The 107,252-nt window shown below is 46.9% G+C and overlaps 1 protein-coding gene across 1 annotated transcript; it reads right to left on the reverse strand.

Moving 5' to 3' along the window:
- Positions 1–20,197: 20,197 nt before the first annotated feature.
- Positions 20,198–94,064, reverse strand: LOC126547188 (luciferin 4-monooxygenase-like). The gene is made up of 11 exons (XM_050195079.3): positions 93,891–94,064; positions 91,918–92,094; positions 89,539–89,746; positions 63,936–64,042; positions 61,756–61,970; positions 45,654–45,825; positions 44,637–44,808; positions 40,535–40,635; positions 37,237–37,381; positions 29,616–29,879; positions 20,198–20,341 (listed from the first exon to the last, which is right to left on the reverse strand). Exons 2-11 carry the CDS (start codon positions 92,083–92,085, stop codon positions 20,217–20,219), a joined length of 1,677 nt encoding a protein of 558 aa, XP_050051036.2. The 5' UTR covers positions 92,086–92,094; positions 93,891–94,064; the 3' UTR covers positions 20,198–20,216.
- Between the last annotated feature and the right edge of the window lie 13,188 nt (positions 94,065–107,252).

A 107,252-nucleotide genomic window follows, 5' to 3' on the forward strand; every position in this document is an offset into this window, starting at 1 on the left:
AGCTCCTTAAATATAATAAAGAAAAGGTCCCAGCAGGAGGCGCTTAAGTAGCTTTCGGGCGTAAAGACATCATCATCATCATCATCATGATCATCATCATAAGCTTATTTTATGTTCACTGCAGGACGAAGGCCTCTCCCTGCGATCTCCAATAACCCCTGTCCTGCGCCAACCGATTTCAACTAGAGCCCGCGAATTCCCTAATTTCATCGCACCACCTAGTCTGCTGCCGTCTTCGACTGCGCTTCCCTTCTCTTGGCACCCATTCTGTAACCCTAATCGTCCACCGGTTATCTAAGCTGCGCATTACATGACCTGCCCAGCTCCATATTTTTTTCTCTTAATATCGATTAGTATATCGGCTATACCCGTTTGCTCTTTGATCCAAACCGCTCCCTTTCTGTCTCTTAACGTTATGTCCAGCATTCTTCGTTCCATCGCTCTTTGCACGGTCCTTAACTTGTTCTCAAGCTTCTTTGTCAACCTGCAAGTTTCTGCCCCATACAACAAATATCTCTTAAATCAACCATTCTTTCTTTTGAGTAGTGCATTATAATTTGATAAACGGAAATATTGTTTAGTATATATTTCTTATCGGTCTCTCAAAAACCAATTGCGTTGCTATAGTTGCTATACAGAGTGTTTCACTTAACTTGAGCCAAATAATGAAAGCATACTGATGTTACGTGTGGGACAACCAAGGTAATGAGGTAATGTTGTTTGCCGTCGCTTGGAGATACTCAGATTATTTTTTTGCATTCCGCTTAATTAGATAATGACTCTCAATTAATTAATCATATTCTCAAATAATATAGTTAGATGTAAATTGTCATTGAGAAAACTGAAGTAGAATGAGAACGTAGAGAAGGATACGGGTCCCCTACTTGGGGTCACTGAAGCAAGGACCTGTGCAGAAACCCTGGACGCGAGCTTTCTGCTCAGCGATTACGTCACTTTAATTGAAAGCCTGAAAGAGAAATTTACTAGCGAAGCTAGTAGAGAAAACCAAATTCAAATTATCACCTTGTCCACAGCCTGTTGGCCACGACAAAAGACCATGAAGCTTTTTGGCGCCTCACAAAGGCAAGTACGCGAAGCACTTAAGCTTAGGACAGAACGTGGAGACATCCTCTAAACGAGGAAGTCAAGTCTTCCGCGAAAAAATTTTATGAAGACGACTCAGTCTCGTATTGCCTTCTTGGCAAGAAAAACATACTCCACGGCTGTCAAAAGCGGCTCCTTTTGCTCAATCTGGAAGAGCTGCATTGCTAACAGAAACGAGCTTGTGGTTTAAATTGCGGCTTTTCTAAATTTGCAAGTCTGTGGCGTGCGCATTGTACTTTAGCCGCAGGACGCTCACAGTGTCTGCGTGTACATGGAACATCAGAATTTCAAGCTTATGCTCTACGCTTCTGGCTTAAAAGAAATCCAAGAAGAACTATTGGCAACCACAGCATGTGATCTCAACAACGAGGATTGCATACTCGACAAATGTGAAATCTGTCCGGGCACGGGCCTTGCTGAAGACCGGCTACGTAATTCTTCGACTCTTCACGCGTAGCAACTAAAGTTCTGACAGTGTATATGTGGGGGACGATGCCGACTCCGAAACAGTGCTTTTACCACAAGAAGAGTTTTCTCACAAGTTCGTGGAGATGCGGAGAGAACTATGAGGCCCACCACTACGTAAATCAACAGGCACGGTACATGCGCGACCTGAAAGCGGTGCTGTTCAGAGAAGAGGCAATGATATTAATGGACTTCGCAGAAAATTACACCTTTATCGTGCAGAATGCTCCTCAGTCAAACCACTGGCCCAATACACAGGCTTCAATCCATCCATTTGTCATTAATTTTCGTCCCGAAGGAACACATTGGAACGACTTGGCCATGAAATCATTTGCCGTAATCTCTGATTGTCTGGAAAACGACTCTCTTGCTGTGGCTACATTACAAAATGAGCTTTTGAAGATCCTGGAAAGAGACCTCTCAGGAATCAGAACGATTCATTATTTTTCTGATGGCGCTTCTGCGCAATAGAAGAACAAAAAGAACTTTATGAATCGTTGTCATCATGAAATGGGTTACGAAATGAGTACCACTTGGAATTTCTTCGCGATTTCAGATGAGAAGAGTGTTTGTGATGGCGTCGGCGGCATGGTCAAACGTTCAGCCGCGAAAGCCAGCCTCCAAAGGGCCTATAGCGATTAGATAATGACACCGAAAGACCTGTTTTCGTGGGCAGAACAAAACATCGAAGGCATCACGATGCTGTGGGCGCCGAACATCACTGTTGAAAAAAGGACTCAACTTTCAAGCAGGTCCAGCGCAGCATGCACTATTAAGAGAACGAGAAAACTCCACCATTTCGAACCGAGCTCAACATATGCATTATCCTTGCAGGACTGACTTCCCATACTTAGCGAAGCATGAGTGGAAACTGTGCAAATAAATAAGCCCCTGCGCGCGAACTTGCTCCAGAAACTCTTGTTTGTGTTTTGAGATTGCTTGGACAGACGTGTGGTAGGAATGTAAGGGAAAATAGGGTTCGTGGCAAATGAAGCGAACCCTGATAGCTTTTGCCTGACCTGTCGGATTCTCACATGCACTGCAAATTTCGAAAGAAAGACAAGACAGACAATATTTACGTGCCGTAGGGCTCGCCAACACAGTCGAACCCTCACAGGCCGTGGGGATTCGCGTCACAGCCGAACGGTGCGCGAGCCAGCTGCCTGGAGCCCGATAGCAATCGTGCCGTGCGGCGAAGTGGCGATGCAGAAATGCGCCAACCGTGGCGCAGGTGCCTACTGCAAAAATTCGTATCTCGCTTAACACAAAACTCAAAATGAGCTAACGATGGAAATGGAATGCCAATAAACAGGCCTATCTTCTGCACTTAAATTCCTGTTTTTACTGGTAGCACCTCAGTGTGCGAATTGCGACTGAACGTGGACCAAGATCGCAATTTCGGCATGTTTGTCATCGTTTTACAGAAGATGCGTGCAGTGTATTGAACCCCAAATATTTTTAATGTAGATTACTAGAGGCCGGATTACGAAAGTAGTAGCACTTGTAATTTCTTCGCGACTTCACATGGGAAGAGTACGTGCGATGGCGTCGTCGGCACGGTCAAACATTTTGCTGCGAAAGCAAATATCCAGTGTACTACAGTGCAGTGAAATAATCGTAGCGACAAAAATCGCAGTAGTCTTTCCAGCCCAAAATAATTCTATGTTGGCAGGTTTTCTTGCCAAATTTAAGAACGCATAACAAACATTTTCCACCGAAAATTGTCAATAAACACTACTGAATAATGAATACGTGTCATTATACTCCCTAAGGGCGAGATTTTGTTGCGCTCCGCAGAAAAATATGTTTTATATTAATTTTCTTGTAGCAGTGTATTTAACGCATCTATACAAACTTTGAAAGCGCATCACGCGACGAGAATTTTTTTCTCCAGAAATATTTTGGGGGACAGGCTCTGCGCAATGCAATAAATAGGGACAATTTTTTTAAGAGAAGTCCGAGATGGCCGCCAAGACGCGTGGTACACTTGACATGGAATGACCCAATTGCTATAATTATGCAACAATTGCAACAAAAATAAACTAAATACTGAAAACGCCTGCCTTTGTCACAGTCGGCAATGTTTCGTGGTACACCCAAAGAGTTTCTGCCCTCTTATACCCATGCCCAATTGCTCGAGCGCTGCGGTCACCACCGGATCTGGAAATCCAGAGATGCGACAAAGGCGAATATTTCAAAATTACGCTTTGGGATTTTACGTGCCGAAGCTGTGGGCACAGTGGTTTTTAGGAGGGAAAGCATAGTGCAGGGCTCCGGATCTGCCGTAAGTAGTTCTTTAACGTGCAGCTGCTTCTAAGCACAGGTCTTGCTTTTTTTTTTTTTTTTTTGCATTCCGTCGACATCAGAATGCATCCGTCACGGCGGAGAATCAAATCCGTGACATCTGGTGCTTAGCAGCAGGGCAGCACTACAGCCGCTTAGCCACGACGGCGGGTAATTCACGAATTGCAAAAAACCTACTCGTCTCCAAGTCAGACGCACAGCACATTTCCAACAAGGTTGTTTTCCCGAGACGCGAAGTATTTAATTTTTTTTTTTTACGCCTATTGCTGCTTCGAAGAGCACGCGCCGCAAACCTTTGCAGAAAGAGGTATCGCATAAGTCAGTGTCGACGTTGCTCATATTCTAACAACGTTTACTGGAAACGAATCAGAGCACCCTCCCCGATGAGGCAATGTATATATGGTGTTATACCGTTGGAGGCGACGAGAGATTGTGTCTCGAGGGCCAAACGAACGTGATTGGTAACGCTAACGAAATATAAAGTCTGGGGGTCATATATTGTGCCCAAAACAACCATCTGAGTATGAGGCCCGCCGTAGTGGAAAACTCCGGAGTAATTTTGGCCACTGGTTCTTTAACGTGCCCCTAACCCATGCACGCATTATCGTTTTTGCACTTCGCCTCCATGGGAATGCGGCCGCCGTGGCCGGGACCGAACCCGCGACTTCGAGCTCAGCAGCGCAACACCCTGTAGCCACTGAGATACCGCGGTGAGCCATGTTACTCTCCGCTGACGTTACACGACATCTTAGGTCCTATGCTTTGCCCTTCAAAACAGCGACGAGCCTTGGATTCACTATTCACGTATCTTTCAGTAATTGAACTTTTCGGACAGCTTTAGCCAAAGTTTGCATCGTGATATAGACTTCCAAAGAGACCTTTCTTGGCGTCGCCATAACGCGCTCTGGGCTGTTATGAACACGCGTGAGTTTCTCTCCGAAACACTGCAGGAGCAACACTGCAACAGTGCAGAGCGGAAGTGCTCCCCACTCAATTCTCTCCCCCCCCCCCCCACCGTGCCCCTCACCTTTTGATGAAAAGGCCTATAGAAAGGCAATAATCTTTAGCCGTTGTCTCACCTGTGAATACAATTATCTCGTTTATTCGCGCATTTTTTTTATTTTATTCTCCCCCGGAATCTTTTAAATCCCTTCCCCCTCCCTGTGCAGAGCAGCATGTCAACCGCCGCATGCACGCCGGCAAAAATCTCTGCCTCCCAAAGAAGGCCTTCTCTTTCGTCAATCCATCTACGCTGGAGCATGGGGGAGATTCCCGGCTGCGGCGGCCCGCATTCAGATGCTGACGGCATGAAACGATCGCGCACTGAGCTTTAATTGGCCGCACGTTGAAGCAATTCACGCGGTGAAAATTAATCTCGACTTCCACTATTTAAGGACTCCCTCATAGCTCCTGCGTCGCTTTCGGAGATTAAACCGCAGGAATTAATATCACTCATCACCGAGAGATTCATGTCGAACGTTTAAGCACGCGATTGGATGAAGAAGGCGAAGCAGGCGGGGGCGCTGCCTTCTCGCCTTGTCCTTCGTCCGTTCGCCCTGCTAAATGCTCATCACGACAGTCGTCACACTAAGATCGCAACAACCATCACAATAAAACCTATTCTGATTCTGACCATGATCTAGAACCAAGTAGAGCATGAACAAGCCATAATCGACCTGCGTATACTCACTATAGAACGAGCGGGACGTATTGTACCGCTGTTCTCTACCAGTCCGTGTCCCTAATGAACTCTTATCAGTATCTCATATTCTTAGAAACAGAAAACAAGACGTAACTTTTACTTTAATAAGCGACTAGATTATTCTAATACAAATTGCGTCTTGTTTTTTTTTTATATAAACAAAATTATTTATCTGCAAGTTGTATTTTTTCATCGTCCTTAAGTGTAAAAGCTTGTTTGAAATCACCGCATTAATGGATGATCTAAAGTTAAAGAAGAGCCTGCCAATAATTTTGAGTCCTTCCGTGGGGGCAAATAGCAGCGACATTCAGTTACAACAAAACCATTCTGCAGTTGCACGTCTTCATTTCTTCGCCTTACTTCGCCCAAGAGAACACGACGTCACAGTGCGTACCCCATATTAACCGTTATTTGTGCTTAGTTTGAAGTGAACAGTGAGCGTTGGAAAACATTGCGCGGGCCGCTGTTGCGGCGCTCGTTTCGCGTTCCATTATCACCGCTTTGATTTTCGTGCTTCTCGCAGTTGCTGCTGGTAAAGCGCTTTTTTTTTCACCGTCTTGTTACTATATTCTGGTTGTTCGGGCCTTTTCAAAGAGCATGCACGAAGTGGAAGCAACGGCAAAGAAGAGTAGGCAGGTCAGTCTCGTTCAGTGCAAAAGAAAGAAGAATCTGTGTCCTCATCAAAGTTGGCTTTCATTAAAATAATACATTAGGAAGTAGTCCCACATCTTTGGTCCGTAAGGCTGAAAAAAAAAAATGAAAAAAAGATAATAAAATTACCCGTCACGGAGGTGTTGAGCACACATTCAATAGTTTTCTTCCCGGTGGCAGCGGCTTCATTCCTGCAGGGGCGGATCAAAACCAAAAGCGTTCGCATGCTTAAATTTATGCGCACTATAAAAAAACCATCACATTGTGAAAAACTATTCCGTAGCTCTTCAACTCCTATATGCCCATCATATAGTTCACACTGCGGAGCATAGCGGCGTATAAGAAATTCATCAACTGTTATAAAGAAAACTTGTCTTCTCCGCTGCCTAAAGGAAACACAATTCGACGACGTCCTTGCTGCGCATTCAATATTCAAGCAGCGGCGCTCGTGTTGCGTGTCAAGTGGGATTACGTGAATGTGAATCATTCGCGAGTTCTTACACTCACGTGTGATTGCACGTTATACGCGCTCACGGATTCTTGACCTGGCGCTCGTGTTTTTGCGCACTTCTGGAGCGTTAGCATGGGCTTCTTTTTATACTGGTTAGCTGTTGTCGTCGCTGCTTTGCACTCTACCCTCAGATCCCGTGCCTTCGTCTTCGAGGTGAGCTTTCTCTCTCTCTCTCTCTCTCTCTCTCACCTGGCACATCGCACTCTAGTCCAGCCGCCGCTTCGCATCGAGCGCGCCAGAGACAAGCGCTTTCTGTCGTTCGCATTTGGAGAGCGGAAGCTGGACGATATCACCGACCGACACGAAGATGGCGCTGAGTCTCCGTCGCTTCGTTCAAATTGTGCCGCTCCATTTTCTTCACTTTTTCGCCTTAACTGGGCGGATTTAAGTAGGCGCATTCTTTGTGGCTGATAAAAGTGCTCTTTGAGAAAATACTAGCCGGAAGTAAGCATCATATTTTGGAACGCCGATGAAACGAAAAAGATAAAAAGTAGCTGCATAACATTTTTAAAAAAATTATTATGCTGGGGTTTTACGAACCAAAACCCGCGATCCGGAGCCGAATTCGCAAATCTTTTCGTTCGTGAGTGCTCTTTTCCATTGGTTGGCCACCTTGGCTGATCATATCTGCAGCATCGGGGTCTGCTGGCATTTGCTCTTACGAACAATTCTAGCTTAGGAGGTTTTTGTGAATGTGGACTTCGATTATGAGGCACGCCGTAATATCATTCGGATCAATTTTGAGCATCCGGGATTCTTTAAGGCCCACCCATTGCACGGTAGACGAGCGTTTTAAGCGCTCCGCCTGCATTGGAATGCACCCGCTGTGGCTGGGATCGAACCAACGACCTCGTATTAAGCAGCGCAACGCCATAGCCACTCAGCTACCGCCGTGGGTTAGCTGCATAACTGTCATTTCCAAGTGGTCTGAGACCAATCAAATGGCGTATAATAAAAACTAGGGGTGTCCGTATATTTGAAATATTGAATGTGAATCGGATAGTCTTTGTTACTTGAGTCGTGCTCCAAAATTCCATATTCCGTCTAAATTGAAAATTCGATTTAGACGCAGTGATACCATTCATTTCGGCGAATTTCAGCACGTTACACCCCCTTAAAACGATGCGCGGTGCTGCGGTACTTTACACCTAGCTCGTTCAACTAACACAACATTCAACGAAGCGTTGGTTCGGGCTAGCCTGGTAATTAACGTCCTAGATTTATTCAAAGTGTCTGGGCGTTAAACTTTCGTTTGAACTTGGCGCTCGCGCCTCTCGTTTTGCATGTTTCCTTGTCATCCTAAAGTTCTACGCTACAAATCTCAGATCTCTGCTCCCTCGTTTAATTACGAACATTTTCACCGTGAACCAAAAGATAACTGAAAGCAGTTGTTTCTCACTTTTAAGCTTCTGATTTAACCGCGGACGTTTCGTTTTGAACGGAACTTCGCAAGTGTCAAGTAATCAGGGAGCCTGCATGAAAGTCTTGTTTTAGAGTGGTGACAGCCTATGCAAGGGTATTTACCGCAGCCAGCTAATTGGGGGGTGGGGCGGATGAAATTTTCTAATCATTTATACGATGTGTGCCACAAATTTGCGAAAGGCCGCAGCCAGACAGACCACGTTGTTAGCTACCATTGGTGACGTGAAAGTAATCAATTTTGTTTCGATAAACTTTAGCTTCAGCCGCCAAAGACATATAGCGTATGTGAACGCAGTACACAACACATTTACCCTAGAGTTGAACAGGCTGGTAGGCACAGTGTTTATTAACGCACACTTTGAAAAAAAAAAACACTTTATATTACATGCAAGTGGGAGGGCAATGACTGTGCTTAATGCACTTCACAGTGTTGATGTAGGATAATAGTACTAAGAGCACGCCACCATGCACGCTCTATACCTTTTTGCTTTATATGTCCCGCGAGAACTGAAAATAAATAAATTTCATGAAAGAAAAATGAAACGGCAACACGCATATTCAAGATGTATGCATATTTCTTGCGTGCATTGCTATAAATTTAATTTAAAGAAATTTAATAAATCGCGCGCCAACATGGGTACCTGTCAGAGCGCAACAAAAAAAGAAAAGAAAGGAAAGGCTAGAATACGGTGCGACTTCTAGCTACTAGACTGGAAGCCAACATGGTTGCTCGCCAATTTTGGTGGCGAACAGAGGTCAAAATTTTGGTGTTGTCATCACCCTATAACTGCGCTTGCATGTAGGCTAAAATAATGTGAATGTGCTTTTTTAAAAAGATATTATTATCATTAAACCGACGAACTCCACACGACCTTTATATTTTACTTTGTTTACAAATGCGAAAGTTATTAGGTATTCGACTCTATATTCGAAGGCTGTTTCTATCCAATATATTATTCGATTCTATTCGCAAATTTTCTCATTCGAACACTTCTGCTTAAACTTGGCTTTGGGAATTCGTCCGTGCTCAAAAGCTTGGCTGTAATTTTGAGATGACGCTACTAAACGTTAGATGATAGCAAATCGTTCTACAGTCGTTTATTCGCTTCCCACGGTGCGAAAGACCTGCTGTACTCCTGCTGGCTTTTGGTGTGCAAAACAAGAAAAAGAAAAGATTCGACAGAACCCACCTCACGAAGAATATGTCGACGTTAATGTGATTAGCATCGAACGAAGCGACACACCGCGTTACCACCGCCGACACGCGTCGTGTACGGGGCTTGTATAATGCAGCCAGACAAAGTCTTCTCCTTCCTCTTCGAACTCCCGCTGATGCTTGTGGCAATAGCCAGTTTGGCAAGTGTACATTTAGTACACAGCTGAGCGGAATCTAGTAGATTACTTTTGGCGCACAGCAGATGAATGTGATGTGAATCGCACTAGTGGTGGCAGTCATTTTCCTCTTTGAGCTCCCACTGCTGCTTGCAGATACAAGAAGCAGTAGACCAAGTTGGCGTGAAAGACGTTCATTAAAGAGGAGGCATAACCAATGTTGCATATCCAGTGAACCGGGTTGGTCGGACAGTTCGTTTCGTACCCGGTTTCCTCGAAACAGCAGTACGGTGCTTTACTCATTAGACCATGGACTACCCAGTAGCCGAAGTTTGCACGAAAATGGTTAGGCGCGGGCAAACGGACTGACAAACTGACATACCGCAAACTGGGTATTAAAAGGCGCCTAGTGTGGACGCCATACTCTGCGTTCTCGTGAGCTGCGTCTATCGATATAGTAAGTATAACTTTAGCATTACATTTTTGTATTCATAAAGTGTATATAAAGTGTAAGTAATGTATGTATGTATGTATGTATGTATGTATGTATGTATGTATGTATGTATGTATGTATGTATGTATGTATGTATGTATGTATGTATGTGCGTGCGTGCGTGCGTGCGTGCGTGTGTGTGTGTGTGTGTGTGTGTGTGTGTGTGTGTGTGTGTGTGTGTGTGTGTGTGTGTGTGTGTGTGTGTGTGTGTGTGTGTTGTTTGCATCATTATACAAAATTAAATTCAGTTGTAAGTAGCATACTAGTTCTGTTCCTTCATATCTGCATCATTCCAGCACAGTTAACTTCAGCATTTAATATGTCCCTGCGTAAATCTGAGCTCCTGAAAGTTGTAAATGCAGTAACATTATCGACATGTTTAAGGACAATAACTTCTGTCCCCTGCATGGTCGAAACAACGGCTCCAGTGACATTTCTTGTTCATCTACTATTAACAACTACATCTTCATGTGGTTTTTTTCTCTTGCTTCATTATAATGGAGTCGCTTATTAAGACCTCTCAAGAATGCCCCCCAGAGCGCCGTCCAGAGTAAATTGCTGCCCTGCGGGCCACTAGGTTCGGGAACCCATCTATCAAACATGCTGCTTGTATACGGACATCACGCCGGCATGAAGGTGCATCTTGATGTTTGCTGGGCTCCGTCTCTCCACCATAGCCTTCAGAGCACATGCAGCATACCAGCCGGTGAAACAGGCTGTCGATGCTGTCTTGAGCAGCATGCTTACTTTATCGTATGGCTGCAGGAGTCCCTTGAAGATGGCGTGCACGAACACATCCTCACTGTTGTTTTCCACCATCTTCAGGAAATGTTTTGCGTGATGAAAGGCAAACATGTCTAAAATGCACACTGCACACTGAATCACCGTCACATGCGAGATTACTGTAGTTTTTCACGTAAAGAACAAGGACAGTACCAACGAACTGCAACAACGCTTCCTAACCATTCCTTCTCAAGGCGTCAGATATGCCATGCAGCCAGAAATTACACCTTCTGATGGCGCCTGTTTGATATCCCTCGATAAATTACTTGAGGCAACAGGTCTCTGGATAGCATTGTGGAAGTCGAAAGCATGGCTTCCTTCTTGTCGACTAAAGCAACAAAGCTCAACTTTTTTGGTGCCTTTAGCATGTATTGTTCACTGACTTGCAGGATAAAGCTTGGTGCTAGTATTGTGCAGGTTAATCACGATCTCATCAGGAATCTCAAACTCAGTTCTTTTTCCAGAAAATCTTTGGCAGCTTCAAATTCTTTTGGAGCTTTCTGGCGGTCTTCGTACACTTGCGCTTAAGAACCCGTTTCTGCGTAGAAACTATCCTGCCCTAGATTTGCCTAGCACAAATATCCCACCCAACTCAGGGAGGAGTGTTGCCTCGAGGCTGTAACTATGCTTAGCGCTGCGGCGATGAAACCACCCCAGTCGACAATGCCGCCAGTTTCGCTGAGTTCGAGTATGCTTGCCCGGACATCACCATCCAAATCCCCAAGAGCTGGCTTGGCACCTCGGTTTCTCTCTAGGTAACGAACGGACTCCTAGGAAAGGTTAAGGACATGCAGGCCTGCAGATATGCAGTTTTTTAAGCTATTGGCAATGTTTACAGAGGGGCATTCTGTTTCTACCAAAATAATTCGCGTTCATCAGAAACGTTCACACGCTTCACAACCTTCCACTCTTGCAGAAGAAATCTCCGTCGTACGTTGAGTATGGCCCTCGCTTACGCTTATACGCGTCGGCGGCTTCTACGCGGTCAATTACGCACTCATTTGCGCCAGAAAAGCAACGTCTGTCAGCCTTGCACTGTTCAGGGTCGGGTGGTCCCAATGCGTGCACGGACAAACTTTCTTCTCCTCATAGCCGTTGCTTTAAAGTAGTATGGACATCTCGGACACTCGCTGGCACACGCACTAAAGAAAGTGTCCGCTGGACGACTCGGAGACGCTCAGAAACGGTGCACGGCCCTGACTTGGTGAAGTGTCGAGCCATATAGCGAAGGAACAACTTAGAGCCATTCCAACAGCGACGCATTTTCTTTGGCCTAAATGTCTCCCAGGCATGGTCCACGCCCCATGGTTTCTACTAATGGCTCTAGTCTGTAGAACGAATTGGAGAAGGGGATTAGGCTTCCAGGTATGCACTGCGTTCAGGGACCACGCCGATGGGCAAATGGACAAACGTTGGCGCTCACATGTCTAAAATTTCCCTTGCCGCCACTATGTCAGAGAGTACACTGACTAAGAAGCGCTTGCTTGGAGCCTCGTACTTCATTCCCACAAAATGTGCAGTGCCTCCCGACTGCCGCTCGACTAAGCACGCGAAGCGCGGCACAGTCACATCCTATATTATCGGACAGCTTTCTCGGGTCCCACTTCAATCACCTCAGCTGTGCGTGCGTGCGTGCGTGCGTGCGTGTGTGCGTGTGTGCGTGTGTGTGTGTGTGTGTGCGTGTGTGCGTGTGTGTGTGTGTGTGTGTGTGTGTGTGTGTGTGTGTGTGTGTGTGTGTGTGTGTGTGTGTGTGTGTGTGTGTGTGTGTGTGTGTGTGTGTGTGTGTGTGTGTGTGTGTGTGTGTGTGTGTGTGTGTGTGTGTGTGTGTGTGTGTGTGTGTGTGTGTGTGTGTGTGTGTGTGTGTGCGTGTGTGTGTGTGTGTGTGTGTGAGAGAGAGAGAGAGAGAGCGCTAAAGATCGCGCCTGTTCGCCCGACTGCGTAAATAGCGTCTCGATACGTGCGTGTCGGACATTCTCATTTTGATAACACTCATATGTGTCGCACTATACAATACTAAAAAAATTTTTAAATCATGCGCACTTTCACTAAACGGCACACTACCAGAAGTTATTGAGTGACCTCTGCTGCAGGAATTATGTCGTAACCTTAACAAATTACTGCACACATTTACTATAAGTTACAATAAGTAAAGGTGACGACGTTGCCTTTATTTTATAAGTGCAAAAAAAGTCGGAAATGTGCACCTTAAATAACGACTGCGATTTTAAGAGTGCGTACTTACGGTCCTCACTTTACCCAGGACCCGATGTCCGAAGCAGACGAATGCACCTACACAAATAGGTTACAAAATCACAATCTTATTACCAGTCCGCACTCAGCTAGAAACATTCACGCATTTAAAACCGTCTCACAATTTTATCAATCTCACCATTTATTTGTACAGTTGAAAGACCGATGTGAAACGTAGTTGTGTCGCTAAGTCACAGAGTGCTCTCCACGGGTGAAATACACGGTTGACATGTCAAACACATTATGCAAATCTCTGCAGAGATCTGTGGTAACATATGAATGGTGACACCCACATGTATGCTAAGCTAAACAAATCAGAGACGTCGGAACCGAGAGGCAAGACAGCAGTTGCTCTTCTTGAACGACAGGAGACGTCTGGCTAGCAAATGACATTGTAAAAGTCGCTCCGGAACGACCATTATTACGTTTTCAATATCAGCTCTATGCTAGCCGAAAGAAGTGCAGTAATACCAGAGTAATGCAAAGAGCTGTGCTGGTGGCCTACGCTCGTTGATGCCATAATGGCGGATGTCCCCTCAGCACATCAGCGGCTGGGGCTTCAAGGTCTGTGGCGACACCGCGTTCTGTGCGAATGGGAGGTTCAGACAGCAAAACCTCCTGGGAGAGCCTCAATAAAAGAGGCTATTTTATTCGCCAGGTGAACCTTCAGGCTTCTCCTAATAAGGCACCATGCGTACGAGTAATTGGAAACTTGCTTTTCAAAAACGGGCAGGACATTTTATGTCTACACTTGGAAAAGCAATGACTGCCCCGCTAAACTGCCACTCGAGTGCTCGCGTAAAGATACTACGTACGTCTTCGGCGACAGCTGTCGAACGCACTATTAGGGAAGTGCTAGACGAGCACGAGAAAGAAATGGTACACGAGAGCAACGAGAGGCGACGAGGAACTTATCGAGGATGTATTAAAAGCTGCTGACGGTTTCATGCTGTTGTGATACTTGTGATATTTTGTGATGCCAACAATAGAAACAGCCCTATTGAGTAAATGTGTTTGATGTTCTATCCCTTGAAATATAGATTGACAGCAGTGGCGTAGCCAGAAATTTCATTAGGGGCGCGCTCACGCTGCAGCTCGGCCTCCTCCTCATGAAATTTGTCAAGGTATCAAATACATGAATAATAACTGTATTGCCATTGCCAAAGATGCTGCAAACGAATTCTTAAACGCTACGCACTGTCAAGACCAGTAAAATATGTATTTTTTTTCGGACAAGAATATACTCGTATATCCAGAAATTGTGCCCGAAATAACTGATATCAATGCTTCCATGTTTCTTATCTATTTAACAAGTAAAGAAAATATCACACGAAGGTTTGAACTACATCTGTTCGAAATGAGCAAAGCAGTCCATGCCGCTGATATGAAAAATGTGAAGGCCATTAAATTAACAAGTTGATGACAAATGTTTTAATGAATCTTTCTCAGTGAAGAACCTTGTTGACATTTTTGTACATATGCAACCGTCAGGGAAAAACCTCAATGACGCTGCCCCTTGTTTCAATGTATTGCTCAGGAGCAGCTGCCACCGGTCTTGTATCGTTAGCAATTTTCACCGAAATTAGAGCCGCAACAGAGATCACATATAAAAAGCAGTTCTGCAAAACATACGAGGGCGAATCAAATGAAAGTGAGCCAATGCGAATATATGACAAACGGGGTACTTTATTTTAAAGTTGTCTTCATGAGCATTTAGACATCCGCCCCACTGACTAAAGAGTAGCGTGATTCCCGTATCATAAAGCTCCTTGGGTTGCCGCTTCAAGAGGTCTGTAACTGACTCTTTCACGTCATCGTCCGACACGAATCTGGTTCCCTTTAGCTGTTTGTTCAATTGCCCAAAAATGAGGAAGTCACTAGGCGACAGGTCTGGGCTGCATGACGGATGTTGCAGCGTTTCCCACTTGAACTTTGTCAGTTTTGTATTAAGCACATCAGCGACGTGGGTACGGGCATTGTCGTGGAGCAAGATGACCCTATTCGTCAATTTTCCACGTCGTTTTTTCTTGATTCGGCGATTGATAGTCTCTCCAGGTTTAGCAAATTCGATCAGTAATGGCCCCTGACAATCGAAAAAAATGTCCACAACACCTTTTCGGTGGAAATGACGGCCTTTGCTTTCTTTGGGGGTGGTGAATTCGAATGTTTCCACTGTAAGCCTTGCCGTCGTGTTTCAGGCTCTTAGTAGTGGCCCCATGATTTGTCTCCAGTCACAATTACAGACAAGAAGTCGTCGCCCTCATTGTGATACCGGATCAGATAAGTCAAGGCAGCGCCGAACCTCTCCGTCTTCTGGCGGTGCTTCAAAATCTTGAGCATCCATTGCCAACATAAGAGCCGACAACCGAGATATATAGGAATTATCGTGTTAACCGAACCGTGACTGATGTTCCCAAGCTCCGCCAGTTCACCGATACTTATGCCCCGTTCTTGTCTAATCAGCTCATCAACCTTCGCAGTTGTGTTGGGGGTGATTTGCACGGTGGCTTGGGCCCGGTCTTGGATCGTCTTTGCAACTTTCACGTCCTTCTTTGAACAGTTTGCTCCAACGATTCACAGTGGTCAATAAAATGCAACGTTCAACGTACACGGCAGCCATACGGCGATTAATTTCTTTTTGGGAAACACCTTCAGCTGTCAGAAATGCGTTCAACTTTTGGAGCGGGCATTATGTCACGCAACCATGTTCGACCCACTGTATGAGAGCATTAAAGAACATTTATCCTCACACCTGCGTCTAACTTTTGTAAATTAGAGATGCCTGTGTGCTACGCGCATGCCTCGCAAATAATGAAAACCATTATTGCACGGGGTTGGTTAGCTCACTTTCATTTCACTCCTCCTCGTGCATTAGAAATGCGAAGATACAATGGAATATACAAATGCGAAGATACAGCTTGATAAAGGGCAAAAGAGTGTCAGTGGAAACAAAGTTCACTGCACGTATACACAAAACGTCGCAACAAATTATTTAAATATACGCATAAGTCTCCAATAAATTTATTTATCTAAGAAAAAGTCACTGTATATAATGCGTCAAACATGGCAAATAAACATGTTGCGCAATCACAGATTCACAGATCACAGAATCCTCAGGCCCGCCCCCCTCCCTACACTCTCCCTGACGTATCGCACGCGACGGAAGGCGGTGCGCTTCCTCCCCACTTTTCTCCCTTGCATACACAAGACTGAGCTACCATCGTCGGCTCACCTATGCCACTCCCCCCTTACGCTTTCACTCGCACATACAGCATGCAGCGTGCAGTGACGATGTTATCGCCCTTCGACTTTACACGGAACACAAGGGCGACAGCGACGGCAATGACAGGAATGCGCCTGGAGTGTCCATATAATTGCTATCGCAATAATATAATAAGAGTATCCGGCAACTGAAGCGCCCCGTGGCCCATTACTTTCCGCAACAGAAGAAGTAACAAAATCGAACTTTGAACATGCGACAATTCGCTGCACTGAATCAATGTATTTTTTTTTTTTTTTTTTTGTCGGGCGGGGGCACCGAAACGAAAAAAAAATAGCGCAAAGGAAAGCATGTTGGCCACAATCGAAAGCCTCCTTTGGGCACCTATAATGTGGCTACCGAAGGAATATTGAAGAAAACGTGACACGCTTGGTCCATAGAGAAGCATACGCATACTGCTCGGTATCCTATACCGCCGAGACAAGACTTTCTGGAGAGGTTGCGCTGAAGCGAACGCGTTGCAATCCGTCGAGTCCCTACAGAGATGCCGGCCAGCTACCATTGCTTCTTTTTCTCGTCTGCTAGCCGGAAAGCGTCCAAAACTATGCCAGGCGAAAATCCAGTCGGCCAGAGAAAAATGAACGCGCACCCAAGTGCGCCGCACGGTGGTCGGGGCAGCACGAGAAAAACGCATGCGCTCTGGCGCAGCTCCCATCTCGACGACCAACTCTGGGCGACCCAGCAGGCCTACGAAGCGGCGAAGAGGCAAGACCTCGACGTCCCATCCTGGGAGGCCTAGGCCCAGCCGACTGAACTGCTGGTGCTCATTAAAGTTCACTCTCTCTCTCTCTGGCTGGGTCTGTAGCCTGCGGGAAGCGAGAACAAGAAAATTGAAGAGGCTCAATGTGTTCTCGCAAATAAAAGTCAAAGTAGAAAAATAAATAAGAACGCAGTTACCTTTGTTGGCTTTAGTGTCTTGGCATGAATGCTTTGGTCCAGGTAAAAAAACATGTTTATATTGTTTTCTGTGACATGACAGCACAAATAAACCACCAGAACGCTTTGTCTCATCGGACCTCGCTGCGTGCTTTGTCAACTTGTCTGATAGAGGGTTGATTTGGCTTGTCTCGTTGTACGGTCCGATGTACGACTTTAGAGACGTCGTCTTCATCATCATCATCATCATTTATTTACCCTTAAGGGCCCCTGATGCGGCATTACATAAGGGGGGGGGGGGGGTAACAAATGGTAACCAATGGTCACAAAGATAAAAAAAAAACATTAATACAGATTGCAAGAACTGCTAAATACAGTAAACACATGAAAATGAAAAAGCCGATAAAAGGGCTTACTACTGGGGCTGCGGACAAAACTGGTGTCCAAACTGGTAGTGTAATAATAAAGTTTAAATTCTACAGAATTTGTTTCACTGACGATAGCGTAAGGAAGTACATTCCAATCCGATATGGCAGTCGGCAGAAATGATTTATTGAAAAAGTTAGTTGAACCATGAATGCGTTGAACACTGTAACAATTAAACAGACGTCGTGATGATCTCATGGGCGGCAGAATTAGGCTCTCACGTCGGAGCTCTTGGTGCTAAGAAAGTGCACAAGAGGCCGACAACCGCAGCAGATACCAGACCCGGTAGTAAAGGTGGGAGGCATCATGATTCCGCAGGTTACGACACTCCGGATCCTCGGACTCCTGATTCAAAAGGACGGGGCCTGGGGAGCAGAGTTGGAAAAAATTCAGAGAACAGTGCAACAAATAGCCCACCTTATCAAAATAGTGATGAGCAAAAGTCACGGACTCAAGGAAGAAGACCGCACGAGAATGATACGAGCGCTACTCACGAGCATCGTCACCTACGGGACCCCATACTTTGACAGGAAGAACAGCCAACGAGACAAAGTAAACGCCCACATCAGGAAATCCTACAATATTGCCTTGGGCCTGTCCCCCTCCACGTCCACAGCGAAACTACTCAAAATGGGAGTCCACAGCACGTGGGAAGAGCTCATGGAAACGTAAATGAGGAAAATGATAATACAGCTTATGAAAAAGGCAGAGACTTGCTATGTTACGACGGGATGCCAGGGGGATTAGACCAATCGAAGCTTTGATGTTAGTACCGCTCAACCGAGAATCATATTTGAATGTTATGAAACGACCAGCTCGATTTTGTATAGCCTCTAACGCCTGGATTAGGTACTCTTGATAGGGGTTCCAGATAGGGGATGCGTATTCAAGTTTGGTACGGATGAAAGTTTCGTATGCGATTAGTCTAACCGTGGGCGAAGCAAACCTGAGTGATCGTCTAATTAAACTTAGTGATTTGGAAACGCTTGCAGAGAGCGACGTGATGTGCTTTGACCAGCTTAGAGTTATTTCTATGCCTAGATACCCATAAAATTCCACTTGTGATAGCGCGGTAGTGTTTAGCATGTATGAGAAGTGTACGTTAGATCTTTTACGAGACACGTGCATAAACTTACATTTTGATACATTTAACTGCATGAGCCAGGTCGAACACCAATTTTGGATTAAGGTTAAATCATCCTACAGCAATGACTGATCGTTAATAGCAGAGATACGTCGGTAGAGAACGCAATCATCCGCAAACAGACGAATGGGTGGGGAAATTTTAGCAGGAAGGTCATTGATAAAGATTAGGAACAGAAGCGGGCCAAGAACAGAGCCCTGAGGGACTCCGGAGTCAATGCAATGCACCTTTGGCGTCAAATGTTTATAACAACATTAAACCCACAAAGTTCCGCAATTGAAAATAAAGCACGACTTTGGAAATGTCACTGTACCTTTCGCATAAAAATTTTGTGAGAACTTTATACCCAGAAAGTTTCGGAATTGAAATCTATGCGCGCCATAGATTCCGCGGCCTCCGCGAGATGCCGCGACGAGCCCGCTCGCCATTAAAACGCCCTTGAAACTTTGTGCTCGGATGAGGCTCCTTGCGTCATGTGACTTCCGGTGCATTTGCGTAGCCGCGAAATCCGGCACGAGTTCGCAGTGTTATCCCCGAAATGTATTTTCGAGCATAAAAAAGGCATTCTAAACAAAATCCGGAATGATTTCCGGCGCCAGGGGTTGTTTTGGTCGGCGGTGCATGACAGCACGAAAAAAATTTCTAGGGGGGGGGGGGGGGGGGAAGTGCTTATGGGGCCGCCCCTGATTGACAGGTTCTTTGCGTGTTGTTGTTACCGCGGATGGCGTTGGCTGCCTCGTAGATAGTGCACAAAGGACGTATGCATTGGAATAAGACTCCTTTAGATATGGCATTGCAGAGTTATCTCGTAGGCTTTTCGTTGTGTCTGTTTTGCTCATAAACTCTCATGCTTTAACTTGCGGCTTTCATAAGCTCGGCATATATGCTCCAGATAACGCGCACCAACTGGCCCACCGAGCTGAATTACTCAACTATCCCGAATCTGCCAAAAGTTCGCGAATTGTCAACAGTCAAAGCATTTCAGTTCTTTTATCCTGAGGACGAGTTCACAAAGCTTTTCATTCGTAAGTGTTCTTTGCCATTGCCTGATCATCGCCTTCGCAATGTCCCGTATTACATTACATATTACAATTCTAGCGTAAAAGCTTTTTGTGAAGGCGGTCCTATTGGAAAATCCTATATACCTCGTGCCATTATCCTGTTTGTTCCGAGACCTGGTCATTAAAAAGATAAAGGCCTGCATTCACAAAAAAGCTCTTACGCTATATTTGTTCGTAAGAGGAAATTGTGAATTCGATCGCCATTCTCCTAAGGAACAATTTGTTTATTTCTATGTACGTCCAAATATGTTGCAAGAGTAATCACTCTTCTTTCATTTACAATGGCAGTCATGTTTTATTCATACTATAGTTGTCAGCCAAGATGAAACAAAAGTGCATTTGACGAAAACAACTATTTCAACAATGGAAGGAGCAGCCAAGACAAGATGTCAATTCTTTATTTGATGTGTGCTTATGACATGGATTGCATGTATTGATCTCTAAGCTGCCGGCGGAGATATTTTCCAGATTCCGACTTCGGTAATTCTTCCATAAATTGTACGCCGCCGTGGAGATGCTTGTGTGACGCAGAAGTTTCTGGGGAAATAGAGACACAAACGGATGCATAGCGAGTATTAATTATTATGTTTATCATACCTATTTGAAATGTCATTTAGGCCCGTAGTTAGGGCCGGTAGCAGTCGAACAACGTGCGCAAACTCCGTAATTGTTACATCTACAACATCATCCACCTCACCAAACTTTATTACAACTGGGCGGTGAAGCCTTGCAAAAATTTCGCAATATAACTTAATGACTCCGATAACTCTTATTGTGATAGGACTCAGCCAATGTTTATTGGCGTTGATGAAGCCTTGCGAATGTGACAAAACTGACAGAGAGCTTTTCTATATCCAGTACTTGACATAACACTATCATCATTTTCACCGTAATTATCCTTAGCTGTTGGAACTGCTAATTACCCGAATTCCGTCCCGCTTCGACCGGGACGGAAGCGCGCTCCTCTTCGGGCGTGTGATCACATCAAAATTGTGACTGCATCGGGGCAACGCATCCCCGAAGTTCCCAAGATCAGGGTCCTGGGCCTGCTGCTCAACAAGAGCGGCCGCAACGACGAGACCATCAACAAGCTTACCACCAAGGCAATGGTCGCCATCCGGCTCATACATCGAGTCTCTACACGACGGGCGGGCATGCGTGAAGACAGTCTCGTGCGCCTTGTCCAGTCGTTCGTGATCAGTCACATCGCCTACGTTGCGCCCTACCTTAACTGGCACGTCACTGACAGGACCAAGATCAACACGCTGATCAGACGGGCCTACAAGACAGCGCTGGGTTTAATGGAGACCACGAGTACGGCTCGGCTCTTGCAGCTCGGCGTCCATAACACCCTAGAAGAAATAGCCGAGGCGCAGCTCACCGCGCAATTCGAGCGCCTCTCTACCACCAAGACGGGCCGCAGTATACTGACGTCCCTGGGTTACAACCCCCAAGCTCCCAGCCGGCAACCGTGCGAGATCACAGATGAGGCGCGGGCCCACATTTACGTGGACCCCATCCCGAAGAACATGCACCCAGAATACAACCAAGAACGGCGGCAGGCGCGGGCCAAGGCCCTCACCGAGCAACACGCCCAAGACCCGCACGCCCGGTACGTGGACGCCGCGGAATACAAGCGGGAAGGCTTCGCGGCAGTGGTCGTTGCGGCGGCTACCGGCACCAAGACAACGGCAGCGAGCGTGCGGTGCACGAACGCCACAAACGCCGAGGAGGTTGCCATCGCTCTGGCGATCACCGAGGCCGAGTGTCGCACCGTGCTCAGCGACTCGAGGAATGCCGTGCGCAACTTTGCCAAGGGGCGAATATGCGCGCCGGCGGCCGCCATTATCGGCAAGCTCCAACTTCAAGACCGCGGCAGCACCGTCCGTATCAAGTGGTTCCCGGCGCACGCCGGCGAGTGTGCATCCTCACCGAACCACAACGAGACGGCCCATTCGGCGGCGCGAGCGCTTACCTTCCGCGCCCCCGAGAGTGACCGTTCCGTGTGGTGGTTCGAAACCAAGGACAGATTGACTAGTTATGCTGAAGTAACCAAGTGTTACCGCTTAGCTCGACGGACAATGCCGCCTCCCCACCCGGCACTCAGTCGGGAGGAGGGCGTAATCCTAAGACAAATACAGACCGCGTCACTCCTCGCCCCCGCAATGCTGCACGTGCTTCACCCAGAGCTCTATCCGAGTGGGCTGTGCGGTGTTTGTGCAGCGGGTCCGGCGGACCAATGGCACATCATGTGGGACTGTGCCAGGTTCCCGACGGCAGCTACCTCCAGGACTTACCCGCCAGAACTTCAAAGTGCACTGCAGTCAGCAGAAAAGGACTCACAACTATGGGCCGTCCAGCAGGCCCGGGGTGCGCTCGAAAAGCACAAACCTCGTGACCCACTACAAACGGGCCCAACTGGGCTAGTGCAGAGTAGGGTATAACCCCGGGTCGACGCTTGGCCAGCGTCACGACTCGTTAAATCGTCGTTTGCCGGCACTTTATTAAAGTTATTCCTGTCCTGTCCTACCCGAATTAAGAGGCACTGGTTGTAAAGAAGGTTCTTTTTTCTCACCGTTTTTCAGCATGTATAATTCCGTATACAGTGAAAATTTCACCCGGGACTACTATAACCCTGATCGTTGACGAGACCACAAACTCAAATTGCTTTGAAGGTATTTTTAAATCTGAAGAAACGCTCATTATATCGAAATATATTTTCATACCTAGACGAGATTACGAAGCTGACTGGATCTTTTTAAGTATAGCATACCTCACAAAAGTATGTGCATGATTACCTAAAGAAATTAAAGGGTTCACAGCGTCAATCACTATCTGAAGGTGATCGCTGCCAATGGCGGGATCAACCACAGCGCAAGAAGGCATGGAAATACCGGAGCTAGCAAATGTTACTATTAAGACACTGCGCGACTGAAAACAACGACAACAACAACAACAACAACAAAGAAACAACTTTAGAACTTAAGCAAAAAAAATTTATTGGAAACAGACCAGTCCCACAAACGTCTCTCATATGAATCAGCGTGGAAGCCCCGCGACACATAGTGAGAATTGGTCCCCCGCAAGTAATATGTTCTTATTTTAGTAAGCAAAGTTCGCTAAAATCACGACAACAAGCATCTATACTCCAGTTGAAATGTAAGTGTTAAATGAAAAAGTGGTGCGTAGCCGGCAACTGTGATTTCGAATATACTGATATATCATATTGAGAAGACATAAACTGATGAACTTGCCATAGCTGAAAAACTACTCGCATGAAACTGGGCCTTACCACAATGTTTTTTTCTAAATACTAAACCTGCATCTCCAAGAAAAAAACATCGCAAGTTCTTTAAATGACAGCCCTTATCAGCTAACATTTAGGTTGCGTGAAAATAGCCGGATATAAAATAAATCTGTAGCCTGAGAAAGTATTGAGCGACAATGCCACTGTAGTATTATTTGGTACCCTATGTTGACTACGAACAGCAGAAACTGCTTGGTCCAGAACAATCTTTCAAAAAAGTAATTCCTGATAAGGGACTTCCCATTGTTGTTGCAGAGTTATGAAGGCCACTAGGTTATTCGCAATTAGGAGACATGCTGTGCTAATGAGTCCTAAGGTTCATGTCCAAATCCGGCTTGTGTATGGGGAATTTGAATCGAGGGCGGGAGGGTGGTTTCGGTATCGCTGCGAGCGGACGCGCTGTGTATGGGCTCCTCCTTCGAAGTCCACAGCGACCGGTCATTTCGACTTGAGCCTCTCAACATCGCCACCATCGTATCCGGGAAGGTGAGCCGCCCATATTGAGCCCACCTGGGTGTCACTATCCCGCCCGGGTCGGATTTTTCGGCCTTTTCTCCGTCTCCCTGGTGCACGCCGAGGCTACGCCTGTCTTAGGCCTAGCGTCCGTGACCCCCACAGCCCACCCAGCCATGGAATACCAAGTAAACGGCACTGATATCGACCCCGCCGAAGCCCTAAACGGGGAATGGGAGACTGTCCTGCGTCTCCGCAAACAGTACCGCCCGGCGACTGCCACTCACTCTCCCCAAACGGAACCCAAGGGCGACGACGGCCGTTCAACCGCCGAGATATCCCGAGCTGCGGCGCCGCCAGCTGCGCAGCGCCCGCTCCGTACGCGACACGCGCCTCTCCCGCAACTCCCGCGAGGAGACTTCAAGATCGTAGTCCGACCACGCGGCGGTTTGGACGTAACCAAGGAGACCCCTCGAACGCTCTTCGCAGCAATCTGTGATGCGACGAAAATCCACCTGCAGGAAGCGCTCGCTCAGGACCAGGTGCGGCTGCATCCAACAAACAATACCTTGACGATCAGCAATCCAGAGGAGGCTCAAGCTCGAGCTTATGCCCAAATAACGTCAATCCGCATCGGCACGAACGCAACTGATGTCACCGCATACCTCGCTCCGCCCGATGATGCCGTGAGGGGCGTCATTCACATGGCCCACAGTGGTGAGTCGCACGGTGAAATCCTGAAAGGACTTGTTCCCTTCAATCCTCAACTACCAATTATTGACGCTCGGCCCTTCGGGAAAAAGCGATCCATTATTATCACTTTCGCCACCGGCCCCCTGCCAAAGGCTGTCCGCTTTTGGGCGGGTATTCACACTTGCTTTCCTCATCGACCAAAAATGGAGGCTTGCTACAACTGCCGCCGTATCGGACACCGCCAGGATGTCTGTCCCGTCCCAACTAGCGGATGTTGCCACAATTGCGGTGACAAGCACACGCCAACGGAACCACCAACCTGTACACCCAAGTGCATTGTCTGTGGGGACGAGCATCATACTGAGAATATTCAATGTAAGTACCGGTACCCACGCCCGGCACCACGCACCCAGCCAACCACCGGACGCCAGTCAAGCACCCGGGAGCAGAAGCCAGCCCAGCGAAAGTCATCGCGCTCCATTTCACGCGCTCCATTTCACGTGACCGTAGCCACAAGCCCCAGCAGGACCTCACCTGGGCCGACCGTGCAAGAAAATCGCCGCGTGCCCCCGCCCGGAAAACTCCGGACCACAATGAAGGGGAGCTCCGGGCCCTGCGGGAGGAGGTAAGACGCCTCACAGTCCTCACTCAGAGCTCTCTTCCCTCTCCTACTCTTTCTCACTCCCCCCCAATTTCACCTCCTACTCTATCACAAACCAACACCGCTCCCTCTCAATCACCCCCCTAAAAAAAACAACGTATCACTCCCCCACCCCTCACCTCCGAGCCGATCGATGTCGACTCCAAATTGAAAGACTTCTCCGACCAATCTGACAAAAAACTCAAAGAGATTGAGGTTCGCCTCGAAAGCAAATTCAATGCTCTCATCCCTGACCTCACTACGAAAGTGGAGACGCACTTGGAACGCTGCATGGAATCTATACTTCAGAAAATGGTCAACCTCCTCGAAGCACGCCTCACGCAGCTCCCCCCGCTCTCTACCCCCCTTCTCCCCACAGCACAACTAACTGCCATGGAACCCCACATCCCAATAGACGCGAGACTAACCCCTCTTATCCATCCCTCTACGCTCCAATATGGCGGGACGGGGCAAGAATAACTCTCTTCACATCAAAACCTGGAACTGCCGCGGATTCCGGGGCAAGCGTGCTCTCCTGCAGCTTCTACTTCCTACACTTTCCCCAACACCCCAAGTCCTTCTTCTCCAAGATACCGCCAATCAGGCCACACTCCCCAGTTACAACTCCACACACTCTGACACCACAAACAGACCCAGGGCATCCACACTTGTGCACCGCACTTTAACACACAAGACACATTACATCACATCAGAGACGCCCTGCGTGATCACCGAAATTATCCATCATACATATACACTCCCATCCATCTTTATTGCCAATATCTACCACCCCCCATCCCAACCGATGGCCTCGTTGGACTCCCTCCTCCGAGAGTTGTACCGCCTAGCAGGGAAACACCCCGTACTAATCGGTGGGGATTTCAACAGCCAGCACACTGACTGGGGATATAAAACAACCACACACAGAGGTCGCAGGCTCTGGCTGCTCATGCAGAACCTCCAACTTTCCGTCCACAACAACTTTCAGATGCCTACGCGAATCGGCAACAGTGTCAGCATGGACACTAGTCCGGATCTGGTGATCAGCCGCTCCCTCCGTGATGTGACCTGGACGAGAACACAACACACACTGGGCAGTGATCATTACATGATACAAGTCACTGTCCCATTCAAACCACCCCGCCACGCCTACATGACACACAAACTCATTAACTGGGACGCTCTCCGCACCGCGCGGACTGCCCTCCCTGACAACCCCATCACCGACATCACCGACTGGGTAGACTCTCTTCAGACTGGCATCCAACAGCATACGCAGCTGATTGAAACCACCACAGACACCCCGACACTAGACACCCGACTCGCCCACCTCTGGGAGGCCTACTACAGCCTCCTAGAAAGGTGGAAACGGGGTAAACATAACAGAACACTAAAGAAACGCTTAGCCGCTTTACAATCCCAAATTCAACTACATTCGGAGGAGCTCTGCCGCTCAAATTGGGGGCAAGTATGCGACGGCATCGCCGGCAAACTGACAACCAAAAGGGCGTGGCACCTCCTCCGACACCTCATCGATCCATCGAAAACAAAAAAACACCACCCAGCACCACGTCACCCGGCTCATACACACACACATGGACAACCCCGATGCTCTCTTGAGTACACTCCGCGACACATACACTTCACCTGGCATATTATCTCCTCTCCCCTCATACACAGGACAGCCGAACCCCGAACTCGACACCGACGTAACAGAGGCGGAGGTCAGAGCAGCCCTCATGACTCTCCACACCAATTCCGCGCCCGGCCCCGACCAGGTCACCAACACAACGCTTCGTAATCTGGACAATCAATCGATTACTCGCATCACGGAGTACTTCAACCAGTGCTGGAAAGAGGGCACCCTCCCCCAGTCCTGGCGACACGCAAAGGTAATCTTCATTCCGAAGCCCAACAAACCACTTACACTCCAAAACCTTCGCCCAATCTCGCTAACCTCGTGTCTCGGAAAGCTTTTCGAGCATGTCGTATCAGCGAGGCTCGTGCAGCACATGACAGACCATGACAGACCATAACTTATACCCTCACAGCATGGTGGGATTCCGCCCCCATTTGTCCATACAAGACGCCATGTTGCAAATCACCCATGACATCTTCGATCCGCTCATTCCAAGCCACACCAAGGCAGTCCTGGCTTTGGATTTATCCAAAGCCTTTGATCGCGTCGAACATCACGCGATCATGACTGCAATCTCCCCACTGAATGTGGGCGCACGTACGTACACCTACATTCAGGCATTCCTCACAGCACGCACAGCCGAGCTTCACTTCGGCCCGCTCACCTACCCCACATACTCACTAAAAAGCGTAGGCACCCCGCAAGGCTCCGTCCTTTCACCTTTCTTATTTAATATCACACTCATCCCCCTAGCACGACAATTGGCAACCATTCCTCATTTGAAACATACTCTCTACGCAGACGACATTACATTATGGACTACCCATGGCAGTGATGGTGCCATACAGGACACCATCCAAGCAGCCACCAATCTGACCCAAAACTATGCAGTTAGAGTAGGACTTTCTTGTTCCCCAGAGAAGTCCGAGCTGCTGTGCATTCGTCCCAAGAACCGCAACTTGCCCTGCTCCCCCATCGTCATCGAGCTGGACGGTAGACCGATACCAGAGGTCGAAACCCTTAGGATACTTGGTATGCATATCCAGAGTGATGGGAAGCACACAACTACACTCCGGAGACTCAGGCAGGTAGTAGGGGCGATCTCGCGCCTTATCCGCTGGGTCTCGGGCCACCACAGAGGCATGAGGGAGCGTGATCTATGTCGACTTGTTCACGCCTTTGTACTCAGCCACGTACTCTACTCCACCCCGTATCTCAAGCTCTCTCGCCGTGAAACTGACGCCATGGACGCTCTTATTCGCCGGGCATACAAAGTCGCCCTCCACCTTCCCATAAATACACCTACTGACCGACTCTTACAATTAGGCCTCCACAACACAATCGGGGAACTTGTAGACGCGCACCGCCAAGCACAATACCTTCGTCTCACACAAACCAACACTGGCCGGTACATACTGCACTCCCTTGGAATCCGGATACCAGCCAACGATCCGACATTACGCCCCATATCAAAACCCTTACACCGCGAACTGCTCATTAAGCCACTCCCCCGTAACATGCACCCCGACCACCACGATAAGCGCCGCAGAGCTCGAGCTACAGCGCTGCACCGTTACTACGGCTCGGAACCGGACGCCGTATGGGTAGACGCAGCCTGCAAGGGTGATGAAGCGGTCGCTGTCGTGGTGGATCACACTCTCTCTCCGATTGGAACGCACACACTCCCCCCAGACACCTCTCCCGAAGCTGCAGAGGAAGCCGCCATTGCCCTAGCTATCATCAACACAGAAGCACGGTATGTTTTATCAGACTCCAAAACTGCAATCCTAAATTTCGCACGAGGCCGAGTCCACGTCCCTGCTTTTTGCATACTGGACTCGCCCGTTGCACCCCCGCCCCGTCATGTGGAGCTGATTTGGGTGCCCGCGCACTGCGGGAATCCTGGAAACGAGGCCGCCAACCTCTTAGCCCGAGGTTCTTTAAACCGGGCTCTTGCGGCCTCCGATCCGGGATTCACGAAGGAGCGCGCGCACACTTTCAACGAGCTGACGGATGCCTCCAAGGCGGCGCGTCAGCTGTATCCCGCACCGCACAAATCCCTTAGCAATCGACAAGCAACCCTTTGGCGCCAATTACAAACTCACACTCTCCCATCTCCTCTGACTCTTTCTCACTATCACCCACTTTTCCTCACATCAGCCTGTAATCTCTGTCCCGAACCTCGCGCTTCTGCTCTCCACCTCCTTTCTCATTGCCCGGCGGATCCTCCCCCGCGGGGCCTCGAGCACCTGAAGACCTGGGAGGACTGGGAGACCCTGCTGCGCTCTGGAGACCCGGTCGTGCAGACCATGGCTACTGATCGGGCTGCCAGCGTTATGGAGCGAAGCAACATAAACGCTTGAGTGCAGTGGGGTCGTGCGGGGGCCCGGGAGCCTGCGTGCTCCAAACTCCTCAGTCTTACAATAAAGTTTTTATGGTGATGATGAATCGAAGCGGCAATCACAACCAAGCCCGTGAAAAGTAAAAGGTCGCACTAAATCCACATCAATCAAAGGCGACTGTTCTTTTTTTTTATGCATTCAGATATCGCATCGTCTTCGTCTTCATTCTCCTTCCATCGGTTATTCAAACCTTGCGCGTACCCCTATCATTAGAAGTAGCATACACGACGTGGTATTGTATAATTGTGCCTGTACTCTATTCACCGGGTGGCCATTGACGATGCCAACTCGTTGGAAGCCAAGCATGTGCCCTCTGTGAGCCTAACAAATCCACCTCCCAGCAACCTCCGCCTTTGTCTAGCCAAACCAGAATGCCACTATACCATCCACATCCGGGAACGGCGACACCAACGCCACCGACTGCTACCCTGGTTTCCCTGCTCGACTTTGCTTCTGACAAAGTCCACAGGCACGCGCAGACATCATCGTTATATCCTTGATGCTCTTCCTGAACGTGCGCGCAGTAGGTGGATAAGAATGACGAAAAAGAAAAAAAAAAAAGAAAGAAACGCTAAGCTCTTCGTTGACTGCTCAGTTGTAACGCAACGTGGGTATTAAAACTAGTTGCGGCGCCACGATGACGCTCGTTGTGTGAGCTCTGCGTATGGGACACGTACCGGCGACCATTTCGCTGAGTTGAGTCGCCACCTCGTGCGCGGGCATGGCGCGCGCCTCGTCGGTGAGCACGACGAAAGCCCTGGGCGCCTCGCCCATCTGTCGGTGCGGCACGCCCACCACGGCCGCCTGGCGCACAAAAGGATGGCGCATGAGCAGGTCCTCGAGCTCTGCCGGCGCCACCTGCTGGTCCATGCACTTGATCAGGTCCTTGATGCGGTCCACGATGTACAGCTGCCCCAGCGCGTCGTAGTGGCCCACGTCGCCTGCGTGCGTAGCACCATGGCGTGCGCATGTACTCGCGGCAAACGCGCTGCTGATGCGTCGTGGAAAGACGAAAGCAACTCGCAGCTCTTTGACGACGGGCATAACGCTGACCTATATCGCAACAAGCCACGCAGGTAACCGATTAGAGAGCTTCTGGTCAGGGCTTCGCTTAACCAAGTTTTGTCCGGAGTGTCCGCCGCCGCTGTTAAAGCGACAGACAAAAGAAATGTTCCAGTTCCAGCGGAATCTAGGGCCCTCTTTAGGTGCCTTTTCCGTCGTTTCTGGTTACGCGAGTACAATATCTTCAGTATCTCAACGCACGCCTCTAGAGTGAGTATCATTAATCAGACGTTGTTTTTCCTGTTTTAGGTGGTCTATGGCACCACACAATTTCCCAATTCGCTTAATTATGTCCAACTACGCGTAAAGCAAATATCTTTCAGACATAGCCTCGTCGCAGTACTGAGTGGTCCATGGCTCGACTTCATAAATGCACGCAGTACTATGTGTGCTACTTATATCGACGTATACTCCAGAGTTCCTTTCGTGTGTTCTACGTACATTACAGTGTAGATATTTCTAGCTATTTCTCATTCCCGTCTCTCACAGGTATTATTATACGTTTTACATACAAATCCTCGTATACGCTTAATATGAATGTAACATTTATGTAGCGCTCTACGGCCGTCCAAGAAAATGCAACAAAACCGTGAAATTGTGGCATCTGCCGACTTCAGTTCAACGTCCAGAATGGAATAGACATTTACAGCAATTCACAATACATTGAAGAGAAAATCGCGAAATCTTCTAATCAAATGAAATGTGCAAGAAGGTTACTAAGGACTTTTATAAACACACTCTACATTTGTTTAGGAACTATTGTGTATTATCTGTTCATATATCTTCTAACCAATGGTGTAAACTTCCTGAAACGTGCATACTGATTGGTAGATTGGCCAATGCATCGTGCTTGAACAAAAAATGCGCCGATACACAGCCTCTATTGGTAGGTGTAACAGGTTAGTTCCCTCCCTTTGGCGGTGAATATCGCAGTCAGTTTTTTTTTTCGTGGTGCCACTATTGTTGCACTGTTGATGCCCGCAAGACTCGTGTAAACGCAAATACCAAGTTCCACGCCTGATACGCTCGGAGAAGAAGAAGAAGCTTGGTTCGACACAGTCGCACTGCTGTCTCGCTTCCTAGTGTTTTTGTATTTTTTCGACGTTTCGTCAAATAGAATTGTCGAAGACGTCGGACGACTCGCCAAGATACCTTCCCCACCGGAGGCTGGGGGGGCCTTCGCCTCCCGTCGCTTCGACAGGAGCCTGCAGAAGAGCCCGATCTGGTAGCGGCGAGAGCTCCGTCATGACTACGCCTGACCTGACACCGGGTCAGAGGCCACCGACTGACCCTGAGAGCAACCGCGGAGACGGAGAGTCACAGAGAGCCAGACGAATCCAAATGGAGCTCAAAGAGTGAAACTGATTTCCCAAGCCTGAAGCTTTCTCCAGGAATCCAGGACACAGTGGTGCCATCGCGCAGCGGACCGGCTAAAGCAGTCAAATCAATGAACAGAGGCCCCGTAGACGAGCAGACTGCTGAACAACCGGAACAGCGAAGTTATGTGTCTGCACTGCAGCGACCCCAATCGCGTTGCGATGAAAAAACGCCACAGGAGGACTGTCAGCAGGTGCTACGTGCTCTCTTCAAGGCCTTGCGATCACACATAGAGACGATGCCGGCGAGCTCGATGAAGGACATGCTCGAAATAGTCCTGGCTCTCGAGTCAGTGATTCTAAGCTCTGCCTCTTCTTAAAGCACCTAGCAAAATGGATGCGGTCAGGACACAATGTTCACCATCTCGCCCAAAGGTGCCACTTATTATGCAATGGAACTGTGCGGGTCTTGCGTGCCATTTACCTGAACTGTCGCTTTTCTTACGCAACATGCCTGTGCCAATATTGACCCTGTCCGAGGCTGGTCTTCCAAGTTCCAGATCAATTGCTGGTTATGTCGCACATGGAAACCAAAGTATTCCGACATTTCCGAACGGAAGCGCCATGCTATACGTGAGACGTGAAATACCACATTACGTTCTACCAGTTCAAGACCTTTGCAGCAGTGCTTTGGAAGTCAGTGCTGTACAAGTGCGGCTAGGAAACCGAAGCCTCAGCGTGGCCTCTGTATATGTGAGCTCTCATTTGAAGGTCTCGATGGGAGAAATTATAAGAGACCTCTGAAGCCGCTGCCCAGCTCCGAGGTTTATATGTGGGGACTTTAACGCGCACCATACCCTCTGGGGCGACAAGGCGATTGATGCACGTGGGAAACAAATTGTTAGTGCTTTAGCCACCGAGGGACTCTGTGTGGCAAATGACAAACAGCCAACGTTTTTTCGACCACCGGCCTCTTACAGTGTTATTGACTTGACATTACACTCAGCGGACATCCTTGCATTGTCAACTACGAGTAAAGATAGAATGGGCAGTGACCATTTTCCTCTCTTTATTAACATTGCTGGATATCGAACCAACGGCCGAAGATCCTGTCCTGTGCCGCATTGGGATACGTACAGGGACGGCCTAAGCGAATAATCTGGAGACCTGTTCGCGGACATGCTACGAAGCAAGAAATTAGCTACCGCTGAGCTGAAGCTACCCGACCACTTCCCCGCTCCGGATCTAAAGCTAAAGAATCTATGCGTTGCCCGTAGAAGAGCGGAACGGAGGCGGATGAGGACAAAGGGCGACCCACCAATGAAGATTATATATAACAGGATTGACGCAGTGATTCCACGTTATACAAGGAAACTAAGAAGAGATCAATGGGCATCATTTTGTGCAAGCCTATCGGTCTTCACGCCAGTTCCAAGGATATGGTGGGTCGTTAATAACCTTGCTGACAACTTTCGACCAAACAAGCCATTTGAAGCCCTAGCATTGAAGTTAGGCAAGACACTCGCTTGTCTTGCGAATGCCTTTGCTGAAATATACTCTTCCGGCAGGTCAGCCGGCACAACCAACCCGCCTCCGCCGCTATCGTCGTCTCTAATGGATGCTCCTTTCACACTCAGAGAGCTGGAACTAGCTATGAGCAGCCTCCGACGTCGCTGTGCGGTGGGACCTGACCTTATCAGTAATCACATGCTGACTAACCTACCGGTTGAGAGACGGCGTGATTTGCTGCCATTCTTTAACCAAGTCTGGGCCAGTGGGGCTATCCCACATTTATGGAAGGTAGCATGGGTGGTACCGGTTCTGAAGCCTGGAAAGAATCCTGCAGCTCTGGACTCATACAGACCGGTATCACTGACCTCGTGTGCAGCGAAGCTAATGGAGAAGATGGCGTGCACAAGACTCACTTGGTATGTCGAGCAGGGTCGAAAACTACCATCGTGCATGACTGGCTTTCGGCAGCGTCTAAGCGATCAACACAATGTGCTGGACCTGCTAAGCCATATAGAACATTACAGTGCGGATGGCCTGTCGACACTTGCTGTTTTCATGGAAGTTTCCAAGGCTTACGACTACGTGTCTCAAAGAGCCATCATCATCCAGTTACAAGTTATAGGCGTCACGCGTCATCTCTTGCACTTCATACATACGTTCCTCAATAATCGTCGCATCATAGTTCGTCTTGGCGACACTTTGAGCGATGAAATACGTATATTTCGCGGCGTGCCACAGGGGAGTGTTTTATCTCCCTTATTATTTAACATTGCCATGACTAGCCTCCCAAGAGTACTAAACCATCGAACACCAGTGAAGATATCTATATATGCCGATGATATCTGCATATGGGTCTCCAACTACCAGAATTGTCGCCTCGCACGAACAGCCCAGGGAGCAGTAAATGCCATTCAGGGCCACTTGGAAGCGATTGGATTATCACTATCAGCAGAGAGATCATCATCCGTACTATTTCCTGGAGTGAAAAGAAAATCTACACGCTTGACGCTGAATTTGGACGGATACCAGATTCGACAAGTCAACAACGTCCGATTTCTTGGCGTTACCTTAGACCACAGGCTACTCTGGCGCCGCGGTGTTGATCACGTTGTGGCGTCGTCGTCACCCAGTGTTACGACTTTGCACCGCTGCCACCACTGTTACGACTTTGAGGTGGTCCCGTAGCGCTCGTCACCCGTTTTGTGACAGAGCGTTGGTAGCGAAGACTCCGAGTCAGGCGTCGGTGAGAATAACGAAAGGGGCTTTATACATTATATACAGGTCATTATACAGGACAAGATCGGATCGGCACGGGGGCCGAGAGCTCACAGCAAACGCGACTGTTCCCGCACGGCGACGTCCGGCGAGACTGCAACGCGTAACACATTTCACTCCACTCGAGAGCGGCACTCAGCTCCCGGTGGGTCGGTCGATCCGGTTTTCCAGGCGGCGGCGTCGGGGCTTATAATGCCCCGAGAAACCATTGTCACTCAAACGGCCCAATACAAAGCCAGCACTCGACGGTCGTCCGAGAGGTCCAACCAGCGACCGCGCTGGCCACCCGGTTAAAGTTACCGCGCGCGGTAACCTCCAGGCAAAAGGAAATACGGCGCCGGGCTGTCTGGCACTTTGTTGCACGTTTGGACATGTCGCTCGCCGATGCTTCTCCTCAGGACGCCGCTGCTTGACGGATCAGCATCTTGACTTGTCCAGGGAGAATTAGGGCGCTGTGCCTTTCGGCGCAGCCCCGGGTTTGTCCAAAGGGCGTTCGCAGGATAAATTCTGCATCTTGTAGATTCGGAATACGGGCTGGTGGTAATGGCACAACACCAGGCTACATGTGCTCAAGCGAGTCGCTGGCATACGCTGGGGCAACCACCCGACGTCGATGCTACGGCTACATACAGCGTTGGTTACCAGTCGGATCCTGTATCAGCTACCTCTGATGTCACCCTCAGATAGCCAATACGAGCGCTTAGAAGCCATCCGCAGAAAAAGTATTCGACTTTGCCTTGGAGTCCCTCAGCCAGCGTCAAACAAGAAAGTACTCTGCGAAGCTGAGTAACGCCCTCTGCGACTTCAGGCTTCCCAGGCTCTCATGATCCAGCTACTACGATTGAATGAGTGTACGCCCGGCAAAGCCCTGTTACGACGTATAGGTAACAGGCCGCGCTCACACTTTTATGCAGCACTGAACACGCTTCGCGTTTTAGAATCGCGCTGCTCGAGACAGCAGGAAAGGATAGAACCACCCGGGACATTCGAGGACATCACATGCAACTTAAGTGTACCACGATTGCAGTCAAAGAGCTGCATTCCATCTGCAGAAGCCAAGTCATTAGTACTGAAACATTTGAACACGGCTTACCCGAATCACCTACAAGTATACACAGATGGCTCTGTCAAAGCAGACGAAGACCGCTGCGCAGCTGCATTCTACATTCCCTCTCTAAGATATACGTGGTTTGGCTCGTCGACAGTTGTGCCTCGTCGACAGTTGTGGAAGTAGTAGCAATAGCTTCTGCTCTGCGCAAACTAAAGACTTTGCCTCCGCAGAAAGTGGTGGTCCTTATGGACTCAAAGGCCGCGTTGCAACTATACCGTGGTCTGCCATCCCTCAAGTTCCCACCCAAATCACTAGCCATCGCGAAAACACTCAGCAACAAAGACTTCACAGTAATGTTTCAGTGGATTCCCTCCCACATTGGTATTTCTGGCCACGAAAAAGCTGATGCGCTTGCATACGCAGCGCTCTATGATCCTCCCAAAGTCAAGGCTCCAAAGAGTAATCATGTGCAAAAATCTGACATTCGAAATCACTTTGGGTCCCTTTGGGTTCCACCTGATATGCCCTGCGTAATCAAGAGGTTGCACCGAGAGGAAGCCTCACTTCTATATCCAATAAGGACAGGATCTGCTAATACACCGGCCTGGTTATTTAAGACGGGACGAATCGATTCTCCGAATTGTACGGCATCCAACGAGACAGGAGAAATTGAGCACTTTTTGTAGTCCTTCCAGAAATTCCAAGATGAAAGGGACGCTCTTTTGAAGAATCTGCAAAAAAAAAAAAAAGGACCTTCCGCATGCGTGCCTGCAACACCTTATATTTCCCTAGGGATCAGCTATAGCACGCAAAGAAACTTCACGTCTCCTTATCGAATTCTTAAGAGAGACTGGTCAGTGGTGACTGGTGAAACCCTTCAGCGGTATTGTAAGGGACGCTCGGGCGGAGCAATTGCCAGCCTTGATCGCCAGTTTAAACCCGCCTGTTGCTACAATTCACCACCACCACCACCACCTGATACGCCCCTGCGTATGGCTATATATATATACTGTTCGTTTATTACTCATTGAAATACTTGAACAAAAATACCGAAAGAAAATAATCAAAGAATGAAAACTGCTTGAATTAACTTGCGAGCAATAATGCGTGCTGAACTGCCTCAGCTTTCTGCAGTTCGCGGTACTTTCTGTTCCGCAGCGTTGTGCGCTTAAGATGCCTGATAAGTTGCTGCATTTGATGGAAGTTTCTTACAACACTTTTTGCGGGGAAATCGATGAACTTAATAAGTGTTAATATTTACGAACCGCCCGTGTTTTCTATCGTTTGTTTTAATGATGAATGTAATACCAGAAAAAAAAAAACTCACGTTTCATTCTATGCGCACATACATGCGACGAACTACTTTGACATCTGTTCTACCGAAACGCTGTGAGACGGAGATCTCCACAATTTTGAAGCGATAGCAATAAGGGCCCCGTTGCGCAGTCAGCATAGCGTCGGCGGCGTTGAGCGTGAGTTGACCGTGAGCGAAACGTGTCTACCAACCAGAGAGCGGCGCGCGCCGCGAGCTTTCTACCAATCCTAGCGCGGCGCGCCGACCATGCGGGGGAGGGGGGGGGGAGGGGGGGAAAGAACCACGAAGCTTGCCTTCCTGCCTAGCGTTCGCCGCAAGCGCTTCTCGGAATAGATTACGTTGCATAAGCTGCAGTTGCCGGAAAGCGTGATAAGCAGTCGGGGACCCTTTCTTGCTATCGCGTTCTACTCTTAAAGGCGAAGCTTAAGCGTCACAAAAGCTTCTTTTTTTTCGTGTTGTCGAACGAGTTCTATCCGCGCGCACAGTTTTCAAGGCCGTTCGCACGTTCACTACGTCTCACCACCGGTGAAAGAGCAACATTAGCCGGCGGGAATGCGACTGTTGGCCACAACAACCGACGTGGAGGCTTGCATATACATGTTAACAATGCTGAATACCTTTTTACTTTGTAGCATCTTCTTTGAAAGTTATCATCCCTACTTTATTCACTTTAGGAGGATATACTTTTGGCAGCCTCAAGACGGTACCCCCCGACGGTAACTTCAGGCGATGTACAGTACGTCAAGGAGGAAATGACATAAGCCCACCCGTGTGATACCAGCCGTCCGCGTCGATAGCGTGCTCGGTGGCCTCCGGTTTGTTCAGGTATCCCAGCATCATTTGGGGCCCGCGAACCAAGATCTCGCCGTCTCTATCAGCAGCCAGCGGCTTTCCGGTATCGAGGTCTAAAACCTGCAGAATGCGCGATTGCATTCACACTTGCATGTAGTAGGACGACGGCTGTGTGATGCTCAGTATAGAGAGGACAAAGACAAACTGAGTAATTGTGAGGCAATACCATAGCGTAGGCCTCGGAGCTGCGTCCTATACAGAAAGTTTCAACACCTTTTAATGAATACAAGGTCATTTATTCTCGTTCTCTGCAGATGAATATGTCATCTGCAGAGAATGTCAAATTCAAATCAAATGAAAATGTCAAATATTAGGCCATATTTGCCGGTATTGTTTAGAAGCTGTCTCTTCATGCCCTATCTAAGCGCACCCTTCAGTTGCAAAAGACCCTTACTTTAATGTCATCCTTTGTGCATCACCGCGACGATTGTCTAGATATCGCACGCCGGTCGCTGCCACGAGTATTAATCGGGCACTCAACGCCAGCCAATTAGGAAACTCTCTTACGTAACAGTTTTGTGAGTACCGAGACTGGGGTCGAATTCACAAAGCTTTCGTTCGTAAGCGCTCTTCGCCATTGGCCGGCAGCCTGCACTAATAATGTGTCCAGCATGAGAATTGGCTGGAATTTGCTCTTATGAACAATTCGTAACCTAAGAGCTTTTTGTGAATACGGGTCCTGGTTGGTCGCCCCAACAAAGCGAAAACACAAGCTGTATCGCTCGAAAACTGAACGATGCACAAAAGAAGGATAAATATATAGAATATGCACATACAACGCACACGTTGGAATATATGCAAAGCGAAGCTTAAGTAAAGCGGTTCATTAAATTCTTTGCAGCTAACGGCGATGCGTACAATTTGATGATGACAGAAAAGTGCCCCACGTATCAAGCAACATTTAGGGATTCTGTACCGCGTGTGTGACAGTGAGACATATCCGTTCTGGAGGAGGAGTGGCCAAGAACAGACACACCCCCAGTGGCACACACCTAATGGGTAAATCAACGAAAGTGAAGTAAATCAAAGAATTCGCGAAATATAATGAACAATTCTACTGACATATCGGTGGGCTTTAGATATATATGTAAGCCGACATTATCCATTCATGTTTTATGCAGGAATTGTGCCTATAGTGGGACATGCTCATTCTGGAGGGTCGGCGAAGAACCCATGGAGCGGCACGTACTGAGTGGATAAATAAAAGAAACTTAGGTAAATCAAGGAATCCGCCCATTAAATATAATTCGCCATTTAATTAACAGATCCGTGTGCTATAGTGGTGCCTGTGAGCCAACATTATATGTTCAGGTTTTATGTAGGAAATCATGTTTTTTGTTATGCATAACACAGCTGGACATACGTGGTCAGCATACAACGTTCATATGAGCCACTTGGTGGGTGCCTTCAAACAGCGTTTGTCCACAAAAGTATTCGGCAAAGTAGCAGCCACGGTCAGGAAAGTCTGGCAGGGTTCGCAAAAGAGTGATTCGCTTTAAAAGAACGAAAGTGCATCGTCTGCCTTCTTGCGATTGTTCTATTGCGCGTTCCGACGCGAGTCGTCAAAATAGAGCGGCTCATTCTTAGTATTTGATATATTACAGGTATAGTAAAATTGAGAACTAAATAAACTTAATAACCCATGTGACCGGTCGACATAATTCCTTATTTAAATGTTGTGTGGAACTCATGCTTATAGCGCTAACAAGCGTAGTACAGAAAGGGAAAATGTAGAGTGAGTTAAGTGTTGAGTATGGTGTAAGTTTCTGTGTTTGCATTCCCTTCTGACTTCTTAACTGTGCTTTATGATGCACCGACACGCCCAGACAGCTTCCGTATTGCAGCCAAGCTGTCCATGGCCATGATCCGGAAAAAAATGTGTCCGAGATGTTGACAAAAACAAATCATGTGGACCGATCCTGGTGCTCAATGGCACATACCTCTGTGGGCTCGGGGACCTGTAACGCGCCCTTGAATACTCATAAATCATTCGAGCGATTCCCTAATGAGCATTACTGTTGAGCTATATTTTGTTGCGTCAGTGGCGTTGCGTTAGCCAGTGTTCACTGCACTATGTAAACCAGGGCCCACATTCACAAAGCTTCCCTTACGCAAGTGCCGTCGGTCGTATATGACATTCCGGCAGCGTCCGTCTATCACGAGAGCGTTATCATGAGTGGTGGGAGCCCGATGGCCAACCAATGAGAAAATGGTCCTACGCGAGATAACTTTTGCGAATACGGGACTTGGTTCGCTCGTAAGATACAGTGCTCACTGCTTACGACGATGATGACAAAGAAGAAGGATGCACAACGATGAAGGCAAGTTCAACGTTCTCGTGGTTATTAACAAAGTCCAAACAGGTCATTCAGAAGTGTCGTCAGCCTTCCAGAGCATGGCTAAAGTCACGATCGAATCCAATTGAAACTTCAGAAAAACGTGCAACGAAGAGGCTTGTGTGTGGGCTTCTCCTGCGTGAGCAGCACAGGTGCCAAGAAAGGTCTTTAAATGATTTAAAATCAGCGATAAGCCCTCATCGAGCCTTTACGTCTCCGTTGCCCTCTCCCACTGAGCAGAGTAGCAGGCTAGAGTCGGCTAGCTCAGGTCCACCTCTCTGTCTTCCATCAAATAAATTCTCTGCCTCTTTACGACGATGTTCAACACCTCTGCGATTGAAGCTATCCATTAATTTTATTTAGTTGTAACTGTAGTAACCTTGGCATCACTGCACTGATAAACATGCACACCAACGCTTACCGGTATGATGCGCTAACAACGGCATTATAACGTCACTGCAAGCAAACAACTGAACCAGGTGATCTATTATTACACTCGTTAAGCATTCGCCAAACATTCAGCTCTTGCTTTTTCTTATTTATCTTGCAGCTGACAATATCTGAAGAAAGAAAACGCCGTCCGCTATTTATTGTCTCAAGGAAGCAAATAAAACATGCATGGCCACAAATTTCTACACCGGAAGGTTGTGTGACAATGATAACGTGCGCGCCGATAAAAATCCGTATCATTAATAACATGACTGTATCGTAAGTGTGATGTACGTTAAATAGACCTACAACTGGTTAGACAATTACGTACGTTTCTGTGCTCGTAACAACTCAATGGACAGATTAGGTTATTTTATTCCTTGAGGTGACTTACTTAATATCATGACTACAATGAATGTATCTAATACTCGCTTTTTTTTCAACGCACCTTTACTTCGGTCAGTGGCATTGGATATCCAACAGTCTCCGACGAGATATGGTGCAAAGGCGTTATGCTGACCATGCCGCTCATCTCTGTCATTCCGTACACTGCGCGACCAAGAACAACAAAACAGGGCTCACGTTCATTCCAGGACGTGCAAACAGCGTAAATACGTCACGAAGTAGACATGCACATGGCGTCGAGGAGAGTATTTCGCTTTCCATACTGGGCGTTACGGTTTTTGAGCGCCGCTGAGACTTGTGGCATAAACGTGTACTGGAGGTTTTGGAAGTTGCCCTGTACCTATACTTACAAGGAACCACTATTTCAGCTGTCAACCATACTTCCGCGTGTGCAGCGGCATTTTCCACGCTTATTGAGGGCGATATGCATTTAAACATCTCTGTTAACTACCAGATTTAGAGGGTCTGTTTCCTTTCCTAACTACTGACTACCCCCCCCCTGTGTACTGGTTGTTAAGTGGTATCGGTTTTAAGCGTTTTCCAAGTGCCCCCCCCCCGATGGGCTGATAATCTTCTGGGAGCTTTCTTGCCTGCCTGTGGAAGTAGCCACACCACCTCTTAATAAGAAGGAGCTTTTGCCACTGTTTGGGCGGATTTTCCTAACTGACAGTGGTCTAGCAATGTCGTTAATGACTGTGTTGAGCAGGGTTCGGGAAATATGCTAACGCGTAGCATGAGCAGCCTGCGAAGTTCCAGCACTTTAAAGGAAACCTTTTTCTTTCTCTCTCTCGTCTCCTCTATCTCTGTCAGATTCTTTATTTCAGATCAGGAGTGGGCGCTACAATTCTAACAAATCATAAATTAGACAAGTGAATTCCCCTTTCTCATACGCTGGCTGTTGTGATTACAGAAATTACATTGAAAGGCTGACGCCCTCTACACAAAATTATGTACTGCATTCATTATGAACAAAAGCCAACTCGCCAAACTTGCCGTACTACTGCACAAAGCAACATCAGCCGAACTTCTTAACTTGTTTATGATATTGAAAGCAATAATCGGACCTATATTACCAGCACGGTTTACAGCTATACGTTTTATAAAGGCTAATATTGTCGTTCCAATGCATGCGAGTCGGTCAGTAGCTCTTAGCATCAATAAGTATCCCGCCGTTATTTGCTTAAAATTAGTTGTAATTAACACACTCAACACCGTTGTGCGTCGTTTCCTTTGTTTCAGTCCTCCATGGCCTTTCAAAGACACACTTGCACAAGGACGCACACAATTTCATATATTAACATTAAAGCCTACACGGGCTAATTCTTCTTTTTTTTTCTTTTTTTCTTTTTTTTTTTTTTTTTGCTGGAGAGATGAGCACGTTCACAGGTACATTCGCGAACAAGCAAACAAAGAGGGCGTCGCATTATTGCATTTCACGAGCCGAGCATTGCATGCGGTGCGTATGCTGCGACGCGCCCGATTCAACGTACCTGCAATAACTAGAGGAGAGGAGAGGAGAATAAAGAACGAGAAGACCTGCGCCAGCGAAAGGCGTTGAAGACTTCAACGCAAGACATCTCGCCGACGCAGTTTTTCCTTTACTTGGCTCTCATCCTCTCTCTCGTCTTCCATCTCCTTGGTCATAGCAAATGTAGTCGCGCAGGCCCAGGTGCAGACCCAAGTGCTGTATCGTGACATTACATGTTCGATTCACCAGAATTACCTAGATAACTCTTTAACTAACATCCTAGCATGGTGCCAGGAATGAGGTATGGTTCTAAATAAAGACAAAACGAACTTCCGTCGCGTATCACGCAAAAAAGTTTGTTTCGATCACGGGTGTCACCTTGGACAATCACCCTTACATGAAGTATCCAGTTGTAGGCCCAAACAATGAAACGTTCCTTTCCTTCGACCGTTTCCTAACCTTACGTGAGGCCTCCTTACAGCGAAGGATCGATGAGGAAGCAAGCGTACTGTTAAAGCTCCCTTCGCCCGTCCTCAGGTAAGGAACGGTTGCCGAATGCCTGGTTTCGAGAGGATCTCTTAAAAGATTTACGCGAACACCACTATTCAGTAGAAATATGTTGTGTCGTCGCATAATGTTTAAGTTGAAGTGCTATTATAGAGACGCGTGCATGCTTTCTTCTAGTTTTATTTACTAAACGTAAAAAAGTACAACAGTATAGCGCAAAACTTGATGGCTCCAGTAACGCTGCCACGCCGGCGTCATGCAACGCATAGCAACGCCTAGGAACGCCGCTCATGCCGAAGTGCGGCTGATACGAACATGCCCTGCAAGACGCACCGTGCTTGCGCTTCTCCACAGGCCGGTGACAGCGCGCATGCGCAAACAAACGTTACGTAGCTAAGCAGTGAGGTGAAGCGCTCGTTCAGGGCCAGGAGCGGCGTAAGGACGCATTAAGGTAGCTTCGGACCTACTTTACGCTGAGGAAGCACCAAGGAAGCCTTCACTGAGGGCCCCTCAGTAAGGAAGCTTTCAGAGTGGCATAAGGTGGCCTCACCGGAATGAAGGCTTCCGTACTGAGGTAAGGAAGATTTCATTGTTTGGGCCCTTAGATACCTAGGTGTAACAATAACTAACAATCTCTCCTGGAATTCACATGTTGAAAATATCTGCTCATCCGTCATTCGCAAACTATGTCTTTTACGGAATAATCTTTCGAAAGCCACCGCTCAGGTTAAACTACTGGCTTATAATTCATTAATCAGGCCTAAGCTCGAGTGTGCATGCGTAGTGTGGGATCCATATACTATAACCAATATTAAAAAACTTGAACAAATTCGAAGTAAAGCCGTAAGGTTTATTTATTCAAAATTCTCACCGTTAGATTCACCGTCTGAGCTAGTGATAAATAACAGTATCCAACTCCTTGAAACAAGAAAAAATATGCGTCGAGAATATCTTTAAAAAATTGGCGCTTGATCCTGCACCCTATGTATCGTTTCTAACCACACGCCGCACGCGTCACTATCAACCCGGTTCACTAACCCCTTACTTTGCTCGCACTGACACATTCAAATTTTCCTTTTTTCCCGCGTAGTTCACGCAAAGCGCGTGATGGTTGGCCAGTAACTCAAACGCATGCTATCTTTCTTTTTACCCCCATTCGTGCTCATTCAGCCTTTGAAACAAACCCCTCCAGGGGCGATTTTCTTGATGTTCAATGCCGTAACGCACCCCTGAGTGCCATGTATAAACGGTAAAAAAAAAAAGACATTGAATGTACAAAGGTGACGTAAAGCCCCCTTGAGATCGCAGTGCAAGATTAATGTCGTAGCAAAGGCAAACAAAGAAACGGCTCTGTGCTTCTCCAGTAAGGCTATGGCACAATAAAATTAAATTATGGGGTTCTACGTGCCAAAACCACTTTCTGATTATGAGGCACGCCGTAGTGGAGGACTCCGGAAATTTCGACCACCTGGTGTTCTTTAACGTGCACCTAAATCTAAGTACACGGGTGTTTTCGCATTTAGCCCCCATCGAAATGCGACCGCCGTGGCCGGGATTCGATCCCGCGACCTTGTGCTCAGCAGCCTAACACCATAGCCACTGAGCAACGTGCTGCCAATCACGCCTGTGCCGCCAATCACGCGTGGTCTCTTGTACCGGGAGGCGAAGTAGGCATAACGAAACGGCTGCAACGGTGGCTTTGCTGCGAATGAGGACAACTGCGCCCTCATTTCCAAGTCTCACGTCAGCAGCTGCCACTTTGCGTTGACGGCTTTTATTCTGCTCACTTGATAAATGTGTGCGGGATGGGCTCTTAGGGCGGCTCACGTAAGGACCAGCCCCGTCAGGCTGGGTGAATCCGCCTGCACATGGTAAGCTGACTCCGCATGGTCCTTGGCAAGCTGCAACTGAGTGCAGCTTGCCATCGGTTGTGAACTGTTCGACTGCGTTGCACTGACTGACCCGCCACGACAAGAGCTGTAGTAAAAAACGCAGGAAACCAGTCACCTTTTGTCACGGTTGCGCACGTGGGTGTGCGACGGCTGTGTGCGCACAACGAAAACTAACCAACGTGGAACAATCATTACGGTGGCAGCCGCTCGGTGCAAGCTACGTGGGAAATGTGCCTGTGATGGTAAGCAAACGCCAGTTTTTCACTCAACGACCGCACCGTGGAAGAGAGTCTCGAGGTTGAATATGTGAAGCAGGTCCTGGACGACAACATCCGGCGTAACGCTCCCGCCGATGCCGAGGGTACGCACGCTCGACACGTTGGTGCGCTTCACAAGTGGCGACTGGGTCACGATTACGGCGAACGTCGGCAGCAGCGGAAGGAACGTAGCCTGCGAACGCACCGAGTTTAGACAGCGGCTTTAGTGTTTGGCTTTTGTTCAGTCTGCATAGAAATAAACGACACTTTCTGCCCCCTCCCCTTAACTTTACTTCTTCTGGTTCACGAAGCTACAGCGAATAAACTTAAGGCTGTACGCTAATGTTACGAATAAAACCTGCGCATATTTACGGGAGAAACACTAGCATGTGGCAACAAGAGCATCTTTTTAACACACACATGACATATGGCTAGCTTTCCTTAAATATACTGGTGCTGAATTGTCAAAGTTTTTCATAAGTTCGTTTTTCTTTTCTTTCGCCTTTGGCTGGTCGTTTTCGCTAATAATATGTACAGCGTAAGAATTAGCTGCAATTTTCTTTCATGAACAAATCTAGTGAAAGTACTTTTTGTGATACGGGCCCTTAGCTGTACAAATAAACTCCGCAAGTGGCATTGCTAATCTCTAAAATGTGGTTTTCTCCATTTTATGCAGCAGAGACGAAGACGAGTGGTTGCATGGTCATCGGCACAAGCTGTAATGTTTACCGTGTACGCGTCGACTGGCTCCGTAATCCCAAAACTGCTCTTAGCTGAGAGCGTTTCCTTATTGGCTGGCCTTCAGCAACCGCCACATAAAATAGTGATTTCTGTGATAGCAAGGTGATAATTTCAGAGATGGCCAATCGCTAGCGCCACTTACATCGGATAAATTTTGCGAATACGGGACCAATTGACTGGGAGTGAACATAGTTGCAATATTTTTACCGCTGTTCACAATACGCAAGCCGGAGAGCCTCGGATTGTTCGAGAGCGCCGAGAAAACCAGAGAGTCACACTGGATCACGCATCACTCACCTGGTACCTTTGGACGGAGGCGAGAAGCAACTCGACGCGGAATCCCGGAAGAAGCACCACAGTAGCACCCTCTGCCAGCGCTATCAGCGTGAAAAACACGCCCGAGAGGTGCGTGCAAGGCATCCACTGAGCGAGCACGTCCGTGTAATGCAGGATCTGCTCGCCGTCGGCCCTGTGCCACCAGAAGCAGCGCCAGCGTTTGCCTTCTGTCCCGCGTCCCCAATCATCGACCGCAACAAGGATAAGTGCTGGGAGAGTTGGTGTACTTGATGTACTGAGGCAAAAACCGGCAATAAAAGAAGCATACGCAAGACACAAGGAATACACAGGAGGAATGCTCGACATCACAACCGAACGTTATTGAAATTACAACACCCGCAAGGTCTCATCTAGCGCGTGCGCCACCACGAGGCAATGCTACAACCATCACGTGCTACATCATTCACCGCACATGCGTATACCGCACTCACGGTTCATGATCGGACTTGTACATGTTACAGAAAGTAACCGATTACAATTAATTCATTCAAAAATGTAAGGCATTACAGCGACCAATTACTGCCCCCACGAAAGTAATTGAGGAATTATTAAGGGTACTCGATTGCTTATACGTTACTTTTCTCGCGGTTTTGTTAACATTGTACAAGTACAGTAAATAGAACGAGCTAGCACGGCTCTTACAACGTGTCCTCTGCAACGCTTCACACGTTGTTCATCTTCACTATAGCAATTACTATTAAAAAGAATTTAGGTCACCATCCCTCCTTTTCTTGTGAACACATGAGCAGCGATAGTAAAACCTCGCTAGATATGCGCGCTGTAGTGAAGGGCGCTGTTGTGAACACCTTGGTGACTCGATGCAACGACGCTCGCGTTCAGATCCTCTATAAAGCGCAGCGCTTCATTTTTTGCTAGTGCTCGGAAAAGGCGCTCCCGGTGCAGAGCCAACGAAAAGCTGAAAAAATTGTCCCTAGCTGATTTAATGGCTTCAACATCCAAAGGGGGCATCAATGCCGCGCCATGGCAACGCCGGTTCAATAGGTCGGTCAACATCTGGTCGAGCGTTAACACGAGGAAACAAATATACTGAACGTCCGCGTTGGCCCTTCGGAACGTGCACATTTGCAAGGTTGCTGCGTGGCACGACCGCGGGCGTTCTACAGCATTTCCTGTCAAATCAAAGGAAGGAAGGAAAAAGTAGAGAAGGAAAGGCAGGGAGGTTAACCAGTTTAGCGTAACCGGCTTGCTACCCTACACATGGGAGAGGGATGGGGGCGATGAAAGATGGGGAAGGGGAGAGAGAGAGAGAGCACATAGCACAGCACACAAACATCGTCCGGTAGAGTCTATCAATCTGGCATTGTACGTGATAACACTGTCAGAGCCGCTTGTCCAATCCCGTCTCTTTCAAAAACTGAAGTAGTCCCTTCGTCGCCTTCACCTGCGATGTCTTCTGTCGGCGGCATGTGAAAATCGTGTCGAGGGACAATGGTCTAGTGTCAAGGTGCGCGAGAACGGATGCCAGGGACTGTCGCTGAACATTATATTCAGGACAGTCGCACAGAATGTGTTGCAGCGTCTCCTCGCAAAGACAGGCATTGCAGAGAGCGTTGTCGGCCATTCCAATGCGGAATGAGTAAGATTTCGTGAAAGCCACCCCTAACCATAAGCGATAAAGCAGAGTCGCCTCGCTTCGGCGGAGTCCAGTTGGCATATAGAGATGCATCAAAGAGGGCAGGTGGTATTGACGGTTGCTCTGGTTGGTCTGGCTGTTTGGTGTGCACCATGAAGAGAGCGTCATCTCCTGTGCAAGCACTCGAAGTCTGCTAGCTGCGTCGGATCGTGAAAGCGGTATGGCCTCTTCTTGTGCGTCTTTAAGAGCTGCCCGAGCGGCATTATCGGCGTCTTCGTTTCCAGTGACGCCGCAGTGACTTGGCAGCCACTGAAACGTCACGTGGTGTCCTTTCTCCTGTGATGTATGGAGTAGGCATCTAATATCGAATACGAGCTGTTCGAATGGCCCGCGACGCAGAGCTGATAGTACAGATTGTAGGGCGGCCTTTGAGTCGCTGAAGATGGACCATTGTCGAGGTGGCTCCCGACTGACGAAACGGAGTGCAGCGCGAAGAGCAGCTAGTTCAGCAGATGTCGATGTTGTCGGGTGGTCAGTCCTAAAGCTGATGGTAATAGCTTTTGCTGGGACAACCACAGCACCGGACGAACACTGGATGTTTGTGGAACCATCAGTATAAATGTGTTCACTGTCCGCGTACCTCTCGTGCAGAAGAAGCAGAGACAGTTGTTTGAGGACAGGCGACGACAGTTCAGACTTTTTTCCGATTCCTGGTACACTGAGATGTACTGTGGGGCTGATAAGACACCAAGGGGGTATCGATGGTTTAGATGCAGCGGTGAAGCCCGAGGGAAGTTTGTCGTTGTACTTGTTGATAGTTTTAGAGAATGATGATTGGTGCCTGTCTGAAGGTAGTGCTGCAAGGTGGTGATAGGGGGCACGTGCAAAATGTCTGATGTGCGTTCTCAGGGCTTCCACCGTAATGTGAGTTCGCATTGGATGGTCCCGAGCAATCGCAAGAGTCGCCTCTGTTGACGTACATCTGGGCAAACCAAGGCAGACTCTGAGTGCTTGAGCTTGTACTGCCTGCAGAACACGAATATTTGTCTTGCAGGTGTTGTTCAGTACAGGTAGACTGTATCTTAAAAAACCGAGAAAGAGAGCTCTGTAGAGTTTAAGCATTGCGTCTACTGACATCCCCCACGTCTTCCCTGTCAAGTATTTGAACAACTGGGAAGTAGCTGTCAGGCGACGTTTCATGTAGGCCACGTGTGGGCTCCAACAGAGGTCTCGGTCAATAATGACGCCAAGGAATCTGTGGTTTCGGACATAGGAAATGGTCCGCCCATTGATTGAGATGACATAAGGCGTCATCGGTTTCCGAGTAAATGCGACTAGTGCGCATTTTTCAGGTGAAATGCTGAGACCCTGTTTACACAAGTAGTTCGCTGTCAAAGTGGCCGCTCTTTGAAGTCGCGCACGTATCTGAGGACGTGTGACTGCCGAAGTCCAGACACAGATGTCGTCAGCGTATGTTGAAATCTTGATGGTAGTTGGCAAGCATTCAGCAAGTCCAACAAGAGCGAGGTTGAATAGCGTCGGGCTGAGAGCACCGCCTTGAGGAACGCCCCTGCTGGTATAGCGTCGCGTAGTTGGGCCATCGTCAGTTAACACATAGAATGATCTTGCAGACAGGTAACTTGCAATCCACAAAAAGACTCGACCACCTAGCCAGGCCAACCGTCGCAAGAGCGTCGAGAATGGCCTCATGTAATACGTTATCGTATGCCCCTTTCACATCTAAGAATAAAGCTGCAGATAAACGCTTACGGGACCTTTCGTGCTGGACATATGAAACAAGATCAACTACACTGTCGATGGAAGAGCGGTCACGTCGGAAACCAGCCATGGAAAGCGGATAAATCTTGTAAAATTCAAGGTACCATTCCAGGCGGCCAAGGATCATCCGTTCCATTATCTTTCCTACACAGCTGGCCAGTGCTATTGGGCGGTAAGAGGTGAGTTCTAATGGGGATTTGCCCTGCTTTAAGAATGGCACCAGGCGGCTTACTTTCCATTCGTCAGGAACATTTCCCTCCTGCCATGAGGAGCTTGTCTCGTCAATAAAGTAATTAGTTACGTCTAATTGGTTACTGGGTAAACAATACCGGGCGTCGCCGGGTATAAAAAAAGGTATTCGATCAATTATTAAAGCTACCAAATAATTTAAGTAATTACCAGTAATTTTACATGTAATTCGTTGCGTGCAAGTCTGCTCTAGATACGCACACTCCTTTTCAGTTAAGGCGAGCGACGGTACACCGATGCACATGTATGTGGTACAGTGCTCGGCGATTGAAAGCGATACTCGGAGTGCGGGGCAGCCGGCGCTTCTTGCGCCTCCGCTGAGCGAACCAAGCTGACTTATTGTGGTATACGATGAAAGTGAGAGAGCCTCTGTAATGCATTCTGATTGCATTTGGTCGTCTATCGATCACCCAGCGCTCTCCGGGGGCCGGACAGGCGCCGGCCGCCATCCGGATCGCGTTTCAATCGCTCAGCACAGCCTACATCCGCCCTCGGCGTACTGAAGCCGCTTCTACCTTTGACGAACACTTTTCGGCCTATATATGACCGTCAAAGGCAAATAACGCCGTAAAGCGGTGAACTCACTTGATTGCTTCCTAGAGGACGGCGGTGTACACGACATTATTGCACATGCCGCGCTGCCGCGTGATGCAGACTGTTGTGCATTAGATAAAAAGTCACCGTGACACTGCGCCCAGCACTTGGTGACGGCATGCGACTCGTCTAGGCTCACAGAGCTGCTGTTGCCTTTTGCCTCCTCTTAGTCCTTGTGGCCTGCCCAGGTGACGTATTCTTAGACGATCGTTTTGGGCGATGCTATACACCCCTTTCGCATGACGCAGTACACGGCGCGTTGTATGATTCTAACGGTTTGGTCAACGAGCCAATCAGCGTCCTCCGAAAGCGATATCTCCGAAAGTGACCATTCGAGAATATGCCTCGAGTTCTCACTTCATGTATAAGTTGCTGCTAAGTTAGACTTTGTAAAGAACTATTTCTACATTACGCACAATATCTACTTCCGATCCCCTTATTTACCCTCTTTTTGCACCAGCCTTAGAGACCATTGCCGCGCCAAGCCAGCCTCTTTGACCATTTCAAGGCGAGGCCTGCTGCCGGTTTGGCGGTAGGAACCTTGTGAATACGCCAGGAGATCCCTCTTTTGCATAAAATATTCATTCATTTCTTTGCGTCTTCAATATTCACTGATTTGAAAAATGTCATTGGCACATTTCTTCTTTTTTTATCGCCTTTCGTACGACAAGCAATATGTGACAAATTATAGATATTTGAACAGCTCGTTTATGGTATTATTGTCCGGTCTTGCGTCCGTGATGGGCCACATAAATATGCTACTACATATGTAGTCGCCAAATTATGAACACGTGGTTATTTGTGTCATATTATTCTCCATATTGGTTTTGAATTGCAGGTTGTTCATTTTGCAGTGCGCTTGTCTTACCCTCTATCAATGCTCCTTTCCCACTCTCTTATCACCCTTTATTTTCTTCCTAACCTTCCTCGTCTTCATTACACGTTCATGTATTTACCTATAAGCTGTTTTCAGGTTCTTACTGCTGTAGGGGTCCCAGGACAACATCATACTCGCCGGTTTAGTCTTTTTGGATGAAATTTTTGGTTTAGTCTTCGCATTTCACCCACGTGAAATGCGAAGGTTGTGGGTTCGGTTCCCACGTGTGGCAAGTTGTTTTTTCATCCACTTTAATTTACATTAATTTATCGTTTCTTTATTTCATTTATTAGGCACAAGTAATTTCCCCTATGTTGTCCTTGGAGTCAGTGTTTGTTGGCTTCTTATGATATGACTATATATATATATATATATATATATATATGCTTTAATTCCTACGTTTCGGCCGGGGCCCGGCCTTCGTGAGCGAATACATGAAACGGTAAAGTGTTCTTAAATACGTATATAGAACAGCTAGGGCCCCCCATATAAGCTCTTATCCTCTGTCAAGATACATTGTTGCAGTAAGAAGCTTGCACTCGTGATGAATCAATAGTACATGTCAAAGGCGAAAAAAAAAAAGATGCGCAACGGGATCTTTGTAACACTTTGGTAGAGCAACACTATATTATCACGTAGTAGTGACAGTGGCAGTAGTGACGTAGTAGTGACAGTGACAGTAATACAGCGGTAAAACTGCGAATGACGAAACTAAATCTTTATTGGGCGAACTTGTGCCCACAGAAAAGGCTAGACTTAAAACACAGCGATAGCGGCGTACATAGTCGGCGATCGTCGAAATATGATCAGCGGGTTAAGCGCATCGGCGTTTATACATCAGTCATCGAAGGTTCCAGAGTACTCACTGCCCGCGTGTCTTCCCGAAAGTTCTACACGGTTCGTGTCGGACATGCACTCAGATTACACAAGCTTCGGTGACAACAGTAACCATCGATAACATTCGAGAAACTTAAGATACATGTGGGCGCATCCCGCGCTGAGAGATACCATTAAAAAAATTATGGGGTTTTACGTGCCAAAACCACTTTCTGATTATGAGGCACGCCGTAGTGGAGGACTCCGGAAATTTTGACCACCTGGGGTTCTTTAACGTGCACCTAAATCTAAGCACACGGGTGTTTTCGCATTTCGCCCCCATGGAAATGCGGCCGCCGTGGCCGGGATTCGATCCCGCGACCTTGTGCTCAGCAGCCCAACACCATAGCCACTGAGCAACCACGGCGGGTGAGCGATACCATTTGTTAGACTGCGAGAAGCGGTCACCCAATAAAGATAAACAAGTACACGTGTCAATATACAGCAAGAACAAGGTTTACCAAAAAAAAAAAAAAAATATGAGACGTCGTTAAATATAGAACAAATGTACGACGAGTGGTTGTAACAGGTTCGTAGAGCAACACTATATACAACAAAAACATGGTTTACAGAAAAGTTTACACGTGGTTAGAAAAAGAGAGAGAGAGAAACAACCATGACAGGTAAGACAGATTTTTGCTGCATGCATGTAGTTCGAATCCGCAACGCCTTTTCTCTCTCTCTCTTTATATATATATACACACGCCTCGGATCGCTTTGCCGCTGGTATACCCTGTCGGCACTGACGCCACGCTAACAGTGGAAGTTGCACTTTTGTAAACAAGTACATAGTTTCCCCTTTGACTTCTGCAACACGTGCAACACGTTCCTTTTTCGTATGCTTTACCACAAAGCTTGACGCGGAGAGCTCCTGCCAAGGGGAGCGGAGCGAGACGGCGCGCAGCGCGAGTGGGAGGGGGCCTTAGAACGCGCACCTATAAAGCGAGACGTAAGAAGGAAGAAGAAGCATGTGCTTGCTGCGGTAAAGCTATGGAAACGATGGAGCATGTTTTATTAGAATGTGAAGACGTCTGCCCAGCGGTCGATTTAGGCACCGTTGGCCTCCTTGAAGCCCTTGGGTTCAGCGGGAGCAGTGGAAAAGTAAACATGTCCGCAATAGAGATTAGTAAGAGGCGATTGGAGGACTGGGGGAAGAAAAGTAGGGAAACGACAAAAAACGGGCACGTACAAAAGCAAAGTTGGCAATAGGGGATCAGGAAATTTGGTTGTGGGAGTTCGTAGTGCTTTTTTTTTCTTTTTTTTTACCTAGGTAGTACATTAGGCAGTATAATAACAAGAGCATGGTGGCGCAACCCACCGCCCCGTTCCAAAGGGGACACTCATAACATCCATCCATCCATTCATCCATCCATCCATCCATCCATCCATCCATCCATCCATCCAGGGGGGTTAGGTAGATGCCACTGTAGCGGCCGCAGACCACGAAACAATGGTGCGTTCTTTTACTTAATATGTTAATGGCAGGTTGACTTATTGTAAAATATTCATCGGAGGTTATACAGAAGTTCATGTGCATAACTGGGTGGAGCATACTCAGAGCGGGCCCAGGTAGCACGTACTGTAAAGATCGCGTCCCTTGCGGATCACCCGATTGCAATTGCAATAAAAAAAAAGGCTGCAAAAAGCGTCAGTGAAAGTGAACTTTGTCGTCGACAGATCTAGTTTTCAATCGCACATTGTGAACCATTACATTCAAGTGTTGCCAATATATTCTGAAGCATCTCACTGAAGTGAAACAAAAAAGTCGCTCAAATTCTCGCTATAACTGTGAAGTGGATTTTAAGAACGTAGGTGTTTTGAAACGCTCTAATATGAACTAAAGTGAAGTAAATGATTTACTTAGACGTTTCTCGTCAGTTTATAATGTGCGGGCAGCTGATGGAAAGCAGTGTATTTACCGGCAGGGTGTAGAGGGCGTTAGCTTTACTATATATACATTACTGTATTTACTATAGGGTGGGCGAATATTCGAAGCTAGGAATACGAATAGTTGGTGTGTAATATTTTATTCATATCAAAAAATCAACTATTCCGTATTCTCCAATATCAAGACTAACCAAGTATTTCGCAACAACCGACTGTTAAAATCGGGTTACAGTTCTTCAGCTGCTGAACAAAGTATCACAAAATATAATTATTAGAAGTGAAACAACGACAAAGTTTTTGAAGCAATGCAGAAAGAAAACCGGTAACGCAAAGCTTTGCTTTCGGTTTTGCGGTGGAAGGGTGGCGCTCGTTAACACCCCTTGAGTTAGGTCTTGCACACATGCATAAATACCCAAGAATGTACGGGCGTGGGAAACTGCCGCCGCCGTAGCAGAATTTGTAGTACAACGCTCGCGTAATGCGGAGGTTTGCGAGTCCGGCTTTCACCGTCATCCCCAAGTTGTTTTTTCCTCCATTTCCCTTTACCTTCTCATTTTTACACCTCCACTTAAAAACTACAAATAATTTCCCCTATGCCTTCTTTTGCGTTTCTGCATTATATGTGGTGGTATTATATGGTTCTGATTAACAAATGTGTGCGAGCGTTATTACAAAAACGGTGCCCTTACATAACCGCGCCCCCGTATTCCCCGTCTTTTCGCCCAGTACATGGCAACCGGCTATTTTTGCTTCTGGCCTGCCCCTTAGTCCTCGCCGTGGTTGCTCAGTGGCTATGGTGTTGGGCTGCTCAGCACGAGGTCGCGGGATCGAATCCCGGCCTCGACGGCCGCATTTCGATGGGGCCAAAATGCGAAAACTCCCGTGTACCTAGATTAAGGTGCACGTAGAAGAACCCCAGGTGGTCGAAATTTCCGGAGCCCTCCACTACGGGGTTCCTCATAATCAGAAAGTGGCTTTGGCACGTAAAACCTCATAATTTAATTTTTGCCCCTTAGTCTTTCTTGCAGTCTAGTCATGTAGCAGTTTTGTCCTTCATGTTACAACCAGTGATGTTTTCCTTGTAACAGACCCTTAATTGTGTCTAGGGAACACAAATAACTCATAGCCCTTTGTTTTCCTTTTCCATAAGTTCTGGTATATTTCAACAAATATTTAATTACCGTTTTTGGAATGTTGGTCAAACAGCAGCCTGCCATTCTTGGAAAGCTTGTTTCCCACCAGGCTCTAAGGGTGTAAAGAGGCTATTAGTGCAGTTTTTTTCGTGGCAGTTGTAGTGACCTTGTCTTTAAATTGATCCTAATCGTCCGTGATAGTTGACTGTGAAGTCCGTGAAGTGTGTTCCTAATTATACCGAAATAATAGTCTTGCTATGAATATGTGCGTCTGCGTTTGACTTACCATATTCCATTTGATATTCGATACTTACTATTCGTGTTTGATTCGTATTCTAAAAAGTCGATATTCGATTGCCTAGCTATAATATTTACATAACAGATTATGACAGTTTACAATTTTCATTACCTTCAGATTAGAAGGTTACAAATAGAGCATGATTCAAAAGAACATAAGCAACATAGTTTACCAAGCATGCAAATGCACTTAGTCTACATATTATCCCTACATTTTTTGAGCTACTCGACGTTCGTGGTAGCAGAACCAGATTTTGCGGAACGCGCTTGGCCGAATGCATGTTGTTGACACGGTGATGACAATTACCCGAGCTTCATACATGTCAAATACCACATTTTCGCTATTGATTACTTGAAAGCCGACGTAAAGTACTGATTGGTCAGAAAGCCGTAAGAAACGGAAGCGATTTGTTCAGTCGCGGGTGAACAAGCTCAGCCTTTCGGATATTTACGGCTTTTTTGTTCAGTTGATACGCCTTATTCACCTGCTGTGTTCCAAATCTGAACACAATGTGTATTTCATTTGGTGTTCCTCAGGCACGTACCAAGGAGGGGGGGGGGGCTGAAATTAAGCGGCATATTTCCCCCCCCCCCTCGCCTTGTTGAGTAATTAAGCGATCTGCTAAGGTAAAGAGCCAAGGCAAGAGCCAAACATGAAGGAAAAACGAAAATTAACAAATTTAACCGTTGTTTGTGAAAATATTTATGGATCAACATCTTTTTATTATAAGAAGGAAGTAGAGAAAACGCCGCCAGAAGGGGAGAATAATTCCGTGTGTTTTGAAAGACGCTTCTACAGTTATTTATCAGTCTACGTCAGGCGGCTCGCCTGACGTTGCCACTTCTCTGCTGTGCTAATGTGGGTGTTTTTTCTAACCTTTTTAGGTGGTTTAGGCGTCTTTATGGCGAATGGTGGGCATTATTCACATTTCTGCTAGTAAAGGTACCTCCTCCCCCCTCATCTGCATAGAAAAGCGGGCAATACGTACTTGAGAAATCGTGCCTGACGTGGGCGCCATTCTGCGGGAAAACTTGGCATCAAGTGTTGTTCTGTTGGATTTGTCAGTGTACAGCCGACAGTGCCCGCTTTCACAAGTGTGTGTTTGTGGAGGGGGTGGGGAGGGGCATCCCGCCAACCACACACACACACGCACCAGTAGATACGCCTATGACAAGCATGGTGTCCCGCACTCACAGGCAAATATAAACACGTATCACTCGATGACCACAAGCACTCGCTGTCACAACGTTGGCGTGATGAAAAGCGCTGGCAGCGAGAAGCCAACGCTTCGTGCTGCCTCTAGTTTCACCGCGACAACGCCTCTCACGGCCAAATAAGTGAAAGCAGTCTTGAAAGTTCTGGGAACCTCAATTGCACTATTGAGGTTCCTAGTATGACAGACTAAGTAACCCGAATCGATGCCTAAGTAAAGTCTTGGTAGACAACTGCACATGTGTAGAGGTGGGGAAGTTTACCAGCTAGAACCGAGTGAACCTCGTGTGCTATATACATGCCGGTGATGAGTGCCCCGAAGAACCAATGTGGCCGAGAGTCCGTGTGCAGCTGTTGGAGAGGTCAGACCCCCTTCAAGCGGCTTTCTGTAGACTCGAGTGGCCTTGGGAGGAACTCCGGGCGCCGTATTCCCGGCTTTCAGCGGGGGGGGGGGGGGGGGGTGCACAAGTAGCCTACGTTACCCCCCCATTTCTGCCAGTGCGGAGGGAAAGTTCGCCCCCTTGCCCCCACTCCTGGTACATACGCCTATGGTTAATAAGTGATTATCATATAAAAGTTTTATTGTGTATATCTAATTGAAGTAAAAAGCAACTCGAATGCGCATTTTTTAAACCTTGAATCCACTATTTTTTCTCACGACGCGTTATACCGGTTCCACAGCGGAGGCCAGCTAGGAGTTGGTATAAGGCTGCGCCGGTGAAAGCTGACGGCGTGATGCAGCAACGCAGCCTGCGTGAGGGCCATCACTACGAATTTGTTTCAAAACGTAAGCATTAATGATTAAAAAATAAAAGTTACCTTGCGTATACCTAACCGGAATATACAACTTACTTGCGCGGTTTAGACTGTAAGGTGACTAGACTATATGCCTTTTTTTTCGTTATGAAAAAAAAAAAAGATCACACGACGGTTACGAGTGTTTAACAGGAATGTTTAAGCGATAGCTGGTTAACGTGACGCGACGGCAACCGGCAGCGCCACCAGCGACTCACGAAGGGAAAGGCGAAGCTTGACAGCGCCGCGGCAAAACTTCCGCGATACTGCGGGCTCATTCGGAGGGGTTCCTCCACCCGTTATTCTGATGATGATGATTTATTGGCATTTCCTTTGAAACGGGGCGGTGAGAAATATTCACCTAGCTTGCTTGAGCTAATCAGGTATGCTAGAGATGCTTTTCAGTCCAGCATTTTGCCTACATTTCCTTAAATTTTTTTAATCTTCCCTAAACACTTCTACATCTGCCTTGTACCGTTATATATGCCTCTAAAGGATCCTGTCCCATCAACCTCTTCCCTGCTTTTTTTTCCAGCCAGTCCTTTAAACGTCTCTTGCTTGTCACGACTGCTGACTGGTTAATGCTTCCATCCACTTTAAATCCCGACGTTTCTGGAAGGTGTACGTTACCTACGGTTCTAGCTGGATGAACACCTTCGCATCCCTTTAGAATGTGCGGAGTTCTCTCTGGATATTTGCTGCAGCAGACACACGCGCCATCCTGTTGCGAATATTTGCTCGTATAGACCGTTGACCATTACATTATTAATATACAGGTTAGCAATGCAGGCAATCAAGTTAAAGCTGCAAGCATGGGCAGAAAATACTGGCATTTTGGGAGAACTTCAGAATGGCTTCAGAATACGTAAGCGTTTCGATGATAACTTATTTGTCCTTTCTCTTTGTATTGAAATACCAAGAGTAGAAAGCAGACCCTTATATGGGCCTTTTTAGACATTACAGGAGCGTATGACAACGTAAACCACAACATTTTGTGGGATATTCTGGAAGGGGCGACGATTGCTCACAGCTTTTGAGAGCGATTTACCAAGAAAATACCGTTTGCGTTGAATGGGAAGGGATAAGGAACGAGGAGAAAGTTGATATCAACAAGGGACTGAGGTAGGGGCGCCCTTTATCCCCACTGCTGTTTATGATGTACATGGTCAGGATGGAGAGGGCGCTAGAGAAAAGTAATATCGGGTTTAATCTCTCATGCAGACAGGCGGGTACAGTAGTAGAGCAGCAGCTTCCAGGTTTATTTTATGCGGACGACATTGTGTTGCTAGCTAACACGCAAAGTGATTTGCGACGTCTGGCTTTCTTTTGACATCTGTGGTCTTATCTGTGGACAGGAAGGCAACTAATTAGGTTTGAAATTTAGTGTTAGAAAATCAGATGTTATGGTATTCAATGAAAACAGTGAACATACAGTGGAGATACAGGGCCAAGAAATACCTCGGGTAACAGAATGTAAATACCTTGGTATATGGATAAACGAAGGCAATAGATATATGGAAACACAGGAAAAAACAATAACAGTGAAGCGGATGAGAAATGCAGCCATAATGAAGCACAGAGCTCTAAGGGGATACAATAGGTACGAGGTGCTCCGGGGTATGTGGAAAGGTGTAATGGTTCCAGAACTTACTTTTGGAAATGCGGTTGTTTGCTTTAAATCAGGGGTACAATCAGGACTCGATGGGAACCAAAGGTCAGTGGGACGCCTCGCATTCGGCGCTCACGGGAAGACTACAAATGAAGCTGTGCAGGGTGATATGGGCTGGACTAGTTCTGAAGTGACGGAAGCTCGCAGTAAAATTGATTATGAAGAACGACTGAGGAATATGGAAGAAAGTAAATGGGCTGGGAGCGTGTTCAGGTATTTTTACACGAGTAACAGTGATTCATAGTGGAGAAAAAGAACTAGGAAGCTTACCAGCAATATATGCGGCCTGTATGGTGAGCAACACAGCAACAAAGAACGTCAAGTGGAAATCCAGAAAGGCTGAGATAATCTCATGGGTGGCGGCAGTGGAAAAGAAACCTGCCATGAGTAACTACTAAAGAGGAAAAACGAAATCAGGAAAGACACAGTGTATGGTAACTCAAAGGGAAGCTCATTACTTTTCGAAGCGAAATCAGGATGTCTTAGAACACGCACTTATAAAGCGAGATATAAGAAGGAAGAAGAAGCCAGTGCTTGTTGCGGTAAATCTAGGGAAATGATGGAGTATATTTGTATTAGAATGTGAAGATGTCTGCCCAGCGGTCGATATAGGAATCACTGGGCTCCTTGAAACCGTTGGGTTAAGCGAGAGCAGGGGGAAAGTAAACATGTCCGCAATAAATATTAGTGAGAGGTATTGTAAGATTGGTGGAAGAAAAGGAGGGAAACAACAAAACACGGAGACGTAGAAAAACAAAGTTCACAATAAGGGTTCAGAAACTTTGGTTATGAGAATTCATCTTGGGTCTCATTCTCACCTTTTTTTTAAACATAAGTAGCGCATTAGGCAATAAAATAACAAGAGATTGGTGGCGAGACCCACCGCCCCGTTCACAAGGGGACGCTCATGACATCCATCCACCCATTCTCAACCTGGCTGCAGTTGGGCTGGCGGAATCCCTGCCACAGTCAGACAGTCAGTCTGTCAATTTACGCAGACGACATCTGCATCTGGGCTTCAGGAGTAACTCGCCCGCAAGTTCGCACAAGGTTACAAAAGGCTGCAACGATGACGTCTACTTACCTTCAGAGACAAAGCCTCGGAGTTTCAACAGAAAAATGCTTATTAGTCACCTTCACGCGAAAATCGATGACTGTATACCCGGTGTCTATTAATGGCGAGTCTATCTTGTACAAGAAAACCCACTGATTTTTAGGGATCATTGTCGACCGTGACCTTTCTTGGAGCGCCATGTATCTTACCTGAGGAAGAGACTCCTTACGATACGTCATCTTTTCAATAGCCATCGCTGGAAAAGCATGGGGACAGTCGGTGTGTTCTATGCCTCAACTGTACAAAGTGCTCTTCATGGGTTTCTTGCGTTACAGCACTCTGGTGCTATCAAGCACCTGGAGGACAAATCTCACAGTGCTTGATAGCATGCAAGCTCAAGTGCTTAGAACCTGTCTAGGTCTACTGCGATGCGCATCAACCGCCGCAACCATTCCAGTCGCCAGGAAACATCCCATCGGTATGTATATCGCCATAGACATGCTTAGAACTAATCTTCGACACCTTTCCCGACTCCAGTCTCAACTCCTTGCTCCTCTTTCGGAAATTAGACCAGAGGCAACTTTTTCGAGCATTGTAGCCTCCTGCCGATCTTCTCTTCCATCCGATTTCACGCCTGCAGCAAGATCACCTTGTCCTTTATGGTGTCCTCGGCAACCACAAATGCGGCTCTCCGTTCCAGGAGTTGGAAAGAAGTCCAACTTGTGCCCTGAATCAAGTCGCTCCACATATACTGCATAATTCATACTCCAATCAAGTGCACATTGATGCAGATGGCTCTTCGACTCTAACCAGTTCTATACTAGTGCAGTGGTTATTACGGCGACATCAAGATGCAAGAAGTTCAACATCAGCCATGTCACAACGTCAACAGGGTCCGAACTTGCCGCCTGCCGGAGCGCAGTGCCTTATTGTGCATCAACAATCAACAAATCACGGGGCTATATTCTTTGACTCAAAGGCCGCCCTGCAATTATTCTTACCAGCTCTGCGTCACGGCCCACATGAACAATTGGGGGCAGAGATACGATTACACTGCCATCAAGCGATGGGCAGTGCTCGACAGGACATGAGATGGCTCGGCGTGCATGATCTCGAGGCGCACGCCGCGGCTCGAGATCATGCACGCCGAGCCATCTCCGGCACACTGAGAACATGGACCAACGGCTGTCGCGAAGAGGGTAGACGGATATCCAAGAAACATTCGCAGATCTTGGCGCACTACAGGAAGCAGAGTAATCACTACCCGCCCGGACGAGCTTAAGTAACAAGCGGTGGCCTGGAGAAGACTCCAGGCTAGAAACCTCCCCGCGTGGAACACTGCTGCACGCCAGATACCCGGGGACCTAGAGCGGCACGGCAAGTTCTACCCGTCGGACACGCCAAACTCCCTGCGTCACATGGTGCAGGGGTGCAGGAATAACACAGACGTACCACAGTCATCACCATCGCCACGCGAAACCGAGCAGAAAGCAGAATAGGAAGAAGAGTCAGAAGACCAGTGGGAGGCTCTGTTGGTGACGCAAGACCCTGAAGACCATCTACGGTTGGTGAACAGGGTTCGGGTGGCGGCAGCGAGCCAAGGCTACCTGGACTGAGGAGACCACCCACCGCTGGGCTCAAGTCAAAGAAGCCTGGTCAAACAATAAACTTTATTCTCTCTCTGTCTTGTGTTTTTCGGAAATTTACGATTTCAAAGAGCGAAACCATCATCTGCAAGTACACGCAGCAGCATTTTGTTGAAGGAACGAGTTAAATAAATAGTGATGCCGGTAAACTCAAGAGCGGAATCCACATATCATCGTTCAAACCAGTATACAATGTAACAGCGTTAATATACTCTTGTGAATAATTCTTTAGATGTACTTGGTGTAACCCCTTTCCAGCTTTGATCTCGTGTGAGAATGGCAATATTTCTAAATAAATAATACTAATAAGTCCATTATCTGCGCAGAGAATGTCGTCATACCGTGCACGCTGCCAACAGTAGCTACCGGGTGGTGCTTGGAGTCGAACGGCATCGCTCACCCGCTTTGGACGATCTGGCTGACGAAGTTGAAATGCGAGGAGACGACCCCCTTGGGCAGGCCCGTTGTGCCGCTCGAGTAGAGCACGGTCATCGGTGTGTCTCGAGGGTCGGTGCGCGGGGGCCGACTACCACTGTCCGTCCCGGCGGCGCGTCCCTCTTCCAGCAGATCGCTCAGAGTCGTGTAGTCGGCGCTCTCGCCGAACAGGAACACTTCCTGGGCACCAGACGTGAACGACGCGAGATGTCAAATGCTTCGGATTCGAATAACCACGAAGCAAGACGCAATGTTTCCAGTGCCTCCGGGAAAAGTTAAGGTACCAGTCAGGGATAGGTGTATGCGATGCCTTTGTGCCATACGGATTTTCTATCAATCTTGACCAATTTTTTTCAGGCAGCGTCAAGTAGTGGCTCTCGTGACGCGCCAATGGAGCATCGCCTGTGTAGCTCCCGACGGGACCGGAGTTGAATGTGCGAGCGGCCAATGTCGCCTTACTTCATTCATTCAAAACACTTGTGCGCGTGGTGCAACTGCAGTCGCCAACTTTCCTACAGGAAGAAACAATTAAGGCCTTTTTTTTTAATTCTTTGAGCATGAACGTGTGCCTGAACGTGAGGTCACAAAAATGTAGCGCTGCCGTCACGTTCAAGTGCAGGCAAAAGAGAAAACAAAATCTACAAACTCTAGTGGCGTGAATTTTCTCTGAAGGCCAGAACGGTACACGTGTCTCAGTTTCTCAGATTCTCAATTATCTCACCGAGGATAATCGTTCAAAGTTCAAAGAAGTTCAAAGAAGCGAAGAGGCGAAGCGGCACCTCGCTATTTTGCCGGTACTGCCATGCCTTTCTACGAACAAAAAAAAAATAAATCCTCTTGCTTTGCGGGCCGAATGAGTTAACGTGCTACTACGCCAAATTATTTCGTAATTTCTTGCATAGCTCCAAGGAATTTGTGCAAAGAACACTATAAGGAAGTTCGAGCGCTGACAGCCTCATTTGTCCTTACGGTAAACTAGCCTTGGTAATTAAATCATAGCCCCGCTTCCTATGGTAAATATGTTTACGCAAGCACTTCAGACGTGTTCATGCCATTTACGATATGTTGACACCATACATATATTACAATGAGCAGAGGCTGCTCCTTCACTAAAATTCACTCTGACAGGTGTTTGAGGTTAATTATTCATTGCGCAAAGGAACCCGGATGAATACACAAAGAAATCTGCCTTTTTAACATTCGCACCATAAGTGCGTTCCATTGCTTGCAACGCTAATGCCTTCTCCGCAATGCAAGCACAAAGTGGCGCTCTATAATTGCCTCGCCGCATGTGCATCGAGCTGCATAACATTTCCACACTGTTCTATCACTACAACAGAAGTGCCGTGGTGCGGTAGTTAAAACACGTGGCTCGCAAATGGAAAGGGATGAGCTCGAACCACGCTCTGGTACGAGGATGCTTTTTCTGTTAAATGGCATTTTTTTATGACAAACAGCGACACACATACATCCTCAGCTAGGACCCCGTTTATGATAGAGAAATGGTTATCGCCTGTAAATTATTTCATGAATTGTTGTCCTGCGCCATATCTCTTCTCTATACATTGCACATAGGTAGCCATTGATTTATACATTCCATGGCAAGCAACATCATTCGTGTCGTAGATCACAAAGGGCGCGATTCCGCTTGGTTTAGCTATATCGCCTACAAACAGTATACAGGATGGCGCTAGAGAGCCCGCAAGCTTTTCCATCTTTTAATCGGATAAACTTAAAGTACGTGTTGGAAGATTCAAGCTGCACCAGCTGCGATCTGTAGTTCTCAATAATTGTTTTTCTTTTCTCAACCATAGCAAGACACATTTGCTTCGTTTCCTGAAATGATACGATGAGGGCTATTTTCGAAGTAAATCCAAAATACCGAGAATCTGGTTTATCAAAAGTTACAAGACATCGCAGGCGCCTTGAGTCGTATTTTGGAAAGGATCATCACACCGTATACTATCATAAATGTTTTTTCAAGTATTAATACTTGCTAATACATTGCTAATTAGCAATGGGGGTGTTCTAGGGATTACGACATGTGCCGAGGGATGTATAATATCAAGCGCGGTATATCCTTTCCAGGTTAAATAAGTGCGCCGTTTGTATTTGGCAAGCTGAGCAGGTTAATGGAAAACTCACCTGAATGCTGGGCACAGATTCCTTGCACTCTTCAACCTTGGGCGCAAGCTCCGGCTCAGTGACTACAAACATGGGTCGCGAGTCATCCAGCTGGTAGAGGAGCTCTCCTGCAATGACGTGCGCAACTCTTGGGTAGCTTAACAGACATCATAAAAAGACACACCAACTCCGCAGCCATGAGTCCATGAATACGCCAAGCAAATCCAATATCACACGCTTCCTTATAGCGGGACCTACTAAACTTAGTAACCGGGGTGTCGAATCGAAAAAAATACCGGTTCGGTTCGGGTTCAGCGCGCACCGATTTCTTTCCGGTTCAGTTCTGGTTCTGAGAAATGAAAATTCATACCGATTCGACCCGCTAAACTTTATCTTGCTCTATGGCGACCAGAGTAGTGGAAAAGGGCCCTCCGTTCCATCTCACTCCATTACGAAGGGTAGAGATCCCTTAATTCCACTCCTTTTAATTCCTCGGAATGGTGAGGTTTGGACCTTTCCCACTCCTGGAGTGGCTGAGCTGAACCATTTAATTCCTCAAATTCCAGTAAATAATACCCTTTCTCCATAATTGTTTACTAATGCGTGCCCCGTAACTAAAAACGTAATTCTGAAGTTTCAAGATTGTTGAAAAATAGTGTTACGGGGACTTTTTTCTACGAGAAACATGTTGTGCGGCCTGATATTTCTACAGTTTGTTGTTGCTTGTAATCTTCCTAATGTTTGCTGTTTTTAAAAGAAGCCTTTTGTCATTTTTGGTTTCGGCAGCCTGTGCCTATTTGCTGTGGAAACAGTCATGAGCACTCAAACGAAGCATTGCGTCAACACTCGTGTGGTATAATGGTAGAGCACATGCCTGGTCAATACAGTACCCATGCCTAAAGGGAACCTCATTTCAGAAACCCATATACAAGATGCCTACTCAAGACAGTTACACGTGCAATAGGACTAGTCAAAACGATGAGCAAAGCGTGAACAAGATGAAAGCGGGACCCAACATTTTGACGAGTGGAAGTCCGTTTTTTAAGGCCTTGTAAAAGGCATGTCTACTATACTCGAAACGTTGGCTCCTGCTTTCATCTTGTTCACGTTTTGCTCATCGTCTTGAATTTCGATCACCTGCATTCCTTGTGTTTTCTCGGGACTAGTCAAAGAAATACATAAAACATGATTGCCTAAAAGTTTATTGTCTTGCTTGTCAAATAGCACAAACAGCCATATTTCAGCTGCGCGGCTTAGAAGTCACGAATATGCGATATGTTTGCAAAATATATATTCAGTGCTTGCGATCAAAATATCTCCAAAACATTTCAATTACTCATGGCATGCTAAACTGCGGTCCGCCCTTCCGACCCCCTCCCCCCCATCTCTCTCTCTGTATCTCTCTTTTCATCGAATAAAACGAAGGGATATAGCCAAGGTTCACTCTCTGTAAATTCCTTCAGAACAATAGTTCAAAATGTTTCCTATAATGATTGAGGCCTTCATAAGTGAAATTGCTTCGCGGTGTTTGCCCGGTTTTTATTCTATTTACGATTATGCCAAACAGCACGATAAGTTAAGACCTCATGGTGCACCGAGTTTTCAAATGAAGTTAGCTTCACTTTTCCTGCACACGTGTTCACATTGCGACGCCCATGCGACAGCGCCGATTTTTTCCCGCTGCAGCCACAGCATGCGAAACAGGCTTTAGGCGGTTCAGGGGCGCTATAACGTAAACCTATTCCAAACTTTTCTATTACCAATTTCGCAATCAGCACTCCTCTATTGGTCAAAGACTTTTTAGGGCCACCCCCACTTCACTGATCTGCCACGCGACGTCACGAAAACTGCGATCGCTCCACACCTTATATGACGCGTACACGTTGATTACGCATGATTAGACTAAACAAAAGAAAAATAATTATTTCCGATTCGACGCCTTTTCGCCTTTAGTCCCCTACTATTGCTCAAAACTTCTCGGACTGCGCCCACTTCGCCTGTCTGTCGCGCGACGTCACAAAGATGCGAAAACTCGCCGCGTCAAAGTGACGTGTACGCATGAAAGTCGCATTACTGTGCCGAACAAAATTGAATTTTCTTTCTGAACAGCTGGAGACTTCCCCGTTCCAAAAGGAATAGAAGATGGCTGCCCGCCGATCACTCACACACTGGCTACTCACACTTGCCGGAGAACATGGGTTTATTTGCGTATAACAAAACTTCTTGAGAGGCCGTGTAATGTTATCGAGCCCTTTCGGCACGTTTACGGCGTCGCTCATCCAACTATTCTTTGCTGAGGATCTGTTTTAACGGCATTCTTAACTTTCCTTTGCACGCCACCGTGATTTTCGACCAGCCACCCCACGCTAAGTAAGGGGAAGCGGACAAATCGCAGACGCCGGCACCACCCTCTTCATCCGGTTATCTATTTACACCGCGCTGGCTCGGCCCCATCAGAACCCTCTCCACTTGGACGTGCTTCTCACCTCTTGTCAGCCAAGTAGGTACGAAAAATCTCTCAATGTAAGCAATGGTATTCGTTTTGAATGCAAACAAAAGTCACCTATAAACGAGGACAGCGTTTGATTTGGCTGTTCACAGAACGCTGCGGTTCACCGCCTGATGCTTGCGTCGGCTGTGACGTAAATTCGACTTCAGGAGATCGGAATAAAAAGATATCGGAATAGTATTACGTTATAGGGCCCCAATGCTTGTGTTCTAAGTAAGATCGACTTGTTCCAAAATCTGTAATTCACCGAAATTCATTTGCTTAAAGCAAATCCTACGCCGTTGCGTATGAGTTGCATTCAACTACGTTATTCTCTCACTTTGAGGACTAACATGAACACGAAACGCATTGCTATGTTTTGCAAGGCGATCTTTTTTTGTTTCGCGTCTGCTGGCATATTACCAGGTGCAATTTTTTCCCGGACAGCTGTCTGATCTTTTGTTATAGTGCATTCTTCGTAGATACTCGTCAACGTGCCAAAAGACATGACACGCGTTCCAAATCACCGTGGACTCGTGCAGGGAGCAATCGTTTAGTACGTCGTTTTCGGCCTCGATTCATCCGTTATGTCGTGGGTCGAGTGCGCTTTTGTTAAGCCGAATCATTCTTGACAACTAAAATTTACTGTCTTTAAACGCATGCTAATCTTGTAACGCAGAAATGTTCCCAAGTGTACAGAAGTGTAGAATGTGCAGAATACAGCGTTGTTTATAAGTACCGCGCCGAGGCAGTCACCTATATATATAGGTAGATAGTGAAAGAACCCTTGGGAGAAATACAATACTTTGGCCAAGCCTAATTTAGTTTAAATGGAAAATTTACCATTTTTTCATTCTCGCTTCGAATTAACATTTAGCGTTCCAGGACTATGTACCCATTCCATTCCCATTTCCATTCCGGAATCTCGGGCTGCCATTCCATTCCATCTGTCCGATTGGTGCCACCATTCCATTTCCATTCCAATCCAGGTGTTTAAATAATGTGGAATGATTCCGGAATCAATTGAACTCTGGAGTTGCTACTCCACAACGCTGCACAATGCTGTCGACTTGTCCGCATGGCGCATGCATGCGCAAGAGTTGTCGGGAGGTTCAAGAAATGCGCTCTCTGGCACACGGGGAGGCAGAAATCAATGTACTCGCATAAATATGTCATTTAAGTTTAATGTTGCACAGCTACAGCAGCCATACATACAAAAGCGGTCATCCTGGGCAGTGCCGGCGTTGCAAGAGTGCGCGGCCCGGCCGCCTCGACGCGTGCATCGCTGCACTGCATCTTATCCGCGTGTCCTTTTATTGTCATCTGCACTTAGTACAGGCAAAAGAGTAAAACTATACTGGGCTGTTCGAACAGCAAAACTTTGGAATCGAATACGAGTATTCGAGAAAAATTACCGTTGAATATCGAAATATCGTATATTTCCCATTTCTACAAAAAAGTGAAATAAAAAGTTTCGTGGATTGTGTTCGGCAACAAAGGGCCTGTTGAAATTATTTGATATATGTATACCGTGATACCGATACGATCACATGTGCGATTTCAATGAAAGTAATAAAAAAAAAAGAACGGCACGTCCCTAATGTAGTGTAGTGCTCGTTGAAAAAGTTAAGTGTAATACTACAGCGCCGCACATCGTTTTGTAGGAATCCAGACATGGCGAGATTGTGCGAATAATGAAGTGTTTTGTCTAAATGGAGGCAGCAACTTCATAGGCTGCCTAAGACGAGGCATATACTTACCAACAGCTGGTACCTATTGTGCATAAGTGATCTCCATGTGTTTCTTCTTTTTTTCAGGAGCTCGATCGCATGCGCAACAACTGCGGTGCTGCTAAACCAGAATCATTCATACGAGTATCCGTATGCATCAGTCTTTCTCCCTGTAGGCTGCAAGAACTGTTGCTGTCACTTATAGCATTCTAACAGAACGAACGTTCGAGAACTTCCAATAGTAGACTTTCGAATTGAGTTGGAATAGAAAAACAAAGACTATTCGAATCGTACTTAAACTTTCAAATATTCGCACACTGCTAGTCGAAAATAGTCTTCCTGGGCGTATAAGCGTATGGATTTGTAAACACGAATTCTCACGGTCACAGCCTAATTATCGTAAGTTTCTTTCTTCGCAAACGCACATTGCAATTTAGCGACATAACAGTGCAGACATAACATTGCAGGGTCTGGCCATGTCTGACCTTTATCACAAGTGCAAAAGCGAACGCTTACGAGACATACACTACTAGCATGGCAAAAATGCTTCGCACTCGCTACCGAGGCTCTCCCCGCTTTCCTTTCAAAGCGGACACACACACACACACACACACACACACACACACACACACACACACACTCGCACACACACTCGCACACGCACACGCACACGCACACGCACACACACACACACACACACACACACACACACACACACACACACACACACACACACACACACACACCTTACAAGCACAAACACCCATTCTCGCACATAACGCAACTCGTCAGTCGTAACTATCTGCTCGTGGGGTGCGCCGTCTGAAAAAAGTAAGAATTTCGAAGAATCACTTATCTATGGAAGGAAGGAAGGAAAAAGTAGAGAACGAAAGGCAAGGAGGTTAACCAGTTTAGCTTAACCGGTTTGCTACCCTACACATGGGACCGTTATGGGGAGGATGAAAGATGGGGAGGAGAGAGAGAGAGAAGGCACACAACACAGCACACACATCGTCAGTTACAGTCCGTCACTCTTGCGCGGTACGTGACATCACTGTCACAGCCGCTTGTCCAAGCCCGTCTCTTTCATAAACCGAAGTATCGTCGCCTTCGTCGCCTTCAGCTACGATGTCTTCTGTCGGCGATATGTGAAAATAGTTGCAACTGACAATGGTCTATTGTCAAGGTGAGCTAGAACAGACGCCAGGAACTGTCTCTGAACATTATATTCAGGACAGCCGCACAGAATGTGCTCTAGCGTCTCCTCGCAAAGACAGGTATTGCAGAAAGCGTTGTCGGCCATTCCAATGCGAAATGAGTAAGATTTCGTGAAGGCCACCCCTAGCCATAAGCGATAAAACAGAGTGGCCTCACTTCGGCGGTGTCCAGTTGGCATAAAGAGATGCATCAAAGAGGACAGGTCGTATTGACGATTGCTCCGGTTGGTCTGGCCGCTTTGTGTGCACCATAGAGAGAGCGTGATCTCCCGTAAAAGCACTCGAAGTCTGCTGGCTGCGTCGGACCGTGAAAGTGGTATGGCCTCTTCCTGTGTGTCTGCAAGAGCTGCTCGAGCGGCATTATCGGCGTCTTCGTTTCCTATGACGCCGCAGTGACTTGGCAGCCACTGAAATGTCACGTGGTGTCCTTTCTCCTGTGATGTATGGAGTAGGCATCTAATATCGAATACGAGCTGTTCGAATGACCCGCGACGCAGAGCTGATAGCACAGATTGTAGGGCTGCCTTTGAGTCGCTGAAGATTGACCATTGTCGAGGTGGTTCCCTATTGACGAAACGAAGTGCAGCGCGAAGAGCAGCTAGTTCCGCAGATGTCGATGTCGTTGGGTGGTCAGTCCTAAAGCTGATGGTAATAGCTCTTGCTGGGACAACCACAGCACTGGGCGATCACTGGAAGTTTGTGGAACCATCAGTATAAATATGTATACTGTCCGCGTACCTCTCGTGCAGAAGAAGCAGAGACAGTTGTTTCAGCACAGGCGACGACAGCTCAGACTTTTTCCCGATTCCTGGTACGCTGAGATGGACTGTGGGGCTGATGAGACACCAAGGGGGTATCGATGGTTTAGATTCAGCGGTGAAGCCCCAGGGAAGTTTGTCGTTGTACTTGACGATAGTTTTAGAGAGATTCTGAGTCTGATTCTGATTCTGATGCTTGGTGCCTCTCTGAAGGTAGCGTTGCAAGGTCTGTGATGGGGGGCACGTGCAAGATGTCTGATGTGCGTTCTCAGGGCTTCCACCGTAATGTGAGTTTGTATTGGATGGTCCCGAGCAATCGCAATAGTTGCCTCTGTTGACGTGCATCTGGGCAAACCAAGACAAACTCTGAGTGCTTGAGCTTGTGCTGCCTGCAGAACACGAATATTTGTCTTGCAGGAATATTTGTCTTCCAGACTATATCTTAAATAACCGAGAAAGAGAGCTCTGTAGAGTTTCAGCATTGCGTCTAATGACATCCCCCACGTCTTTCCTGTCAAGTATTTAAACAACTGGGAGGTTGCTGTCAGGCGCCGTTTCATGTAGATAGGCCACGTGCGGGCTCCAACAGAGGTCTCGGTCGATAATTAAGCCAAGAAATATGTGGGTTCTGGCATAGGAAATGGTTCGCCCATAGATTAAGATGACATAAGGCGTCATTGGTTTGCGAGTAAATGCCACTAGCGCGCATTCTTCTGGTGATATGCTGAGACCTTGTTCACACGAGTAGCTCGCTGTCAAAGTAGCTGCTCTTTGAAGCCATGCACGTATCTGAGGACGTGTGACTGCCGAAGTCCAGACACAGATGTCGTCTGCGTATATTGAAATTTTGATGGTAGTTGGCAAGTATTCAGCCAGTCCAACAAGAGCGAGGTTGAATAGGGTCGGGCTGAGAGTACCGCCTTGAGGAACGCCCCTGCTGGTATAGCGTCGCGTAGTTGGGCCATCGTCAGTTAACACATAGAATGATCTTGCAGATAGGTAACTTGCAATCCACAAAAAGACTCGACCACCTAGCCAGGCCAACCGTCGCAAGAGCGTCGAGAATGGCCTCATGTAATACATTATCGTATGCCCCTTTCACATCTAAAAATAAAGCTGCAGATAAACGCTTAGGGGTCCTTTCGTGCTGGACATACGAAACGAGATCAACTACATTGTCGATGGAAGAGCGGTCACGTCGGAAACCAGCCATGGAATTCGGATAAATCTTGTAGTGTTCAAGGTACCCTTCCAGGCGGCCAAGGATCATCCGTTCCATTATCTTTCCTACACAGCTGGCCAGCGCTATTGGGCGGTAAAAGGTGAGCTCTAGTGGGGTTTGCCCTGCTTCAAGAGTGGTACCAAGCGGCTTACTTTCCATTCGTCAGGAACATTTCCCTCCTTCCATAAGGAGTTGTAAAGACTCAACAATTTTATCCGTGTGGATTCTCCGAGATAGCACAAATCTCGGTATGATATACCATCTGGACCCGGAGATGATGAGCGCCTGCAGAGAGCTAGTGCGCCTCGAGCTCCTCCATTGTAAAAGGAAGGCCCATGCGGCAATCACGGGATTGGGGGACGTCATCTCGGGCTGGAGGATCCGGACGAGTCGCTTGGTCTGCGATCCACGCAAAAAAGTCTTCTGCGACATCGATGTCTTGCCGCCCTTGGAAAAGTGCGAGCGCCTTGAATGGAAAACGCTGTTCCGGAAGGCAACGCAGACCTTGAACTGTTTTCCAAATGTGAGACAGTGGTTTGAGGGGGTCAAGTGTCTGGCAAAACGTTGCCCAACGTTCCGACACTAATCTATCCATACGACGCTGAATCTTCTTATCTATGGAGCGCCAGTCTGCACCCTATATGATTGAACCGTTCGTACCGAACCGGTAACCACTATTACTTTTTTTCGGCTCCTGCAGTCTAGGTTCGGGTTCCGGCACGTTCTACGAAATCATATCGGGTTCAGCTCCGGTTAGAATTCCGATTCGGCTATAGTTTTCGTTTCGGGTTCGGTTTGACACCCTGCCAATAACACGGCCGATTTAATGTTTACAGAAGCATACGCAGCAATGGTCTTCGCTTATACACCAATATGGACTGCTCAGCAATCGTCATTTTGCGCCTCTGCTAGCGGGCAAATTCATGCTCCAAGTGGTGGACGGGGTGTTGTGCCACACTGCGTGCCTATCATCCAGGCAACGGGCACTACCCCCCCCCTCCCCTCACCTCTTCGTTCTTCTGAAGTGGTTGCCCTTGTGACTGACAACCTGCAAGGTTCCACGAAACCGCCGACCCGTTCCCGTTGGTCGAACTGAGGAATTCGGTGGTACGCCGCACCAAGACTGCTGCTGCCGCGACGAAAAGGGAATGCGACGCGGGTGACGTCAGCCAGCCGCCCCGCTTCGTTCCTGCCGACGATGGATCGCCAAAGGGATTTAAGGCAGAAGCGGCCCATTGTTAAGAGAGCCGCCACCAGCTGCCCCGTCAATCTGGTGCGCTCTTCGGCTCCGCTACTTATACATATAGCACCGCTACATATACCTGCTATATCTGTACATAGTGTATAAAGCTTTCGGTCTCCTCTTCGTCTGCTCTAAGAGTCCGTTTCTGGTCCTCGACTCCGAGTCACAATAGGTGTTATCTGCGCAGGGTGAAATTTGCAGTTCTTCTGCAAGTCCGATGCAGAAGTCGGCATCAACCCTTTCAAAGACCTACACCTAGACGGCGGTACATAAATATAGGAAGGATTACGACAGCCTCTAGATTTTGTCCGGGCACTTCGACTTCAACGGAGACATGCTGTGCGTGTGTGTGTACGCTGCAGGTATGCGGGAGGTGGTGGGCGTGAGCATCGATCGAGACGTCCTGTAGCACGGCATCCAAAACCTTGAAGACCACTGAATTGGCTAACGCGAATTTTCACTTCCTGCTTGATCACTGTGACTCGTAAAATACAACAATCTTAGAACATTTTGTTGTGTTTCCAGGCTGAATTGCAATCACGAAAAAAAAAGGAATTCTTATTTTGTTTAAATGCTTTATTTAGACAATACATTGTCTAGGATGTGGGGACTAAAGGCAGATGCAACTGCCTTTAGCGATGTGTGTGGCGATGTACGTTCAAATACCCGTTAAAATAATTTTGTGACCTATGATAGCAAGATTATAACTCTTCTTTTTTGCTGCCAATGTTATGCGATTGTGGTACAGTAGTAGAAGCGCCGCGCCAAACCTCAACGAGTCGGCCCATAGAGCTTCGCGACGAGTCGTCGACCGCGTAGCTCCCGGGTGGCGCGGCGCTGAGGTTATGGACAATTGGGACCCTCCCTCCTCATATAACGAACTTACCAAACATGTTTACATGGGACGGAGACGATATCATTCGCCACGTAGGAAACTAGGCAGACCACAGGATTTAACACTCAGGTTACTCCAGGTCAAGGCATACCCTCACCCTGCACTGTCACACAGAATCTATCCAGAGATACAATCGACCAATATTTGCGAGCTATGCTCAGACGTAGCTAACTTAGAACACATGCTCTGGCGGTGCCCCGCGTTACGCGACGGCGACGGGGTCCCGTCGTCCAAATGGGAGGCCGCCCTAAGCAGCCCCGATCTTGAAGCACAGCTATGGGCTGCTGTATCGAGCCCGCGACGCAGCAGAGAGGCTCAGCCTTTCGGTACCGACGTGGGAGCGGCCCGCTACGTGCTGACGCGCGTTCCGAAGGTCCACAATAAAGTTTTACCATACCATACTCTTACGTGGCGTACGAGTGCCATGTTACGTGATGTTATATAGATGACCCGATTGCTAACTCATAACTGTTTAACCCAGTAAAATACTCGTGCAGCATGTTAGCGGAACTCAAATAGTTCTAGCAAATACCAGAACTTTCAGCCGAATATGAAGATACTCCTAGGCGCTCTTTTGCAAACTAGAAGAAAACATATGTGATGCCCTACTACAGCAGCGTAAAAAGCAGTTATTACATACGGTTGGTGGGTTGATTTTATATTTCGATTAATGCAGTGACGTAACAATGTGATAAACATCATCCTTGCCTAGTTGACCCGCCGCCCACATCCATAGCGTGTACAGTCTTTGTACAGGATGGCTCACAATGGACCAAGAAACGATACAGTCGGTGCAAGCTCGAACGACGCCGCCTCTTCCAATGGCAATGTCAATGTCAATGGCAATGTCAGCAATGACAGCACTCTGCTCAAGTGCAACATTGTTGGTGGAGCTGTGTCGCCTTGCGGTTGTACGAAGTCGCTATGCGTAGCTTGGACGAGGAACGGTTTGGGCGGTGACGCGGCGACCGCGACAGGAGGACAGTACGCCCGCTTCCACCTCTTCCAGACTTCAGCTGTCAGCCGTATGTTGGCGACAGCCAGGACGACTTCGAATGTCTGCTTTGCTCGAAGAATTTGGCGGGTGTCGTAGGTGGACGTGTACGCGTGATGGACCACTATTATTGCCGCCAGCACGCCGCCCACTGTCTCCCCTATACCGGCAGGCTAGCAACGAGCGTCATGCGCTCTGAAAGACGGCACCTGGCCTGCACAGTAGCTCAGTGGCTATGGCGTTGCGCTGCCGAACGTGAGGTCGCGGGTTCGATCACGGCTGCGGCGGCATAACGATGGGGGCGGAATGCAAAAAACGCTCGTGTACTGTTCTTTGCGTGCACGTTAAGGAACACGTGGTGGTCAAAATTATTCCGGAGTCCCCCACTGCGGCGTGCATCGTAATCAGCTCGTGGTTGGCACATAAAACCTCAGATTTTAATTTTTTTCGGGACGTGTAAGTCCGTGGCCGATTAATATAACCTGATTCTTGGGCTAAAATAAATATCCGCCCTGATATAATGCAGTCCGTCAACATTATCGGTTATGCGACAGCAGGCAATTTTCCTGTGGTAACGATATAGTACGTTCTCCGAGCAGGAAGTGCAAACGGTTCAGAACATGGAACTCACACGAATCGCTTTCGAAGCATGTCAGCGGTCTGCTGTTCATGAGCGCCTCGATTACGCACCACACAGTCTTGAGACTTTCCGTGTGGAGGCTGCTGCGCCCCAAGAAGCGCTTCAACGCGTTGTTCGTAATCTGCCATTCCCACTGAGCTCTTTCCCCGATGAATTTCCACTGTATCCGTGGCTCAGCGGCATAATTGCGTAATGCTGGTATAGCGGACGCAAACATCGCTGCGTACTTGAGTAAGGTATGAGCATTGACAGCGTAGATACTGTTCAGGCGGCCCAGTACCGCGCGATGAGGCGAAGGGAAGCGAGCAGGATAGCGCAAAAGTAAGGTCAAGATATGAAGGAAGGGATGAAGCCTCATTTACTATGCCGAAGTCCCTTTTATTTAAAGACACCAAGCCTTGATTATGGTAGCGACGCGCCTTCCTCGTTTTCCTACTCAGTCTTTAGTATTCCCAGTGCCGCCACAGTGGTGATTGTCAGCGAAGCGCACTAATACCCAAGAAAGGGAAAATATATACTGAGAGAGCATAACTAGATCGAGTTCGCCTCAATGGGTTTGGGTTTAGCGTCTTTTCAGGATCTTCTACCTCTACTTCCTACATTTGTTCCACACTTGCCTTTGTTACGTACGTGGGCTCTTCGACGGACTAGCGCTGCTCTTGCTGAATTGTTTTATGCCGGAACAGTCCTATTAAAGATTCTTCGACAAGCATCCTTAATCGTTCTTATTCCTTTTGAGTTTCCTCTGATTCCATTTCCACTGCTAGCTGCGCTAAATCTTCACCGATTTGCTTTATGCCTTGCTCCGGGCCGCTTCTTTTGGTGCTGTGAGATACAGTCTTGGTTATACGCTCATTTGCACTGAATAAGATTTCACCAGTCGTGTGCTTTCCGCCTTAGTGTCCGTGGCGTCTCGGTGTGTTGTAGCCATGACCAGCACAAACGGCAGGTTGAAGCTGTAGAGCCTTGGAGTTAGTGGCACACAACCAGTCTGGGGTATTGGCCAACAACTTGGTAGTTCTAAATAAAATTAGAAATAAGAAATGTAAAAGAATTCAAGCAAAAATTGAGAATAGATAGGTTAGAGTGAAACGAAAGAGATTTGAAATAATGAGTTTATGAAAATGAAGGAATAAGTAAAAAAAATCAAACAAAACGAACTCAGTTTGCCAGAAGAAGTGTTATCAGTTAACTCTGAAATTACAAGAGCTGGAACAGTATCAAAGAAGTAACAACCTTGAGATAAAAGGCGTTCCGGACGAGTGCGACTCTTTAGTAGCCGTTCGAAAAATCTGTGAACTAGTCAGAGAGGCAGTTGACGAGAGGGACATTGATATGTGCCATAGAGTCCCAACTGCGAACTCAACAACCAAGAGCATTGTTGTTCGTTTTGTGAGGCGCGCTAAGAGAGACTCGATATTAGCCAAGGCTAAGAACATGAGAACTGGTACAAAAGACGTTGGCCTGGCTGGTGTTAACAGTGCAATTTTCGTCAATGAACATTTGACACGCCACAACAAGCAGTTGCTTGGAGCAACAGTGGCAAAGAAGAAAGAGCTCAAATGGAAGTTTGTGTGGACAGCAGGTGGCAAGGTCCTAGCAAGGAAAGACGAAGATAGCCATGTCCTGCGAATCTCTTCTTCCGATGACCTTGCAAAAATGAACTAAAGATTGCATCAGCTAATTATAAGCTTGCTTTCTCTTTACTGTAGATGAGCACGTGTGATGTATACACATCAGAAGTATTTAACACCGCATTTAAGACCAAGTAATCTAACTTCTCTTTGATTCATTTCAACATTATAAGTATAAAAAACAAGCTTGACAGCCTACAAATTTTCTTGGAGTCTCTCGTGCTGAGATGGCTGACGATTACCGATGATACGCCCGTCATTAACAATTACGCCTGCATACGCTTGGACCGCGTAGGGAAAAGAGGAAGGGGTGTGGCGGTATATATCAGTCATAGCTATGCTTACACCATCATTGAGGAGTGCACAATCACAAATGTAAATGTTGAATGCTTAGTTATAAAAATATCTCAATGTCAGCTTGCTGCCATATTTAGGCAACCATCTGGTTGTAAACGTGTCTTCTTAGACTTTCTTGAGCAATTGCTGCAGGTTTTTCAGACAAACAAGTTACCTTTTTTTTGTTTTCGGTGATATAAATATAAATTCGGTTAGTAATGATCAGTGCGCGATGAATTACAAGAGCCTGATTATGTCATACGGATGTGAAAATTTGATTTCGGTTCCCACACGCATTGGTCCTAAAACAGGTACAACCATAGACATCTGTGTTACGAATATCAGTGTATCAGAACTAATGGGTGGAGTGATAGTTAGCGACATAAGCGATCATCCACCCGTGTTTTGTGCTACTGATCACTTCACACGCAGACATCTTGAAGTAAGCAAGTATCGAGTGATAAATGACAAATCGCTCGAAAAATTTTTTTTGCGTTAGTGGAGGCAATAAATTGGAGTAGCGTGTATGACTGCAGTGATCCTAATAATGCTTACGAGAAATTCTACAACAAGTTAAAGGTAAGGTGTGATGATGCGTTTCCTTTACAATGTGGCCGAAAGAATAAGAAAGCAATACGAAAACCTTGGATTAACCCTGCATTATACAGAAGAATAAGAGAAAGAAAAAAACAAGATGTATCATGCTTTTATTAGTACGCGCGATGTAAACCTATTTAAGGAATTCAAGAAGCTTCGAAATAAACTAACTTCAGATCTAAAGAAAGCAAAAGAAAATTATTATAAAAGTTTGTTTCTTCGCTATCAAACTAATGTAAAAAAGATATGGGACACAGTAAACAGATTGACAAGCAGAAACAATGCAATAACCAGTGTACAAGAGATTGAGATAAATGGAAATGCGATAGCAGGGCAGTGCTTGGCTAACACCTTCAATGAGTACTTTATACAATCAGGGAAGTCAGATAGTGCAATTATAGGCAGTCAACAACCAACAAGACACGTTGTTCTGTATCGCGTCCCCCCCCCCCCCCCCCCCGCCAAGAGACTGAAGAGTTACTTAATATAATAAAAAATGTCGCCGCTGGTTATGACGAATTTAGGGCTGAACCAGTATAGTATTTTTCCAAGTTACTAAAACACGTCCTCACCTATATAATTAACTTAATGTTCGATACTGCGTATCTTCTCTGACCAACTGAAGATAGCAAGCGTTGTTCCGATACACAAATCCGGAGACAAAAACGCCCTTACAAATTATCGGCCAATATAGGTATTACCTGTTTTATCAAACGTCTTTGAGTGGGCAATTAATGATCGCATAACAAACTTCTTAGAGAAATATAATATCATATCTAGTTCGCAATTTGTATTTCAAAAAAAAAAATACAAGTCAACTGAACAAGCGCTACTTCGTGCAGAGAAAATCATTCAAGGTATTGAAAATAAGGATTATACATTAGGGCCCTTTCTAGATTTGCGAAAAGCGTTTGATTCGGGGAATCATGATATTCTACTTCTAAAACTGCAATGTTATGGAATACGTGCCATGTCATTGAAATTAATAAGCAGCTATCTTGAGAAATGCTTCCAATTTACATATGTTAATAATTATTCATCGACATCGTTAAATGTAACAAATGGAGTACCCCAAGGATCAGTATTAGGTCCTAAACTGTTTTTGTTATACATTAATGACATAACTAAGATTGACAACACCCTCGATATAGTAATGTTTGCGGACGATACTAACGTATTTTTTAGATTCACAGACGAAACGTGAACTTCAAGAAAAGACTAATCACTATCTACAAAGCCTATCCAAATGGCTAAATGATAATTGTCTACAATTAAATGCCTCTAAAACCAAATACATCATTTTTTCTGATCCAAATAAGCGCGACCAAGATGACATGCATATTACGTATGGAACCGAGATTATTCAGTAAACACCTGAGTAAACATTCCTAGGCGTTTGGTTCCAAGAGTCTTTGGCATGGTCATGCCATGTGGACCATTTGGTAGTCGAGATAGCTTGATCAATAGGATGCATTAGAAAGATTTCTACATTAATACCTCTTCGGCTAAAAAAAACTCTTTATTACACTCTAGCATATTATAAGATTGCCTACTGTTCGCTAGTATGGGGTACCACCACTCAACGCAACTATAATAGATTAGCGGTACTACAAAAGCGCGTGCTACGTATTTTTGAAAATTATGCAGGAGATATCCGTGACTTACGTACCAGGGGGTTATTAGCTTATGGCCAGTCAAGTTTATCTTTATAATTTAGTGCAACATATACACGTCACAAACATATACAAAGACAGTGATATGATAGTTTAACATCAGTACTGGTTTAGGCAGCATAGGAGGAGGCTTCCGAAGATTAGGACAAATTACGGGAAACACTCGGTAACATATCAAGCTATACAGATTCTAAATAAACAGAAAGACATAATAAATTGCACAGATAGCCGTGGTAAACTTAAAAGAATGTACAAAACATTTCTTGTCACAACAGCATGTGTATTGTAGACTGTTTTACATTAGTTTCTACCTTATTCATAGCATTTTTGAATTTTTGATTCTTTTTCTGTTTTGTACGCACAATGTACTGGTACATAATCGTTCTCTACATATCTGTAACATGATAAAAGGTCTACTAGCTATCTAACACATGAATCCTGTGTGACCTTCTTGTATATGTATGCATCTCATAGTTCTCATCTGATGTATTAGAAGTCACTTTTTTTTTCTTTCTTCGGCTGTACATTAAGTGCAACTGTAATTTTTATATAATGTGCACCTCATTGTATATGTTATTGTACGCGTAAATGCTGTATGAACTGAACGGGGGCAGGGGCCCAGTCAGGCTGTTTCAGCCTTTAGTCTCTGTCTCCGCAGGAAATGCCCTGAAATAAAGTGATTTTGATTTGATTTGATTTGAATATGACGTTCGCCCCACAGGAAAATTCTTGATGGCAGCACAAACCGTCCAATCGTTGTACCTAAGAACATTTACCCTTAAAGGCAGAAAATAAGTATGCTAAACTTTAATCATTTGGAATTTGTGGACCTGCTTTAGCTCTTTTGCAAAGCTACCTTACTAACAGAACCCAGGTTGCTCGATATGAAAGCGTTTTATCCTCTCGGATAACAACTAACCAAGGCGTTCCACAGGGATCAATTTTGGGTTCTCTGCTATTCCGCATTTACATTAATGACTTTCCATCATCGCTTAACTGTTATGACTGCATCCTCTATGCTGATGATACAACGATATTCACTAGTGATAAAGACATTAACAGTCTACTAATAAAGTTAAACGCTGATGTCACCAATCTTGTTTCTTGGCGTAAAAATAACTTGCTAAATGTAAACCCTGTTAAAACAAAGTTATGTTATTTCAATCGTCCCAAAAAAACGCCTACCAGAACCCCTGAACTATACATCGATAACCACGTCATTACTCCATCTAATTCTAGGTGTTACATTAGACCCTCAACTTAAGTGTAACATTCACGTAAATTATGTCACTAAGAAGACTGCTTTTGGCATCCGCGTGCTCATTCGAACAAGACACTGTTTTCAGCAACATATTCTAAAATCCATTTACTACGCTTTCAAAAATTCAAATGTTCATAGATTATTAGCCGTTTATCAATTAGTTGTGTTATACTGTTGGATTGCGCACTGTTGATACATAATCATTATACTCCTATTCAATTACTGTAATGTTCGTATATTCATGTGTGTTTCAATATAGATTTATTCTTACTCATTTCTGTGTAATCTTCAACTACCAGATGTTCATCCATTCCTTCTAATATGTTGATTTGTATTTTCACGCCGTTCTAATTAGCTTCGTTGATAATCGTATATTCTATATTTTTATACATGTTATAATAGGAGGTCCCCCTGACAGTTTTTACTTTGGGACCTCCTTCTGTATTGCATTTCCTTCGTAATTGCAATAATGCCTAATAGTAATAAAATTGATTGAAATGAAAAAATAGAGAAGTGATAAAAAGCTCCAAGTAAACAAAATAGTAAGTCATAGTTAATCTGAAAAGCCGAAGCGGTGTTTATAATGTTACTTTTCCTAGGCTAACGTCTTTTTCTATTTTCGCGTGATGCAATGTCGTTGATTTCCTTCCGCTAGAAGCTTATGGATACAGCTGCGAAGGCTTTATTACATCTGAATAGGTTGAAGTCATTGCATTGCACTCATTCCGGTGTTCCATATCTGACAGACCATCTTCATTTCCAGAAAAGTTTTTTTTTTCTATTTTCTGTCTGAGCCATCGCTATTTTTCTAGCGTCAACGTCACCGATCTTCGGTCTTGTTGAGTGCTCAGAGGTGGATTGAGAAATTCCTCTAGATGTTGTAGCTCTCCAACGGCGTTTCTCTCCACTTGGTTCGTTTTTTTTTATGCTGACGTTCTGTATGGTTCTTATTCTATCCGGCCTAAGATATGTTCGAGGGAGATGCTGGTCGGCCTTGACGTTAGAAAAGGAATGCGAGTAGTGGCGCCCATCGCCATGCAATAAAAGTTCACCAACCGCATGAAACGACTATGCGCTCGTCGCTTGTAACTTTACGTGACTTCGAATGCTGCTGGAGGAGTAGAAAGTTTAGCCGCACGCGACGTGTCTACGTCTGCTTGTATGAGAGCGCAGATTGAACGACTGCAACATTACTAACAAGAAAGTAACGTTATACACTATGCTCCACAGTCAAAGATCTTATACTGCTGCCACGAAGAGCTTCCGAAAGTGAATATTAATTAAGCTATATAACTACATTGTCGCTGCAGGTATTTCTATATTTACTTCATTGTCTTAAACATGACGAGCAGCAGTAGCACCAAGGTCACGTGCAAATTAAGCTGCTCTAAAAATCACAAATACCTTGCGCTGCATGGGACAGAACAAGACGGACAATGTACAATACATTTCTGCGCACTCAATCAACCAAGCCAAACTTCCGCTCTCCTACAAAATTGATAAGTGGGAACCCACCACTTTGTTAAAATTTATATCAATGAAAACGAACTTGTGCCAGCCATGCTTTTAAAAACTATCGAGCGCCTGAAAAATTATCAATTGTGCTCCATCTACTGAAAAAAAAAAATATCGTTGCCTGACGAATTACAGAGAAATCACGCAACACTACAGACTGGTGAGGTGCAAATTTCCGCCACCGCACCAGAAAATGAGTAAGAGACAAGCGGTCGCTTGGCGACAGCTGCTAACAAAAACGTTGCTCAACCCGGTGATCTTGAATCTCTGTTACCCAGAGCTTTATTCGTCAAACCAATGCAAGTGTTGTGAGGCCAGCTCAACCCTGGAACACATGTTATGGGAGTGCGAACAAGGGGCTGTTCCAGACGGGGACACAGCCTCGAGCCGAACGCGCTGGGAGACTACGCTGCTCAGCACCGCCCTCGAAGACCAACTTTGGGTGGTCCAGCGGGCCGAGGAAGCCACCAGAGCTCAAGGGCTCGTGGCCGACGCCTAGGCGGCAATGTTAGCCCAATCCACAAATAACTCGCCGGACCTTTGAATGAAGTTCTTCTTTTTCTTCTTCTTCTTGTAATTTGCTATCGAGGCACAGAGTACAGCTTGCGCGTGAAATAACTGAAGCCTTTCATATCAGAAGGGGAGGGCTGTGTGAGTTAATCATCAATACGGCTCTGGGATAAAGAATTTGAATATTTGGTCAGCACGTGGCGGCCGCCTGTAATGTATAATGTACCACTGGTGCGTATGGCTTTTGGTAGGGCGCTTGCAAATTTGCAAATGCTGAGGTTTTTTGTCGCGTGCTTTAGCTATTTGCTGTTCGTATTCTTTCTTCGTGTGTTTCGTATGAAAGTCAGTTGAGAGTTAGCGTATGTTCCGTGTACTTTCCTTGTCTTTCGTCCAACTGCGAGCGCTGCACGAACTTCAACATGAGTTCACTTCAAGAATTACACTTTCCGTTTGCTACATTTTGGCTGAAACATGCACATATAGGTACGGTGCTCAGCGATTGAAACACGATACTCGGACAACATGGCGGCCGGGACTTTCCAGCGCCACCGGTGGGCACTGGTGGCAATGATATGATGCTTTTTTGTGTCACATGAATGTGAGAATCTTTTTTCATGCATCGTAACTGCATTCGGCCTACTGAGTGATAACCTAGCGATCACCGGTGCCGCAAAAAGCGCCGGCCGACATGCTGTCTGAGTATCGCGTTTCAATCGCTGAGCCCTGCATATGTTTTCGTAAGCTTCGTAATTGTCTTTTCGGATCAATAACCGAACTTTTCTTTTAGTACATAGTAAAAGTATTATGACATGGACTTTTATTCATGAAGAGGATAGGAAGGCCCACTTCAGACAACTCGATCCTTTAACTTGCATTATTGATTGACCTTACTCTTCGAATATCGTCGTCTGATGTCCTGTATATTTTGTTGCCATTTTCATTATAAATACATATACATGACAAAACCACAAAAATTATCAGTTCGAGAGAGCGCTGTAATTTAATTCAAAATGTCATTTTAAAGATAGAATCTATCGCTCAACACTAAAGAAGCGTCATTAATTTCTCTTCGGGGAGTTTTGAGTTTGCTCGCCTAACAGCGAAGTCCGCGAAGAGCGAAGCGTCCATATCGATGAAGCATTGCCCACTGCAAGAGGGTCCCGGTGTGCCCGTCGCGCCGTTCCTTGTTTTTACGTCCCTTGCTTCCTTTAGTATTATTTTTTTTTTATTTCTCGACAACCGCAAGTACAGCCATATGGTACGTGTACGGGTCTCCACCATGTTCTTGCAAAATGGAAAGTTGACAGGGAAGGGAAGAGAGATGAAGAAAGGGGGAGGGGGCGTGTAGCGGGGTGGTGGAGCAGGCAAAGTCAAACACGGAACGATCGGCGCTTATCGCGGCCTCCCTCGCTCGCCCCTGTTCCCCTGAAAGCGGTCGCCGCTCGCCATTAGCCCGGACAAGTGGCCCTAGGCGGAGGTTCGGCTCCAAATCGAGGCTGAGATATAGACCAAGCCGCCGCCAGTGCGGACCATTAGCATAAACCACGGTGCGGAGCGCACATCCCTCGAGGCCGGTCAGCGCGTTTTCGGCCTCGACCGCTGGCATTGAAAACTATTTTTCCCCTCACGCGTGCTTGTTCCCCTTATCGCGGAGGGACGCGCGTCGTCCACGCCGGCTCGTTTCAGAGAAACGGCCCGCGCGCCACGAGATGAGCAGGCGGGCGCAGCAACAACACCACCGGGCAATATCGCCGATATGCGGTCGATGCGTCGAGCTCACTCGGGAAGAAGAGTTGACGCGGCTCCTCGCTTTCTCAATCACGAACAGTGCGCTCTGCATAGCGTCAATAGGCACTCGCGAGAGACACGGACAGCGTGGCCGAGCGGGAGAAGTGCTGTCTGTAGTCGCGAGCACGTGTGTGTCACAAGCGCGAGGGCATCTGCTTGCTATGCTTGTTCTGGGCGCCTTCAGTTAATCAAGCGCGGCATAAAATTGTTCGTCGTTGCTAATCGACTACTACAAAGTATGAAACGAGTTATCGACGACGCGTAATGGCAGGTAAGTGAACGTCTCAGGCTTTGAGCCCTTAAGGGCAGCCGAGTCCTGCGCTCGGCGCCTGTAATGAAAATACGCTTGAATATAATAAAAAAAGAAGAAACTCGGCCATCTTGAAGAACAAATTAGATTTGTTTTATAGCAACCCGTTCGTTGCTAACAGTTCACGGCGTGCCTTTTCTCGTTACACACACTGCACAGGCAGTCCGCTGCCCCTCTTCAATTGCAATAACAACATGCAGCTTCGTGAAAGCAAATGCCGCCACTAAGCCACAGTTCCATCTTTACACTTCGCTGAATTTGAGGTCGTCAGTTCGATCCTGGCGGCAGCGACAACATTCAGATGGGGGTGGAATTCATGCACCGTGCATTGAGTGCACGTTAAAGAAGCCCAGGTTGTCAAAATTAATTCGGAGCCTCCTTCACCACAGTGTCTCTCATAGCCTCAGTGTTTCTTCGGGACGTTAAACCCAATCGATCAATCAATCAATTAACCAATCAATGATTTTTACACTTTCCTTGCGGCGACACACATCTGGGGCTGTATTCACAGAGCTTTTGGTTCGTAAGTACTATTTTCCATTGTCTGGCAGCCTTCGCTAAAACGTGTCCAATATAAGGGTTGGCTGGAATTCTCTCTGACGAACAATTCGAGCGTAATGGAGAGAAAGGAAAAAAAAAGTTAAATTCTGCAGTTTACGTGCCAAAACCACGGTCTGATTATGAGGTACGACGTAATGAAGGAGTCCGGATGAATTTTGACAAACTATGGTACTTTAACGTGCACCCAATGCATGGTACACGGGCGTACTTTACATGCGTAGCGTGTGTAAGTAACGAAATAACCATTAAGCATTTTTTTTTTTTTTCAGCGGGCATTGCGGTACCCATTCTGGGGGTAAATGAGCACGCAGTTGCTCTGCCCGAGGACTTGGGTTTTTCCAGGCAGAAAAAGTGCACGAACCGAGTGTCAAGACGTGCCCGTCGCAAATATTGATCGAGATGCTTCACAAACGTTTGCGGATCCGGCCAGTTTTATTCCTTCGTCGCCTCTACGTAAACTATTTTCACTACTTGAATCATAAGTATTGCTGGTGGCTTCGGTATGAAAGTTATTTCTGCTTTCAGACGCTAAGACAGCGTCAACTGTGGATGCCGGTCGTTGAGTCATCTAGCGAATCGATTCGTGTAATTCAACTCGCGAATACGACACGTGTGTGTTTTTGCAAGGAACGTGGATCAATAACGCAAAAATTCGCAGATCAACGAGAGCGATGGCTGGATACATTTTGCTGTCCTGTGCTTGTGGGCATGGCAATGCCGGTGTTTTTTCAGCCCGCGGTCCGTTTGGCTTCGTGCTGTGCCTCTTCTTTGACGATGCGCATATTACGCTGCGAAGCCACCGTGTATATGCAGCTGTATTTTATGCTTCGTTGTAACACTATCACTTTGTACGACGCAACCACAAGTCTCGGTATACAGAATGCACTTCGAACGTTATCTGCAGGATTCCCCTGGGTTGTGGCGGCCAATACATATGACAGACTGCAGAGGTGATTTAATGAGAAGGCCAAAGAACAGGGTTTGAATGTGCGCAACAAAGTGGGATACTTTTTAGCTGAGCACTGTAAGCGACGCGGGTGTGTGGTGTGTGCCTGTATTCTATAGAGTAGTAGTAGTAATAAACTTTATTTAAAGCGATTGAAGTGAATCTTGCCCCAGCGGGAAGAAAGACCCACTAATTAAAGAAGGGAAGAGGTAAAACTGAGCATGAACTTGTCGAAGCCCTTTTCTTTTTATCTATGAAGCGGGAGATAGCTGCATCAGCAAGCCCGGTATTTTACTCAGTGACGCTGAGATCGAGTATCTCAATGGCTTCCTCTAGTTGTTGTTGTTGTTGTTGTTGTTGTTGTTGTTGTTGTTGTTGTTGTTGTTGTTGTTGTTGTTGTTGTTGTTGTTGTTGTTAGTTTCTGGCAGTCAAGCGTTTGAAGTGGTTTTTTTGAGCTCGCGCGACCATTAGAAATAGCACGGAATGGTTGTCTGCAAGGATAGATATGATTTTCGGAGGTTTTTGTCAAGTCACATTGTGTGTAGAAATGTTATTAGGCTCTGCGCACATCTAAAAGAGCAGTTAGCTGCAATAAAATTCAATTGTTAGTCGGCGCTTGTCTCGCGCACACTGTGTTCTTTGTGCCTGTCATTTCTTGCGCTGCGTTCTCTCCTGGGTAATTTTGTCCGCCTGGGTTTCTCTAGCATGCGCCGAAAGCACGGTGCACGAGCGTTTCTCTCATTCCCTCCAAAGCGGAACGCGGCCGGTAATCAAACCCGCGACCCCGTGTTCAGCATGTAGAACGCCGCAGAATGACGTCCTTGCTGTCTTTGATTATATTGACGGTTACACCTTAGAACGCAAAACCATCCCGTTCGAGAATGCGCCATCTCGCAAAAGACACTGTCATTGACGACTGAGCACTTCATAAGCGCGGCAGTCTGTTTTGCACTGAACTGAAATGACAGCGTGCGTAACTCTGAGCACGACGGTGCTCGCCGGCGAGAGCGAGTGACAGAGCCCTGCGTTCAGCGGGCTGGCCACATGCCCGAAGAGAGGGCGGCTGTTGTGGCAGCGGAGGAGAAAGGGGCAAGGCGAAGTGGGCTCCCAGAAAACAGTTAGTGGAATGTTCCCAAAAATCATTAGGGGAAAATTACAGACGCAGAGATTTCCAAAGAGCGGTTATAAAATTTCACGAGGGTGGCCACATTCAGTCGCCTAGCTCATCGTCATCATCAGTTTCAATACGTACAACATCAACGGCTGCGGAACTTGCAGCTATTCGCGTTGCGCTTCGTCGCGTCATGCAGCCACGAACAACCTCGAAGATGGTCGATATTCAACGACTCGAAGGCAGCACTGCAATCTTCGCTATAAGACCTGCGACGCGGGCAACGCGAACCATTTGGGAAGCAGGAGGGGGTATTTTGTAAGTGTCCACTTAGTGGACATGTCTATTGAGGTCTGCTGCTGAAGTTCTGAATGGCTGAGCCTGACTAGATGTACACGTCAGTTGGAGACTGGCGGCCCCATTCAATCAGCACGTCAGCAGCAGGCGAAATGGACATATCCACTAGATGAGCAATTACAGAATACACTCCTCCCCCCCCCCCCCCGCCTTGTATCCGAGATTAGATAACTTATCCACACCTTGGCCGAGAAAGGACACTATGCGACATTTCAGTGCCTTTCAAGTCACTGTGGCGTCATGGGTAAAGAGCACGCGGATAACACTGCTTGGTCAGCTCGTGAAGACGGCAAAGAGAAATCGATACACCTATCAAGGTCATATGCCGCTAGAAACCTTAGAGCACGTGATATCTCGTGCAAGCACTCCATGTGGAACACCCCAAGTTTTCAAAACTGGCTGCACCACCTGAACTCTTCACTCCACCTTCGCATCGCAACTGGACTCTGCCGACTGGAGGCCGCTCTGCTTTGTCGGTTATGGCTAGGAGTGGCTTTTACGAACCATTTTGGATTTTGCATCGAAATGGCCGACAACGCCTGGTGTGATGACTATGGCCGCGAGGAGATCCTTCAGCACGTCCTGTGTGACCGCCCTCGCTACATCGCACCGCGACGCTCGCTCGCAATTGCGCTAGTTCGCTTTGGTCAAATACGTACATTATCAGACCAAACCATTTTGGAATACCGACCTCATCGCAGCTGAGGGCGACGAAGGCACTGCTACAGTTTTTAAAGACAACAGAGATGCACAAGTGGTTGTAGCCTGAATTGGTATTTCGTTGAGCGACAAGTGATCCAGTGCTGTGATATTGTGCGGCGATAGGGACCGATTGTGATTATGTGCCTGCTCTCTCTCTCTCTCTCTTACCTCTTTACTTCCCGTGTTCCCCAGTGTAGGGTAGCAAACTGGATTTTCCCTTCTGGTTAGCCTGCCTTCCTTTGTCCTTTTTTTCTCTCTCTCTCTCTCTCTCTGCTGGGATGGTCGTATCTTTTTTTTTTAATAGAGCATAGAATAATACAGTAACAGTCTTGCTCAAAGTATCAGTCAACAACGTCAGTTCTTTGGTGGAAGTTACATTATTTATGTGATTTTGTGTTTATATTATTTATTTATGATAGGCGGCATTGCAGGGCCCCTCACCATTATCCATAACGTATGATCTAAGAAAGTTTCAGTACCAAGTGTGCATATATTTTGTAGTAACTACATTGCACCCTCACGTGTTTACCAGGATGCCTCTATTACAAACCAGGAAAATATAATTACCTTGAAGAAAAAGAAATGTTTATTTCACCGTTCCCTTGCATTGACCCTTCGCTTGAGAAATAAAAAGGGCATTTTTACGATTTACCGGGAGGATAAACTTGTTTTTGCAGTTTATGGAAACATGTGAGTGTGACCACATTAGTGGCGGCTAAAAATTTACATACATACCACTCAAACTTGATTACTTTCTAAAGCTGAGCAATCTTACTCGCCAAGAAAGAGAATGTCCCATGAATAAAATGATTGGTTACACAATGTTGCCTCATTTTTATGCTGTTTCACGAAATGTTTTATCACGCAGTGGGACAGGATAATTTAGTTAATATATGAGAGACACCATCAATTACACCTAAGCCTGAAAAGGCATAAAAGGTGCACTTCGTGTTAGAATTCAGTGAAGAAATCTGATAACGCGCAAAACAGTCTTGTAAACGACGTACGCGCCAAGCTTTCAAGCAGGAAGACCATAACGACCTTGCCTGGTCTTTCCACTGAAAGGCTGGCGCGAACTCTAATGCAATAAATGTTCATTGCAGGCTAAAGCACGGCGGCCGCGCTGTGAAACTTACGAACTGTGAGTGAAGCCTTGGCCATAATGATCACTCCATTGATGCTCGCTATTCCCAAGAATGTTGGCCACATCATGACGTGATTGGAGCAGTGGAAGCAGACCTTGGCGCCGGGCGTCAGCCCTCGTTGCCGGAACGCCGATGCCATGGCGGCCGCCTGTTCCCACAGGTCTTGGTAGCTCGTTGACACCCCTGTCACGGCATCGATCTGTGTCGCATGGTGCATCGCTCTGAATCAGATCTCCCACAATACTCAATCTGCACCAAAAACATGGCATCCCCTCTCAAGACATACTTGACATGGAACGTGCAGCCGCAGACATTTAAAAAATATATGCAGATCAAACGCGCATTTTGGAATCTATGTGAAACGAAGCTTCCGTGAAGCGGTTAATTAAATGCTATCAAACTTATCATCGTCTGCAACGTGTTTTGCAGCGTAGCTATCACGTGCCTGCTCGGCAAATAAGTAAGACACGAAAACCCCCACCACGCGACTCACGTGATCCACGCGACCGAGGATTAAACCATCTCTGGCACCGGCCCACTTTTCATCACGCCATCTCCGGCATCAGCCCATTTTACTATTGCTGCTTATTCTTGGCCTACACTCCCAGGGTGCCCTCTATCCTCTGACTTGCAAGGCGCCACGGCCATATGGACCTGCCCTCAGCTCTTGAGAAATGGCCGGAGCAAGACCGGCAGGTCGTCGTCATGCCGCAGTCACTGGTTGATGCACTTCGGGTGCTTTTTACTATGCTACAGACACCGTCAGCTCGAAGGGTCTTGCAATAAGTACTGGACGCCCCACATCCAGTGCTTGCATGCTTTCAGTAGGCACCATAGCTTTTCGTAAACGGAGGTCCTTGAACCATGTCCATGCGCGTCGCTGGCGCAGAAAGCGACAAGAGCAGTCCTGCAGTAGCCTAAGTCGACAAGTCTCTGCGACTATTGGACTTGCTGCGCAGCATCCCGTAGAGTGCTATTTTATATATATTTTTATAGTGCTCTATCTATCCCTGCCTTCCTCTCTTTTAGTCGCTTAGCGGCTATGGTGTTGCGCTACTAAGCACGAGGTCGCGGGATCAAATCCCGGCCGCGGCGGCCGCATTTAGGTGGGGGCGAAAAGCAAGAACGCCTGTGTCCGGTGCATTGGGGGAACATTAAAGGTTCCCAGCTTGTCAAAATTAATTCGGAGTCCCCCACTATGGCGTGCCTCACAACCAGATCGTGGTTGCACGTGAAACCCCAGAATTCAATTCTCTCCTTCAGTCGCTTTCCCCAGTGCGCGATAGCAAACTGGACGTGCGTCTGGTTAACATCCCTGCCTTTCCTCTCTCTCTCTCCAGGACCGGCCCCACTTACTCAGCAAGAAAGCCGGCTGATCAGACGCGCCGAACGCCGGAAAGGAAGACAGAAAGCTTCGCTTTAATAAATGCATTATACTTGAAGGCGTACATTTGTTGCACTTAGAAAACTTAGGTACCTTCGTTTTTTTTTTTTCACAGCGTAATTTCAGGGAGAACACAGCGGGCAACCGGAACATCAGTAGGGGCAGTCAAACGGGGCTACGTAAAGTTCAACCATTGTATGATTGCTGTCTTGCGTGTGATTTATTCAGCAAGAGAGCAGCACCCAACAGGGGGCAGCAGCAGCTACGGTCAGCGAAGTCCGGGAGTGTTCGCCAAGAAAGCTTCGCGTTAAGAAGTGATGGTCTTCTGAGGCCCACACAGGTCTCTTGTTCACAATGGCGATGAGAAATAAGAGTGGTATAGTTCGTGTGATGACGGAGAACGTGCAGTTCTAATGTCGAGCGCACTCTCCGTGTCCGATCCATCATAGTCTGTTCGTTTCTGCTGCGGATGGGGATTAGGTATCTAGGGATTTAATAGTAAGCGTGTTCAAAGAACTTAGAAAAGACGACTGGTTCGGAGTCTCAGTCGATTATCGTTTTTCAGATAGTGCGCGTCCTTTCGCAAAATCGTTTCTGTGTTGCTTTACTAGTCGCTTGAAATTTTCCGGGTCACCTATTAATTCATTTTCGCAGTGTTCTCGCGGAATGTTGAAGATGTCAACTGGGTAACTTACCGCATCACAAGACCCAAGAACCTTCATGCGTAACAGTCGGGTATGCACTTTGCCTGATCAGATATACAAGCAAATTGAGCTGAACAACGCAGCGTTCGTCTGCATGCGCGTGCTATATTGAGTGAACATATACTGACAGCGTCTGCTTGGTCTCGGATGTTTGTGTCTGGATTAACAAGCTAGCCGCGAGCTTTAGAGGAAACTTATCCGCGTTAACCTCCCTGCTTTTCCTCTCTTCTATTTCTCTCTATCCGCGCGTATTGAGTCAAAATAGAATAATAGAGTGCCTACAAAGGCCGCCTTGGGTCCGTGGCGGCGGAAGACGGGCTCGAAGTATTCCGTCAGAAGCACGAGGGGCACCTTGAGGTCCACGTTGCTCGAACGCAGGACGAGGCCGTCACCGAAGATCACCTTCGGTGGGGGGCCCACATCTCGAACAGTGCAGCAGCCCCACGGCATGGTTCACCGCTCAAGAAGAGGAAAGAAATATGCAAATGCTTGAACGAGCTACACAACATTGCGCAAGACAAGGAGAGCGCACGGACGATTTAGTTCAGCGTGCTAACGCTTTCACCTGTGATTCGTGAGGATAAGAAACGATGTCTCAGCGCATGCACTTGCCGAGTCTGAGCGGAAACGCATTTGCGAAGTGCTGACCACATGGACACTCAAGCCACACAGACATGAGTACTGTGTCCCTTCGACCCACAAGGCGCTATCACATTTTGCGTCATTTTATCGTTCCAGCTCTTAAATGAGTTACGTGCCGTGCGATGAATGTCCTTATTGCAAAGCATAAACAACATTTAGCTGTACTCCAACCTACCACATGCGAAATACATGATGAAGCTTGTGCATGGCAGTAGGACAAAGGCAACCGCGCTCACGGGCATATTTTGAAACGTTCTAGAGCCATCAGGGATGCTAAACGAAAGAATGTATACTTACTATGGACTCCTAAGCTTTCTTACCTAAAAGACTAGCCTCACGGCGCCTCGAGGAGAATGAAACTGGTGCAATTATCTGACTCTATAATTATTATAGACACGCTATAATTATTATAGACATGGGGGGAGGGGGGGCATTGCAACGACATCCCTCGCGTGGGCTCCTCAATAGGAGGCCACGTGTAATATATACAGGGTGCCCCACGTAACTTGCGCCAAACATTAATAATGTGCGAATGCCACGTAGCTGGACAGAACCAAGGTAATGTTGTTTGCCGTCGCTTGGAGATACTCAAATTATTTTTTCATTCCGCCTAATTAGATAGTTAGTCTTAATAAATTAATCAACTTCTCGCATATTATAATTAGATTAAAAGTGTCAATGAAAAAATTGTAGAGCGACATGAAAAGCTCCCGATACAGCTTTCTGGTGCTCAATATACGTGCTACATAAAACTGTTTTTCCGAGCATGAGGGAAGCCCACGAATACACGAAAAATTTCCGCGCGACTGGCCACTCAAGGCACATGGCGTGTATTCGCGGGCTTCTCTTACGCTCGGAAAAACACCTTTATCTAGCACGTATATTGAGCAACAGAAAGATGTATCGGGAGTTTTTTCATGTCGCTCTACAATTTTCTCAGTGACACGTTTCATCTAACTATAGTATGTGAGAAGATAATTAATTAATCAAGACTAATTATCTACTTGGGCGGAATGAAAAGAATAATAGTTTGAATATCTCGAAGCGACGGCCAATATTACCTTGGTTCTGTCCAGTTACGTGGAATTCGCATAATTTTAAACTCTGGCTAAAGTTAGCTGGGACACCCGGTATATTTCTGTCAGCAGTCAGGTGAAATCTGTCACATTTCATTCTTGGACCACGTGCAAGATATAACTCTCCTGCATCAACGATATCTAACATAATTGGTCAAGAATTAGGCGCATTAGGCGCAGCGCATATCGCATATCGCAAGCTCAGATACAGGGAAGGTGAGGGTGTGCCGACAAAGCGCTGCCAGGTTTTCTTTTAATTGCTGCCATAATGGATACAAGGCTGCATTTTTACGATTCCCTAGTTCTCTTCAAGGGGGCTTCTTGGCAGGGGAATCCAGCGCGTTAAATGAAAAGCACTTTGGCCGTTACGCCAGGAAGTGGTGGGACAAGAAGGAAAGCGGAGACCGCCTGAAAGAGGGCGCGTCCTGCGTCGAGACATCGCAGACATGTGCTCGCCACATTCCCGCGTTTGCGCCCCACGGCCAGGTATCGAACGAGACTTCCGATTCCCATGCGGTGTTCACCGAGAGCACGTACCTCGCCAGGAAACAACGGAGGCCACGTGAGCGGCCGCGCCAACAGAGGAGCGTTCGGCGCGGAGACCGTCCCCTCGGAAGCTAGCGCGTTGCCACAAGACGACAGCGACGGGCGAAGCGCCGAACTCCGGCAGCATTATCGAACATGCCGAAGCTTGTCGCTGCCTGGTTTCTGGCCCACTGTAGGGCGAGCGGCGGTGGAACCCACTTTAAGTGCCCCCGCCAACCGAAAGGCTATCGACCGCAGCCGCTATTTGGAAACTCGATTAATCGTTTCGCCTCTTCATCAGACAGGCGGGGGAGGGGAAGCGGAGGGACGCCTGGACTTCTGGGCCGACGTCGGCGCACACACGCGCGCGCATCAGGTCACAGGCGGGGGTCGGACGTCCAACGCGCCGCCAGGGGTCGCCATGGAGGCCAAGGCGCTACAAGGCGCTTCGAGGAGCATGGGCGACGGTTCGTAGTGCGTGCGTCGCGGGGAGTTCAATACGGCCTCGAGAATAAGCAAGACCGGAACAACCAGCGATAACAAGCTGCTTAGGAAAAAAGATACTGCACAACAGAGACAAGGACGAGAAGGTAAAGATACGGACTAGCGCAAACAAGTTTTATTGCGTCACGAGCTGGACGCTCGGGTATCGCCCGGGTTCGCGCATTTGACGCACTAAAGCCTCCATTTTACTCACTCGCGTCAGCAATACCGTGTCCCTCCCTGTTTTGTGTTTTATTTTCAGAATTTCGAGCTGCATGTTATAATTATCCACAGAACGCTGAAAAATACGGCCGACACTCCCTTAAGGGGAATTATCGTGGTGCGAAGCATTATACAGTGGCTCCTTATTTGTGCGCTTGCTTCTCTTCCCCCGTTAGAATACGGTAGCGCCGCCCATCCCTGGCTGTTCTGGCGCGTGGCGCAGAAGCAACGCTCGCCTTCTTTGGTCGAGGCATGTTTGCCGTTGTCGCAGAGGCAGCTGCGGAGCGGTGCCAGGCGTCCAATCATTGCACCAATGAGTGCGCGCTACTTGCGCGGTAGCTCCGTCTCGAGCCAATCCCTCCTAGCTGTCTAGGAGGTGTTGCTCTAGCGCGTGAAGGGGGCGGAGCTTCGCACTTGGTTGCGGGTGATGGGGCCTTCGTGCCTAGAGGCCCCAGTACACCCAAGGTATCGTGTGGTCACGTGACTCATAATATAAGTGTTTATCGGCTATTTTCAAACTCCTAGGTTGACGTGTCACTTCACACTCCTCGCAATACCGAGGGATTAAGTTTAATATTAGATTTCACCAAGTAACTACTGGATGTATCTTCATGAATTTTCAGTATTATAGACATATTTAGGCATAGTTAGGTTAGGCTGTAGCATTATATTGCCGAATAAGGTGAACCAAAAGAAAATTAGGTGATCTTGCGCGACCTTCCTGAGAGCTTCCTAGTGAAGAGCCGAATGGCAACGTGTGGTGCAGCGCGACGACGTCGGTATTGCACAGTTGAGAGACCCCAAGGTAAGCGGAATCATGCACACTGCTCCTGAAAGTACACTATACTAGCCGCGAAAAAGCAATAGCTTTTCGCAAGGCCCCTCCATTTATGCGGCTCCACTCGTTTGCTGCATTCGTCGACCAGTTGAGCCGGCTTCGGAATGCTCCATTTAACTGCGTGCGTCTTTTCCGTCAGCATTATGCGCAGGTGTGCGAACGCCACTTTAAATCCGAATATCTGCGAACAACCTCGTTGTACGCGGACGTCGATGGGCGAACTATTTGAGGCGCCTATGAGATTGACACGGTTGAGACCGGACGCTTTGCCAACTACTTTTGCTGACTGTCAAGCCTATGTCTCCTATAAGCGGAGTGTATGTGTGCGTGTTTATTTATTTATTTTTTGCCACGAACAAGTGCTTATCAGTGACTATGAAATAACAAGTCAACGTGAACCAAGCCTGTTGTACACGTGCATATTTTTGTTGGAAAGAAAAAATTTTATTAAGTGCCTGACTGTGAAGTTATAAGATAGTGTGCGTAATAGGTGAAGTCAGGGGGCAACTACCTAACCTATGTTTGTATAAATAAATAATAAACTTCACATTTCTGGTGTCAGTCAACTCTGTTGGTAGCTTTCTTCGGCGACAGTGCACGAAGCCAAACCTGGTGCTGTTCCGCAATAAAATGTCTTTTTGCTTTTTGTTTACTGCGTTTAAAATTCCTTTACAAATTTACTGGCTGCTACCAGAATTGTTGGTGGCAATGTTCAACGCAATCCTGCCACAACGCACGAAGAAAACACGCATCTCCGCCGGTCGAGGCGGCGTGGAGTCCGCATACGTCACAGGTGCGTCCCGGAGACAATCGCAACGAAGCCCATTTATGACGAAGTGGAGCCGGTGTTGCCGCTGTGTTTTGTTCACACGGGACGTCGTCGAACAAGTGCCTTCAAAGCCGCCTTGGAAAGAGTAAAACGGCGAATTCGTTAATGGAAACGCGTTCACAAATCAACGATGTCACCAAACGCGCGCGTGAATAAAAGCGCCAGTTAGCGCTGCACCGCCAATGCAAATACGCTGGGCACGTCGACGAACTGTCCCTTCCGCTGCAGTGTTTTCGCAACCTGAAATTCCCTAATAACCTGATTGGAAACATAACAGAGTTAGTCTTACCAGTTCACTTCTGAGCATCTTTCTTTCGAATGTTACGGAAGGGTGAAGCCGCAAGGTGCGTCTGGAAGTACAGCAGCACCGGCAAAAGTTGGATGAGCGCTGGCGGCGAAGCCGGGTTTCGTCCTTTGAGGCGTAGACACTGCACTGCCACGGCGCAAAAGAGGAGAAAATTAAACTGAGTGCATCACGCGCAGACTAAAAGGCACGCAGCCGGGAAACAAACAAAGCACTCGGCGTGGTAAGTATATATGCTCAGACAGCGTTAAGGTTCACGTTCAAGCTTATCGGTTGTTATTGCATGTACAAAAAAAAAAAACGGGCTTACATATTATACACAGCATCAGGAGGTCCCAGAGTACGAAACTGCCAGAGGGGACCTCCTAGCATTAGTAGGTACAAAAGAGTGCATTAGGGCAGCAAGAACTAACAGGGCGAAAAAAAAAAAGGCGTCGAGAAATATCATCTGTAGGGAACAAGTCATAAAATAGAAAACTGTTTCATATGCGTTTAAACAGTGTTGTACAATAATGTCACGATAAATACTTATAAGCAGGAATGTCTATGAAAAAGAAAAAAAAAACACAATATCACTACCTTACACATTGCTAACAACGAAAAATACAACTTGTTTTACAAAAATATGAAGCCTAACAATACTGTAGTAAAATTAATGCAGAAGAAAAAAAAGAAAAGTGAATGTAATAATTATGAAAATGTATTTATGACAACTGAAAAGACGGTTACTTACAATATTTTTTTTTATGTTTTGTTTAAGAAACTGCAATGAAAGAGATGACCTAATATTAACAGAGATGCGATTTCGAAGCGCAATACCATACAAGCGAAGTGTAAATTTTCCATATTTAGATGTGATTTTAGGTAAGAGAAGCTTATTGCGCTCTGAAAACCTAGTATTATTTTTTTGAGGAGGTTATCAAAAGGAAGGCTGCCTAACGATATTTCATGATGAAATAGACGAAATGTGATAAGTTATGATAGAACAGCTGTTCAATGGGTAAAATGCGAATATATTGATTGATAGGTAAAGAATGGCAACGACATGAGCTAAAAGCCACTCATTATATTGCCTGGTTTTGAAGGCGTTCAAGTGGTTTGAGATTAATGGCATATATATTACCCCATGAACAGAAATAGTATGATAAATGGCTACTAATGTAAGCATGATACAACGAGTTAATAACATGAGGCTGAAAAGATGCACGTGTTTTAATGATAATGCGCATGACAAATGACACTTTTTTTTTTATTAGCGAGTTGGCATGGCTATTGCATTTTTGTCGAGAGTAACTACCATGAATTTAACGGTATGAGATGTCGGTATAACATAATTATTTAACGATACAGTTACGGAAGAAGTAATCACAGTTTGTGGGTTATGACATATTAGAAACGTTTTTTTAAACGATTGATTTGAAGTTGAATATCTGTGGAATACACATTCTTAAGATCAGTGTTAAGTGCCTTGAAGCGCGGTAAGCGATTTCTGCTATGAATAAATAGTTGTGTCACCAGCATATAACAAACAGAAGTGGTAAGTACATTAGGCAGATCATTTACAAATAGTAAGAACAACAATGGACCTAGCTTAGAGAGTTAGGGAACGCCACTCTTAATTAATTTAGTAGAAGAGAACTGTCCATTAAAACGCATTACTTAAGGCCCTTAGACAAGTAATTACGAATAAGCTTTAAAGGTGGGCCAATAATGCCGAAAGACTCGAGCTTACACAGAATAATAGAATGATCTAGAGTGTTAAATGCTTTTTGTTAAATCAATGAATATGGTTTTGACAACTAACCCTTCGTCGATAAATTGTTTAATGTTATCTGAGAAGTTAATGCCAATCCCGTCGAATAACCATGCCTGAAACCAAACTGGAATGGGGAAAGAAGGTTAAATTTATATAGTAGTGCATTAGAAGACTGGAAATAAGTTTTTCAATAGCTTTACTAAAAATTGACAAAATGCAAATTTGACGGTATTTATTAATGTTGACACGATAACCTTTTTTGAACACAGGGGCTACTTTTCCACGTTTCAGCAAATCAGGAAATATACCTGTTCTAAAAATTTTGTTAGCGCTATCTGCAAAAACTAATGATATTTCTGCCGCAACAGTTTTATTTTAGAAGGATGGATAGAATCCAGGCCAGGTCTAGTAACTTTAGGGGGGAAAATTACGTTTAATACTGGACGAAGTAAAAATGACTGAGGGCTACGTGGGAGATGGCGTAGAACACTAGGCGATAGCGTATTCTAGCCAGCGGCAAAATGATCACAAAGCATTTGATATGTTAGTCTCATTAGTGCATTCCACACTGTTATAAATTATTTTTTAATGCCCGTGTCAGACTCAGTAATATTAAAAAACTGTTTAATAAGCTCCCAATTAAGCCTGGCATTCGTTCCGTTCTGAATTATCCGTATTTCATAATATATAGTCCCGTTTTGCACATCCAAGGATACCAGAAAGAATATTGCTATAATTCCTAAATCTAGTTCGCCAAGCCGCGTTGAAAGGCCGCAATTTCACCTTTTTGTGAAGATTGTTCTTATTTATTATAGAGCACAGCAACGCATTTGTAATCCATGGATTTCTAGGAGACGAGAATCGATGTTTAAAGTACACATGAGGTGCGATCTTGTACGCGTTCCAAAATAGAACGGAGGCGGTCCGTTCCACCGAACCGCACACGATTGGTCAATTTGAACCATGACAAATGCCATGACGTCAATTGTGACGTGATATCTGCTGTCAGTCATTCCGTGTCGTCTGCTATCGGACGAACGCAACGGAACGGACCGCCTATTTCGAGACGTAAAGAACGGACCGCCTCCGTTCGACTTTGGAACGCGTACAAGATCGCACCCATGAGATGGGCAGTCATCAATATATTTCGTTATTGTGGACAAAAATATCGAATATGCCCTCTCAGGACAGTTTTCTTGAAGAACGCTGTTCCAACATGTGCCTTGCACCTTCTGTATAAGTAAAGTTTTATTGCAAGAAGTTTTGGTATAATGGCGACACTGCGTACGTTTTCCGACACCTAGCAACAAGAGCAGAGGATAGTGGTCAGTAATGTAATTATCTATTACTCCTGATCACAATCAGAAGCTGACGAGCACAATGGATGATCTATCAAAGTGCAAAAACCAGAAGGATCACACCTTGTTGGAACATCGAATACAGAAGAGAAACCGTAGCTAAATAAGCAGTTGATATAATCAGAGCATGATTGACAGTTGGGATTAAGTATGTTTATGTTAATGTCACAACAAATGGTATGTACTTGTTTTCATTGGTTAAGACGCTGAGTATTTCTTCTACCTATGAATCAAAGTCCGAGTATGATGATGATGAGGAAGGATTAATGGGTGCCAGGATTACATTCCGGTTATTGAATGACAGGACATTGCGGTCAAACTCAAACCAGACAAACTCGCATAATAACTTGCGGAACGAAAGAGCATAACGACGAGTGTGCGCAATCGTCGAATTCCCAAAAATGGCAGATCTACCACTTCGCTGAACCCCACGGTAACCATATTACTGATATATCCTGGCAGTCCAAATAGATTGCCATCTACTGGTGTTATCCATGTTTCAGACAGGCATATTGCTGCATTATCTTCGTCGTGTCGAAATCCTCCATTGACACTCCCAACGAACCAGAACTTACTCGATGTTAATGTCGACGGTGTCCCTTTGACGGCGTTAATAGATACTGGAGCCCAGGTGTCCATAATAAGTTGTAACCTCCGTCGTCGACTGAGGAAGGTTCTCACGCCTCCTACTACTCGAGCCGTACGCGTGGCCGATGGCAGCACTGTTGACGTCACTGGAATGTGTACTTCCCGTATAAGTATCGCCGACCGCCACGTTCCTGTTCTTTTTACAGTGCTGACCAATTGTCCCCATGAGCTAATCCTCGGACTCGACTTTCTTACGGCGTATTCAGCTTTGATCGACTGTCCTGCCGGTACCCTTTGCCTCGAACTTCCTATACTCGCACATATTCGTGCCGAACTGCCGAAGAACTTTAGTACGACCGCCTTCGTCCGCCTGCCGCCTAAAGCCTTGGCTTTCGTCGATTTTCTATCATCTTTTCCTGTGCACGATGGTGATTACGTCGCCACACCTATTCCTGACGTCCTTTTGATGCGCAATATCACTGTGCCCCCCTCCGTCGTCACCGTCGCCGATAACCGGACATGACTCCCCGTCGTCAATTTTGACCTGACAAAGGAAGTTCTACTTCAAGGTATATCGGTTGCCACGCTGCGTGCTATCGGAGATGACCACGTCACGACTTTTTCAGTAGACGTCTGCTCAGATGCTTCACCATGTCCCCAGGATGCTATTTGCCCTGACGCAACATTTCATCTCATGATTGCTAATATTGCCTATTGCCTGAACAAGCAGCAGCTCTGTGTCGCCTTTTGGTTTCCTACCACGACATCTTCGACCTCGACAATCGCCAATTGGGCCAGACTTCAATTGTTAAGCATCACGTAAATACTGGCGATGCCAGTCATATTCAGCACCGGTCATATCGAGTTTCTGCTTCAGGGCGTAAGGTTATTCAAGATGAAGTGAACAAGGTGCTTGCCAAAGGCATTGTTGAACCTTCGCCGAGCCCTTGGGCGTCGCCCGTGGTGCTTGTTTAAAAGAAAGACGGCACATCGCGTTTCTGAGTGTATTATCGTCATCTAAACCGCGCTACCAAGAAAGATGTTTACCCCTTGCCTCGCATTCACGATGCCCTCGATTGTCTCCACGGTGCCAACTACTTTTCATCAATAGACCTTCGGTCTGGTTATTGGAAAATTTTGGTGGATGAAAAGGACCAAGAGAAGACCGCGTTCGTCACCCCTGGTGGTCTATATCAATTCAAAGTTATGCCATTCGGTCTACGCAACGCCCCAGCAAAGTTCGAACGTATGATGGACTCTTTGGTCAACATGCTTCTGCTATCTAGACGACGTTCTCGTACTTTCACCTACATTTGAGACATACCTTAAGCGCTTATCAGCTGTTCTTCAAGTCTTCCGCTAGGCTGGGCTCCAACTAAATTCACCGAAGCGTCGCTTCGGTTGTCGGCAGGTTACAGTGCTAGGCCACCTCGTCGACGCTTCCGGTATTCAACCAGATTCAGAGAAAATTCGTGCTGTCACGTCTTTTCCTGTGCCCCAGTTTGTCAAAGACGTCCGAAGTTTTGTAGGACTCTGCGCCTACTTCCGACGCTTCGTTAAAGACTCCGCAGCGATTGCCCGACCACTTACTGATCTTTTGAAGAAGGACGTGCCGTTTATGTGGGGCGCCGCTCAAACTGTCGCGTTTGCCCACCTCACAAACATTCTCACCACGCCACCTATACTGGCCCACTTTGACCCGTCCTCTCCTACAGAAGTGCGTACCGATGCCAGTGGTCACGGTATTGGAGCCGTCTTAGCCCAGCGCCAACAGGGTCAAGATTGTGTTTTCGCCTACGCTAGCCGCCTCCTCGCAGTAGCGGAGCGCAACTATTCGATTACAGATCATGAATGCCTGGCTCTCGTCTGGGCGGTTTCCAAATTCCGCCCGTACTTGTATGGCACGCACTTCTCTGTAGTCATGGACCACCACGCGCTCTGCTGGCTTTCCTTACTCAAGGATCCTACCGGCCGGCTTGGTCGCTGCAGGCTCTGCGGCTGCAAGAATATTACTATGCAGTAGTGTACAAGTCGGGCCGATTACATCAAAACGCAGACTGTTTATCACGCTATCCAGTGGACGAACCACCCGCCGACCCTGATCAAAATGCCGACGCTTGCGTTTTCTCCGTTTCTCAGCTGTTACACGTTGCCGACAAGCAACGCCGTGATGCCACCTTGCGCGCCATCATTGATGGCTTGGAATTTTCGCCTTCTGATTCGTCCCTTCACCTGTTTGTTCTCCGGGGTGGTGTATTATACCGCCACAATGTACGCCCCGAGGGTCCTGCCCTACTTCTCGTCATTCCTAAGCACCTCCGGTCAGCTGTTCTCCAAGAACTTCACGATTTACCAACGGCAGGTCACCTTGGCGTCTCCCGCACCTACGACCGGATTCTCCGACACATCTTTTGGCCAGGCCTTGTCCGCTCCATCCGGAAATACGTTGCGGCGTGTGAGAAATGCAGCGCCGAAAAGTACCATCGCCGCTCCCTGGCCGGGTGCCTTCAACCGCTCGACATTCCTTCGGAGCCGTTCTTTCGCGTTGGCCTGGACTTACTCGGCTCTTTCCCACTATCCACGTCTGGCAACAAGTGGGTCGCTGTGGCGACAGATTATGCCAAGCGCTACGCCATCACCAGAGCGCTTCCAACAAGCTGCGCCACAGATGTCTTCGATTTTCTTTTACGCGACGTGACTCTGCCGCATGGTGCTCCACACCAACTGCTCACAGACCTTGGTCGGACATTTCTTTCTAAAGTCATCGCCGACATTCTGCAGTCCTGCTCAACCAAGCAAGAGCTCACTACGTCTTACCATCCCCAGACTGATGGTCTCACGGAGCGTCTGAATCGCACCCTAACAGACATGCTTGCAAAGTACGTCTCGTCCGACCATACTGATTGGGACCTTGTCCTACCCTATGCCACTTTTGCATATAATTCTTCGTGTCACGACACTGCCGATTATTCCCCGTTCTTTCTGTTGTTCGGCCGATAACCCACATTGCCACTGGACGCACCCCTTCCATCCGCCGCAGCAGAGACCAGCGAGTATGCACTTGACGCCATCACCAGGTCAGCCCAAGCACGTGAAATTGCCCGCGCTCGCCTCCTGACCTCCCAAGAGAAGCAACGGTGTTTATACGATCGCCAGCACAGAGCCGTCCACTTTTCGCCTGGATCGCTGGTACTCCTGTGGTCCCCGACTCGCCACGTTGGCCTGTCAGAAAGACTCCTGTCTCGGTACACAGGGCCATATCGAGTGCTGCGAGCCGTGACTTCAGTTACGTACAAAATCGCCCCAGTCAGTACCAGTGCCTCTAATTCCACTGACGTTAATTGTGCATGTCGCACGCCTAAAGCCGTATTACTCTCCTGTTATCACCGATATTTAGACGCCCCGTGACGGTGCTTCTGCCGCCGGGGATAATGATACATGCATATTGCGTGTTTCTTGTGGACGCTGGACGCAGGCCCCCCGACGAAGATGACGAACGCTCTCTGGCTCTCGAGCTGCGGCTGGACTGGCAAGCGCTACAGTTATCCTTTGTAAATATCATTTGTAAATATACTTTGTAAATAGTCTCCAGTTCTTAATCCTTCGTTCACGCAACAATATTAAAGAAAACTTATGGTTAGGTATAGAAAGCAAGTTCAAAAGGCCATCATGATGCTTGCGGAGACTTCGAATATTGCAGTGAATGAATGAAAATTTAGGCAATTTGTCATATTTGTCACGTTTTCATATTATCACATGAAAACATGCCTCTATTCAGGGCGAGGACTTAATCCGGAAAAAAGGAAGAACAGGCGCACTGACTATGCAATGATGGCCAGATTGTTTACGGCCGAAATGCGATAAACGCGAGTATTTTCAGTCTTTCTGGCTTTGATTGCGTGGTCCAATGGCAGATGTGGTAAACTTATCCTTTTTAGCTTTGCTAATGAATTCCACTCGCTTCAATCTGGAACACAAACGCGCGATAATGTCTGTTCTTTTTTTTTTTTTAAGGGGGGGGGGTGCGTTACAGCCAGGCAATTTTCACCTTCAATGACGGGAATTATTTCTACTTATTCAGGTGAGAATACTGCTCGAGAGACATGACACGTTGAGACAGCTTCGCATTTTCATCTTTCAACAAGATATTGTCCTTCAATATAGTCTCATTCTGCACTTTCACAGACTGATATACCCATAAAATATGCTAAGACTTGCTTGCATTGATCTCTTTCGGCAAGTAGTGTTCCTATTTCTTTCGCTAGCTCAGCACACGACGGCCTACCCAAGCAAGCACAACAGACACTTGTGGCAACAGGGCGGCGGCAAAGATGGATTAGGAAATGCACAAGTTTATAGGGGAAAAACCTGTACGAAGTATCAGGACAAAATTAGTTGCTTTCTCACTGCTGCAACCTTTGGTGCCAAGTGACGGGCTAGCGCACAGAAACGTACCTTAGGGACTAGGAAGAGCCGCCAGTGATTGAGAATTATATTTGGGAAGGGTGCAACAGAGCAATATCGGAAAAAAAGGGGAGGGAGAGTCGGATTGCCCATCCACCAGGGAGACAAATGGAAAAGAGTAAATCCAAAATGTCAGCAGCATCTTTGGTTATCAGGTCAAATAAGTGGAAAGAAAACTTGGCGGGGCGTAACGTATTTGTGGACCGGAAATAATTGCACAGAGAAGAATCAAGAGGTAGTGGAATGCCTAAGTGCTGGTATTAAGGGTTTCGGGAATGATACCAAAATTATCCTATTAGGTGACATGAATGCCCACATACAGGATCTAGATGGCTATACCGACAACAAATGGAAGTTAATGCTAGATCTTTGTGAGCAACATAACCTCGTTATCGTGAATACAAGGCCTAAGTGTGATGGGCAGACCACGTGGGAAGTTGGAAACCGGCAATCAACCATTGATTACTGTCGTATGTCAGAAGGAATTCATGATAAGTTGAGAGAAATAGTCATTGACGAGGAAGGGTATAGCAGCATAGGGAGTGACCATAAACGCATCATTTTGAAAATGGGATATGCAGTTGAGAAAAAAAAACGAGAAGTGCAAAAATGCCAGCCCAAATTCGAACACTGAACAAATAACAAATATAGTCACAGGAGTCGAGAAACAACTTGGCAAATGGCCAAGCGAAGAGTGGGAATATAGTCAGCTTGTAAGTGTAATAGCGAGAGAAATAAGGGCAGAGAAAGAACATGCTCATTGGAAAAAAAAAAGGAAACCGAAAAGCTGGTGGAACAGGGAGATACGAGAAGCGATCGCCGAACGACAGAAAGCATCCCGAGAGCACAGGCAGGCAAAGAAGGCGCAGCTGCCGCAGGATGAAGTAGTCAGAAAATGGAAAATATACCGGGAGAAAAAATATATTGTTAAAAAACAGTGAACAGACAGTGTCACTACAGGGCCAAGAAATATCTCGGGTAAAAGAATATAAATACCTCGGTATATGGAAAAACGAAGGGAATAGATATATGAAAACACATGAAAAGACAATAATAGTAAAGGGGAACATAAATGCGACCATAATGAAACACAAAGCGCTATGGAGATACAATAGGTACGAAGTGCTCCGGGGTATGTGGAAATGTGTAATGGTTCCGGGACTTATACCCGTGTCACACGGGTGTTTGGAAGGCCTTCCAACCGATATTCAGTTGACTCAAATGTCAAGTTCAAGGTGCTACACGGGCGGTTTCGAAGGCCGCCGAGTCAATAGTCTATCGAGTCAACGGAGCACCCTACAACTCTATCGAAATCTCGGTGGCCTTTGAGCAACGGAAGCGGAAACAGCGCGAACATGCCCTCTCGTTCACAGTGTGCTCGTACTCACGGTTAGAAAGAACAAATCAAACCAAAATGGTCTAAAAATACTATATATGAGTGTTATTAATTATTCAGTAAAGTATTCTTGCCACTTGATATGTGCGAACGCACACCAAAAAGGCAGCCGCATCGAGCGGCGCAAACGTTGCCGCAGTTTCGCTACTCAACAACTTAAGAAGTAAGCATATATGTATGGCAATGTATAAACATTTTTTTTAAATGTGTAAACAAACATAAAAGAAATTATAGCGCTTTTAAGTGGTCTTAATGTTGTTTAACGTTTCGTGACATGAAAACGAAAATAAAGATCCGCAGTGCCACACAATTTTGCGATAAATGCCTGAACCACTCATCAGCCTTCCAAAAGTGCCGTGTAGCAGCGCGACAACTCCTTTGAGTCGACAGAGTTGTGGCGTTTCGAAGCACCCCCCCCCCCCCTCCCTGAAATAAAGCGGCATACCGTCCCCCTCCCCGCCCACGCTACCATTCCTCACACACATTCCTAAAGCGCAGACAAATCAATTTATTCATCGGTCAACATTTAGATGCCTTTTACAGCGAGAGCTGTATATGATGTTGGAATCGTACCGCTGGCACGAGTTGTTGGGGGTCTCGGTGCTGACGCCCGTTATTGCCAATGGGTCGCAAGCCCCAAGGGTAGCGTTGGCCTGGCGGCCTGGGGCACTAGAAGCATCCGAAGGTCCCGGCAAAGCATGAGAAGACTGGTAACAGAACAACTTGTTTATTCTAACAACGCAAAAGAGCGGCCGGTCAGGTCGACCGAAGTGGAGAGACGGGAGAGCACGTAACTCAACAGTACAAATCGGAGCCTCTCTCCTGGCGTCCGGGGGCAGCTGCTCTTATACCCTCGGCGTCGCGGTCCAAAAGAGAAGGTCACGGGATGAAGGTCACGGGATGAAGGTCACGGGACGGCGGAGCATGACCCCACGACGGCGCGAACTGTCGAGCCGAGAGACCTGCTTAACCGAGTGCAGTGACGCATCGCCAACCCCCCCACACGACGGCGCGAACGGTTGAGCCGAGAGACCTCCAGGCTCCTCATTCGGGGAACTCCGCTCCCCGGCTGCCGCGCTTTGACAAGCGAGGGCACACACACACACACGCACACACGAAGACACGTGGCACTGAAA

This window comes from Dermacentor andersoni, chromosome 1, assembly GCF_023375885.2.
Source record: "Dermacentor andersoni chromosome 1, qqDerAnde1_hic_scaffold, whole genome shotgun sequence".
Classification (NCBI taxonomy): Eukaryota; Metazoa; Arthropoda; class Arachnida; order Ixodida; family Ixodidae; genus Dermacentor; species Dermacentor andersoni.

Coding starts and splice junctions, on each gene's coding strand:
- LOC126547188 (XM_050195079.3), bottom strand. CDS start 92,085: ATGCCGTGGGGCTGCTGCACTGTTCGAGATGTGGGCCCCCCACCGAAG. Junction 40,636..44,636: donor CCTCGAGACTCTCTTCCACG/GTGCGGTCGTTG, acceptor TTGGTCGCGCAG/TGTACGGAATGACAGAGATG. Junction 29,880..37,236: donor GGACGGCTGGTATCACACGG/GTGGGCTTATGT, acceptor CTACGCACGCAG/GCGACGTGGGCCACTACGAC.